We start from the raw sequence: 108,771 nt of genomic DNA, 5'->3' as shown, positions 1-108,771 counted from the left end.
TTCCCGTATAAAGGTCCGAGTGCCGCATACTTTCCGCTCTTTATCGGGATTTTTGAGTAACTTTAGACACTAAAGGACAGTCTTATTAAGTTAAATTTCAAATTGTTGATTGATAGTATCAATTTGAAACCGCCCTCGTCCGATCTTTAAACAATAAGATTATCGATGATAAAGAAAATATTTAATCAACTGACAAATATTCTATGCGGTAAATCTACTGAACGCCGGCTAGCATTAATTATCAAACGGATCAGGGTAAATACAGGAAATACAAATAATAACTACAAGTTTTTATTGTAAATACGCATATATCCTGACGAATGAAATAAAATATTATTTTAATTAAATTAAATTGTTTTGTCAGAATTGAATGCATAGAGTCCCGATGCAGAAATTAAACATGTCGGACATCTCGCAAAACTGTCATAATGCCTGAACTTCTGTAGATCTTTTGCAATTGACGTTACAAACGTCCCAACAATTTGCCGCTAAAATTATTCGTCGCCCTTTCTGTCTGTGAGCATGTATTTGCCGTATTTGAACCAAGAGACTTGCTCGACAACTCATTGCTTTCGTTAATTTAATCACCTTATAAAAATATAAAGGAGTATACCACATTTATTGGTAAAAAATTTCCGAAAGAGCGAATTTCTAGTTTTTAAACGGGGTTTATACTTCCCAACTTACCCGTCTGTCTACTGCTGCTCAAAACTTGTTTGTTCAGCTATTCAACGTCCAAACGACGCCAAAAATCAGCTTTATGACATTTAATTAAATATTAATAGATGGTTACTTGTATTTAACTTCATAAAACAATCATTTAATTTGTTTCAACAATTGTTTATATTTAAACATTATATGAAAATTTCGGCGTGCGCCGATGTTGCGTTGCCATGGTTATTAAAGTGCACATAACTCGTAAAGGAACTAAACGTTAACAATAAAAGTAAATCTTACTTTTGAAAATAAAGACACTCTTTCGATTCATGTCCACTAAGGGTGTTATGAACCAAGTAAAAAATGACAGCAAAAATCCACGAACTTTTTGAACATACCTCGTACATGTGACGTAACCACTTTGGCCATAGCTTTCGCAGAAGCGGATAGTTTTTTGCTGGTGTCGGTAAGTTTATGACTTATTTTTACGTTATATTTTTATGTTTAACTGATAACACCTAGTGAGACTGGAGCCCACATATGTACTCTTCCAACTTATTACACGCATGGGGTGCAAATCATAACCAGTTATGCAAACACTTCTGTACAGTTTGACGAGGGGACGCCACTTTTGCCTAATTTTGGTAATAACACGTATAAAATGTATTCAAAACGACCCCTAAATACATTGGCATCGTATCGTATGTATGATACTTTCACAAATCATTATATAATTGAAATTTTGAAAATTGCCCCTGCCTATTTGTAAAAGAATTGATCGAAAATGATTACAACGCAGACGGCGGTGGATTTGATTGCAACGCAGTGCGGTGGGCCGATACCATTAATGTCTAATTTGAGGGTTTATGTTGACACAACGCACTTTTAATGAAGTACAACTGTTTAGTATTTTCTGACTTCAGAGAAACTTGTTTATTTTGGTGTTTAAAACAGTATTATTAAACACAAATAGATGTCCGAGTGTATATATATACAGTGTATTTTCTGAATTCCGGAATTTCTAAAATCCGGAAACTTCTGAAATCCGAACATTTTTCAGGGTCCCGAAATTTCACCTTCTGTTTTCTATGTACTAGAATTACAGCCTGTCAAGCATATCAAACACTTGTTTAAAGTGTGAAAATTAAGAATTTGAGAACAATAATGTGATGAAATGAAAAAAAAATACAGGTAAATAGCAGGTACTACATACAAAAGGATAAATTGTGATAAAATATATGAAAATTTTGAATTGGTGAAAGCTATATTAACTCTTAGAACCAAAAAAACCCAACCATTTTGTGAACTTTGAACATCTTTTGTTTATTCCTAAGGCATTCTTAAAATATAAAACATGCTTTGTTATACATGTATCTATGATGTGTGATATGAAGGTTTGTTACATACTTAAATATTTTGCAGTGTGTTTAAGGAGAACGATATCCTATTTTTTTCTTGTTTATTTATTTTACCTTTTACTTCTTTCAGTTCAGCATTCCAAATGATAAGAAATCATTCATGTTATATTTCTAGTTTATTGTTATATTGTTTAATACATGTATTTTATTTTTATGTCGCTCTTTTTACGACTATATTGTCTATCTTTTTTAAATACTTCATGAATGCAAGTAAAATACCCTTGTTTTTTGACACTGATGTCTCTAAAATATTTTTTAAAAGTTGATCCATGTGTATTTTTATTTATATGTTCAGTTTTATGTTGCATTTCGTATTAAAAGAAATGAACCTTAGAAATAAATCTGTGTTAAATTATTGCCTTCATATGTTGAAGGTGGCAATCTGAATAATTTGTATGTGTAAATTTGATATATTTTCTTAAAAAGAAACATTAAATGAGAATTGAGGTAAGTAACAGTTATTTCAGCTTTTACTCAACTGTGCAGTCCATGTGTGTAGACTCAGTATTAAATCAATTGGACAGATTTTGTTAAATGCGACTACTTTATTCGATCAACGGGTTCAATAATTCTAGTTATAAATATATACGAAGAACATAGTGTTTAATCACATTTCCAAAATAAGAACAGTCAATAATGATATATTAATTGTCACGCTTATATTCAGGAGTTAAAATTAAAACTTTTCTATCAATTGTATGAGACAGAAACATTTACCGATTTCGTTTTCTAGTTATCTTTCTCTGACTCGCAATTATTGCAAATTTCAAGAGCAGATATTCCACGTGAAAAGTACAAACACCTTTTTTCTTATTTTCATGGAGCTATCTTCATCTTGAGTCTTTGGAGTTAGTCCTGAATGGAGTTTTTATATAGTTTGTGACGACATTTTTTGACGAAAAATGTTTAAAAAAAAATTAATTAATTAATTATTTAAATCACCTTTCATGCAACTGAAAAAAGATAACAGTACTATTTTATTGAATCAAATTTTATGCTTTGCCAAAGTATAATGAAAAACATAATAAAAAGAAGAAAGTTTTTATCAGACGTATTTCATTCCATTGAAATAACTCTATATACATTGTAGGTATTAAATCAAGGTCAAGGACAAAAAGCTCTAATATGACATCGCCGACCTTTAAATGTTTCTGCTATCAATCCTACCGTCATACAAAGCTTAATATCTATTGATCTTTTTTCTGCCTATATGTGTTAATGCATGTAATAATGATGAAAACGTCTATAACATGCGCTCACGTTTTGTTTGTACTTGTAACTATACACGGCTGTAGAATACAGCTTCTACTTAAAAATCAGCACCGTTATGTTATAACGTTGCATGCTAATGTCTGACATTTGTGACCTTTTGTTGGGTAACACTTTAGATTCGTCACATTTGTGGTATTCTCTCCACATTGGCAAAGTTCCTTTTGGTGGCGCATCAATGTTAGATGTCAGGACACCTAATTTCCGCCGTGCCTTCGTTCTTCTTCTGTTCGGTTGGTCATGTTCCCTGAAGGCAAGGAAAAATAAACAAAATTAATATAATGTGCGTTATATGTTCTTTCCTCACTAGACTTTTAAACTGGAATCATGCTTTTTTCTGGAAAGATTCATACTTCAAACTAGCTTACCAGTCATTAGTCAAATATTATTAAATGACTCCTTATATACAATGTAAATCAATTATAAATATGTTTTGCTGTGTGACCAATCTGTATTAAAGACTTTGCTTTAGTCGATGTTTGGTGAATTATATATGTTCTTATCACTAATTGTATTTCTTATAGGTCAATAGTGCTACTGATAGATATACTGACAGTTCGACCCAAGGAAATTAGAAATACATATATATTATATTATTGACTAACCATTCAAGAAGTGAATTTAGTACTAGAAGTAATTTATACTCACGTTGGTTTAAGAGTCCTTAGCTTGCTTTGTTGATGTAACGGTGATAAATATACTCGCTTTTCCGTCGAATTTTCACCTCAGTGAGTCGTCAAAGATATCTGATTTCTGGCTAAAAACAACAACAGGGTATACGGAGGACCGTTATGTTTTCATGTAGAAACCTCTGTGAAAAGAATTATACAGCAATAGTAAATTTCAGATCAGAGTCGATCAGATGAATAAAAATGTTAATATCAAAAGTAAACATGAAATCGCTACTTGTAAATTGTACCACGTGGCTATATTACTAATATAAGTATATATCATTGATATATATATAACAACTATATGTGTTAGGATTAACAAATATATATTTCATTGTATTTTAAGGCGTTTGGAGCTCAACTCCTAAGTGTCTGCGACTTTAACGTTAAAAAAAGACATAAATGATATCGGGGCCCATCGCACTGCGTTGCAATCGAATCCACCGCCGTCTGCGTTCAGTGCGTTGTAATAAATTTGTGTCAATTCTTTAATGAAAATGGTATTATCAATTTCAAAAAGTTCCAAAATATGGTTGTTTTGTGTAATTTTCATACATACGATGCGATGCCAGTGTATCTATGTGTAGTTTTGAGTACATTTGTAGTGTTATAAACAAAATTAGGCAAAAGTGGCGTCCCCTCGTAAAACTGTACAGAAGTGTTTGCAAAAGTGAATTCAGATTTGAAAAGTTTTTAGATATTTTACCATCTCATTTAGCTTTGGTACTATTGCGCTTTAGATGTATGAACCATAAAATGCCTATTGAGTCTGGTAGATTTTGTAATATACCAAGAGAATTAAGAGTGTGTAATTTATGCAATAATAGCTCACTTGGTGATGAATATCATTATTTATTTAATTGTCAATTCTTTAATACTGATAGAAAAAAATATATTACTAGAGAGTATAGTACTAATGTTAATTCAATCAAGTTTTCAATGTTAATGAATAGCACAGATAGGAGTATATTGTTAAAACTTGCAGTATTCTGTAAAAAATTATTTCAGCATTTTAGTAACTGATAACTAAGCTTATTTTCATAATGTAACACTTTCATTTTTTATTTTTATTTGCCATGTAATACATCAGCATATTTCGTGGATATCTCTTTATATGTCATACTATATGTATATATTATTGTATATGTGACTGATGCCTCTATGAGGCCCAGCATTTTCAATAAACTGTTAACTGTTGCATAACTGGTCATGATTTGCACCCCATGCGGGTAATACGTTGGAAGAGTACATATGTGGGCTCCAGTCTCACTAGGTGTTATCAGTTGAACATAAAAATGTAACATAAAAATCAGTTATAGATTTACCAACACCAGCAAAAAAACTGTCCGACAGCCATGTTTTTCCACCGCTTCTGCGACGAATTCTCCATCGCCGCACCGGTAGACCCACCGCTTCTGCAAAAGCTATGGCCAATGTGGTAACCACTAAAGCTTTAAATAAGTACGGAAACAAATCAGGCGCAATTTTGCTTATTATCATGTACTGCAGCATTTATTTGTTGATCAATGTCGTTTTAGAATTGAAATAATATATCCAAATCGGTGATTTTATCGCTTGATAACATCACTGTTTGTCGTTCGGATGCGCATCATTATATCACTCGGGCTACGCCCTCGTGATATAATTCCTCGCATCCGAACTCCAAACAGTGATGTTAAATTGACCAATAAAATCACTGTTTGGGATATATTATTTCTTAAATAACTTAGTGTTTTTAAAGTGTGATCTCTTCTTGTAGATATACGTTGTTTTCAAATGTATATTATATACTTTGTCATTTATGTTGAATGTGTTATTTATAGTATATACTGGAGTAATGTCATTATAAATGCCTTATATTCGCTTCTAAACAAGTGTCTGTGAATTAAACATTAAATTAGCGAAGAATCATTTAGTCTTCTAGCTAGTGTTCCCGTTTTCCTGCGAAGCGTTGCGGTATTCAAGATAAGCGCTCTTAAAAAGAATATAAAATACGACAGTAGATTTATATCATGGTAATTATATAAATTTTAGTGTGTTAGAAATTATAAAGCGGTTACTGATATTTTCATTCAAATGATTTTGATTATTTTGAATAATGATTTCCTAGTAAATTTGCCTTTTTGACACCAACTTTGATCTCATTTTCTTTTTAATGATAACATTTAGCTATTGACCAGTAAGTAAATATTTATAATAACCGAGTACATTTCACGGTAATTGTGAGACGAACCCTAAATGACGTCTATATGGGCGCCGCCATTTTGAAATGGACGTCACGTCAGGTTACAACGTAAGTCAACGGGAAAAAATATAATTTTAATATTTTGACCATATTACTGACTTTATGAAAAAAATGAAAAACATGCCTAGAGATATTGACGGCAGGGTTAACATGACATCAATTTAAATGATTTTACTATTATATTAAATAAAAAATGGAATATTCAAATTTGATGGGACAGACTATATTGTTTTATCACATAAACCGCGGCACAGGAGTGTAATAAAGCCATTTAATAAAAACGATATTACACTAGTGTAATAACACTTTGATGTGACGTCATTTGCGCTATATAGAAACATAGCGTTAAAGCGTGCTATACTAATATTAGCATTAAACTATAGGCGCGTCGTTGAAAAATTACTCATTTTTACAGTTTATTGTTCTCATTTTATATTATGTGATAAATAGAATATTATATTCGTGTAGATTCAATACTAAATTTATTGAACTCGTTGAATAAAACAATATTATGCTCGCCAGAGGCTCGCATAATATGATTTTATTCAACTCGTTCAATAAATTTAGTATTAAACTACACTCATTCAATATCCTTTATATAACACTTTGACGTGACGTCATTTGCACTATAAAGAAACATATAGCGTTAAAGCGCGCTAATGTTAGCGTTACACTAGGGGCGCGTCAAAATTAATCATTTTAACAGTTTACTGTTCCTATTTTTAATATGTGATAAATAGAATATTATATTCGTGTAGATTCAATACTAAATTTATTGAACTCGTTGAATAAAACAATATTATGCTCGCCAGAGGCTCACATAATATGATTTTATTCAATTCGTTCAATAAATTTAGTATTAGCCTAAACTACACTCATTCAATATCCTCTATATATTTTGCTACCTATACGACACATATTTTCATGTTCAGTCAGTGTTACATTTTTCATCTGTAAAAATCTAACATGCTCTTATTCCATTAATTGAACATTGTTAAACATATGTTTGACATATCTAAGAGCTAACAAGTAAGTATTTCTTGGGCATAATGTGCCTTGAACTTTACTTAGATCTGATTCAAGGAAATTTTAATTGAAACAATCTTATATGAAACCTATTTAATTTCTGAGCTATATGCACCTGTGAGTTTTTAGCTCTTTTGGGTCATTTTCAGGAAAGAATTATTTAAAACATTGGTAAGCAATACCCCCTGTCTATTTTTATAGGAAAAAATGGTTTCTTTCATGAAGGTATGGTAAAGATAATTACCAGAAGAAAATGTAGAAAACACAGGTTGATATAGTCTTTTCGAAACTGTGCGCTTTAATCAGTGACTACTTAGAAATGTTGTTGCGATATGTTACATATAATTTTATTCAATCATCAAATACGAAATATAGAAAAGATGCTAAAGCTTATAAGAAATAAGAATTAAGTCCTAACTAACATTTTCATTTCGATAATTGCTTTGTACAATGAAAAAAGGGACGTTAAGAAGGATTTTTCTATTTAAAATGTGAAAAGGAACATAGTTAAGATAGTTTGCTGTTGTCTTTGAAAGAAAAGTTTGCTAATATTCCTTGTTCGCTGACAATTATAATAATTATGCTTATACATCTCATATTTTCTAATATTTCAGACTTGTAAGAACGTGTAGTGGAGATGTTGTATTTAGTTTGTTTAATCGGTAATAATTGATTGTTTCTCCAGATCTTGCAGTGGAATACTTAATTTAGAAGACGTTGATATTTCTTCAAGTCAGCAAATAGACATTGAGCGTTTAAGTTCAGATATGGTTAACATTCAAAAGCGTTTAGAAGACACTGAACAGAAGATGCAGACGAACAACAATAGCATTGAGGAGCAAAGAAGTGAGGTCATTTCACAGGTAGAGGCAATTGAACAGGACTTGGTAGAACATATTCAAAAGTTGAAGCATGAAGCATTGGAAGCTCTGGAGACAGAATATACTTTGGTTAAAGATGATATTGAGACAAATATCTCTCAAATAAGTAAAGTTAAACAAGAAATTGAGAAAACAAGTAGCCAGCTACAGACATCCCATAATCTTAATATGAGAGAACAATTTGTTCAGACAAAACTGATGCAACAGACTGTAAACGATGCAATGAAAGTGTTTGAACAAATCGAGGATAAAGGTCGTGTGTGCTTACGTTTTACAGATAATTCAGAATTAAAGTCTTCAATTAACACATCAACATGTCTAGGAAGTGTACAGAGAGTAACAGAAACGAACAGTCTTAGAATTTTACGGCATGAAATTGATTCATTTTTCCGTATCAGCTAATACAATATGATAAAAAAATTGTTTACATCAATTTATTATAAATCTAAGAAATATATCAGTCCGGTGGCTTAATACATCAATATACAATGTATAAAGACACAAGTCATGTAGATAATCTAACATAAATGTAATAGAGAAAATGATTACGCGACATTCAATTGTTTTTGTTTTAACGACTTAGGAATATGATAGTGAAGAATAGAAAAATGTGACAAGGTACTTGTAAAATGTCAACTTTTAAAACAATAGATGTGTATTATAACTTTTCTAATTATATAGCGGAAATATTTTCATTGTAGCTTTTTAGGTGAATTGTTTTTTTTTTATAGAGGACAAGTCTTTTAAATCTGCAATAGATTGATTATGTATATTTTATTATGAAGTACTGATGTGTAAATATATGTATATATTTGAGACTGAAATAAATATATCAATAATAACTTTTTTTAGCACCTGCACCTATGGCAATAGGTGTCTTTTCCCATTGAGCGAGAAACTTTAGACAAATTGCTTACCTGTAGTACTGGTTGAATAAGATAGTTTGTCTATTAGCTTATAGCTATTTAAACAATCAAGCTATAATACTTTCTGTATAAATTAATAAAGGCAATAATTTTATAAAAAACATGAATACTGGGCCTTGGTTATTGAGCAGAAACACACATGTCTATTAACGAAATGTACATTTACCCAATTTTTAGAAGTGGGTGTTTTGATACTAAAAAAAAAGAAATTAAAACTTAATTTTATCCTTTTTCAGCTCGACTTTTTTTTTGATTGAAAAAAAAGTAGAGGTATTGCTAAAGTCGCGGCGGCGTTGCCGTTCCGTTGACTTGTACCTGGATCATAACTTTTTTTTTCTTGGTGTATTGTCTTCATACTTGGCAACAACAACCTTTCACTAGAACACACTAACCTTGACCTTCATCCATAAATGACCTTGACCGTCAAGGTTAAAAGTCCAAATTTTGCTTGTTCATGCTGTTATTGACTGTAACTTTGTTATTTTTGAATGGATAGTCTTCAAACTTGAACATAATAATCTTCAATGATATCCGTTAAAAATAATCAGACATACATTGACCTTCACTCATAGATGACCTTGACTTTGAAGGCCAAATTATTGAAATTTTCATTTTTTTTGGCAATTATTGGCTGAAACTTTGTTTTTTTAATGGATTGTCTTCAAACTTAAACATGATAATCTTCAAGGATAATTCTTAAAAATAACCCGACAGACCTTGACCTTCACTCATTAATGACATTGTCTTTGAAAGTCAATTATTGAAATTTTCATTGTTTTGGCTGTAACTGACTTAACAGAACATTCTTAAGGACCAGTCAAACCCAAATTTGCTTGGGTTTTTTAATGACCTTGACCTTGAAGGTTAATGATTTCTAGGTCTATTGGCTGCAGTTTTGATCCAAATATTCTGGAAATTTGTCAGGAAGGTTGTTTTGATGATTTCTAGGTCAAGTTTTAAGATGGGTCATCTACGGTCAAAAATTAGGTCACAGGAGCTTAAAATAGATAAAGCTTGTTAACACTCTAGTGGGTGCAGTTTTTGATCCAAATATTCTGGAAATTTGTCAGGAAGGTTATTTTAATGATTTCTAGGTCAAGTTCGAAGATGGGTTATCTCCGGTCAAAAACTAGGTCACAGGAGCTAAAAATAGAAAAAGCTTGTTAACACTCTAGTGGCTGCAGTTTTGATCCAACTATTCTGGAAATGTGTCAGGAAGGTTGTTTTGATGATTTCTAGGTCATGTTCAAAGATGGGTCATCTCCGGTCAAAAACTAGGTCACAGGAGCTAAAGATAGAAAAAGCTTGTTAACACTCTTCTGACTGCAGGTTTGATCCAAATATTCTAGAAATTTGTCAGGAAGGTTATTTTAAGATTTCTAGGTCAAGTTTTAAGATGGGTTATCTCCGGTCAAAAACTAGGTCACAGGAGCTAAAAATAGAAAAAGCTTGTTAACACTCTACTGGCTGCAGTTTTGATCCAAAAATTCTGGAAATTTGTCAGAAAGGTTGTTTTGATGATTTCTAGGTCAAAATCGAAGATGGGTCATCTCCGGTCAAAAACTAGGTCACAGGAGCTAAAAATAGAAAAAGCTTGTTAACACTCTTAGATAATGGCTGCAGTTTTGATCCAAATATTCAGGAAATTTGTCAGAAGAGTTGTTTTGATGATTTCTAGGTCAAGTTCGAATATGGGTCGTCTCCAGTCAAAAATTAAGTCGCATTGTGGTACTTTTTTTAGAATTGCGTGTTTCTTTTTATAAAATTGAGTGTTTCTATTTTTAGAATTGTGTGTTTCTATTTATAGAATTTCGTGTTACTATTTATAGAATTGCGTATTACTATTTTTAGAATTGCGTGTTTCTCTTTTCAGAATTGTGTGTTACTATTTATAGAATTGCGTGTTTCTATTATTTAGAATTGCGTGTTACTATTTATAGAATTGCGTGTTACTATTTTTAGCAATTGCGTGTTACTATGTGTTACTATTTTTAGAATTGTGTGGTACTTTTTTTAGAATTGTGTGTTTCTTTTTATAGAATTGAGTGTTTCTATTTTTAGAATTGCGTGTTTCTATTTATAGAATTGCGTGCTACTATTTATGGATTTGCGTGTTACTATTTTTAGAATTGCGTTTCTGTTTTTTTCAGAATTGTGTGTAATTATTTATAGAATTGCGTGTAACTATTTATAGAATTGCGTGTTACTATTTTTAGAATTGCGTGTTACTAGCTATGAGATGATTATCAGTCTAACATTCATTTGATTTATTTTATCTTAGCACAAAAATATATATAGGCATGTACCCAAAGAATTTAATCAGTATAAATTTATGTAATCACAAAATCAAATATACATTTGAAATTAATACACTATATGTTATACTGTTATAAATGATAATCAACAAACTTAGTATGATTTTAACATTTACATTGTCAATTTACATAACAATAGGCTTATTTTTTCACAAATGATTAAGTAAGGATAACATGTTTTATTATAATACTTTTAAATGAAATATTGACGAAATAAAATGCGTTTAATTGACCAGACTACTTTCTTCTAAATTCAGGCAGTACACAACATTAAAGGAGAAACCTTTTGCATTGTAAGGTCATGAAAGTATATGGTTATTTCCTGAAAATTTTCTACAAGACAGGATTTATTTTCATAAAATATACATTCACTTATAAAATATTAATTTTATTTTCATATCTCTCGATGGTATTAATTATATTTTCATAGAAACTAGAACTCTGCGAGTTGGCTTTTGTTGCCTTGTCAACAGTATAGCTGTCAGTTAGGCATTTTCTCTTAAATAGAGGTTATTTATAAACACTGCTCTTGCGATTTACATGTAATTTTAGTGGCATTTGAACTGATTGTAATGATGTTACATCAGGATTAACAAGCAATTATCATAGTATTGCAAGCAATCCATAAGTCCCCTACCGGTTAGAACCCCAGCAACATTCTGATGGGCCATTGGCCATTCAATTATGCCATTGAATGAATGAATAACATGAATAAACTTAAATCTTTTGAGTTCTAAGTTTGTCTATATCATAGTAAAATAATATGTTAAGTTTCCCTGCCTAGTAAGGAAATTACGTTAATACAACAGATAATCAAAAGGTCCAGTTTTCTCAGGATGAAATAAGTATAACTAATGTTTCAACTTTTCTCTATTTTAAGTAAATTTGTTGGAAAAAATCTTTAAAAATGAATCCAGGAAACAGTTTTTATGAACAGACATACTGAAGGAGACTCAAAGTTAATTTTTTAAACATCCCTGTTACCAAAATATAAATTCTTTTAAAGTTAAATGCTTAAAGAGGAGATAACTCTTTGAAATAAAGATGCTAGATTTATGAACATTGTCATACATGATGTGAGTGTAACAAAGAACAATTATTTGAAGTTATATACCATTTTAAGTCACACGAAGAAAAGTAAAAAAATACCAATTTTCAAATACACCAGTAATTAACATGTATAGTAGCAAACATGAATATTTAAGTTGCTCCAATCTTATATCACAGTCGTTCATTGCTTTCCAGGAGTATCACTGTACACCTATTTGTTTGCGATATCATGATGTGGTGTACAAGGTATTTTAGAAATTAGCATCTTGTTTGCGTAATTTTCCACGTAATATCTTTTCCACTTTTAATGCGCTTACATAATATCTAGATATAAGTGTATATGAATTGCCTCATTCAGAAAATTTACTTGCTAGCGCAAAAAAGATGATTTAACTTTAATGGACTTTGAAATTGCACAGATGTGTCGCAAGTTACTTAAATGCATAAATAATGTTTTTGTTTGCTACATTCTCCTAATTTGACATTAGTTTTTTTTTTATAAATCCCCTTCCGCATACCGGAAAGGGGATTATAGAAATGGCCTCCGTAACACTTTCGTATCCGCTCCATAACTTTTTAACCGCAGATTTTTTTTTAAATAACTTGGCACAAGTGATCACCATAATGAGACGATGTGCAGAGCGCAAAAATTGGGTTGCTATCTCCAAGGTCAAGGTCACACATAAAGGTCAAATGTTAAAAAGTCTTCATTTCATAATTAAAAGTCTACATTTCGTGTCCGCTCCATAACTTGTTAACCGCTGTAAATATTTTGAAATAACTTGGCACACGTGATCATCATAATGAGACGATGTGCAGAGTGCAAAAATTGGGTTGCTACCGTCAAGGTCACACTTAAAGGTCAAATGTTAAAAGCCTTCATTTCACAATAAAAAGTTTACATTTCGTGTCCGCCCCATAACTTTTATACCGCTGAAACTTTTTGGAAATAACTTGGCACAAGAGATCACCATAATGAGACGATGTGCAGAGCGCAAAAAAATTGGTTGCTACCGTCAAGGTAAAGGTCACACTTAAAGGTCAAATGTTTAAAAGCCTTCATTTCACAATAAAAGTTTACATTTCGTGTCCGCACAATAACTATTTTACTGATTTTTATTTTAAACAACTACAAGTGATCACCATAATGAGACGATGTGCAGAGCGCAATAAGTGAATGGCTACCCCCAAGGTCAAGGTCACACTTACAGGTCAAATGTTAGAAAGTCTACATTTCGTGTCTGTTCATAACATTTAATTGAAACCGCTGCAATGTTTTTAAGATAACTTTTCAGAAATGATCACCTTTATGACACCATTGTCAGAGCACAATTCACAAGTCACAACCCTGAAGGTCAAGGTCACAACAAAGGTTCAATGTAAAAACATCTATTTTTTTCATGTCAGCTCTATAATTTATTGACAATTCAAAGGTTTTAAAATTACTTGGCACAAAAATGATCCCCACCATGACGCATTCTCCAGAGCTCAACATCCAGGTTTCTACATCCAAGGTCAAGTTCATATGCTCTCCATAATCTTTTGACTATATGGAAAATTTTAAATAACTTGGCACAAATAATCACCATCGTGAGACTGTGCTTATGATAAGCATGACACAACATCAAGGTCATGGTTGGTAAAAGGTCAAGAAGTACACATTCATGTTCACTGCGGAAGGGGATTTAGCTGCCTTGTTAAAACCAGGAAGAGTGCATTTCATTGTAAAAAGTACCCAATAGCTTCAGTTATCTAGTTTCCGCTTTAAAAATGACAATTTAAAATATTGCAGGCTTGTTTTGGTAGACGGCAGTTGCAACTGCAAGCTAGCTACAGTCCTCACCACTAGCCATCGTCTTGCGCGCAGTAATTTAGTCAGAAGTGCGACGGTGAAAGTAGCACAGCCCTTAATGAGCAAAATCCAAGGCTAAATAAACAAAATGATTTGGAATTTTGAAACGGTATCCAAGGTTTTTGATCATGTGTTTCACAGACAGCTGGCAGCAAAGACAAACTTTAAACCTTTGGTGGTTTTTACAATATTTTAAATTTAAAAAATAAAACCCGTTTAATAAAAAGTTTTAAACGAGAGAACTGATTAGAAAGTTTTGCTAAAAACTTTTTTTTAAGGATCGAAAAAGTAAGGGTCTTCCGTATAGTTTTTTTTATGTACAGAAATGACTTTTAAACAAAAAGCTTTAGTTTTTTTTGATAAAAATTTTAGAAAAATGTTTCATTTTTAAATTTTATAAAATAATGAAATTTAATAAAAATTTTCAAAAAATTCCATAGTCATGTCGTCATTTTTTCCCTCAAAAAAATTTTTATATATCATGTAAAAACATGAAAATATAAGATGTTTTTTAAAAAATTTTCCCCTAATTTTACGGGTGGGACAAACACTTTTAAAATCTGATGAAAAAGCGAAAACCAGAAACACCTTTCTGAAAGTGATATATTTTATTTCAAGAAGTACAGTTAAAGAACACTACACTATTTAAAAGTCTAATAAAGAGGTGATAGAAGATGCACTGCTATAGCTAGAAGAGTATATATAGGCCTCAGAACGATAAAGATGCCAAGTCAGCCTGTAACCCTCTGAAAAGAAAAACAAAAACAAATATTATTGTAGGAAATAAAACATATCAAAAGTGCACAATTAAACCAGAAAATTGTTATGCATTCAATGCTTATGTTTATGCAATTAATGTTTATGCATTCAATTAAATTCAATGCTAATTTAGAAGTTTAGATCATGTCGATACGAAATTTTCTCTACTGAAAACACCAGTGATATCATTTAAACCAAATGGTAATGTAATTTCAGTTTAAAATTTAAAATACTCGCCAACGGGTTTTTACCCAAAATATGGGCGAAGTCTCCAGAAAAAATAATCAAATTTTAGATACCAGAAAGATACCCCACTTCCCCGAAGCTTCTCCTTGGGAATTTTTTTAGCGTCCAAAGGTGTTTACGCACTCAATAACAGGGACCCTACGGTTTAAATTCTCATAGTAATTTTAGTTTGGCCAACCCGGGAATCGAACCCACAATGTAGAGATTACAAGTCACGCACTCTGCGGGCTGGACTTATATTTACAATTTTAATTAATACCTGTTTTTGGCGACATCTAGCGGAAGAGCTAAACGAGCCATGACCATCGCCACCACCATCAAAGGAATGTATATGAAGTTCATACTTGCTCCTCCTGTCTATAAAATAAACAAATTTTGAAGAAATGGAATATTTAAGATATAAAATACTCTCATCTATATTCATAATTAATTTACATATCCCCGCCCTTGTGGATGTGGGGTTGCGCCTTTAAGGTTTGAGGCATCAGAATTGCAGCCCGAGTTCGTAAGAGGCTACTATTAAATGGGTCCGAATCACTGGAGTCTATATACTTCTCTTAGCTCCAGCAGGTAAGGTGGTTTTGCACCCTGGCGTTGCTATATTTTGTTACACCCGAGGTTAGCCAAAATCAGCTTTCCTGTTCGGGGCCATATAACCTGAATGGTGTTGCCGTAAAACCAACCAAACAATCCCCCCCCCAAACAAATGCCCATAAAAAGGCAGAGGGAATAGGATATAGTAACCCATAATTGTCCAAAAATCATTTTCTGCTTGAAAAAAATTTCATGTATAATGAAGGAAAAAATACTTTTAACCAAAATGTGGGCAAAATGCAAATTGTCAATGTATCTAATTAATTGTAAAAGAAAAAAAAAGAAAGTTATATTAAATATAAAATACGTGAAAGCTGAACATACCATAGACGACCATGTGGTCCCATCATGACCGTCTGCTAATGCTTGGGCTATATAAAAGTAGATAAAAAAATCACCATCAACAAAACTTTATGTTTGCAATAACAGCCAGCAAGAATTTTAATATAATGAATTATTAATTACTAGAATATCTGACAACAATTTTCAACATAATACTGATAATTTATTGTCTTGTCATATAAACAATATACACGGTTGCTGTGAAATTATGAAGTTATATCCGTTTTGTTCTCAAATCAGTATGAAGTTTTATAATTTGTTGCTTGCTACAAGCTTGCATTTTTAAATATTTTCTTTTTGAAAAAGCATTTGTAGGTTATATTATGGTGGCTGATTTGGTAAACTTTGTGCATTGCGTTGTCGAAAGCAGAACAGAACGCCCCAAACGGTGCGTTGTCGCACTGTCGTCTTGTCGCTAGTGAAGCACACCAAACGGCGCGTTGTCGCCATATCGCACTGTCTCTTGGCTTTTATATATACAAATAGCAAATCCTTCGATTTGAGACGAGCGACAATGTGTCATCGCAACAACACGCCGCACGACAACGCGCGCATCGTTGGCAACAAGACGACGCAAAAAGTGTTCCAAATCAGCCACAATATTAAATAGTACATTTGTTTGAAACATGCTACCGATCTACCAAATGTTTACTTGTTATGGTTGAGTGACATTGGTGGTTAAAGTGAATTGGTCTACAATGGAAGGTCTGTGAGACAATAAATAACATGTTGTTACAACAAACCGCGAATTAATTATATTTAGATGTTGTTGGCAAGCGTGCGATATATGATCCAAAATGGCACATATTTATAAAGCAGATAATTAAATGTACTAGAACAAAATTAATATTATTATTCATCATGTACAAAATGTAAATGTTCATATTAAATCACTTACAACCTTATCAACATTTTTTTTCAAGCAATTTTTTTAATGGATTCAAAATAGTTTTCTACTTTTTTATAAATTTTTGAAATTATTGGGAAAAAAAAATTTCCATTGTAACCAACTTTTGAACAAATAACGAGACCCCCCGGGGGTTAAAAAATTTGGTTTAAATTTTTAGTAAATTTATGTGCTCCCTTTTAAATATTTTTTATAAAACGTTAAAATGACTCACCAAAAAGCAGCAGTGCAGTTATCACAAACATCACAAAGTTCATCATGGTTGTAACTGAATCTAAAATAAAATCCAATTTTTACAACTTTTTCACAAAATATTAACGGAATACGTTTAAAGTATTTAACTAATAGCTTACTGTATAAAATAATACTATATATTTATAATCTATTATATAAATAAAGCAAGTAATGGCAAGAAAATAGATGTAAAACCTGACAAAGGTATCCAAAATTGTATATGTTAATGAGAGGTTTCTCTAAAGATGAAGTTTAAGTACTTAAAGCTACAGTTACAAGCTAACATCGCAATAAAAAAAGTTGTTATTCTATTGGGTAGCGCACTCGCGCTTGGGTAGGTATACATGAAAAACTTTACATTTCAATTTGTTTTGGTCTACCGTTTATGCAAAATAACAGCTACATATAAAAATCTGGGCCCAATTTTGGGGAAAATTTTTTTTTGAAAACTTTTGATTGATTAAAAATTTAAATTAAAGGGAGTAAATTTCACCAAGGATTTTTATCATTAATCTTTTTCGCGTCGGGCCTGAAAAAACGCCCCCAAAATTCAATCGTCCCCTCGGCCCTTTTTCAATGCCTGTAATTTGGGGGGTTTTCCTTTTTTTTTATATTAAACTATACAAAGGGAATAACAAGATATTAAAATCCCCCCTTCCTAAAAATTAAAGTGCACAAATTTTCCATTAAAAATGACCTCCGAACACTCAAACCCTTTCAATTTTAATAATCATACTTCGTAATCATCATTATCCCCAGACTCACACCTCAACTCCTTAAAGGAAAACACCTCCCCATGGTCATAAACTAAAACAGCCAAAAAAGAATAATAAGGTAGAAATTATTAGCGCAAATTATAAGCGGACAAAAGAAAAAAACTACAACAAAAAAGCCCTAGTTGAACCCACCGAACTAGACATTATAGGCATGAACAAATGAGATATTCGATCACAAACTTGACTATTCAATATTCCGCAGAAACCTATCACATACGAGGCTCGTAGGCTGCGGGTGGAGTGTTCATTGCAGTAAGAAAACATTACTACAGCACAGGAAATGCCAGAGCTCATGTCAAACTGTGAATATCTCTGGATAAAGCTCGAGGTAACGGGCTGAAAATTACTAGTTTTTAGTGCAATACCGGCTTAAGCGGTATTCAGTCTTCTAAACCTCAGCACTAACGTGCTGGAATCATTTATCTCGAAGGACCAGAAAAGTATAACAACACTGAAAAAATCCTTTAAATACTTCAACGTACTGTAAAGATGAAAGATGCAAATGATGAAAGACCATGGCATGTATGCTGCAATTCACGTGGCCATCGCCTGAAGTCAACTATGATCAACACCCAAGAATGGCTAACACCTTCATAAGTGCCAATTAATGGCATAGAAAAACTTTTTTATATCGTTCAATAGATGTTTATATCATAATGAAATAATTTGTGTATATTGAAATATATTGATTAGTTAATAAAATACATTTAAAGGCCCCATTATGTCTCAGAATATTTTCTATTTGCATTTCCCAAAAACATTACATTGTGTATTGATTTTTGGTATCTTGTTACTTTTTTCCAAAATAATTCTCATTTGCCACATAGATGTACTAACTGTTGGTTCTTTTGCTGTGTTTGCAACTGGTTTAACTATAGTGAATTTCTATTTTGTATGGAAGTCAAAATACTGCTTTACTTACATTTTGCTACCTTATTAACACATGACGGCACGTTCAGCCTACTTTTTTCAGTTGCTAAACTTCTAACATGCTCTAAATTTATTATATTTTTTTATTAAAAACATGAGATTTCTAAAGAATTAAAAAAAATTATTGATTTTTAGGCATAATGTGCCTTTAAAATAAAATATTTTGTAAGTGTATCTTTATTGCATAAAGTCTTGGGAATTTTGAGTGACCCTGCACGATTATTTATGGTAACATAGACATAAAAGAACTGCCCTGTATTACACCATTAATCAGGGTTATCTATGATCTGTGCAATATATCATCAGTGCCTATATATAAATGCGTTGATGACCTGTCAGTAACTTTATTTGGCACTTTGTTCCATAAGAATACATGTCCGGGTTATCAGCTTATTGTCGTCTCACTGATTCAAGTTCAGGAAATATGCTACCAAATTTTGCTTATAATCAAAATAGTCTGCAAGTAGCACACTGAATAATTACTGAAACCTAAAAGCATAATATTGTTCCAAGATTCCGAACACCAAATATCCGATGTCCATCTCGATTTACAAAAAAAAATAATGTTCTAACCGTTTACCTAAAAGCTCAGGCTTTAGTGTCGAGGTATATTCCAAAAACATATATATTTTCTTTGATTTTTTTTCTTATTTCTAAACAGTAGTTAGATATGCTCATTCCAAATTTGAGAAAGACGAAACAGTGATTTTTGTTACAGATAGAGGTATGTTGTTGATAATCATAGTAAGAATTTTAAGGTAAAGAATCTTTAATAAACTTGTAAATAATTCGTAGGTTGTTATTTCATTGACTAAACACATCAGAGATGTTACAATATGGGAGACAAACCATTTACGTTTTTATAACATCATAGTAAGAGTTATTAACCATTGTAACATATTACTGAACTGCAGCAACACAGTGGAACAATTAGTACCATTGAGAGTACACTAAGAAGCTTGCATATGCTTCCAAATGCAGCATTGACTTCAATGAAAAGCCTTGATTTTATGAGTGCTTTTAATCCATATATGTTATGTGTCAAATTCAATTCTCCCTAAGGACAGTATATGGAATGTACTGGAGTGATTAAATATGATTCCAATGATAAGAATTAAGGCTCTGTATTTTGATCATGTTGCTGCATTTATGTGATAAAACTTGTTGTTGTAAAAACTACACGATAAAATAATACAGGCATCTTCGTATGTTTTCTTTGTTATGTTTTTGATTTTGGTTTTTAGAAACCCTTAAAAATATATTTTCCGGTTTTCCCCCCTACGAGTGTTTTTTGTTTAATCTTCCAACACCAACAAGATTTTCCCCCTTTTTAAATTTCTTATTAAATTCTCAAATACGCTGTTAGTGTTTCAGACATTATACCTTGAAGGCATTTGAGCCGCGTCATGACAAAATCAACATAGTGCGTTTGCGACCAGCATGGATCCAGATCAGCCTGCGCATCCGCGCAGTCTGATCAGGATCCATGCTGTTCGCTTACAAACCCTATTACAAGTAGAGAAACTGATAGCGAACAGCATAGATCCTCAGACTGCGCGGAGGCGCAGGCTGGTCTGGATCCATGCTGGTCGCAAACCCACTATGTTGGTTTTGTCATTGCACGGCTCAATTTTTTATGCATCAGAAATTTTACCATTTATATTTCTCAAAATCCTTGAACTTTTGGTATCTTGTTGCAGTTTTTTTTAAAAATCTCATTTGTCATATTGATGAACTATACTTTGCTTTTTGTGCTCTTCAGACAATTGGTAAAGTAAAAATAAATTAGTTTAATATATGGATGACAAAATTCTACTTGTTTACATTTTTCTACCTTAACTTATTAAATTCATGTTGGATGTGTCTAAAGAATTTAACTGTAAAATTTTTATGCATATCTTTAATCATTTCATATAATAGTTCCTTCTTATAAATAAGTGATGTAAATATTTGCTATCGGCATAAACACAACAACAACAAAAAAGACCAAACAAAAACTTTTCTGCTTGGACTAGTCCATTTTTAACAGAACTCAGATCAGGACACGTGAAAAATAGATTTAATCGGTGAATTTAACCAGATTTTGAGGAAGATTGTATATATTGTATTATCAGGTCATTAACTAGTTCGTTGCAAATAACCTCTCAATAATATATGTTTACGGTCAAACCAGGATAGTTAATTGTATACAGTGAGATAGAATATAACAGTTGTAACCTGTCTATGAACTAGATTTTGACATAGCGTGATCGATTTCGTTACCAACAAGCTTGTTTTAGACCTTTATTTTACTTAGGCTATGAATTCTACTACCTCCTGAACCCTATACAAAATGTTAACACAGTTTACTGACCGAAATAATGATCTTATCATTGTTATTGACCGATGACCAACACAGTTCTTAGTCCCTAATGTCATAACAGTAAATTACCTTATGAAAAGTAAAAAAAACAAAACATTATTTTAGGTGCCAACAACAAAATGGGACATCTTACGTATGGGCACATACAACTAAGCTAAGTTCCAGTAAAATTAATAAAATCACATTTTTTGTCGGTTCTCTTTGTTTAATTTATATTTAAACTATTTTATTTTCTTTCTGATGGTTCGTACATGCATGTTTTGTTACAGTTTAAAATTCTTAAGATATTAAAAATCACATTTATTTCATATGGATGATACGAATTAATAATTTTTTTTTGGTAACACAATTTAGGTCATAAGGCGCCAAAACAGGAAAGATGATCTTGGCTAACTCCGGGTGATATAATATACATGTATAGACTAAAAAAAACCGCCGAACGGTGGCTTTAATTATGATGCTTCAATCCTTAAAGACATCCCCTCTGCTACAAGGGTGTGTGTGTGTGTGTGGGGGGGGGGGGGGCCATACTCATACTAAAGGGCGATCTTATAATTTAATATGCTACAGGGTGGTGGATCATTGAGGTCCCTTTTTAATAAACAAACTGTTGTTATGTGAGGAATTTATGTGAGGAAGCCTAGACTCTAATTCTTTCTATGTCTGGTTACTAGTTAAGGTCAGTTAATTATGCAGCCTGACTACATGTATCATTCCGTCAAAATACCTTATATAATTATCAACAATGGGAATTTCCAGCTTAAAACAGGACAAAACCATTACACATTAAACGGTTAAGTAGGTAGTTAAATTTTATGAAAGTTAAGGATTTACATATTCAGATAACTTATACCTATACAATATTTAAAGACAAATTTGCTTTTTATAGACTTGTTATCTCTGTCATATGTATTACTTTCTGTATCTCCAGACCGCAGGGAATTGGTACGCGTTTAACTTTTGAGGCATGGAGGAGCACGTGACCTGTTTTCGGTACATGGAGGAGCATGTGATCTGTAAACCGTATATGATTGGTTAATTGACCTTTTCGAAAACCCAGCTAAATACCGTTTGCCGGTACGTTACGGATTTACCTGTAGGGAATTAGTCCGAATTATACCTAATTGAGAACAAAAAACTATTACGTGATATTTCTAATTTTCTATAATTATTTTACCGTTTAAGGTGGAAAAACTTGAATGATGTGTTTGAAAATTATCAATGTTTCTTTAATATCTATCTCAAATTTTACAAACAATAAATTGTTTATACTGAAAATCTACAAAATTAAAATATTCGAGATAGAGATATTTTCTGCGTAAACGTGTGTGTTTACTTTATTTATTTTTTGCTCGGAATTATTCATAAAATGGTCGGCCTATGTTATCATTTTCCTAAAGCTGCATGCCTCCAGATGAGTCAAAATATTTCAATAAAATCAAACTTGAGAAATAAGTACTACGATTTTGGGAAAAGTAATATGATTCAAGATTCAAGTAATATTTTACATGTTATGTGCGGTAAATGACTGATTTTTTGAATATTTACAACTATATTTCTACTGCGTTACTAACGCAGTAAGGGCTATTTATGCATATTTTGACAACTTTTTGGTAATTTACGTTAGTAATAAGTTTCATTGATAATGTGCAAATTGCTTCATTTTGGTTATTTTATTATACATTCAAATACATTTTCAAAATTTTCATGAAAATTAGCGTGAATCTGGAGGCTGCTTTAAAAAGAAATAATTGTTTTATATTCGACCTTCTCCGGTCTTCAACGGTCACCAGTTTCCAAAGACCTTCTGCTATATTGATCGATTTTTGTCAACTATATTCCTGATACAAACGTTTTATCCCCCCTCCCTCTCCCCAAATAATGTTGAAAATAGTTAAATGAAATATCTTTATATCATTAAAATGTTCACCGCAGGAAAATATTTTACTTGTACCTATATATCAAGCATCATGTACTTCAAGCTAGGTTGCACACAATATACTAAACTATTTGTACAAAAATATTATCAACATGTATTGAACGGGCACTCAAAAACAACACCGAATTCCCGTCTACTCTTTCATGAATAATTATGTATCAAGTTTGAGGTTCACAACTTCAATAGTTTCTGAGAAATGACACAGACACTTCGGGTGTGGAGCTCAAAACGTCTTAAAATCCCAATAAAATGTATACACATGTACTGATTATTTCATAGACGTTGAAATATGTTTTTTTTTTCAAAACGGCTTATATGAACTTTTTTTTTATTTATGATCAGTACATGTGCTGGGATTGACAAATGTAAATTTTATTTGGATTTGAGGCGGTTTGAGCTCCACACCCCGTGTCTGTGAGAAATGCACCTGAACATTGCAAAAGATCATTTTAGATTATCTGTCCATTTGAAATGGCGTCTTTTTTTATAGTTTCTGAGATTTCTCCGACAAAATGGGTTAATCAACCCAACAAGAGGGTCATGACAATAGTTCCACTATTTCTTTCGCTAAAAATGAAAGTGTTATTACATTTTTTTTACGATTTCAGGGACATTACTCTGTACAAAATGCTGGGATCACCAGGATCTGCTGTAGATAAAGCTGGTGCAAGTTAAGTTAATATCAAATAACGCATGAAACTGCTACTTGCAAGAAATTGTTCACACAGGTGACATAAAACAGACCGGCAAAAATAGCTTTTTCAATGATTTAAAAGTGGTTAAGTCAGCTAAAAGTGGGGAATATATATTTTTTATCAAATTTATCAAAACGATTTTAGATATGGGAGATACAAATGGATGGATTACTAAATTACTATAATCTCCCATATAAGATATATGATCTCTATGACAATTTGACTGGACCAAACAAAAAAGACAAGTTTATTCTGAAGAGTGTATATATTTCTATAGTCATAACTAATTTCTAGAAATATACATGTACAGTTGACTCTCAATAAGTCAAAATCGCTTAACTCAAAATTCCGCGTTAGTCGAAGAATTTCTAAAGTCCCGTCAAATTTCCTTCTTTATCTTTGTATTTTAACTCCGCTTAGGTCAAATTTTGACTTACCGAGACTCCTGTTTAGTCGAAAAGAAAATTTGGTCCCGTCAATTAAAGCCCAACATATTTTCGTCTCAATTAGTCGAAGTGTGAAAACAGCCGACTAAAATAATCAAAGGTCGGCGATATCAAGGTGAGATGTTGTCACTCGTTATTTACACGTTTCATAGTAATTTTTAATTGTCGGTCATCACGTAAAATTAACACGTAGTATAAGTGGCTTTAATCCGTTTCAGCACTCAATTGGTTTTAACAGTTAGATAACTAAATTAAAATTTAATTACATTTCTTTAAGAAAGTTGACTCGTGCCAGTCTGACGGGTGTTAGTCAAATAACAGCCTAGGTATTGATGTGTGTTATCAACGTAAATGACATTTGTATAATTAATGTTCCGTCATTTTGCATACAATAATTTGTACTTCTGGTTCGCGATAGTTGCTACTTTCGTTTTCGTCCGATGATCAATCGAATCAAATATAACCGTGTGTTTATGTTTTACTATTAAAATACATGTATTAAACTTTGAATGATATATTTTTGTTCATTTATAATTTGTTGTTGTACGTGATTTACCGTCATTTCAGCAGTTAAATATTGCAGCATTGCCGCTAACAACAATAACAAACCTACTTTTTTGCACATTTAATCAGACACATGTATATACATGTACGAATGTCAACGTAATGGCGGCAGTTCCACGTTACTCGAATTCCGTTTCTCTCGAAGTAAAATGCCCAGTCCCTTGAATTTCGAGTTACCGAGAGTCAACTGTATATTCAAAAAATAAAGATTGATATTACAATAATGAACGACAATACAGTTTAAATCAAACATTTTAATTATAAGGTACTAGCCACATACCTACTTTTATAAAAAAAATAAAATCTTATTTTGATAATTCTTAGCACTTGAGTACCAAATCAGCAAAACAGATCACTAGGTAGCATGATGGCACCTCTGAGCATAGTAGCCACGAGCACTAGGTACCATGACGAAAACTGATCACCAGGTACCATAATTTCTATTTCAAGTTTTGACAGTCAGACAAGTCTGTATTTCTGTATGGTGTTGTCTGACTCTATTCTGTTAGGTAATTCAATTTGATTATAATACTTATCACACACCTGTGCCGATTTTGCGACTCTGTAAATATGGTATTGCAGGGCCGTGCATATATTTTGATGCGACATCATTAGCGTTATACAAACATAGTGTAAAGACGCGCTAAATGTTAACGTTATACTATAGGCGCATCAATGAAAGATGTCTCTTATTTCACTTTAAACAGTCTTTATTTTGGGTATGTGATACAAAGGTTATTAAATTTGTGTAAGTTCATTACTGAATTTATTTCACTCGTTGAATAAAATAATATTATGCTCGCCAGAGGTTCGCATAATATGATTTTATTCAACTTGTGCAATAAATTTAGTATTGAACTTACACTCATTCAATATCCTCTATTTCTGATATACTCTGTTTAAAAATTCAGAACAGGTCATGCCCAGCAAACTAAATCAGGGGGAAACAGGTTTTAAGGTTAATATCAAGCTTTTTTCTTAGATTTATAATATTTCAGATATTGATGTATGACAAGATATTAACTCTTGCTATAATAACACTGATTTATCAGCACACACTTATATAATAAAGTGCCCGTAATAACGGCGTGGTCCTATTTGTAGCGTGGTCGTTAGGTGGCATTTTACTGTACTTAATTAAAGGTACATTATGCCACAGAAACGAATAAATCTTAGAGCATGTAACATGCTTATCATCTAAATAAATCAGCGGTGAATGTGAAATCATTTTGTCATAAAAGTCATCATGTGAACATATTAGTATTTTGACTTTCATATAAAATACTAAAATATTATTACTGTAAAAATTGCCAAAAAAGCAAGAAAAGAAAAAAACTTAAAGACAGTTAAGGTGAATCACCAGTGAGTAACTTTTTGGAAAATGTAACAGGACTTCAAAAATAAAACAAATTTTTGAGAAATTAAAATCAAAGCATTTCTCAGACATAATGGGCCTTTAAGTCTTCTTAACTTTAGTATTGCTATGTATGTTCTAAGATAATTACTTGAAATTTATAAACTGATAGACATTACAAAATAAATTTTATGAGACATTTCAAAATACATGTTTTTAGGATATATCAATATATTTTTAGGACATTTTTAAGAGATTTCAAAGCTTGTTCAGCAGTCTTTCGTCATGTAAATGAAGATTTCAAAGACTTGAATGAAAGAGGTATATTTAATTAGCCATAATAAACCATCTCAATTTTTAAAATTGGTTCGTCCTTGTTTGACTTTGGAACAGTTACATTCAAATTTACAGGGATTTCAGTATCTAAATTCAAAGACTAAGTAAGGACTTACTGTAACATACATTCAATGTGTTGATTGTGGTTTTACAACAGGCACCTTCAAGGCAGCTTATAACTAGATAGTTGTCCCACATGGATGAACGTGAATAGATTGTGTAGCATGTTGGGGAGAAATTTATTTGGTAACATACTTAAGAAATAGTTTTTGTTAGGGGAAAAAAAGTCAGTGTTTGTTGTAAATAAGATGTTGTCCTCTTGTTTGATTACTGTGCAGAGTGGAATAGTTTTAAGTCTTAATGGAACATTTTAAACAAATAAATTAACGAAATTTGCTAAACATATATATCATCATCATCTGATATTATTTCTTTGCTTGATTTACAACATTTTATCATGTTTGACTTAAAAATTGGAATTCCTTGTATTAAAAGGTACTTTTTTAATTTTAAATCTTATTTCTAGAGATTTGTAATAATGTGACATTGTGTAATAAAAGTGAAAAACTAGAATTTCTTTGTTGTTTTCCATAGCTGCAAAATGCTTATGAAGAATATGAAGAAATAATAATACATGTAGTTGCAAAATATTTATGTATGATGCTAAATGTTACGCTTTCAGTCGTTTCTATCACTAAGATTGTGTATAAAGCCCTATTACGGCTGTCTATTCCAACGTACCTTTTGTTCAAGGAATAAAGATTGTAAATATCTGATTAAGCAGTAGCAGACACTAAATCTAGCAAGAGAACGTTTAATTATATTTCCCGCGTAAACACGAAAACAGTACAGTAATATATTTCATCAGCTAAAGCTTATAACATGTAAGTTATTATATTGTATGTACGCCACAAGTGATGCATTTGTTTTGGAATGAGAACTAGTCTGGTATTCTTTGACAAGTAATGATTAAAAGCTATTGTTACCAGGAGTCCTTCAAGTTGCGACTTTGATTTGATATGTTGAAGCGTCCATCCCAAATAGAAATATTTCTAGTTATCTTTCTAAGCGTCTGTGCATGTAAAAAATCTTATGTAGGCGGCCATGCTTTATGAGGCAATATCCTCCATATTGTCATTATTTAAACACCACAGCAATACAATGTTCGTTTTAGTTTTATGTACAAAATAACATTTGTGCAGTTCAGGGGATATTCACATTCAAAATTGGAGTACTTGATAAAATTTACCTTCGCCATTCTACCATATTAAGGAATTCCGTTCCCCGCAAAATAACAATAAACATCATAAAATATATGTATGAATTACCGTTATTACTTATTATCAAAATAATTTATCTTTGATTTAATCTGAAGCGAAACAAGAACATACTGCAAACAAACATTGACTATTTTATTATAATATATATATAAGTGGTCTGGTATCGTTGTTATGGATACAGAGGACTACAGAAGTAAACTTCAGGCCGAGATGACTGACAATGCCATTTATATGGAGGTGAACGAAGATAGAACAAAAACTATTGAAAACAAAGTGAAAAAGATGGCAGATGATATGTGCAAAAAGGGATCAATTTCAAAAGATTTGAAAGGATATTTGACGTCTTCTGGTGGTACATCGGGTAAACTACAAGGTAATCCGAAACTGCATAAAACATTGAGAACAATAGTAAATGGGAGAAATCAACCTACGGAGAAAATGGCAGAAATAGTAGAAATGGAGCTACGCGCCCATGTGACATCACTTCCTTCATATATTAAAGACACCACTGATTTCTTAACAAAATTAAACAACCATCCGGCAGGAACAATTCTTTTCTGTTTAGACGTGAAAGCACTGTACCCAAGTGTCCCACGAGCAGAGGCACGAGATGCGGTTGCACTTGCATTAAATCAACATGCCAACCCTAGCATACCCACAGAAGATGTTCTCAATATGATGGACACTGTCCTTGAATATAACACTATTTCATTTGATGGAAGAAAATTTACACATACAGAAGGAACAGCGATTGGATGAATTACGCATCTACATATCTTGGATCATGGGAATCACAGCTGATGGAGATATCAGATAAACTTCCGCTTGAGTATTTCCGGTGACGTTTTGGACCTTTGGACTCACGGTATCGAGTCTTTAAAACATTCCACGACCACGAGCTTGCAGAATAAAATTAGAATTAAGATTTTCAGCTGAAAAACTTGAATTTCTCGGCGTAATGACGAAGATTCAGAATGGCATTTTAATAACAGACCTTTACACTAAACCAACAGATAAATACCCGTACTTGCATAAAGAATCGTCTCATTAGGCTAATCAACGAAATCGACTAAAATATCAATACCATATGGACTTGCCCTCCGTGCTAAACGAATATGTACTAATGAATCGACTTACAAACAACATAGGCAGAACATTTAAACTCAGTTACAGAAACGAGGCTACGAAGATCGACATATTGAAACAGAATTAAATAAAGTAGATAGTAAGAAAAGGAGTGACTTATTAGAATATAAAGAAGATAAAGAAAACACTGAAAGAGTCCCCTTGGTACTGACATTTTCCCGAGCGCTCCCGAATGTAGGACAAATAGTACGAAAACACCTACCTGAATAACACACCTCAGACAGAATGAAGGAAATATTCCCGAATCCTCCAATTACGGCATTTAGAAGAGATAATAATCTACAGGACATTCTTGTTCATAAGAAACACAAAACTAATTTTTAACAGCCAAATTCCTGCGCTTCTTGCAGATCTGAAAAGTGTGCGATTTGTCCATACGTCATTGAAGCAGACACATTTATTGGTGTGAACGGGGCCTCGTACAAGGTACGAAATCAGATCACGTGCAAATCTACGAATGCGGTGTATGCAGTTTATTGTAAGCGTTGCGAACGTTATATTTATGTTGGAGAAACAGGGGATACGTTGTTCCAAAGACACCTTCTAAATTTATCCAGAATACGAACCAAGTACAACGATCCGTTAACGGCGCATTTTTACACGAACGACCACACAGTTAATGATTTTTCAATAATGGGACTGGAAAAGCTATACAGGAATGACCAATAACGAAAAACAATAGAAAATTTGTGGAAAAATAAATTAAGAACCTATATAGACCATATGGAGTTAATACCAAAGAATAACACGGCAGACGGCAAACAACGCCACGGCGGGCGTCGTTCATTGACGTTACGTCACTTCCATTACATTTGTATGTATTATAGCATAAAATCGGCTATTTTTCCCTCTTTTGCCCATGTTATATATATGATTCGAAATAAATCCACAGACATATGAAAAGGAGAATGGGTAGTTTATGATATTTAACGCCCGACGTTTAACATTGTGCTTCACAAAGCAAGGAAGGGAATTTTTTTATCAAACTTGGGTAACATTATTCATTAAATTTTATATTTGCGTTCAATTACAAACTGCACTGACATATTCAATTTCAAATATCTTTTCCGTCTGAAGTTTTTCCTTTCACATGACAACGGCATATACAAATGAAATGATACTCATCTTAAATTTATATAGAATTACATCATAAACAATACCCTTCTAATAATTATATTTCTAGATTATCTACAAGTTTGTACTCTCAAGGATACTGTATACAGCTCATTCTTAATCTAAAGAAATAAAATATACAAGGTCCTAATAAAGTGCATACTCAAAACGACGCATAACTTTTCTGTACGAAATCTGCTGTGGTCATAGTATTATTTTTACAATAGGTTTATCTCTTAGATATGGAATGCCGGTAGGGACATGCCAATTTGCTTATTTGCCAATTGCTGAATTGCTTATTTGCTAATTGCCGATTTGCTTATTTGCCAATAGCTGATAGGCTTAATGACAAATTTGCTTATTTGCCAATTGCTGAATTGCTAATTTGCTTATTTGTTAACCGCTGGTTAACGTATTTGCTTATTTGCCTATTGCTAACTTGCTTTCTTGCAATAGAAAAAGTTTACACTGTGCCGGAAGTATATGGAACATCTGACTACAGACAACCAGTTGAGTCAGATCTGTTAACTTTTACCAACAGTATTCTTGTAAATTCAGTGTTTTTCCAAGAATATTGTTGGTCAATGAATTTAGTTGCAGTGATGCCTACGCAGATATATGTCTACAACTGATGGCTGACATGTCCTTGAGAACACAGACGCTTGGGGTCAGATCCCGTACCCCAACGTGATACGTGCCCCTGTAAACACTCTATTTAAAATATTTTGATATCTAAACACGAATTGGACATCGTTAAAACTGGTTTTCAAGCAATTTTTACATATACCGGTATGAAAAAATACCATATACCACCAAGTCTCAATAAAGTACTTAATGGTTTTATCGTTGTAACAAATGTCCAATTTGTATTTAAATAAATATTAAAATAGTTTTGATATAGTGTTTACAGACGCGTATCACGTTAGGGGCAGGATCTGACCCGCCAGCATCTGTGCTTGAGAATGCCTTATAATGTGTTGCAGCTATAGATCTGTTTGTGCAGCTTAAGTCAGAGATTGGTGGCATAATAAACACTTGATTAGTCATATATAAGTGAAAAATATTGGTTAAAGATTGAAAATAAAAGAACTTGAAAACAAAACTATTTATTATTTTATGGCATATAAAATGTCGTTATTCTCAGCAGATTTGTCACAGAGGGCCTCATTTTAGTGGTACGAACACATAGTATCACAAATGATACATTTGGTGCATGCTTAACACGGGTGTTTGTCTTTGCACTTAAGCAATAGGCTTCGTTTTTAGCTCTGTAAGATTTTGAGATCACTTATGTCAGTGTGTGCATCAACATTTTGCTTTGGTTCAATGGTTTTGAAATTTGGTCACACTTTTCCATTTTTTCATATTGTACATTTTACATGCTATCAGGTGACCATGACCATGATCTAGGGTATAATGGACAAAGCCTCTTTGAATATTGTGTATGCATGCTGCCTATTTAACGCTTATGTGAAGTAACAGTTAGATATACGCAATAGTAACATAGTAACAGAGATATGACAGAAAAACAAAGGTTTCTCAGTACAATACATTGGTGACCTTGACATTCAGTATATAACGGGCACAGCTTCTTCATGTACTTTGTATGCATGCTTGTAACGCAAAGTTTATGCAAAGTTGCAGTAAGATGCATGAATCAGCAAAAGTAACAGAGATATGACAGAAAAACAAGTTACTAAGAATAGCATCCCTATTCTCTGAATAGTGGAGCTAAAACGGAAACTCAAGAAAATTAAAAAAAAACAACTACTTTCTGAAACTAAATTTATTTTTTTCGAAATTGATTAAAAAGTATCCATCTGTCTTTCTACCTATATTCTAGGTAATAATGGATTGATCATAATTGTCACAAGTTATAATTAACAAAACTTTATAAACATAATATTAACATGATATAGGTTCATGAGCTTGAAATAAAGTCTACAAAGACTTGTTATTTTATATCAAACAAGAACTTAGCGAGTCGGACGTGTCGCCTGACAATAGCATAAAAAATTATGTATACATGTATAAGCAAATAAGCAATTAGCAAATAAGCAAATTGACAAATAAGCAAATTGGCAAATAAGCAAATTGGCAAATCAGCAATTAGCAAATAAGCAATTAAGTAGTTGGCAAATAAGCAAAGTGGCATGTCCCTACCGGCATTCCATATTTATCTCTTAGATTTGGTTTGCTAAATTGCTAATCATGGTCATGCAACTACATAGTTAGGTGAAGAAGCAGGCGCTTGTTTTGGTTGAGTCTATTATGTTTTGTTTAGGGGGTTGAGTTGTCATACACAAATTTACAATTTATATGCATTCATTTTTTCCAATGATTGTTATTATCTTAAATGCTTCTGGGATTGTTGTTTTATCAATTCATTTGTAAATAAGATTGTTATATGTCTATTAACGGAATAATTTTAATGAACACGAAATTAGTTCACACCTACATGTGTATTGGTAACGTGATGGTTTAAGCCAATGAAAAAACGTAAATATTATTATACTCGGGCAGAGAAAAAGTGTGCAAAGAGTAAATCGATAATCTTTATGTAGCCAGCAAACTTTGAATTGCAAGTATTTTTTCATATCTTTTCGGCAGAATAAACTGTCCGAAGATTCGTATCGTAAAATGGCTGCCATTTACAGTATCAAGTGATTATCCCAAGCACCACCGCGACTTAGCGCGGGAATTTTAATTATAGCTAACCTCGGCTCGTATACCTTTTTCATATTTTATTGTAATAAATATTTACAAACTGTGTCTTTCGGGTTTTGTTTTTATCAATATATAACCAATAATGATGTTAAAATGAATAAATAATCATATCTCAAATCTTTGACTATGATTTACAATGAAATTCTACCTTTAGTGTATAAAAAAGGTTTTTAATTTCCTGTAATTTTATTTTGTGATTATGCTTCAAAGCAGTCAATTGACCGTGAATTTTCTTTTCATATTTTGATTTCCTTGAAATCATTTTTCTCATTTGAAGGCATGCAACTTTAATATGATGATACATTAATTACATTCCATGAAAATGTTTAAAGATATAAAATATCTCATGACATGTTTGTTCATTTTACATTGCACCTTTAATGCAGCAAACATAAAAAGTCTTCACAAAAAGTAGTATGCAATCGTACCTATATTACATACGAATGTATGTAATATTTTTCTTGTTATACATATACAATACAGAAATGCTTTCTCATGTTCCATACCAGTCCTGTTTAAAAGAATAAAAAATACGACATTAAAATTGTTAAGACCGGCGACCACTGTTGTCTAAATAATTAACAATATTTTTAAATGAGAGTAAACATTATTCCATTTATATTAAACTTCTGTTAACGTAATATCTTTTTCACGATAATTTCAGTTGTCAGTGAGCATGACCTCTGCATTATACTAATAAGATCACTGTAAAATTGTTTTCGTTACGTGATAAATAACCAATAACAGACGCCACAAAGTACGGAAATACAAATTCAAGTTTATCATTTCTCATTTACAAGCACTAACCTATAGATTTAACTTAGTTTTGAATCATTCTCATTATTTCTGAGCTTTTATAAGGATATTGAAATTAAAAATATTTAGCGGTTTGCTGTGTGGTAGTATTCTCCATGCCTACTTATTATTACGCGGACAGAAAATCGAAAACGAAACTAGGGACACAAAAATAAAGCAACGTAGAGAACGGTAAGGACTTGTTTATGTTTAATTTTATAACTCTTTAATTCCGTGAAATAATTTTTATTTCGGACAAATATCAATAATAGAGAAAATGTGAACACACACAATTAGCGATGGTTAAGAGGTTATATTAACCACAGGAGAGGGAGTATACCTATTAAAATGTACTTATCTAAACTTTGCCCCAGTTAGACGAGTATATCGTTAAAGAAGTATTTATTGTAAATTGATACACATTTTCTTTAAAGAATTAATGTTGTGCTACTGTGCCGCTATGATAATGTGAGAGTGCATATGAAATTGAATATCAAGGTAGTTTTGTTTTAATATCTAATAATTTCAATATACCGGTATTAAATAATATTTTTATCTTGTGTTTTGTGTAGTATTTAGTAATCATAGTACTTGTGCAGTGCACGAGTATTGAGTTATTCGTGACAACTGAACTTTAATTAAAACATGCCCTATACGGTTGCCAAAAAACAGTGAAATTAGAAGTAAATAAAAGAATAGCACAACACACGTAATGCTTATAATTAAAAAACATATTCTTCATACAAAAATATGTTTGCGAACCGAACCTGTCTTGTATTGATATTCAATTATAACTTTTACTGATAGCCTTACCTACTGCGCTACGTGGACACTTGGTAAATGTGTTGATATCTTAATTCATATGGTAAAAATATGATAAATACACGATGATAACTGCTTTACACCGTAATAATGGACTTGACCGCTGCGTCACTAAATAATTATCCTAAACGTACAGTACATGTAGTTTTATGCACGTAAACACAATTAGATCTATATTATATACATTTGTACCTCTAAAAATGTTTGGAATGTTGTTTTGAAATTACACGCCTAATGTATTTTATTTTGTGTTTTTTTATGATATTTACATATAGTAATATGTACTTTTATTGAACATACATACATGTATATAATGGTAAATGATAAATTATCTAAGAGTTGTTAGCACGTGGTCCGCAAGAATGTTAACACATTTGTACAATTACAGAATGCTATGCTATTTCTGTGACAATGTATGCTCTATAGAAGCAAGCGCTACATGTATAATTTGAAGGGAAAAACCCAAACTTTTGGCTACAGCTAGCACATAGCTATAGGATAGTATACAAATCTATTGTTTTCTGTCCAGATTTATACACCCCCCCAAAAAAACCCACCCCCCCCCCCCCCCCCCCCCCCTCCCCACCCCCCCCCCCCCCCCCCCCCCCCCCCCCTCCCCCTCCCCTCATCCCCCCCCCCCCCCTTTGCTGGCGGGGGTGATTTGACCTTCAATCAAAGAGGCTCAGATGCTAACTTTGTGTACAGTGTTCACATGTGGGAGGATAATGTCAGAGAGAGGGTCTTCGTCAAGTTAATTGCCTGTGTTGTGAGGAAAACTGTGTCGTATAACATGTACACGACATCGATGGGTCGATTAAAGCTTCAACGAGGTCACTCACGCGTCAAGATTGTGTGCTATCACAAAAGGTTCACCCACACGTTAACCACTATGGTTACCAGTGGTCGTTACCATCCAGATCGTGACATTGAAATGTACTGTGGAGAACATGACATGGTATATTGCACGAAATGTATTGCCACAAATCACAGGTTTGTTTATGTCTATCTATCTTATCTTATCTTATCTTATCTTATCTTATCTTATCTTATCTTATCTTATCTTATCTTATCTTTCGAGTATTATGTGCAGGTGTGTGTCTGTGCGAAAGTTTAAAAGAAGACATGTAAAGGAGAATAAAAGAAACACTGTACATGTATTTGTGAGAGTTGAATAGTGTTAGTTGAAAAGAGAAAGTATACAGCTAAAACAGACAAAAACAATATTTTCATTTCAAACACGGTGGGGAAGAGTGGTAAGTATTAAGCTTGTTTATGCTAGGGGCGTGGACGGTAACTTGCACTTTTCAGTAACGTCCATGAACAGGCTCAATCAAACCGAGCATGCAACATTTTAAGTTTTGTCGTTTTGGATGTTCTTTAGGGATTCCATTTTTCTCTATTTTCTCTTCCATGTTTCTCTATTTTCTCTTCCGTGTTTGATAAAAACAAAATGTATTTCTCAGTTTTGAAGAATTTTGGTTTGCTGTCTTAAGGGGTCATATGTTCATTTGTACTAACTGTGACACCGATTACAGTGATCGAATTGTTATTCTAACACGAACCGTAATTTTCACTCTAGTCTGGTTCCCAGCTTCTATTGTAAACAAGACAAAGGGCAGGTAATCCAGACTATTTTCACTCTTGAATATAGAAGAACCGAAAGTGTGTGTTATTATGCAAAAGAGTCACAGTTGACGTTCTATATTTAGATATGTGACGTAATCATTATACATGTGACGTAACAACTTAACCCATTACTTCATGAGCATTTTGTGAAAAATGGCTGTTTTCATTGAAAAGTCTCCCGTTACAAGTTCAAACTGCTATAATACTATAAAAACTGCTTCAACACTAATCAAACTTGGCACAAATGTTGACTGGACCATTGGCCTGCTGCAACAAATGCTCAGGCTTTAAATTTTTTTGTACCATGAAATCGATGGTGACATCTCAAAATTTGCCAAAAAATCACTATTTTGCGTTGATTTTTTATCGTCCATTCAATTGACTTCAAAGTGCTACAACTTCTCAATGGATTGAGATAGGAGTGACAAATACTTTTCAGCGTGGTACACGTTACCTTATGATCAATCTGGGGTCATTTACAGCTCTCACAAGTCCAAAATTTTCTTGCGATGAGGGGACTCCGCCCCCCTTCAAACCCCCAAACAGAAGGGGGCACATCCCCTTTGGCAACCCCCTGATGTATCTTTTGGATGGGGGCCGCGCCGAAAAAGAGGTCACTTTTTTTTAACAAAACATTTCTCAAACAAAAACAAGTGTTGGGGGCCTAAATAAGGCATTTTTTCACCATTTGAGACCACAAAAAGGGGGGGCGGTGAAAAAGGCGTTAAAAGGCGTGTATATGAAGTAATGGGTTAAAGAATCCTTAAATAAGTACGGAAACAAATCAGGCGCAAATTTGCTTAATATCAGGTACTGCAGCATTTATTTGTTGATGTCGTGTTAGAATCGAAATAATATATCAAATCGGTGATTTTATCGCTTGAATAACATCATGTTTGTCGTTCAGATGCGCATCATTTATATCACTTCAGGCTCGCCCTCGTTTATATAATTCTCGCATCGAACTCAAACAGTGATGTTTATTTAGGTATTAAATCACTGTTCGGGATAGAGTCTATTTATAGTCTAAATAACTAAGTGTCTTTAAAGCTGTCGTTCTCTTTTGCCGTTAGTACGTATTTTCAAATGATTATAATATTACACTTTTGTCATTTTATGTTGAGTGTAGTCAAATTGAAATACTAAGTAGATTTCCTTAATTGAATTGTATATGTTAGCTTAAATAATACCCGTGTCATCATTAAAAAAGGATTTTTTTTCCTAAAACCTTAGTGGGAGTACTCATTTGCTACACCATATTAACTTTCTTTTGATCTGACATTAACTAATTTAAAATAGTGAATAGTATTTTGCCATGAAAGTGAAAAATACGTAATTTGTTTATACAATGTATTTTGCTACCTATATGACACATATTTTCATGTTCAGTCAGTGTTACATTTTTCATCTGTAAAAATCTAACATGCTCTTATTCCATTAATTAAACATTGTTTAACATATGTTTGACAAATCTAAGAGTTAACAAGTAAGTATTTCTTTGCATAATGTGCCTTGAACTTTACTTAAATTCAAGGAAAATTGTGATTGAAACAATCTTATATGAAACCTATTTTTATTTGTGAGCTAATATGCACCTGTGAGTTTTTAGCTCTTTTGGGTCATTTTCAGGAAAGAATTATTCAAAACATTGGTAAGCAATACCTCCTGTCTATTATTAGGATTCCCTATTCCAGAACAAAATTTGCTGAAATTCAGTGTTACAAATTTTATTCAATACTCAGTCTGATAGAAAATGTTTAATCCAGTAATGTCTCCTTTTTTAAAAGGGACTTCACAGAGGTATTATGAAATAACGGGAATAGAAATATTTTTTCTCTCAATATTTTGCAGCTTTTTGGCACAAAAAATGAGTGCAGAATTTCAGAGCATTCGCTTCTAAAATAATCATTCAATTCCGCAAAATTATCCAAAAAGAATCGCTTTTAATTCAAATCGGTTAGAATCGCAAAAAAATCATTTTTTCTGAGTATATATTATTTCTTGCTCGTTTTCCCTTTTAAGTTTCCCAGGAGTTTTATATAAAAAATTTAAATTTTATAGTTGTAGGCTTTTAGACCTCTTTTGAAGAGAAATGTAGACTAAGAATGTTTTTATTGAAGTCGGTTGAAATGTCAGTTTAATATAAGTGTGTAAAATTGGACTTAAATGACTAAAGATGAAAAACCATTAATAGTACAAATAAAATCAGGCCTCCAATTTCTTGATTTTGAGTTATCTGCCCTTAAAAAAGAGCAATAAACGTTTGCTTCCAATGCAAAAGACTTGGAATGTAGGATGATGACATTTAATTTTACTTCTTAGGTTTGTTTTGATTATCATTCTGTTCAATCCGTCAAAGGTTAAAGAAAGCTTTCTGCTTCTGCTCCAGATTAAATTTTCCTTTTCATTAAAATTGAGATAAAAGTTGTTATAAAAAGGCACAATAAGATTCTATTTTTTCTAATTAAATATCCAATACACGATTGAATATGTTATTATATTTCATACACACATCATTTACTCGTGCTGCGCGTGAGTGTAGTATTTTTAATTACGCATTACTAATTTTTAAAGAAAAAAAATGGTTTCTTTCATGAAGGTATGATAAAGATCAATACCAGAAGAAAATTTAGAAAATACAGGTTGATAGAGCAAAGTCTTTTCAAAACTATGCGTTTTAATAAGTGACTACTTAGAAATGTTGTTGCGATATGTTGCATATAATTTTATTCAGTCATCAAATACGATGTATAGAAAAGATGTTAAAGCTTATAAGAAATAAGAATTAAGTCCTAACTAACATTTTCATTTCGATAATTGCTTTGTACAATGAAAAAAGGACGTTAAGAAGGATCTTCGATTTAAAAAGTGAAAAGGAACATAGTTAAGATTGTTTGCTGTTGTCTTTGAAAGAAAAGTTTGCTAATATTCCTTGTTCGCTGACAATTATAATAATAATGCTTATACATGTCATATTTTCTGATATTTCAGACTTGTAAGAACGTGTAGTGGAGATGTTGTATTTAGTTTGTTTAATCGGTAATAATTGATTGTTTCTCCAGATCTTGCAGTGGAATACTTAATTTAGAAGACTTTAATATTTCTTCAAACCAGCAAAACGACATTAAGAGTTTAAGTTCAGATATGGTTAACATTCAAAAAGCGTTTAGAAGACACTGAACGGAAGATGCAGACGAATACAAGTAGCATTGAGGAGCAAAGAAATGAGGTCATTGCACAGGTAGAGGCAATTGAACAGGACTTGGTAGAAATATTCAGAAATTGAAGCATGAAGCATTGAAAGCCCTGGAGACAGAATATACTTTGGTTAAAGAGGATCTGGAAACAAATATCTCTCAGATAAGTAAACTTAAACAAGAAATTGAGAAAAACAAGTAGCCAGCTACAGACAGCCCATAATCTTAATGAGAGAGAACAATTTGTTCAGACAAAAGTGATACAACAGACTGTAAACGATGCAATGAAAGTATTTGAACAAAGCGGGGATAAAGGTCGTGTTTGCTTACGTTTTTACAGAGAATACAGACTTAAAGTCTTCTATTACAACATCAACATGTCTAGGAAGTGTACAGAGAGTAACAGAAAAGAACAGCCTATTGACGTCAAAAATATATAAAGTAAGTTCACGGAAAGAGATTAATATCAAGATGACAAATGACCGTAATCAATGTTACATTAATGATATATGTCAGCTTGTAGACGGTACAATCATTCTGACTGACTATAATAATAAGAGGATAAAGAGGCTTGATGTGAATTATAACATTAAAGATTGTTTGGATCTAGGAACATATCCTACAGCAATCTGTTGTACTGCCGGTAATGCTGAGGTCGCTGTGAAACTTGCCACCTACAAAGTTTGTTTTATATCAGTAGGAAGCTCATTATCTAAGATGAGAGATATATCGGTTAGAGGTGGAGGTTACACAGGAATGACAATTTGTGCTGGACAGTTGTGGGTATCTGATGAAAATGGTGTAAATGTATACAGTTTGACTGGTACATTGATAAAGTCTATGAGAAATGATGTCAATGGTCAACGCATATTAAAATCATATGCACAACAAATGGCTGTCAGTGGAGATACTGTTATTGTAACTGATAATAGTGATGGTGCTGTCAGTCTGAACAGAGATGGTACGGTGAAAAGAGAACCGAGAGATAAAAGACTTAAGAACACACGTGGTGTATGTGTAGCCAATGACGGGACGGTGTTTATTTCTGGTTTTAGTTCACACAACATCATGATGTTTGATAGAGATGGTAAATGTCTGGGCGAATTAGTTGATAATAAAGGTTGTCTTAAGAATCCATTAGCTATGTGCTATGACAAAAAGAAAAACTGTGTATTAGTTGCTTCCTATTCGGAAACAAATTAGTTGTTTTGAATATCTCTCATTAAACAAAGAAAAAAAACAAAGAATTTAGCAATACAAAATGTACTCTTTACTGCATGAAATTGATTCATTTTTCCATATCAGCTAATACAATATGATAAAAAAAATTGTGTACATCAATTTATTATAAATCTAAGAAATATATCAGTCTGGTGTGTTATATTGTAGAACTTGCTTAATACATCAATATATAAAGACACAAGTCATGTAGATAATCTAACATAAATGTAATAGAGAAAATGATTACGCGACATTCAATTGTTTTTGTTTTAACGACTTAGGAATATGATAGTGAAGAATAGAAAAATGTGACAAGGTACTTGTAAAATGTCAACTTTTAAAATAATAGATGTGTATTATAACTTTTCTAATTGTATAGCGGAAATATGTTCATTGTAGCTTTTTAAGTGAATTGTTTTTTTTTTTTATAGAGGACAAGTCTTTTAAATCTGCAATAGATTGATTATGTATATTTTATTATGAAGTACTGATGTGTAAATATATGTATATATTTGAGACTGAAATAAATATATCAAAAATTAACTTTTTTTAGCACCTGCACCTATGGCAATAGCCAATAGGTGTCTTTTCCCATTGAGCGAGAAACTTTAGACAAATTGCTTACCTGTAGTAGTGGTTGAATAAGAGAGTTTGTCTATAAGCTTATAGCTATTTAAATAATCAAGCTATAATACTTTCTGTATAAATAAATAAAGGCAATAATTTTATAAAAACATGAATACTGGGCCTTGGTTATTCAGCAGAAACACACATGTCTATTAACGAAATGTACATTTACCCAATTTTTAGAAGTGGGTGTTTTGATACTAAAAAAAATAGAAATTAAAACTTAATTTTATCATTTTTTATTTTCATTCAATAGTAAGGATAAACAAATTATTTTGTGAGTTAGAAAAAAAACACTCACAAAGCTATGAGATGACTATCAGTCTAACATTCATTTGATTTTATTTGATCTTAGCACAAAATATATATGCATGTACCCAAAGAATTGAATCAGTATAAATTTATGTAATCACAAAATCAAATATACATTTGAAATTAATACACCATATTTTATACTGTTATATAGTATGATTTTAACATTTACATTGTCAATTTACATAACCATAGGCTTATTTTTTCACAAATGATTGATTAAGTAATGATAACAGGTTTTATTATAATACTTTTAAATGAAATATTGATGAAATAAAATGCGTTTAATTCCAGACTACTTTCTTCTTATTTCAGGCGGTACACAACATTAAAGGAGAAACCTTTTGAATTGTAAGGTCATAAAAGTAAATGATAATTAAATAAACAGAAAATTTCCTGAAAATTTTCTACAAGCAAGGCTTTATTTTCATCAACTATACATTCACTTATAAAATATTAATTTTATTTTCATATCTCTCGATGAAAATATATCATATTTTCATAGAAACTAGAACTCTGCGAGTTGTATTTGTTGCCTTGTCAACAGTATAGCTGTCAGTTAGGCATTTTCTCTTAAATAGAGGTTATTTATAAACACTGCTCTTGCGATTCACACGCATGCAATGTGATTTTAGCGGCATTTGAACAGATTGTAATGATGTTACATCAGGATTAACAAGCAATAATCATTGTATTGCAAGCAATCCATAAGTCCCCTACCGGTTAGAGCCCCAGCAACATTCTGATGGGCCATTGGCCATTCAATTATGCCATTGAATGAATGAATAACATGAATAAACTTAAATCTTTTGAGTTATAAGTTTGTCTATATCATAGTTAAATAATATGTTAAGTTTCCCTGCCTAGTAAGGAAATTTCGTTAATACAACAGATAATCAAAAGGTCAAGTTTTCTCGGGATGAAATAAGTATAACTAATGTTTCAACTTTTCTCTATTTTAAGTAAATTTGTTGGAAAAAATCTTTAAAAATGATCTCAGGAAACAGTTTTTTATGAATAGACAGACTGAAGGAGACTCAAAGTCAATTTTTTAAACATCCCTGTTACCAAAATAATTATAACATTTTTTTAAAGTGAAATGCTTAAAGAGGAGATAACTCTTTGAAAGATGCTAGATTTATGAACATTGTCATACATGATGTGAGTGTAACAAAGAACAATTATTTTAAGTTTAAAGATATATAGAGGATATTGAATGAGTGTAAGTTCAATACTGAATTTATTGCACGAGTTGAATAAAATTATATTATGCGAGCCTCTGGCTGTTGTAATGAACTTACACGAATTTAATATTCTATTTATCACATACCCAAAATAATGACCGTTTAAAGTGAAATAAGAGTCATTTTTCATTGACGCGCCTATAGTATAACGCTAACATTTAGCGCGTCTTTACACTATGTTTGTATAACGCTAATGACGTCACGTCAAAATATATGCACGGCCGTGCAATACCATATTTACGGAGTCGCCAAATCGACACGGGTGTGTGATAAACCATTTTAAGTCACACGAAGAAAAGTAAAAAAAATACCAATTTGCAAATACACCAGTAATTAACATGTATAGTAACAAACATGAATATTTAAAATATATATATAGATATAAGTAAAATCTCTAACTTGCCGTATATAATAAAAAACGCTAATTTAAATTTGCCGTAGCTTTCGGCCTTGCGGCCTTTCTTCAGCAGCATTTATTTTACATACAAATATTAAAACAAAACAATGGAAGTGACGTAACGTCAATGACCGACGCCCGCCACGCCGGTTCGTGTAAAAATGCACCGCTAACGGATCGTTGTACTTGGTTCGTATTCTGGATAAATTTAGAAGGTGATAGATCTAGTCTGTTTCATATTTGTTGTTGGTTTATACAAGTAAAATCTCTAACTTGCCGTAAATAATCAAAAACGCTAAATATAATTGATTATAATTCAAATTGTACGTCACTTGATTTGTAATGACCTGACAAATTTTCTGCGCAGTTTCACTTTGATTACAGTGTGAAAGTCCTACCCAGTGATCAGGATTCGATACCTACTTGGGTCACGACTCACGACCATGTACCATGGAGTTGTTCCAAGAGTTGCTCACATAAGCTCTAATCTTATATCACAGTCGTTCATTGCTTTCCAGGAGTATCACTTTACACCTATTTGTTTGCGATGTCATGATGTGGTGTACAAGGTATTTTAGAAATAAGCATCTTGTTTGCGTCATTTTCCACGTAATATCTTGACCACTTTTAATGCGCTTACATAAGTGTATATGAATTGCCTCATTCAGAAAATTTAGTTGCTAGCGCAAAAAGTGATTTAACTTTAAAAGGACTTGAAATTGCACAGATGTGTCGCAAGTTACTTAAATGCATAAATAATGTTTTTTGTTTGCCACATTCTCCTAATTTGACATTAGTTTTTTTTTTATAAATCCCTTCCGCATACCGGAAAGGGGATTTAGAAATGGCCCTCCGTAACACTTTCGTATCCGCTCCATAACTTTTAAACCGCAAAAGTTTTTTTTAAATTACTTGGCACAAGTGATCACCATAATTAGACGATGTGCAGGCGCAATAATTGAATGGCTAAGGTCAAGGTAACAGGTCAAATGTTAGAAAGTCACTTTCGTGTCTGTCCATAAACATTTAAGACCGATGGTTTTTTTTAAGATAATTTTTCAGAAATGATTTCATATAGACTACCATTGCCAGAGTTTTCAAGGCACAGCCCTAAGGTCATGGTCCACTTCAAAAGGTCCAATGTAAAAAATCTTTTTTTTCTTGTTCAGCTCTTATAATTTATTGACAATTCAAAGGTTTTTAAAATTTACTTGCTCAAAAATGTCCTACCATGAGCATTCTCCAGAGTCAAATCCAGGTTTTCTACATCCAAGTAATTCATATACTCACCATAATTTTTGAATATATTGTAAATTTTAAAAACTTAGCACAAATAACCACCATAGTGAGACGTGCTTTGATATTCATGAAACAACGTCAAGGTCATGGTTGGTAAAAGGTCAAGAAACACATTTAGTCACTGCGAAGGGGATTTAGTTTCCCTTGAAAAAACCAGAAAGTGCCATTTATTGAAAAAAGCCCCCAAACCAGATTTTTCCCTTTAAAAAATAAATTTAAATATTTGGGCTTTGGGTAGAGGGGTTTGCAACTGCAAGCAGTACAGCCCTAAACTACCATCGTCTTGCGGGTTTTTATAAAGGGCGAGGGTGAAATACACACCCTTTAAATGAGAAAATCCAAGGCTAAAAAAAAAAAGATTTGGAATTTGAAAGGATCCAAGGTTTTTATTTGTGTTCCAGAAGGGGCAAAAAAAATTTTAAAAACCCCTTTGGGTGTTAAAAATATTTAAATAATAAGAAAATCGCTTTTTCCTGAGAAACTGATTAGAAAGTTTGCTGAATATTTTTAAGGATAAAAAAGAACATTTCCCATATATGTACAGTAGATTTCTACAAGAGTTTAGTTGTTGATTTTAAAACTTTTAAAAATTTATCTTTATTTACAAAATTTTTATGTCAAAATCAAAATTTCCCATTTTTATGGTTTTTTCCCTTTTTTAAAATTTGTATAAAATTAAAATTTATTTAAAAAAAAACTTCTATTTAGCTTCGGACAAACACTTTTAAATCTGATAAAAAAGCGAAAACCCGAAACCCCTTTTGAAAGTGATATTTTTTAAATTTCAAGAATACAGTTAAGAACACTACCATTTAAAAAAATTTAAATAAAGAGGGATAAGAAGATCCTTATAGCAGAAAGTTATATAGGCCAGAACGATAAATTTCCAATCGTTGAAAACTCTGAAATAAAAATCAAAAACAAATTAAATTGTTTGTGAAGTGCACAAAAAAAAGAAAATTTTTAAATGCTTTCAATGTTTATTTTTAGAAATTAAGTTTTTTTTTAATTAAATTCAATGCTAATTTAAAGTTTTCTGCCCAAAAAAATTTTTATAAAAACCCCAGTGTATATTTACAAATGGTGGTATTTCAGTTTTTTATACTCGCTGGGTTCCCCATAGGCGAGCCCTCCGAAAAAAAGCTTTTTAGATACAGAAAATCCCCCTTAAAAATTCTCTGATTTAGCGGCAAGTGTTTAGCACTTCATCAGGGACTCGTTTAAAAATCTTAGAAAATTTTATTGGAAACCGGAATCGAACCCAAGTCGAGTTTAAATAATTGGGTTGGTTAATTTACAATTTAATTAATCCCTTTTTGGCGAATAGGGAAGCTAAACGACCCTGCCCTGCCACCAAAAAGGAATGTAATGAAGTTATACTTGCTCCTCCTGTCTATAAATAAAAATTTTGAAGGAATGGAATATTTTAAAAAAAAAAATACCTTTCTATGTTCATCTTTAATTTACATCCCGCCTTGTGGCGAGGTTGTTTTAATTTTGACATAATTTTTGCCCCCCGAATGAAAAGAGGTTTAATTTCTCACTTTTCTTTTTTTACTCCAGAGGTGAGGGGTTTTGCACCGGGTTTTGCTTATTTTTTAGTTTCAAAAATTTTTGGGGGCCATATAACTAAATGGTGTTTAAAAAACCCAAACAACCCCCCCCAAAAAATGCCAAAAAAAGCGAGAAAATTGCCAAATCATTTTTGCTTAAAAAAAATTGATGTTAAAAGGGAAAAAAAAAAAAAGGGAAAATAAATTGTAATGTTCTTTTTAAATTGAAAAAGAAAAAAAAAGAAATTATTTTAAATATAAAAGTGAAAGTGAACAACCCATGAACCATTGGTCCATCATGCCCTTGCTAATTTTGGGCTATTTTTAAAAGTAGTAAAAAAATACATCAAAAAAAACCTTATGTTTGCAATCCCGCAAAAATTTTAAAATTAATGAATTATTTATGTAAATAATTTAAAATTTATATAAGTTATATTTTTTTGTTCTAAACATATAAGTTTTATAATTTTTGCTTGCTTTTTTTAATAGTTTTTGAAAATTTTGAAAAAAATTTGTTTTTGTTATTTTATGGTGGCGATTTGGAAAAACTTTGCATTGCTTTGTCTAGCGCAGAAAGTAATCTTTTCCCCTTTTTCGTGAGAACGCCCCAACGGTGCGTGCGCTTTGTTTTTGTCGTAGTGAAAGCACACCAAACGGCGCGTTGTCGCCATGTCGCACTGTCTCTTGGCTTTTATATATACAAATAGCAAATCCTTCGATTTGAGCCGAGCGACAATGTGACATCGCAACAACACGCCGCCCGACAACGTTTCAAACATGCTACCGATCTACCAAATGTTTACTTGTTATGGTTGAGTGACATTGGTGGTGAAAGGGAATTGGTCTAAAATGTAAGGTTTTTTTTTGTTTTGTTTTGGGTTTTACGTCACATCGACACAGTATAGGTCATATCGCGACGTTCCAGCTTTACTGGTGGAGGAAGACCTCAGGTGCCCTTCCGTGCATTATTTCAGGCACGAACGGGCACCTGAGTAGAACCACCGGACGTTCCGTAAGCTAGCTGGATAGCTTCCTCATATGAAAGAAATCCAAAGTCCCTGTCGGGATTCGAACCCACAGCGGTGGGGGACAATAAAATGTAAGGTCTGTGAGACAATAAATAACATGTTTTACAACAAACGCGAATTGATTATATTTAGATGTTGTTGGCAAGCGTGCGATATATGATCCAAAATGGCACATATTTATAAAGCAGATAATTAAATGTACCTAGAACAAAATTAATATTATTATTCATCATGTACAAAATGTAAAAATGTTATATATAAATCACTTACAACTTATCAAATGTTTTTCAAGCAATTTTTATATGGATGTCTAAATTTATGAATTTTACTGTTTTTATTCAAATATTTGAAATACTTGTGGAAAATCCATTGTTTTGGTTAGACCAATTAGAACAAATAACGAGACCGTCCGGGGTTAAAAAATTATGTTAAATGTTTTAGATAATGATTTATGTGCTACTCCATGTTAATATTTTTTTATAAAACGTTAAAATGACTCACCAAAAAGCAGCAGTGCAGTTATCACAAAATCAAAAGTTCAGCATGGTTGTAACTGAATCTAAATAAAAAATCCAATTTTACAACTTTTTCACAAAATATTAACGGAATACGTTAAAGTATTAACTAATTGCTTACTGTATAAAATAATACTATATATTTATAATCTATTATATAAAAAGCAAGTAATGCAGAAAAATAGATGTAAAACCTGACAAAGGGTTCAAAAATTTTTATGTTAAAGAGAGGTTTTTCTAAAGTGAAGTTTAATACTTAAAGCTAAGTTACAAGTAATCGCAATAAAAAATTTTATTTTTTGGGTAGGCACCGGCTTGGGTAGGTAACATGAAAAACCCTTTTCTTTTATATAAATAATTTTTTTGGGCTACTGATGCAAAATAAAAGTAATAAGCAAAATTAGGCTACATTTGTGGAAAAGTTTTTGTAAAATTATTATACCCCAAAATTACAATTTAAAGGAGTAAAAATTTTACCAAGGGGGTTACATTAATCTTATTCGGTCGTGCACGTCAATATCAACGTCGCGCAAGGTGTGAATTTACATTTTTTTTACTTAAATATAAACTGTATATTTAAAAGATATTAAAAAGCCCCCCCTTCGTAAAAAATAAATTGCACTAAGTTTCCATTCAAAATTTGGACTCTCACGAACAACTCAAACCCCTTTCAGTTTCTTGAATATATATACTTCAGTAATCATCATTATCCCCAGACTCAAACCTCAACTCTTTAAGGAAAACACCTCCCATGGTATAAATAAAAACAGCCAAAAAAGAATAATAAAGGTAGAAATTATTAGCGCAAATTAAAGCGGAAAAAAAAAACTACAACAAAAAAACCCCTAGTTTAAGACCCACCGAAAGACATTATGGCATGAAAATGAGATATTCGCATCCAAACATTGACTATTCAATACTCCGCAACTATCACATACGAGGCTCGTAGGCTGCGGGGGAGTGTTCAATCAGTAAGAAAACATTTACACAGCACAGAAATGCCAGAGCTCAGGTCAAACTGTGAAGATCTGTTGATAAAAAAGCCGAGGTAACGGCTCAAAAAGGGGTTTTTAATCCTCAGCATAACGGGCTGGAACATTGAATCGGAGGGACCAGAAGGTATAAACACTGAAAAAAAAATCCCTTTAAAAATACTTCAACGTACGTAAGATGAAGATGTAAATGATGAAAGAAAGGGCGAAATGTATCTGCCAATCAAAGTGTCACCGCCTGGAGTTCAAACAATATCAAAACCAAGAATGGCTAATCTTCATAAGTGCCAATTAATGGATAGAAAAACTTTTTATATTTTCAGTTGATGTTTAATATCACAATGAAAATAATTGGTTAAAAAAAGAATATATTGATTAGTTTAATAAAATACATTTAAAGGCCCATTATGTCTCAGAATTTTATTTTTTTCTATTTGCATTTTGAAACTTACATTGTTGTATTTATTTTTGGTATCTTTGTTACTTTTACCAAAAAAATTCTCATTTGCACATAGATGTACTAATGTGGGTTCTTTTGCTGTGTTTGCAACTGGTTTTAACTATAGTGAATTTCTTTTTGTAGGAAGTCAAATACTGCTTTACTTACATTTTGCTACCTTAATAGCACATGACTGCACGTTCAGCCTATTTTTTCAGTGCTAAACTTCTAACATGCTCTAAATTTATTATATTTTTTTTTTTTTAATCAAATACATGTTTGAGATTTCTAAAGAATTAAAAAAAATATTGATTTAAAGGCATATGTGCCTTTTTAAAATAAAAGAAAGCTATTTGTGTAAGTGTATCTTTATTGAATTTTTGACCCTGCATGATTATTTATGGTAACATAGACATAAAAGAACTTCGCTGTATTACACCATTAATCAGGGTTATCTATGATCTGTGCAATATATCATCAGTGCCTATATATAAATGCGTTGATGACATGTTCAGTAACTTTATTTGGTACTTTGTTCTATAAGAATACATGTTCCAGGCTATCAGCTTAAATGTTGTCTCACTGATTCAAGTTCAGGACATATGCTAATCAATTTCTTATAAACAAAAATGGTCTAAGTAGCAAATGAATAATTACTGGGAACTAAAAGATAATATGTTTCCAAAATTCCGAGACCAAAATATGTCCGATATCATCTCGATTTAAAAAATGTTCTAACCGTTCACCATAAGCTCAAGCTTAAGTAAGGTTATTCAAAAAACATATTTTTTATTTTTTATTTTATTTCTTAACAGAAATAATTTTTTTTTACGCAAATATGCTAATTCCAAATTTTGAGAAAGACGAAACAGTGATTTTTGTTTCAGATAGAGGTTGTTTGTTGATCAAAGGTATAGAATTTTAAAAAGTATTGTAAATAATTTGTGGGACTAAAAATCAGTAGAGATATTAGCATATGGAGACAAACATTCACGTTTTTAAAATTATTGTAAAGAGTTTTATTAACCATTGTAACATATCTAAATGCAGTAAAAGTGGACAAATTAGATGCCATTGTATAACATATGCTCCGAATGCAGCATTGACTTCAATAAAAAGCCTTGATTTAAAAAGTGCTTTTAATCTATATATGATATGTGTCCAATTTAATTCACCCTCTGATATTTTTATGGACAGAATATGGAATTTACTGGAGTGATTCAAGTGATATGAATTAAGGCTCTGTATTTTGATCATGTTGCTGCATTTATGTGATAAAACTTGTTGTTGTAAAATCTACGTGATAAAATAATACAGGGATCTTCGTATGTTTTCTTTGTAATGGTTGTTGATTGTGGTGTAGAAAATCCTTAACATATATCCTGTTGCTCTGTGTAATCGAGTGTTTTGTTGAATCTTCCAACATGCAACAGTCTCAATATTTCCCTTTTTTTTAAAAAAACTTTATTGAATTCTTAAATACGCTGTGTCCTTGAAGGCATTTGAGCCGTGCCATGACAAAATCAACATAGTGCGTTTGAAACCATCATGGATCCAGGCCAGCCTGCGCATCCACGCACACTGATCAGGATCCATGATGTTCGCTTACAAACCCTTTTACAAGTAGAGAAACTGATAGCGAATGGATGCTGATCAGACTGCGCGGAGGCACAGGCTGGTTTGGATCCATGCTGGTCGCAAACCCACTATGTTGGTTTTGTCATGGCACGGCTAAATTTTTTATGCATCAGAAATGCATCACTTATATTTCTCAAAATCTTTTAACTTTTGTATCTTGTTACATTTTTTTTTTAAAATGCTCATTTGTCATATTGATGAAATTGATGAACTATATTTGCTTTTTTTGCTCTTTAGACAATTATTGGTAAAATAAAATTAAATTAGTTTAATGGGTGACAAAATTTTACTTAATTGTTTACATTTTGCTACCTTAACTTATTAAATTCATGTTGGATATTTCTAAAGAATTAAAACAAGATTGCATTTGAGAAAAATGCTATGCCACCGCATGGTTCAAATTTCATAGCTGTACATCAAAGGACAAGAAAGTAGGTCACATCATCAAAATCTAGGTCAAAATTCAATTTTACAACTAAAACTGTGCTCATGGTCAAAATGTCATTGCTGTACATCAAAGGACAAGAAAGTAGGTCACTGTCCCCGCGAACTAGGGCAAGGCATAATTTTGAACCCAGGCGTTTAATATACAAATCTATGAATACAGGGTCCACCACAACAAATTTCAAGTCAAATATCTAAAGCTATAGCTTTTACAACCATTCAAAGAAACATTTGTTTTATTTATGCTGTTTTTACACTAAAAACACACGTGTACATAATGAGAATCCTGCCCGGGGCAGGGCCAATTTTTGACAGTTTGAACAACTTTGGTAGAGGGGGGAACCTATAGGGATCAATATATATATATCAACATCAAAGCTCTATGCTCTTGAACCCTTCAGCACCAATTATTATTTTTCTCATATATGTAATACATAAAATCAAGACACACGGGGGCGGAAAATTTTGACCCCAGGGCTATAAATTTTTAAATATATCGCTAGACGAGCTTTCACCACTAAACAATGTTTCATGCAAAATATATTTACTTTACTCCTTTTGTAAATTTAGAGAAGATGATTAATATATAAAGTTTTAAACTCTATACATATAGGATAAACCTATGCTCCAGGGGCGGGGCATTTTAAAAGAAGAAAAATTTTAACAATTTTGGTAGATACCCCTTTTGATGTATTATTTTAACAAATTTTTAAAGTCTAAGCCTTGGGTACCTTCAGACAAAAAGATTTTTTATTTTTTTCTATATGTATATATTGAAATCATGACCCCCGGGGCCGGGGAAATTTTTACCCCCGGGCTTTAAATTTTAACAACTTTTCTAGACAACAACAATTTTATGCAAAATATCCAACTTTAAAATTTTTTAAATAATTAAAAAATCTATATAACAACACACAAACAACACCATTAAAACAGGTGAATCGCTATATGCAGATCGCAGATCTGCGGTGGCATAAAAAAATTTTTGGATCTCTGGGTAATATTTTAAAACCTTTTTTAATTTTCCTATAAGGTTTTTTCTAACAACGTATAAGTGATGGTAAATATTTGCTATCCGGATAACACAACAACAACAAATAGGAGCAAAACAAAACCTTTTCTGTTTGGACTAGTCCATTTATTACAGAAATCCCGGATCAGGACCGTGAAAATAGATTTAATCGGGTGAATTTAACCAGGCTATTTTGAGGAAGATTGTATATATTTGTATTATAGGTCATTAAACTAGTTCGTTGCAAATAACTCTAATAATACATGTCTACGGCTCAAAATCCAGGGATACTTAATTGTATACGTGGATAGAAATAATAACAGTTGTAACCTGTCATGAACGAGATTTTGACATTGCGTGATCGATTTCGTTACAAACAAGCTTGTTTTAGACTTTATTTTATTAGGCTAATGAAATTCTGACTGACCTCCAATATAGCCTATTACAAAATATTAACACAGTTTACTGGGACCGAAATAATGATCTTATGCATTGTTATTTGACGCCAATGACCACACACAGTTTCTTTATCCCTAATGTCATAACAATAAATTATTATTTCGGAAAAGTAAAAAAAAACATTATTTTAGGTGCCCAGCAACAAAATTGGACGTCTTACGTATGGGTATATACAACTCAGCTAAGTTCCAGTAAAATTGATTAAATCATTTTTGTTTTTTTGTCGGTTCTCTTTTTTTATTTATATTTAAAGCTATTTATTTTTCTTTCTGATGGTTTTGGAATGCATGTTTTGTTACAGTTTAAAATTCTTAAGAAATTAAAAATAACATTTATTTCATATGGATGATACTACATTTAACATTTGTTGTGTTTGGTTTACGGGGCACCAACAAATATAGGTCATAAGGGGCCATGGGAAGGCGCCATTTTGAAACAGGAAAGAGCATGATTTTGGGCTAACTCCGGGGTGTTATAATATAACATGAGAAAAGCAAGCCTACACCTGCTTATTGTTCTTTGTCGGTTACTAGTAAGGTCATTAATTATCCCAGTCTGAAAATGTATCTTTCCCGTCAAAATATTTTAAATAACAATTTTTTGCATTTCAATTAAAACAGGGCAAACCATTAACTTTTTAACGAGTAGTAAGTAGTTAAATATTTAAAGTTAGTTTTTACAAAATATCAGATAATTACCCCTATAAAATATTCAAGCCTTTTTGTTTTAAAGAGTTGTTTTCTGTAATTTTATTACCTTTTAATACCTTATAAAAGCATATGTTTTAAAAGCTAGGTTTGGAAACAAAAACTAAATATTTGAAACAAAAATATTTTATACTTATTAAAGGGGCATCAAAACAACACAAATTTCCGCCTTCTTTAGAATAATATATTTTTCACCATTTTTAAACCTATTTTTTTCGGGTGCATTTCTCAAAGACACTTGAGGTGTGGAAAACTCAAAACGCTCTTTTTAAAAACCAAATAAAATGTATGTACTGATCATAGTATAGACGTTGAGATATGATATGAAGTTTTTTTTTTTAATGCTATGGTGCTGGGATTGACAAATATACATTTTTATTTGGTTTTTAAACGGCGTTTTGAGCTCCACACCAATTTGATTGGACCAAACAAAGAAAAACAAGTTATTCTGAAGTATGTATATATTTTCTATAGTCCAGAACTAATTACGCGAGAAATATACATGTATATTCAAAAACATAAAGATTGATATTACAATAATGAATGACAAAACAGTTTTAATTCAAACATTTTAATTATAAGGGATATAGCCGATACCTACCTTTTATAAAAAAGACAAAATATATCTTATTTTGATAATTCTGAGCGCTGGGGTACCAAATCAGCAAAACAAAACCTCTGGTAGAGATGGACCTTGAGCACAAATCCAAAATTGTAACCCCCGAGTACTAGGTACATAAAGGGGAAACTGCCCAAAAAGGTCCCCAAAAAGGCCTTTTGGGGCCTAAGGCCCAAAAAGGAAAACAAAGCGGGAAAAACCCCCTGAAACATTGGTACCCCAAAATTTTTGGAAAATTTTAAAGCATAAGGTTAAATATTAAAAATTTTAAAGCATAGGTTCAATAATGGAAACTCCTGGGGTCTGGATACAAAAACAGAAAATGTTATTCAAATTTTTAACCCAGTCAGTACTCAAAAATGGTCGTTACTCTTAGGGGTTGGTTCTATTTAATTTTATCCAAAAAACCCTGATATAAGGTTTGTTTAAACTTTAGTTTTGTATGTTTTTCCCTAAGAAAAATACTTGAAATTATAAACTAAAATAGAAAATTACAAAAAATTTTTTTTTTTTATGGCAATATTTGTGTGGTTAGAATGTACTATGGAATATCCACTGACATCTCATTAACTAGCTAAAGTACATTTAATATGTAAAATCAACCATAAGAATAATAAAAGTTATTATCAGTAACTAGCAAGGTCTATTGAAAAACATGAACAAATAACAAAATTAATAATTACATCTTAGTTTATACATGTAGTTGTCTGAATTTTAAGAAATCTACAAGTTCTTTCTAAAGTTACAAACTCAAATTATCAAAAATAAATAGAAACATAATCTGTTCCTGGTCTCGGCAAAAGTGGAATGTATGTGTATTGTGAAAATAGCACCATTTTCTTATATCCCTTGACTAACTCTTAGCTTATAACTCTGAAATACAAAAGATGATTTAGAATACAAACATTATGTAAAATGATTGATTATTAAAACTTTAAAAGTGAATTATTTGTTGTTTACAAACATGAAAGAAACTATAGCAAATTGATTTTTTTTTACATTTATCAAATATATAAGCTATTGCTACAGTCATATTGTTGTTGATGCTGTTGCCATTTAAAACATTGGTCATATTCCTTTGTTATTTCTATTTCTACATGAATTGCCTTTATAACTGGATACAACAGCACTTTTGCTGACTAGATTCATAAATGACTTTGATGTTCAATGTCAAACTTTTGTAATTTGCTTGATTTTTGCTACCACTGGCTTTAACCTTGTTATCAATGAATAGATTACCTTTATACTTAGACACAACAATGGAAAATTAAACTGACCTTGACCATTACCCATAAATGACCTTGGCCTAGATGGTCAAAATTTTTAATTGCTAGATTTTTGCAATAACTGGCTATAACTTTGATAAATTTTGGTCACAACAATTTTAGGTCAAGTTCTTCAAGAAAACTAAACTAAACTTGACACTGACATTGAAATGACCCTGACCTTGAAGATCAAATCAGTCTTTTCGCTATTGTTTGCTATAAATGGCTATAACTTTGAAATATATCCTCAGATTGTCTTCATACTTTGGCATACTAACCCTAAGGATAAGACCTCTAAGATGCTTTGATTAAATTTCAACTGGCCCTTAATTTGCCCTTGACATACAAGGTTAATTTATTGAATCTTGGCTGTAACTTTTGTTTATTTTTTAGGGATTTTATTCAAACAAAACAACACTTGTGACAAAACCAACATGATGGAAATAAACTCAAATTTGTCCTTGACCTTTAAATGGCTGTGACCATCAAGGTTAAATCATTTATTTTACTAAACTTGTTAAAATTTTGATAGAATCTATTTGTTAACAGATTATTACATACTAAAACAAACTAATGCTATAGACCAAACAAACATGTTAAATAATTCATATATGACCTTGACCTTTAAATAACTTTGACTTAGTTATGTCACCGAAATGATGAATTGTACCAGTTTAATTTTGACTTTACAATGACCTTGACTATCAAGGCCAAATTATTGAATTTAGATAATTTTGTTATTTATTTACCTATTATATTCATACATGGATAAAATGACACTAGATTGTTCCCCCCGATCTCAAAACATTTTTGGTCATATGTTGCCAGTTCAACTATCCAGGTTTCCTAGGTAACTAGCCAGTATTTGCTTATTTCTCAACATATAACAAACTACTTATCCTATATGATTACAGCGTGCAGAGACAAATGCCCATTAAACTCAATGTATGAAGAGAAATTTCATTTTGCTCAAAGATATCTTATAATCTTATTTTTTATAAATTACTGTACTTGTTTATAGATTGGTTTACCATTTTTTACTTTTCCTTTACAACATCTGGTACATAGTCTGGTTTAACAGCTGCTGAAAGTTCTTCTGCATACATATCAAGACGCTGGGTCATCTGAAACACAGTCAAAACAAATTACATGTATTGTCAAAGTTGATTTTTTTACCTATGAATTCTTATCTAAATTGCGTTTTAAAAATCCTATCACTATTTCAAATCATATGGAACTCCCAACAGTACTGGTAAAAAAGGTTGAAGTTTATTCTTTTCATTACATGCCCATACAAAGGTACCAAACCCTTCCAAATCTATGTTGGAGCCCATGTTTACTTAATACACCAAACTTGTTTTTTATAAGAATCTTTACATCTTGAAGTTGAAATACTACCATATTAACAAAAAAATTACGAGTCTGGCATTATAAACAACATTCCTACAGGTTATTATGCACATTACATTTTCTTACATAAAATACATGTTCTTGAACTGCATAACATTTTGGCATTGACATAAGGTCTCTTTCAGGACATTCAGAGAGCTGATAATAAAGACAGTGAATTCATATGATGTGTGGAGGATGAAAGTAGCCCTTGAGGTGTAGAAAAAGAAAAATGTATATTATATTTGTCCAATTACAAAATAACATATATTATATGAAGAGCACAGCTATAATACTGGTATATATAAGATTATTTAAAGGTATCTTACTCTGAAACACCATCTGTCCTTCACCTGGCGGCATAGGTTCAAATCCATTTCTGCAACAAGCAAACCATCCCTAGTTCTTGATAGACCCTGGTTTACACAAAAATAACATATTGCAGTTATTATAGACAACAGTTTATATTGACTTTAACATAATGTCACTTTTATAATTGTCTGACTTTAAATCTTAAAATGCAAAATTTCTGCTAGGAATTGATACCACAAAGTTGTATATTATTTCATTTAAAATCTATGACAGCAACAGCTGATGGGTAGTGACCAATAATTATGTAGCCAACGACACATCTGAAAATCGAACTAGAACTCCACGAGTTGGATGTGTCGCCTTGTGAACAGTACAGCTGTCACTTAGGCATATTCTTCTTAAAAATAGGTTATTTAGTTTAAACAATAGTTTATTCTTACAATGTACATGAACCTTGAACTTTAGTGGCATCTCAACTGAATGTAACAATGTTACATTAGGATTGATGTAGCTTGAAAAGCTTTTATTGTGTAGGAGAATTGGCCCGGACAAAAGTAAAGTATTATAATTAATAAAGGGCAATAACTCTAAAATCATGAAGTACAGAGTGCAGGTTATTGTGCACTGCACTTCTCAATGAGATCTATCATCCTATGAAGTTTAATGTCCATAGATTTTATAGTTTAGGAGAAATGGCCTGGACAAAAATGGAATATGAAAATTAACAAAGGGCAATAACTCAAAAATTAAGAAGTGCAGAGTAACAGTTTTTGTGCACTGCACTTCTTCTCAATAAGGTCTATCATCATATGAAGTTTCAAGTCCATAGCTTTAATAGTTTAGGAGAAATGGCTCAGACAAAAATAAAGTAAGAAAATTTAAAAAGGACAATAACTCAAAAATCATCAAGTACAGAGAACCAGTGTTTGAACATTGCGCTGTATCTCAATGAGATCTATCATCCCATGAAGTTTAAAGTCCATAGCTTTTATAGTATATGAGAAATGGCCCGGACAAAAATAAGATATGAAAATTAACAACTGGCAATACCCGGTAACTCAAAAAATAAGAAGTGCAGAGTGCCGGTTTTTATGCACTGCACTTCTTATTAATGAGATCTATAATCCTATGAAAATTCAAGTCCACAGCTTTTATACTTTAGGAGAAATGGCCTGGACAAAAATAAAGTATGAAAATTAACAAAGGGCAATAACTCAAAAAAAAGAAGTGCAGAGGGCTGGTTCTTGTGCACTGCACTTCTTATTAATGAGATCTATCATCCTATAAAGTTTCAAGTCCATAGCTTTTATAGTTTACGAGAAATTGCCTGGACAGTATGAAAATTAACAAAGTGCAATAACTCAAAAAATAAGAAGTGCAGAGTAACAGTTTTTGTGTTTAATGAGATCTATTAACCTATGAAGTTTCAAGTCCATAGCATTTATAGTTTAGGAAAAATGGCCTAGACAAAAATAAAGTATGAATATTATTAAAGGGCATAACTAAAAATTTAAGAACCACAGAGTAACGATTCTTGTGCACTGCATTATGGGTCATTGAAAGAAGCATGCATACCATGTTTGGAGTCAATCTGACTTATAGTGACTGAGTAATTCTCCGGACAAGCCTTAATGGATGCCATCGACGCAGACAAAAGTAGCCCCTATATGTCCCTTTCAAAAATACAAAACCTTCATTTGTTAATCAGAAATGAAGGAACACACTTAACCCTTAACAGGTGAAATATCAATTTGATGCCAAATTATGCTTAGGTGACTTGGAAAGCTCCCTCTATTCTTTGAAGAGTAGAGCTAAAAAGGAGAAACAATCTGTTTTTGTTTCATTCGTAGACGAAACCATAAATAGTAAAATTCATTTTCGCCTTTTTATGGCTTACTGACGTAGAATGAGGAGTGTAAGATATAATTACCATCAAACAACATCCTGTTGACTACAAAATCAACACCTATCCTTTATCATTATTATGTCATCTTGATAACCTTTCAACCACACATAACATAAAATAATGGACTTGTCCATCTTTCACTCTGGATAAGGCCATTTATCATTTTATGGGGAAAATATCAAAATAAGCATTTACTAAAATAGAGATCAGTGCACTAACCATGATCAGATAGCATGGACATTCCTGCTGATTTTATGGGGAAATTCAGTTTCCACTAGCAGGCTAAGGAACAATATAGATCATACTTATATAAATGCATGTATTAGATGTCTGATAAAAAAAACCCAGATGATCCTTGAACTATGGATGAACTTTCTACATTAATTTTCTTCAATATTCACTATCAACCAGTAAATGTTGTTCAAAACAGGATTGGCCTTGTACATTATATAAATTCAACTGATGTACTTCTTTACCTTTAGCTGAATTTCTAAAAATGGACTGTTCCAGACCTGTTAGAGTGTCCATATCAAGGAGTGAAGATTAAAATAAGTGAGGCAACTGTATAAAGCCCGAGTGGAATGCATGACTGTATAATCACTGGCCTTGATCTATACCAATAACAAGGCATGAATGTATCGGCTGCCTAGATCTAGAACAATGGCAAGGCACAAATGTATAGGCTGGCCTAGATTTATACCAATGGCAAGGCACAAATGTATAGGCTGGCCTAGATTTATACCAATGGCAAGGCACAAATGTATAGGCTGGCCTAGATCTATACCAATGGCAAGGCACAAATGTATAGGCTGGCTTAGATCTCCATCAATGGCAAGGCTGGCCTAGATTTATACCAATGACAAGGCATGAATGTATCGGCTGGCCTAGATATATACCAATAACAAGGCTGGCCTAGATTTCTACCAATGACAAGGCACAAATGAATAGGCTGGCCTAGATCTATACCAATGGCAAGGCTGGCATAGATTTATACCAATGACAAGGCATGAATGTATCGGCTGGCCTAGATCTATACCAATGGCATGACATTAATAGATCATTAACAGATATAAACCAATAGCAAGGCATGAATGTATAGGTTGGCCTAGAAATAGAACAATGGCGAGGCATGAATAGGTTAGCCTTGATTTATACCAATGGCAAGGCATGACTGTATTGGCTTGCCTAAATCTCTACTAATGGCAAAAGAACATAATCACCATAGAAGCTTGTTCATAGTTAAAAGGATATAACTACAATCATGTAATTGGAAAGCAAAAACATATAAAACAAGAGCTGTCCGTAAGACAGCGCGCTCGACTTTTTTATTGCTTGCCAATAAAAAAAGTTTTTGCAGTAAAAGGCAATACAAGAATCTCTGTATTTTTAAAGTGAACTAGTTGTTTGATACCCTTGAATATTACAGCAATGTTTATATGACATAATTTATGGTAAAGTGAACAAGTGGATAGGAATGAATTTTTTTAGATTTTTTAAGTTTTTTAGTGCTTGCCTATAATACAAAACATTGACAGTTAAGGGCCATAATTCAAATAAAATCTTTGACAGAATTACCTTCTCCTGGACATGTTTGGGAATCATGATTGTAAACAAGTATTCCAACTTTCAAATTAATATCTCAAACAGTTCAGTCAAAAAGTGGACTGGTACTAAAAACTTAACCAAGATTCTAAGTCGATAAAAGGCCTTAATTTTTAAAACAAATCCTTGACAGAGTTACCTTCTCTTGCGTACAGATGGGGGTAATGATGTGAAATAGCATTAAAAGTTTCAAAGCAATATCTCAAAGGGTTAAGGCAATAAGTGGATTTTACCCATATTCAATGTATTTTCTAAGTCAAAAAGGGCATAATTCTGTCAAAAACCTTGACAGAGTTATGTCCTCTTGTCTGTTGATGAAGGTCGTGATGGTAAACAAGTATGGTCAGTTTCAAAGCAATACCTCCAATGGTTTTGAAATAAAGTGAGGTGGTACAAAAAACTTAACCAAGCTCAATACACTTTCTAAGTCAAAAAAGGGCCATAATTCTGTCAAAAACCTTGACAGAGTTATGTACTCTTGTCTGTAGATGGAGGTTATGATGGTGAACAAGTATGGTAAGTTTCAAAGCCATACTTGTAATACTTCTGAAATAAAGTGGGGTGGTACGAAAAACTTAACCAAGGTGTGACGCCAACGCCGACGCCGACGCCGACGCCGGGGCGAGTAGGATAGCTCCCCTTTTCATAGAAAAGTCGAGCTAAAAACCCTTTAAGTGCATAGAGGGGTAAAAATTTCCAGTTTTTCTTGGTATTAATGATTCTCATGTCTCATATTACAGAACCATTTCTCATACAAGCTTCCATGGACTGTGATTTATACAGTTCTTTTTCAAAGACAATTGATACAGTCATTGTGAATTCAATAATACATGACTTATCATATAATAATTCTCCTCTATATTTATAAATCATACACAAAACATATTCAACTTCTATTTAATAATTAATTACCCATTTAAAGTTAAAGCTAACAACAAACAATTGTATTTGCACTACTATTTAACTTCTGCACTTTCTTACATAATTAGTCTGATTCACTCTTTTAAAGTTCAAAATCAAAGTACATGTATTATTATTGTAAGTACAAAACATTACTGTTGAAAGACAGTATAAAGGTATTTATGAGGTCACATGTCCCGCTAAGTGTACTAATACCAATGAAAGTAGAATCATTAGTACAAAGGTAGCCACCAAGTACACTAAAGTGCATTAAAGTACACCGTATCATCAGGTAAAACAGTATCAAAAGGTCATTCATGGTCAAAACCAATAATGTAGTAGGGGGGATAGAGAATACCTTCCGTACAGGTGAGAAAAGTGGTATCATCCATCATGGAGTTGTTTATAGTTAGACAGATGAAGATTTATTTACTCAATAATCAATTTTATTTTGTTAAGCTCACAGATATGTGGTATACATTGTAATAACTGTGGTCTTTAAAAACCAGTATATTTTACGATAATCTCTGATCAAAATATAAAGACTTTACACATAAAGGAAAGTTAAGATTCTTGGACAGTTAAAAAAAGATTATTTTTTTTAGATTTGTATCATTTTTTTTTCTTTATTCCCCTGTTACAAGTCTTGTACATGTAGTTTATAGGTTTAACAAACTGCGTATTTATAAAGTTAATTTTTTTCCCTCCCTACAAAATGGAAAATTCTTAAAGGCCCATAAAGACTAAAAAAACTATTTCTTTATTTTTCAAGACCTTACTTATTGGTTGTTTTCTGTTTCATTTTCCAAAAAGTCATTTATTGACCATATAAGTGAGCCATCTTTTGCTTCTAAATAATGCAGTTAAAGTGATCATGTATTTTGTTATTTATTTGTTTTCCCTTAGAAATTATTTCATATTTGTTCCTATGTCTTTTGAGGTTAGAAAAGGAAACTTTTAATAATTGCAGAGGCTAAATACATCTTTAAGTTTCACTCAGTCTATTCCACTCACAAGACTCAGCTATTATAACTTACCCTTTTAATATGAAGAACTTCAAGGAAAAGCATAAAGGTGCAAACTTAACAGTTAAGTTCACATTTTGTACCAGAAAAGATTCACTTTGAAGTTTCACTAAACATGACACTTTAAATTTTATGCAGCATCTTTGCATGGCTTTTACTGAAGTACTTAGTTAAGATATTTAAGGGTAAGCCTTGGGTTTATCAGTGGGAGAGTGGAAATGATATGTAATTATTGAAACTGTTTGAATACAGAAGTGATTGTTTATCTTAAGTTTGGATTAAATCCTATGTGATAATTTATAATGATCAATTCTTTAATACTCAACAAACTGTGTGTAGGTTTAAATGTAATTCTATCATTTAAAGTTCAAATGGAGACAATAAACCAAAGCTATAGGTAAATGTCCACCAAATAAGTATATTTGCACTCTCCAAAGTACATTACAGTACACATATACTGTAGGTACATCTATACTCTTCAACCTTACATTTAGTCAGTCACTGAACAGTTCAATTATAGGTAACCTCCACACGTTATAAAGGTTAAAGTTCTCCATTTACTGACATTTAATATCTTCCCTAATATTGGACAAGTCATAGACTTACCTACATGTATAGAACATGACAGTCATTGACTTATAGAATCAAAGTTCTTTAAGTACTCAATAGAAGGCAATTTCCGAATTTTTGAAAGATTGTTTGTTAAATGTTTATTAAAACTAATTTTCTTTGGTAAATATAGTATTCTGTACTGCTTTCTGACCAAATAAAAAAACCTGAGATTTTAGTTTGAGCTTAGAAAAATACTTGGATTATAACTTAGTATCAATTGGTCAAAGAAAGTAGATCTAACTCGTTTAGCTGTGGATAGTTTTTCAGGCTAGACAAGGGATTTCATTTCTGACATAGTAAACAAATCCAGCATTATTCTTATGAAATGCTAAAAATTGTGTTTTTTGAAGTTGTGTGTATGTTGTTTTTTTTTTTAATTTTTTTATGAAACACCAAAAATAGTGTTTTTCACAAAATAGATAACTTTGTACAATTAGTTTGAAAGGTTTTTGCTTTGATTTACTTAATGGCTTCAAACTATATTGTTACAGCTATGGATATGCATTTGCAACTCTTTAAGCTGAAAAAAGAAGAAAAAACAAGAGCACCGCTAGGCGGAGCATTATATGCCCGAAAGTGTTTTTTTTTTTTTAGTAAGGATGAAGCATTTGTAAGACATGGGAATTCGCTGTTCATCCGCCGTAGAGTGATTAATACTTAAGTTATTAATAATGACCCTAACCTTTGACCTTGTGACCCCAAAATCAATAGGGGTATTCTACCATATATGGACAATATCCATATCCTTAAAAATTACTATGTGTTTGTACAATCATTATGTTCACAGCTTAAGTACATGTATTTAGAAATATTAGAAGTACACTTTGACATTCTATTGTATCTATGACCTTAAAATTTCAATGTGTTCACAATTACAATGAATATTAGCTTAACAATGTATTCACAATTACAATGAATATTAACATGACAATGTGTTCATTGTGACTTACATATCAACAACGTAAATACCATGATGTGTTCTCAACTATTACATTACAGTATGTAATTCATACATTTTAAAATACAATGTGCTTGACAGAATTTTGATATGTTCACATTGCATTTTCTATAATACTTTAACATTATGTACAATAAGTTCATGATTTTTGAAATGCAAATTTTGCTTAGCACTGCATTTGTGACAATGAAATTTGTGACAATGAAATCACAATGTGTTCACAATTTTTCCATAATATTGTGTTCATTATAGATTTTACATTAACGCATATCTTAGGCATAACATAACAGATTTCGCATTACCCTGTTATACATTATTACACTTAGAACTATCTGTTACTCAGCAGAGAAAGTTATAGATTAACCAAATAATTTAATTTCAAGGAGCATAAAAGTATTTAGTATTGAATAATAAAATATTGACCATTCCTTTGCTCTTTAGTTCAATACACTAAAGTAAAATTGGCTTGGAAATGACCTTTGGGAAAATTAGGATAGTCAACCAGATGAAATAAATATCTGTCATGTAACTAGACAAACATGAATGTTTCTGTCTTATATTGGGTTCACAAAGTATCTAACAACTAGTACAAATGTACCTGCAGGGAACCTACAGTAATTAGCCATTGCCAACTTTAACTAGTATTGAGCCTGGTCAGCATGTATAATTATTCATTCAATTTGACATGGAAGTCTACACTGCTCGCTAAAAATATTATTTTTCATCTTGATATCCCTAAAATTGATAATGGACTGTCCGATATATCTAGAATAGGCAAGTCCATTACATAAATTCAGGAGGTTCAGGGTAGTCTAGATACAAGATAAGTAAGTATTGATTTGTACAAAGAAGAAGATATTGTTTTTGTTTTCCTCTCACAAATTCAAGGTTTTACAGAGGTTATGCATTGATATAAACAACATTTATTTAGTATATTTAGTAAGGTGGAAAGTATGGCCTACCAATTAAAGTGTTTGCCTCAGGCCAGGAAAATAACCATATTTTAGCTTAGATTTCACTTATACTTGATAGTTCAGAAAGTAAGAGAGTCAATGTGATTAAGCCTATAATACACTATTTGCACAATAATTTGATGTAGTTTAACTATCTTGTATAGATATAATTGTTTATTATACTATATCAAAAATAGGTTTTGGGAAATGTAGAATATAAATTACGTTAAATTTTTATACGTTTATTTATGTCAGCGCTTTCAATTCTTTTACATATCTTCAGACAGTTACATATAATTTTTGCTTAATTTTAATAACTAACTTGATAAAGGAAGTGAAAATATACTATTTTACATAAGTTGAAACTGAACTTGTACCACAATTGAGTATAGTACAAATATACTACATTTAAAATTCCACAGTGACTTATAGGCCATCTGATCATGGCCTGCATTATTCACTTTTCAATTATCATTTTATATATTTTGAAAATTTCCCTATTAATGATGAATGGTTTAGTCCATATTGAAAGATGGACAAGTCCATTTAAGATATTTAGTGTAGTGAGGGTTAAGTATGCAGTCAGGCCTAACAATAACCATTGGTTGCTTTATATATATCTTTTATTATTCATATCCCTAATTAAGAATGAACCCACCCTTAACCAATATCAGTGCAAAGTGCAATTTTATTTCATAATGAACAATATAAGTAATATATATCATATATAATGCCTTAAACTTATCAAAATCCTTGACGTTGTTATAAAACAACTACTAGTATTAAAGGTACATAACAATAAATTGTACTCTGCCTAACATTAATCAATATTCAAATGTACCGCAAATATATCAGTCCATACTCGTCTTGTACTATGAAAAATTTGACCTACTCCATAGCAAGAAAAAAGCACTTTTCCATGTTTATTACCTACAAATATGCACTTTATTGAGAAAAATGAACTGAAACTCTCTGATGTTCTCTTTCAAGCCATATAACATATTGTAAAGTGCTATATGATAAAATTTAGTGAAATTAACAGAACATTTCTGTGAAAGTTTCCTGTTAATTTCTACAAGACAGTCAGGTCAGGTCATACTTCACTCTCCTGAGCTTTCTAGCTGTTAACTCTTGTACATGTGGTAGTAAATATAATGGCAGGCTACCTGATTGGAGTATTAGAACACTTGCAACAATGGAAATATATTTTAAACAGTAATAATGGCAAGTTAGCAATGTAGTCAATGACTGGCTAGAATCAATGAAAACGGAATTAAAAGCAATTTATACTGACAACTGCAGGTCAGCTAGCAACAGTGATAATAACAAGCTAGCAACAGTGATAAAGCAACAGTGATAATGGCAAGCTAGCAACAGTGATAATGGTAGAATGGCAACAGTGATAATGGCAGGCTAGCAACAGTGATAATGGCAGACTGGCAACAGTGATAATGGCAGGCTAGCAACAGTGATATTGGCAGGTTAGCAACAGTGATATTGGCAGGCTAGCAACAGTGATATTGACAAGCTAGCAACAGTAATAAAGCAACAGTGTTAATGGCAAGCTAACAACAGTGACAAAGCATCAAGATAATGGCAAGCCAGCAACAGGGAAAAAGGCAACAGTGATAATTGCAAGCCAGCAACAGTGATAAAGCAACAGTGATAATGGCAGGCTAGCAACAGTTATAATAACAAAGCTAGCAACAGTAATAATAAGAAAAGCTAGAAACAGCCATAATGGCAGGCTGGCAACAGTGATAATGGCAGGCTGGTAACAGTATTAATGGCAAGCTAGAGATAATCATAATGGCAGACTAGTAACAGTAACTAAAACATATGAACAAATAAAAGTTAAACTGAAGAATTCCACTGCTAAACTCAATACATTGGTGGAAATATCCAGATGGTGATAAATCCCTTACAACACTTCAATATAGCACTCCTCATTAATCACTCCTAACACTACAAAATACAGCACCCTTCATAAAACTACAATATAGCACCCCCCATAAATCTCTCAAAACACTACAAAACAACCCTCCTCATAAATCTTTCATAACACTGCAATAGAACACTCCTCATAAATCTGCACTACAACACTCCTCATAAATATCTCATAACACTACAATACAGCACCCCTCATAAATTTCTCATAACATTATAAAACATCACTCTTCATAAATCTCTCATAACACTACAATACATCACTCCTCATAAATCTCTCACAACACTGCACTACATCATCCCTCATAAATCTCTCACAACACTACAATACAGTACCCCTCATAAATCTCTCAAAACACTACACTACAACACTCCTCATAAATCTCTCATAACACTGCAATATAACACTCCTCATAAATCTTCACTACAACACTCCTCATAAATCTCTCATAACACTGCAATACAGCACCCCTCATAAATCTCTCATAACACTACAATACAGCACCCCTCATAAATCTCTCATAACACTGCAATACAGCACTCCTCATAAATCTCTCACAACACTGCACTTCAACACTCCTCATAAATCTCTCATAACACTGCACTACAGCATCCCTCATAAATCTCTTATAACTCTACAATACAGCACTCCTCATAAATCTCTCATAACACAACAATACAGCACTCCTCATAAATCTCTCATAACACTGCAATACAGCACTCCTCATAAATCTCTCACAACACTGCACGTCAACACTCCTCATAAATCTCTCATAACACTGCACTTAAACACTCCTCATAAATCTCTCATAACACTGCACTACAGCACTCCTCATAAATCTCTCATAACACTGCACTTCAACACTCCTCATAAATCTCTCATAACACTGCACTACAGCACTCCTCATAAATCTCTCATAACACTGCACTTCAGCACCCCTCATAAATCTCTCACAACACTACACTTCAACACTCCTCATAAATCTCTCATAACACTGTACACAAATCTCTTACAACTCTACAATACAGCACTCCTCATAAATCTCTCATAACACTGTACACAAATCTCTTACAACTCTACAATACAGCACTTCTCATTAATATCTCATAACATTATCTCTCATAATACTAAAATATAGCACTTCTTTTTTATTATTTTTAAGTTTGTGTAATGGTTAAGTTTCAATGACTTGAAACCAGGATAGGTAAAAGTAAAAGATAGAATAAAACAGAGACCCTATTATTTAAAAAGTTCTAGTGTCCAGCATCACATTATTTCCATCAACATTTGCCAGGTAAAACAGGGTTATCTAGCAGTAAACACTGACAAAGTAACTTTATCATGTCTATATATTGTGAAATTCTCAGAACATCTTTCATTTACAGATTTCTTTCTTCAATTTACAAAGTTGTAAAGGTTTCCTAGCAAGCAATCACTTGAGAAATTATCTCCTAAATGAAAAGATGTGTTGGTTGATTCAATTTCACATTACACAAATAGTAACACAGGCAAATGACCTTGTTTGTTCAACTGAGATGCACATACTACTTGTACAAAGTATTTGAACTTTTGCCCTTTTGGTTGTTTACCCAATACAAATAATGGTCAAGTCCAAAGAAATAATCTAGATCAAAACTGGAAGAATTCATTTTTACTCCACATTATTGGATTAGGCCAGAATAAGTAGATCATGTGCAGGCCATATTTGACATATGTAGAACAAAGTTCATATGACCTATACAGTTAATAATCAGTAAATATTTGCCATATAAGTATAGTAAAAATATATGATATTATACAATCATGTAGGTACAGTTTATGATTATATCAGGGACGAAGAGTATTACATATATAATACATTTGTGATATAGAGAATATTTTTGTAGTAAAGGGTAAAGGGGAGAATTTTGTGGTATTATTAGAATATATATTATTGTTGTAGAGTATCTATCTGTGGTATAAAGCAATTATATTGACATGTATAGGGTATAATAAAATTCATGGTATAGAAATATATACTTTTAGTATAGTATAATATACTATTATGTGTATAGAGCATACATTTTATTGTATAGAAAAATATATTTGTGTTATTCATGTTAAGAGTATAATTTATATTGATGGTATTGAAATAGATATATGTGGTATACATGTATAGAGTATAGTTGTTTGTGGCACACAATTGTACAATGTATATATTTGTGGTATAAAAATACATACTTAGGGTAACCATGTGTAGAATATGAAAGGTAAAGGTAAAGGTCTTGTTTATTGAAGTGTCACCCCTACTAAAAGAGCCAGCCATTTCTGACTTATGAGACACCCTTTGCTTGCATACCATGCACCTCCCAACTCCTACTACTATGCCAGGCGCCAGCTGATCACAACTTAAAATCTTAACGTCTTTATCCCACATTCACGACCTCATGCAGTACATCATCTTAACTCTTGCTTCCTAAGAACTGGTAAGGCATTGTATACAGTCTTGTATAGGTAAAGGTCTTGTTTATTATAGTGGCACCCCTACTGAAAGGGCCAGCCATTTCTGACTTTTGAGACACCCTTTGCTTGCATACCATGTACATCCCAACTACCACTATGCCAGGCGCCAGGCGGATAGAAATTAGTAACCATTCATTTTAACTACCTCGCGGCTCACGAAGCGGCCATTTTGGATCGAGTCCCACAAGAAACATTCATCCATCAATTAACGCTCTGCGTGGGGCTCGAACCTTCGACCTCCCGATCCGAAAACGGACGCCTTCACCACAAGGCAAATGCTTCCAGTATATGTCTGTGGTATACATGTATAGAGTATAAATTTAAGGTATTGAAATACATAATATACCTGTATGTGGTATACATGTACATATGTAGGGTTTAATTGTTTGTGGCATAAATGTATAATGTAAATATTTGAGGTATAGAAATACATAATATTGTGGTAACCAATGTGTAGAATATAATTATGTTCGTGGTATGCGGTCATGTGTAGAGTATATATTTGTGATATAGAATATTTTTAAATACATTTTCCAAATTTTCAGGAAAATTAGCATGAATCTGGAAGCATTTTTTTGCTACTTTAAACCAATTACTAAATTGTAGTAAAATGAAGATTTCATTGATCCTTCAAATTTCTTATTTTTATGAAGAAATTAGATGTATTAACTTGAATTTCATTGTGATATGTTGTGTATTTAGGGCTGTCGGTAGAGAATCATTGTCCTTTTTTTTTAAACTTCCAAATTCCGAACTTTTTGGCTAGTCCCACATGTGTTCAGTTTTCAGAAGTTACACTGTATTTAAACCTTGTGACTGGTGGTGTAAACAAGGACTGTCCATATGACGGTGTGGTGCTTGATAGTATTATAAAAACAAAATCCTGGATAATTCAGAATTTTCTATTTTCAAAAAGTGTCATTTACCTGTTAAAAGCTATGTTAGAGATATGGGCATTGGGCAATGACCTCCTGTTGGGCTCTCAAATAAGTGTTTTAAGTTTCAAGCCATTCCCTTCAGTACTTTTAGAGATATCAACTTGTATGCCACCAGGGTTATTTCATTTGCTTTCTCTATTCTTGGTATAGCTGAGCTATTTGAACTGTTTATAAATCAGAAGATGTTTTCATTTTCTTCAATCCACTCATAAGACAGAACTCATAAGACAGAAGTTGAGTGATCTGACATACATGATTTCTTAAATCAATCACCTGAAAACTATCCTGATTTGTTGTAACTTTATTCTGCCTTTCCATGAATGAGTGTTTATTTAACATTACTTTTAGTCGAAAAGACAATCCAAAACTAAGACCACTTCAATACTAGGACCATTTTAATTCATAACCACAAAATTAATGGTCTCTTAGTTGGGGTTTTACTGTAGTATCATTTTTGTCATAAACTGAACTATGACAACGGTGACCTCCCATACAGGAGATGGACAATAAGCAATGTCACATTATGGTCAAGGCTGCAGTTATCTGCAAGGATCACAATCTTATAACACTTGTTAGAACCATACATGTATAAAGTTAAACAATCTTGTTTACATTTGGTATAAATTTAAGATTTGGGAAGCATTTTAGGTAACTGTTGACCACAGCAGGTGACCGCTGAACAGATGTATAGAGTGATTTTCCTTGGGGATGTCACAAAATGGCCATTACGGACAGATGACCCCTCAAAAGAGGTGACTCTTAGTACAGGTTGAACTGTAATGTTCTTGTAAATTTGAGCACTGTAAGTCTCTTATAAATGACCTATTAAAAAAAAACTTACAGGTGTTCTACTACCATCAGGTGCTGCTACATAACTTGACCCTGAAAAACATGTAACGGTTAACTTACAACTTACACAAACACATGTTTGGTAGCAATTTCTTTGTAATAAAAAGCTTTTACATGATATAAAACAATATGACAAAAGCCATTTTTTTTAAAATTCAAAATTGAATGACAAAATATTCTTGGCCCTTACCTCCCTAAATAGATGAAATGTACATGTGTTTCTTTGAAACAGAATTGTCATTTTACACGTTTTTGATTTTAAAAACAATTGAAACTTGAACAGCTAGCTATATAGAGCCTGAATGTGCAGGCTGACCTGAGTGGGCAAGCAAGTCTGAATGTGCAGGCTGGCCTGAATGAGAAAGATGGTCTGAATGTGCAAGCGTGTCTGATCAAGCAAGATTGCCTAAACAAGCAGGCTGGCATAAGTGAGCAAGATTGCCTGAATGAGCAAGATAGCCTGAATGAGTAGGCTGGTCTGAATGAGCAAGATAGCCTGAATGAGTAGACTGGTCTGAATGAGCAAGTTAGCCTGAATGAGTAGACTGGTCTGAATGAGCAAGATAGCCTGAATGAGTAGACTGGTCTGAGTGAGCAAGTTAGCCTGAATGAGTAGACTGGTCTGAATGAGCAAGATAGCCTGAATGAGTAGACTGGTCTGAGTGAGCAAGATAGCCTGAATGAGTAGACTGGTCTGAATGAGCAAGATAGTCTGAATGAGTAAACTGGTCTGAGTGAGCAAGTTAGCCTGAATGAGTAGACTGGTCTGAGTGAGCAAGATAGCCTGAATGAGTAGACTGGTCTGAATGAGCAAGATAGCCTGAATGAGTATACTGGTCTGAATGAAGCAAGTTAGCCTGAATGAGTACTGGTCTGAATGAGCAAGATAGCCTGAATGAGTAGACTGGTCTGAGTGAGCAAGTTAGCCTGAATGAGTAGACTGGTCTTAATGAGCAAGATAGCCTGAATGAGTAGACTGGTCTGAATGAGCAAGAAAGCCTGAATGAGTAGACTGGTCTGAATGAGCTAGATAGCCTGAATGAGTAGACTGGTCTAAAAGAGCAAGATAGCCTGAATGAGTAGACTGGTCTGAGTGAGCAAGGCAGCCTGAATGAGGAGACTGGTCTGAATGAGCAAGATAGCCTGAATGAGTAGACTGGTCTGAGTGAGCAAGATAGCCTGAATGAGTAGACTGGTCTGAATGAGCAAGATAGCCTGAATGAGTAGACTGGTCTGAGTGAGCAAGTTAGCCTGAATGAGTAGACTGGTCTGAGTGAGCAAGATAGCCTGAATGAGTAGACTGGTCTGAATGAGCAAGATAGCCTGAATGAGTAGACTGGTCTGAGTGAGCAAGATAGCCTGAATGAGTAGACTGGTCTGAATGAGCAAGTTAGCCTGAATGAGTAGACTGGTCTGAATGAGCAAGATAGCCTGAATGAGTAGACTGGTCTGAGTGAGCAAGATAGCCTGAATGAGTAGACTTGTCTGAGTGAGCAAGATAGCCTGAATGAGTAGGCTGGTCTTAGTAAGATTGCCTGAATGAGTAGGCTGGTCTTAGTAAGATTGCCCGAATGAGTAGGCTGGTCTTAGTAAGATTGTCTGAATGAGCATTTTGACCTGAATGAGCAAGATGCCCTTAACAGGCAGGTTGAACTGAATAAGCAGACTGGCCTGGGTCTATACTTGTATGGCATAGACAAGTTATTGTTGCTGCAAGCATTCAAAGACCAAAATGACAGTGTATAAAATGACAATTGTAAGTCACAAGTTTTTTTCTTCAAATATATAAAGACAATTAATATCATATTGTTAAATGTGTTAATGCTTACCATAAAAATGTCCAAAGTCCTTATGAGCTGTAAATGAAAAACATTATATAATTATCTCTTGATGAAACCAGTAATTTGATACAAAAAAAATGATAACTGAAAACAAATATAAACGAGGAGCTGTATTTATCTCAACAAATACCTAGCTTCATCCTTTCAATTAAATCAGGAGAAAAATTATAATAGTAAATAGGACTGGTAAAATCACACTTTGTCTAACTTGTCCACTGTATCTGAAGCATTTCTTAACATATCTGTATGATATTTATAAAGTTAATTCTTTAAAATTTCTATCTTTATCCGTACAAGCTTTAAAACAACCTGGGTAATATGGACAATTGTCATTATTTCTTTAAATCTGTGAATTACAATAAAGAAATGATAATAAATCTTCATTTAAAATGACAACCATAACTCAAGTTTGAGCTATAAAATTTCTATGTTACAAATCATAGCGGAGTTCTTCCCCTTACCTGGTTTTCCATCAGCAGAAGAAAATTCATTGGGAAACTCTTCCTGTTAGAATAAGAACAAAATAAGAAGTGATTATCTAAAATATGAAAATATAGAAATTATTTTATTACTTTGCCGTTAAAAGGTTATTTTATATCTTCAAGTTATGTTAATTTTCAAATTTCATGATGCAAAATTTGTAAGAGAGAACTTGTGTCAGCAAAATGTTTAATACATCAAGGATAGTCTCCCTTTACTAATGAAAAACCGCTGTTCATTTCTAAATGTTTAATAATTAAAATATCCATGATAACAAGTTAAATTTTTGGTTCTAATTTGCATGGTTCAGGGCAAAGTTACATAATTTATATATTGCCATGGCAACAAGGGGAGGAAGAGTGGTGTAAGGTTAGAGCATAGGACTCCTAATCCAGGGGTCGTGGGTTCAAATCCTACTAGTGGTAGATGTGAAATTCACTTTTATTTTCCAAATTCTACAAAGGTGTCCTAATTGGTCGTGAGACCAAGGAAGCAGTCCACTGGCGTCACTTTAAGTGTATGTCCAGCCCACTCCCCCACCCCTCCAACCAAAGACAAGAAACATGGCAATGCCATGAAACCAGGTTTTCAATTATCACCATTGCAGATAAATATGTTGTATTTGAAATACAAATACAAGCAACAAACAATGTAACTATGTAACTATGTGCAATGTAAAACATGAATAATGTAGGAGGAATTGCCACTGAAGAAGTGTTCACTATATATTCTGTATAAGGAAAAAAAACAAAGGGCCATAATTAGGTCAAAAATTATCCAATCAAAAACCCCGACAATATGTGCCAGGGTGCTTGGTGACAAAGCTTCTGTGAAAGTTTGAACAAAATCCGTTGAGAAATGTAGGACAAGTTCAGCACAGAAGAATTTGTTCACTATATATTCTGTATAAGGAAAAAAAACAAAGGGCCATAATTAGATCAAATATTATCCAATCACAAAACCCTGACAATATGCGCCAGGGCACATGATGACAAAGCTTCTGTGAAAGTTTGAACAAAATCCGTTGAGAATTGTAGAGGGAGTTCAGCACAGAAGAAATTGTTCACTATATATTCTATATAAGGAAAAAAAACAAAGGGCAATAATTAGGTCAAATATTATCCAATCGCAAAACCCCGACAATATGCCGCAGGGCACCTGGTGACCAAGGTTCTGTGAAAAGTTCAAATTTTTTAAAATTTTCAAGTTACAAAGTAGACATGAAATAATATATCATATCTTTTTTAAATTACCTCCAAAGATGATATGACCTTTGACTGCCAAATCAAGTTAAAATCATGTAAACAGGATTTTCAATGTTAATGTCACTGTGACCTTGACCTTGGAGCCAGCCATGCGGAACATGCGTTCTGCACGTCATCTTGATGTGGTAAACATTTGTCTGAAGTTTCATCAAAAATTCTTCAAAGGGTTGAAGAGTTACAGAGCGGACAGGATTTTCAATGTTAATGTCACTGTGACCTTGACCTTGGAGCCAGCCATGCGGAACATGCGTTCTGCACGTCATCTTGATGTGGTAAACATTTGTCTGAAGTTTCATCAAAATTCTTCAAAGGGTTGAAGAGTTACAGAGCGGACAGGATTTTCAATGTTAATGTCACTGTGACCTTGACCTTGGAGCCAGCCATGCGGAACATGCGTTCTGCACGTCATCTTGATGTGGTAAACATTTGTCTGAAGTTTCATCAAAATTCTTCAAAGGGTTGAAGAGTTACAGAGCGGACAGGATTTTCAATGTTAATGTCACTGTGACCTTGACCTTGGAGCCAGCCATGCGGAACATGCGTTCTGCACGTCATCTTGATGTGGTAAACATTTGTCTGAAGTTTCATCAAAATTCTTCAAAGGGTTGAAGAGTTACAGAGCGGACACAATTTCGTTTGACGCCGCCCGCCATCCGCCCAGCCGCCCATCCGCCCATCCGCCCATCCGCCCGCCATACCCCAATCTAATAACCAGGATTTTCAAAATTGAAAACCTGGTTAAAAAGCGGACATATGGTTTGACATAAATTGGAAAACAAAAACGAACAATTAAAACTTCTCTCTTTAAAAATTGTATAAAATTTTGTTTATATCAATTTACACATGGCTGTCAACATAATTTTACTTTCTTAATAATGTTACTGTTGATTTTATGTAAAATATAGTTATTTTAGAATGGAAATAAAATAGCAATACACACCGTTCCAACTCTATTTATAGCACAAGTAAAGTAACTGTTAGCAATGGCAGCATTCCTGGCTTCTATAGGCCACATTGGTTCACTGAAATTGAAATTGAAATGGTCCTTCAATCCTTTTTTCTCAATGATTTCAATGATTCTATAAACATGGACTTGCCCTCTTTCGATTTTAGACTTTTCTATTATCAGTTCACGGGCTAGAGAAATATGTACCATTATTAGAATTATGATAATTTTATACCCTTCCACTAAAATTACTAACAAGTCTTTCTCAAGAGAGACCAAGCTAGTTACTTTTCAAACTGAATACTAATAAAAAAAGTTGTTTCTTCTGGGATGGAGTAATATTAGTAGCCCCTGCAACATCCCCAAAATATACAAAAAGCCAAACATTCATTTTGGTTCGGTTTTAATACAAGATTTTTGATGGAAATTATACTTTACAAATAAATGTTAGATTTGATATATTTATAAATTTACCATTATACCATTGGGTAAGAGCACACAAAAAGTTGACTTATTGGTTTTGGAATTTAAATCAATTCTTCACATTTTTTTGTCATATCTCAGCAGTCACTCTACCTATCTGGCTTCCCTGGATAACTTAGCAGTAATTACCAATTTCTAATACTACATGATTTCTGAATCAGTGGTAAGAGACAAGTGGCCATTAGACTCAATGTCTGGGATCAATAGAGAAATGTGGCCTTGCCAAAGGATCCAACCAATGACCATTGAATTACAAATTCAATGCTCTCGTTATTGAACTAAGTAGGTGCAATCATTGTCACATGATTTAGTAAATATGTTATTGAGTCACACCTGAGAGCACCAACTGTAGCTGATGGATTAAAGACAATTTCAGCACCATTTACTCCATACATTAACCAGTTAGGTGGATGATGACGACCATAACAGATATTAATAGCTATCTTACCTGAAAATAAATCATTAAAAAAAAACCATAAAACTTTTTCATATAATTATGCATATGTATTGTAAACAAAAATATACAACAACCTACAATAAAAACTAACTGAAGCTGGTATGATTTATTCCAGTACATTTACACAATTTTCAAGCAAGTACATTTACATAATTTTCAAGCAAGTACACAATTCTACACAATTTTCAAGCAAGTACATTTACACAATTTTCAAGCAAGTACATTCACACAATTTTCAAACAAGTACATTTACAAAATTCTCAAACATCAATTTTAACAGATGTTTTTGATCATATTGTGACAGACCGTAACAGTTGAACCAATTTCTTCGTAAGTGAGTGACTGCAACTCCGTAATGATTTCTGAATCAGCAGTGAGTGACAACTGAACATTAGACTAGATGTCCGAGATCATTTGTCATAGAGAAATTATGCCATGCCCAAGGACTGAACAAGTGACCCCAAGATAACTAATCATATGCTTTAAATATTGAGCAAAGCAGTATGTTTTACACAGTAATTATATTCAATTTGGTATATCACATTTTGGTATATCACAATTAAGTGTTTTTAGCCAAACAGAAATTATATAACAATTAAGTGTTTTCAGTGAAACAGAAAATATTTCTTTATTTTTACTTTATGAAATAGTTGAATTAAAGCACAAGAGCTGACAGGCTTAAAAATAGAAAATAATAAATAACGCACACCCTGAAATATCTTACCAAATTGTGTCTGAAAAACTTTGTGTCCTGTGTTGCCTTCTATGTAGTATGTTGACTGAAAACATGAAAATAAAACTATTGGAAACTGGTGGATATCTTCTTTTTTTAAATTTTGAGGCACCAACTGGGTAACCCTGTTTATTCACACTGTAACAGGTGAATTTTTTTTTGGAGGCCCCAACTGGGTAACCTTGTTTATTCACCCTGTTACTGGTGATTACCTTTTTAATTTTTTTGAGGCCCCAACTGGGTAACCCTGGTGAATGTTTTTTTTCCTTTATTGAACTACCACTTAGCTAAAGGTAAGGTAAACGTCAGAAGCATTTAAAAGTATTGATACAATTTTTACAGAAAATTCTAATGTACACTGTTAAATTTAAGTCATGTTTCTTTATCATTATCTTTAATCATTCATTCTAGGAGGTCATACGTAATTTGACTTTACAGAAAGAAAATTAAAATAGAACAAAATTCAACACATACCTCATTAAAATCTCCTACTCTTGGAATGTGGTTTTTTCTTGACTTCCCGAGCACAGCTCCAGTGTTTGATATGACCACTGTAATATACATGTAAGTTTATGATAACTGGATAAATTCTAATAATGTTCTATGACAGTTAGGTTATGTCTTTCTTAAAACACAGTAAAACTTATTCCATTTTGTTAAATTTAGCAAACTACTTCATTGATACTCATTTCTTTTACAATCATCAAAATGGGCGACAGGAAACTCTGATTTTCAATTGCAAACAAACCTTGTATATCAATGATCATAAATTGTGCATACTAACAACTGATCTCCTCTGAAGAGTCTTATAATATTTCACAATTTATGTATTTTCCAGTTCACTTGAAATAGTTTGAATATGAGATTTAATTGATCTCATGGTACTTGCACATATTTTCTCTGACATTTGGTGGGTCATTGATAAAATCTATAATTTTTTGATAGAGAAACTGGCAATCCCATCCAGACAGACTGGTTTGTTGAGCCCTTATGAATTTTAACAGTTTCATAATATTCATAGAACAGCAAATTTTGCTACACAAAATAAGTTTAATTTATTTCAATTCTATCTTGACAAGGGGTGGTAATCCCCAAATGTTCTCATAAATAGTTGCTAAGGTATTACCTCCCTTTCTTCAGAGAGTAGCTATACATAGTGGTCTGATATAAACCTATACCTAATAAAATTTTTAGAATTTTTTTACACAGATTTCTGGTAAATGAGAAATAAATATTTATGGCAACATATAGTCTTAAAGAAAGGGTGTTTAAAAAGAATTTTACGTTGCACAAAATGTTTTTGTAATGATCACTAAAAAAGTAAAGACCATCTATACCTGCTGTATTCCATAACACTTCACCATGGTTATCATCTCTCTCAAGAATTGGTGAAATGATCACCATGTTGTATTTCTTTGCAAGCTGCCAAAATAGAATTATTACATTAAACTAATTGGTTAACAAGATTTAATTATCAATTCTGTGTCAAAAATGTACTAATTATTTTGTTTTGTAAATTCAACAGAAACGAAATACTATGATAATGAAATTTACTTCTGCAAATTTAAACATAGCTGATACATGTAAAATTTATATGTCTGACTTTCATATTTAGACCATTTAAGATGATATAATATCATGTTATAAAAAAGAAAATCTTACATTTTGTAAACTAAAATAAAACTTTGCCAAATTTCCCATAAAATGTTTAAGAGCTTGCACCAGGGCCTTGTAGCACAGACTGTCTTCATAACACTTTCCTTCACCCACTTAATTACAGTATAATGTAAAATGACAAATGCAAAAAAATGAAATATAAAAAAACCAACCAACCTCTTGTAGCATTTTTGTAGTTGGACCGTCCTCAGCTGACTCTGCGAACTGGCACCATGGATGTTTCTCCCTTGTACAAAATGCAAATGGCATAGCTAAAATATAAAAAAAGAATAGTAGAAAAAAAACCTATGACAATCATGATAAAACATCAGTTTAAAATTTTCTTCATCAGCTATAAAAAAATACGGGCCAAGTTCAGCTAAGGTAATAATGAAACCATCAGCATGTAGCCCAAGCTAAATGAATAAAAATTTTGCTGTTGAGTGTACATGCATTTCATTTTGACCATCATTTGTAAAGAAACCAATGTATACATGTATTTGGATGTCAATTTTGTCAGCTGTTTAATAACAGGAAAAAGTTTATGTTGATTTGTTATACTTTCATATGGATATATTACGAAATTATGTTAGATATTTGTTAGCAAACTTACTCCAAGCTTCTTGCAGACATAAAATATTAACCCCACATTTCGCAGCCACAGCTATAATATCTGAGATTCTTTTGTGAAGAGATTCTACCTGCAATTAAGACACAATAAGAAACATTACCAGAGATAAATACACAAAAAGTAGGATCAAAGTCAGCCTGCTAAATAGATAATGGCCTCCAACAACCTTCAGCTTGATATCATTTAAGAGTAACATGCATAATTCAAAATATCTCAAACACCAGAATTCATCAGCCATAATAATTATATCAATTAAAATATCACAGTTATAATATATAACAAATTGGCCAAGTTCTGATTCTGTTGATTCAGCTGATTCTGTGTAAATCAACTTATGCCTTGACTTTGGAGCAGTCTGGTAGTACTTTAAGGGATTACAGTATCTAAACTGCATTTAGAACCATTTCCATACGACACTGATGCCCAAAGTCCCACTTTTTTGTACAGACAGACAGGGTCATTGACAAGGGCTAATCTATATCACACCATCCCACCCTAGGTGAATGCATAATAATAAAACAGTAGTCTAAGAGATAATAACATAGAAGTCTAAGAGCAGAAAACAGTATAGAGATCTTGTTATTTTGTAAGTCTGTATGAATGTACAGACTAATCTTGTCATAGACAAGTCATTATTGCCCATGACACTACAACAGGTTAATCTAGTAAAGTTTGATGAGAAGATATATTAAACACTACAAAATATAGCAATGTCAAGTCATACCTGCTCCAGGACTGGCGCAGTTGTTGGTATTATGATCTTGTTCTGTATTGCCCCAACACGAACAATTCTCTGAGACCGCACTTCCTCTCGCTGAGCATCAAATCCAAAACCTTGGATCTCAAAGTCCTGCTCACCAGCTGCTGACAATGCATCCTCCGGGAGATTCAGAGTTCTGAAAATTTTGTTCACAAATCTTAATGTTATTTATTGGCTATGGTTTTTAAGAAGTTTACAAATAAATCTGTTTCCATAATTATTCATAAAACATAAATACATGTAAATTATATGATAGTCATATGATAGAAATTGCTGTTTCCAACTGAATTTTTGTCTATGTGGATGACTTTACTATAGCAATTTGACTTTAAATATAGAAGTATAGAATGAGTGATTTTTATTTCTTTTAAGCTATATTTCATATACATGTAACTGTGACTTTTATATAACTGAAACATTTTTATGTGTGTGAAAAAATATATAATCTTTATTTGGAGACATAATTACTTAATTTTCTTAAAGCCTTGTTTTACCTTCTAACAGAACAAATAAATATTACTGTTATATTCTTAACTTCATCAGATATTCTATATAAATGAATATCAAGCATCACTTTTTAACCTCAATCCCCAATAAGGATTCAAGTCCTACTGTGAATTTGAATTTTCCATCAATGTTATTTATGCAGGATTTTAATCTTACATCAAAATGCCAAAATTCAGCAATCTTCATGTCCATGTATGTAGTCTATGTTTAATGAAGGTCCATCCGCCTGGTAATAATTAAATTAACAGGGGCGTAGCCAGTTTTATTAAACTTGTAGGCCCATAAAAGAGGTCTGGGGGGTTCGCCCCTAGAAGCCAAAAATAAGTTTTGATTACAAAGAGCCAAATGCCTGTTCCAAAGTTTTTTCAAGGAAATCTTATTATCAAAACAATAATTTTAAACTTATGATTGCAAACTTTACTGAGGTCACGATAAATCATGCATAAGCCTAAAACACACATGATTCGACCATACGACTTGAACCCACTACCAACCCCAACCCGCCTGTTTTTATTGTCTATTTTTGGGACTTTTGAAAATGTCAATTTCTTAACTAACTGCCTACATGACCTAATAGTAGCTACGTCACTGATTAAGGCACAAAAAACCCACACAATACATAACACATTATATACACCATACACGAACACTATACACACTTTATTTCACACCTTATAAAACCAATGAACTTTCAGTGTTTGCACCATGTAATGATCAAAAAGAAATCATAAGAGTCAGAACAATCTATATCAATCAAATGCATATCATACCCCATATAGCCTAAATTTCATTTTCAAAGTCCAAAAATCAATATAAAAATCCTTATTGTACTTGAACTAAGAAATGGTTGTGTGAAATAAAGAAGTCATAATACAATACTGATGCTATTGGACAGTACACAGCTTCAAAACCTATATTAGACTAAGCTAGTACCTCTTTCATTACAGTTTTGACAGCTGTGTACTCCTTCCATGGAATTCAGTATATTGTACTCAACAATGTATGATAACTGCATATTGCACTGAATACACACTATAGACTATATATACAGTCCAATATTGGATTGCATATATTGTAATGCACATACACATGTACTTGCAAAATTCAGTGTCATATTCATTTCACCTTCAGCTACTTAATTAATTATTTTGATAGGGAATGTCAAACGTCAGCATTGCATGTATGGGCTCTTTTTTTATATGACATGCACTACATGTTATTTTTTTTTTCAAGAGCAGTTTCAAGTAATGATTCAAAAGTATACTGATGATGATGCTTATATAAACATTGTTGCTTTCTTCAATAAAATAAAAACTAATTTCTTCGTTAATTAAAGAAAGATCATTATACATTATAACTGAGTTAGTGAAAGTGAAAAAAAGCAGCAATTTTTTTTTAAACTTTTGTTGTTTAATTATTTATTTGGTGACTACAATGTGCCATTTTTCCTCTATACAGTGTTATACTGCCTCACAGTATACCAACTTAAACATTTCAGATTGTAGGTCAATGAAATGATTAATCATGCTCCTGCATTTCAAAATGTTATCTCACCTACTTCCAATGTTAATGGCATTTTACAAACCAAGATACCAGCAGGATATTTCAATGGTTTATCTATTGTAACTCATTAAACTTAAAAGAAATAGCTAGGGCAGTATTGCAATAGTCTGATAGAGTTATCAGCTTAATGTCAATACATGTACTATATTGTAAATAATGTTTTCATTTCACTGCTCTAGCTTTCAGACAAGCAGACTAACTAAACAAAGAAATACATGCATCTCCCCCTTACACTTAATCCCTCAATTAAATGTGTGTAAGTCTGCAACATTTGGTGCACTCAATCAATCTGTGACCTTGGTTTGATCCTTCCTTTTTTCATTTTTCCTTGTTATTATTTTTTTCTCTTTCATAAATATGACCCAAACAAATGTATCTCTTAACTTAAAGCAGAATATTTTAAAAACTGATAATTATTTAACCATATTAAATATAGAAGTATCTTATTGTTGTGCTATAATAAACAACTTTCATGATTATCAAAGAACAAAAAGCAATGATAGAACATATTTGAGCAAATGTGATTGAAACTACATGTATATAAAACACATGAAAAAACAACAACAACCCAAATAGTCTGCTATCAAATTGATACCATTTTATTGCTGTTGTTTTCATTTTAATGTAAACTATTTTTTAAAATTCAAAAATATTTTTTTATAACAAATCTTCAACACCTAACATCAATCTAAATATCTGAAGAGTTATGTAATTTATGTACTGTAATTTTGAAAATATGGAAGAAGATAACCAAAAATCTGTATAATTGCAAATTTACTGCAGCACTGTATTGTATAGCATGCATTTTCTAACAGAAAATGTGCCTTAATATAAATTGGATTGATTTAAAGGCCTACAAGTAACATCCAATGAACATGAAAACCACTTGACCTGTTGACATGTACAGTACATACGTAACATACATGAAGCCCATTAATTAAGTGAAGTTTTGGCTACAGTAACTTGTGCTGTTCTGGCTATCCAGATATCAATGAAGTTTGAATGACGTCTTATTAAAGGTACTATAGTCTTTTATAATATTTCTGTGCATTAAATTTTAGCTATTGTCACAACGAAACTGAAAGTAACTGCACGAGTAAACAGGAAATGCGTCGACCACTAGATTTCTGCAAAATAAAACAAATCTAAACAATGACAACACATGCAAAATATACCTGACTTCCTTTCCATACAATATTCGTCTAACTTCAGCGAATTCAGATGGTGGTAAATGCTTTTTGAGTGATTTCTCCACACTTTCAAATTCTGCAGACATTTTGACAGCAGTATTTACTTAACCCAATAGCAGATTTTGACCTAAATTTGGATGAGTCTATTTCAATCTAGGTAAAATCAAGTTTAGAATTTAAATAGCATGGTATAAATTAAAATAAAGTCAAGCGAAGTAATCGTTTAACACTTATATAAAGGTTCTCAATCAACAAAGTGGGAAAGATAGCCAGCGTAAGTAATATGTCAATTTATTTAGGAATGTTCTATTATAGCCAAGAGGTATACGAACGGTCAGCGACTGCTATCGATTTTTACATAAAGTTGCGTACGCTGAATAAAGTTTATGAACGTACATTTTCGTAATACTTAAGAGCACATATGATCACTAAAGTTATACATGGAGCTCTATCAATTTTTAAAGTAGGCCTTAATGACAATGTCCCTTGCGCAAAATACGCAAACGCAAAATACGCAAACATTTTGGCACGAGAATTACGTGCATTAGTAACCCGGTAGGATAGGCTTATTCAGAACGAAGTTCTTTCCGTTTTATTTTCCTCTTACATTTGTTTTTAGTATCTGTTGGTGATGGGTCATAAACTTAAACAAAATTTGCAAACACTATCTTCCTGGGACATATGGAATGATAATTGAGCCGCGTCACGACAAAACCAACATAATGGGTTTGCGACCAGCATGGATCCAGACCAGCCTGCGCATCCGCGCAGTCTGATCAGGATCCATGCTGTTCGCTTACCAACTCTATTACAAGTAGAGAAACTGATAGCGAACAGCATGGATCCTGATCAGACTGCGCGGATGCGCAGGCTGGTCTGGATGCATGCTGGTCGCAAACCCATTATGTTGGTTTTGTCGTGACGCGGCTCATATGTCTAAAATTTGTCCTCGAACAAAAAGTGCGTAATAACAGAATTTTGAACTCAAGATTAACGGCTCTTATCACGAACATTTGAACCATTTCAACTTTTTACTGACTATATTTGTCCATTTTAATTAAGACAGGACATCATGAAGGTCGTCATATTACTCGCTATTCTTATCATAGGTGAGAAAACATATAAAATTATATATAATTATACTCCTACATTTTCTTTACAAATTTCTTCATGTTTCTACTCATTGCTTTCAATTCAATTTTGTTTTGTTGTAGCCTATACTTGCAATCCATTTTTTTATAGTTAAAAATATTATTGAAAAAATGGCATAATAATAATTAACATGTTATTTTTCTACTTTCAAATGATAAATATTATTTGCGGACGCTTTTCAAAGATCTTTATTTATGCTCTATTTATACATTTTGTCTCTTTGAGTATTTTATGTCATTTCATAGCAGTTTTTTTGTGCGTGGTTTCTTTAAGGTGTGAGCTGTTTCCCGGAGAAGCGGTCTCTGAATGGATGTAACAGTTTTTGTCCGATGTACATCATTGAGTTTTGTGGGTCTGATGGTAAGACATACAACAGCAACGAATGTTTCCTGAAATCACAATGGTGCAAGTAAGTCACTTTAGCACACATTTTATACTTTAATTAAATGCACTATAAAACTGTTTTTGTGTATTAACAATAGTGTATCAATGGTTCCTATGTTCCATGTATTAAGCAAATCTTTGGTTACTATTATCTGAATTGCAAGAGTTTAGGTAGCACTCCACACTAAATTTCAAGTTTCTGCCGTCAATGTCCTACAAGCAATATGTCTGATAAATCTGATCCCAAACTACACGGGGGAGAATCACGCCGTTCGTTACCCAAACAAACAAGATGACGGATGCAGTCAAAAAGTAGGTTTTTCCCTTTTTTCTCTGAAATTCGTAATGTTCTAATGTAAAAGTACATATAACAACCTTCTCCACAATTTTCCTTGCACACAGGATTTTATTTCATGATGTTTCGTCCCGTACTTCATCTGAAATGCGCGTCATTAGATTCGAAGCGAGATAATTTTCCACCGGTTTGATCGCGGTAACGTACGGCTTTTTCTCGAAAATTCACTGTTTCTTTCACATATATGTATATTAACTGAAACCACTGACTGAAAAAAGGTGTAATATGTCGTCATCTAAGCATTCATGTCCATTCTGGCTAGAATAACCGCTGAAAATATTAATATCGGGGCATTTTCCGGAAATGATAAGGTATGGCGCACAAAATATCAATGATAACGTACGGCGCATTTGTTTTCTGATTAATTGATTTTCTATGTGATAGAAAAGTTATGTTTACAAGACATAAGTGGATGTGTAAAACCAAATTAAGAAACTGAACTAAATTATATTAGTGTCCAGCTTTATTTGTCATCCAATGAAAGCGCTGTATTTCTTAAAAATTCTTTGTGTAAATTTTCATAGAAGAACAAAGGTCGATGATATATCAAAGTCCATTCATAGCAGCCTTTTATTTTTCATAGTGCTTCATAGAAACGCGTTCGTGAAAATAGACGAAATAAAGTAAATATTAATGAAGTCAAATAACGCTTGACACTAAGTATGTTTGTATTCATCCGAAGCTGTTCTTCAGAAATAAGTAATATTCCCCGGTCGCTATCGCTCCCGTCGACGTTTCTAATTTCTGTAGAACAACACGGATGAACACTAACATATACTTCGTAAACACTAGTTTAAGAGTAGAGTTATAATTTTTTAAAACCGTTCTTTCATAAAGATAATGACGTCATCTAAGCGCATAAGCGGTCTGGCATGAAAGCTTTCAGACGGTTTTTCCGGCATGGAATCCAAATTCGATTCGAAAACTTTTTAACACTAGAAATTAATAAGCAATATCCAATGTCACTCTTTTATTGCTGATACCTGCAATATTTTTTTAAGAAATTATTGTTTTTGTTGGGGCGTTTGTGGGAAAAAAACGCCAGAATATGATAGGCAAATTCTTGCATGTAATTGTTTTGATAAAATTATGACGTTCCTTTCATTTACAATTATGAAATCAGCAATTGATGCGAAGGGACCTTCATTATTTTAGGATTTGTGTATAAACATATAGTAATCGCGTTTATGTATTAAAAATCGATAAATATACAACAATTTTGCATTAATGGTTCGTGTAGTGTATGTTTCTTTTGTATGTATGTATATGTGTGTATGTATATGTATATACAAGAGACCTATAAGTTAGTGGTTTAAAGATCAATTGTTATATGAAAATGTTCATTATGAAACTACTTAGAAAATTTGGGCTGGTACTAGTATTTACTTTATCAATCAAATTTGATCTTCTCCAAACTTTTTCATTATTTTTGATATTATGTCTCTATGAACTGTTAGTAATTGTGCATGTTTTATGTCCTCATCGGCTTTAAAGCCTATTGGCTACTGTCTACTATAAGCGTAAATATATCTGACGTCATAGTGGCACAACGTCACGCTAAATGGTATCGTTTCAATATTAACCGCCCGTCAAATAAACAGAAAATTTCTGATTTACTAAATTAATTGAAGTTTTTCCCATAACATCATTTTTTAACTCATTCAATAAATTCAATATAGAACCTACACTCATTCATTATTCTCTTTTATGTATTTTCTTTCAATGAACGACCAGATTGAATAAACACAGGCTCATCTCGTCTGGGTGTAAGCTAGTCGCAAGTTTCAAATATTAAAATTCCCTTATCAGAAATTTGTAAGGAATGATTTTAGACTTTTTCTTTGGAAAAGAAAATATATCAAGCCGTTCGTACCTTTTTAATATTTTTGCTCTGCTGAATGCGTTTCTTCTTTCTGATAAGGGGATAAAACCATAATTATCGCACAAAAATGGCGAAATTTAATGTGAAGACAACACTACACAAATTTTTCCTGAAAGTAGAGGCTTTTTCTCCATTCTGCATTTTATGCAAAATATTCTCAAACTATACACGTGTGTTTTAATTGGTATATTAACAACGGATATCTATTATGCCACCAGATAGAAAGATATTTAGTACAGCATTGTTCAATAAATTATTTCTGACCTGACAGACATTTTTTTTTCAAATATCTATCATTTCCTACATAAAAATAATTCATTATTAGCTGACTGAACAAATTTAAATTTAATACCAAGTAGTAAAATGCGCCGTACGTAATCATTTATATTTTGTGCGCCATACGTTATCATTTCCTGTAAATGCCCCGATATTAATATTTTCAGCGGTTATTCTAGCCAGAATGGGTATGAATGCTTAGATGACGACATATTACACCTTTTTTAAGTCAGTGGTTTCAATTAATATACATATATGTAAAAGAAACAGTGAATTTTAGAGAAAAAGCCGTACGTCACCACGATCAAACCGGTGGAAAATTCTCTCGCTTCGAATCTGGTGACGCGCATTTCAGATGAAGTACGGGACGAAACATCATGAAATAAAATCCTGTGTGCAAGGAAAATTGTGGAGAAGGTTGTTATATGTACTTTAACATTAGAACATCACGAATTTCAGAGAAAAAAGGGAAAACCCTACTTTTTTACTGCATCCGCCATCTTGTTTGTTTGGGTAACGAACGGCGTGATTTTCCCCCGTGAACTACACAACGGGGAAAAAGAAAACACATTTTGTTAAGAACATAAACCATTGCAAATCTGTAATGAAGTCATCCCAAGTGCAACAGTCAGGCAGTTAAAAAATTCCAATTCATTCCGTAAAAGCCAAAAATCTATAGTGGTCCGATACCCAAAACAACATTTTTCGTCCCTCCGGCAAAAAACCCTGCAAATATACGGTCTACAGAAACTCTGTCACTGCTTTAGCAACTCCCTATACATGCAAACTATCACAAAGAAATAGGTGCTTGGCCTTGTTGATTTTTGCTATTGCTGAAAGTGTGTACCCCGGCCCCTGTAAAATTACTTGTTTTCATCGAGCATGCTGTTTAAAAGCAATGTTTACAAACAATGGCGGCCTTGACATCAATAAATATCAGCATGTGATTTCTAACCATGTTTTCGAATTTGCCAATGATCATATTACATGTCACAAAAACAAATTTCACGCTGAAATGCATTTTAAAGACAACCAGTCATTTAAATCCACAAAAGCCACTATATCCATGAAATCCTCCCTGGCCATTCCAAGCTGTGGCTTTATTTAGTGTGGTGTGCTGCCTTAATGGTTGATTGTCTAAAATCGATGTGTTTTTCAAGGAAAAAGTAAGATGGCGTCCAAGATGGCCGCCATGAGTTTTACTTATTCGCATACAAACACTCATTTTATTAAGGCGTTGTAAATTTTTGTCTATACTTTGTAAAATGACAATTTTTGTAATCATTTCGCATATAAACCGTGACAACAATTTATCATAATGTAAGCTTACATAAAATTCCGAAAGCATGCGAAATATGAATATATCGGTAATATGTACATGTGCCGAAACGGGTGTATCTAAATAATTTGAAGTGGAATATATTAAATACTTACTAAGATCTACGTTAATTAAATAATAAATAAAGCTGTGTCGCATCATTAAAGTTTTATAATTTTTGGTTGGTGGTCGCTTCCAATAAAACCTGCATAAATTTGTTACCATGCAAGGGCTGCCTTAGACCATTTTACGTGAATAAATGTAATGTTTATTTGTCAAAGACCTTCATGCAGACGTATAGGAGTCTTTTTAGTTTCTGAATTAGATATCTCTACACCTGCTGACGTTGACTGTCTGTATAGGACAATAATCTTGGTCTTCTGTAATGTCATTTTCAACTTAATTAAAATTGATATAAAGTTTTAATTCTTAAATATTTTTTACTACTTTTAAATGTTGAATTTTTCTTTCAGTGAGGGAAGGAACGATTTTGAGAGTTTTTCAACTCTGCACATGGGAGCTTGTACTGGGCAGGAGCTATTAGAAAAGACCACAACTTCAGCATAGTTATGAAATGACTGTAATTAAGTTGTTGGCGAGATTTGAAAACGAAAAAATAAACAATTGATATTAAAAATAAATCTTTTTGTTCAATTTTTGGTATGTCGATTTGAATTTGCAATGCCATACTTCTGCATCTGATAAAACAAAACAATTAAACACAAAGATCATAAAAGCCCGCACGCACGCACACACGCACACACGCAAACACACACACATCAGGAAATTCTGACCATGTAGAGATATCCTTAAAAATATGAAAACAAAAATCAAAAAGAGAGGTGACATAATCATTCATTGAACGCATCTCCAAACAAAACACAGGAGCCCAGCATGTCACCGAACTAAAAGAGAAGAGAGCACATGTATGAATGTATGAAGCATGTACAGGGAATTATCATTTTAAAAATTTGATAAACAAGCTGAGAAAATCAATCAACATTAAAGCTAGTACATGTAATAAATAAAAATGGCCGACTCAGACAAATCGACGTAGTGAAAGAGACTGGACGATCCGGGAGGCGGTGGGAGGAAGAGTCAAAAACGTTTTAAAAAAAACACACACAAAAAACAACAATATAGCAATAGGCATACCTGACGACTTATAACAAAATACACTACTAACATTACCACAAATATCTTACGTCAAGTTACAAGAAATACATCTTAAGGAACACCAATGGCACTGCCTAGGAACGATCAGTAGTAAAAGCGTTGCCTTGGAGTTTTAACAGATTTATGGTGCCCAAAATCTTTTTTAAAAGCCCCCTTATGTTCCTATCATACGAGACAGTGTTAATAAAATGGATTCCCGCCAACAAAATTCTAACAGTTGTAAAGAAAAATAAAGAGGAAAATAGAATTCTTAGAGACCAAAATTTAAAATCTTGCAGGCTCTGTTTGATTGAGTCTGTTTATGGACGGTACTGTAAAGTACAAGTTCCGGCTTACATAGAATTCAACATTTAAAATGAAATGGCAAAATGTTGAACTCTGAATCATTCCCAGATGAATTCATACGGCGGTTATAATAGAGCCTTCAGTGTGACACCTAAGTGTCATTTCATGAAAAACGACGCATGGTCCCAACTAAAATACATTGCGTGCACTGAAAGTGAAACAATTAGCGAAATATAATATAACGGAATTCTGAGATATGAATCCTGCATATCGCAGAACTTGTCAAAAGGCAAATATTCTAAGGGGGAATCACCGTAATGATCACGTTGACAGCAATATGCATATAATATGACAACCCAGTGATCCTAACAAAAGTACTCAATGCCTTAAAGAAAGACAAAGATGCAAGACACTCGCAAGCAAGGGTCAATTACATCTCCATAGAAATAATCTATTCCATGGTCACAAAAAAGAGTTGTCAAACCGCTATTGAATTCGGAAAATCGCAATTGCGGTTAAAGAATATTGTAAAAGTGTGCAAGTTTAATGGTGTACAATGTCGCATTATGCTTAACTATCTAGACATACGATCAAGCCACATAACACTTTAAACAATAAATGTAAGTCACTGATGCATCAGACCGCTTGTTTTGATAATAGGCCTCCATAAAATCTTTCCATAAAACATACAAAAAATGTTATTCAAACCTTTAGTTTTGATTAGACATAACTTTCATCCAGCCACACAACAGCCTCCAAATCAAAAGTAGACCATCATCCTGAAACCTTCAAAGCAAGAGCATACGAAGCAATCGTACATGACATGACCTTGTTTTGTTTCGTCCTTCTACTTTTGCCCCTAAACCCATTTCTAATTTAACTTCATACCCATTCCTCTAATAATTCCTAAACTGACCACCCTCTTTTATGTAATAAATAGTCCCTCCTTCGCCCCATTTTTTACCCGTGTCCCCTTTGGTGCCTAACTTGATGACATTGCTTTTTTATATTGTGGGGCTGTGCTTCGTAAGCATTACTCCCCGTAGTTGACCTTTTTTACATTTCATTTTAATCTGGGACTTACGATACATCTTTAAATCCCAGTTTGAATAAAGTTCATTAGTTCATCAGTTCGGATTTTCAGTTTAATCAATAAATATCATTAAAATAGAGAGAAATACAAATCCCTAATTAAAAATTAAAGAACGCACAAATACTGAAAATCACAGGTGGCAGTATCAGTGTTTGGACACCCCACCCCTCTCTGCCCCTGGACTGGGCTGGAGCCCTACTACAACCCTGAAAGAAATAATTCAACACTCTAAGGATAACTATAAGGTATCAAATACAAAATGTTAGTCATCCAATGGTGCAATAAAGCACTTTAGCTGATCATCCATTCGTTATTTTATGTTTTAAGAGATATAAGAGGTCAAAAATATTATTTTTGTCGATAAAGTCATTCTGAGATATAACACAGATTGTCGCCCCGTACATTTGATCAAAGATGCTATATTTGTTATCCTTTAAGACCGTTCAGCACGATATTATTGTAGTGTATACATGTTTGTGGTATTTTAAGTTCATTATATTTCGACCCTTTTTCAACTTTAGTGGTTCCAGCATTCTTACTTGAATAATGTTGAATCACCCTTAAGATATGCTGCCTGCTTTTAAAATTTGTCTTTTTGATACCTTATCTGTGATAAACAGGCTCCATAACCCCTTTTCCATTTTGTTTAGTCCAGCCCATTGTTTTCTCGTTTAGGGCACACACATTATTTTAATGGTGACCATATGCCGCTTGTCATGGAATGGCATTACTTGTAACATTGAAGGTCACATGATAACTGTATGGACACTGCTGCAGATTTTTTTAATTCAAAATTCCACCACTTTCGTGTTTAAATGTTAAATTCCGCTTAAGCCGGTGCTAGTGGGCGTGGATGGAAACCTGCCCTTACCATTACGGTCCATGAACAGGCTCAATCAAACCGAGCCCGCAACATTTTAAATTTTGTCGTTTTGGACGTTCTTTAGGGATTCCGATTTTCTCTATTTTGTCGTAATCACTCCTTACCTTAAAAGTGAAGACATTGATAAGACATTTGTAGCTCTGAATATAAGAGACTAAACACTAATGTTTGACAAGTTTTAAAGAGTCCATAAATATGAACAATACATTAGTTTCTTTACTGTAGAGAAACTTTAATTATTTTCGCTATCAAAAACTGAAGATTCCATCAACGTAGGATACTTCATTCCATTTAGACGCAAACCATTTTCTGCACTTAACACAAAATTATTTTCTTGTAGAAAATCAAGACCTAAAAGACCATCTTCTTGAATTGGCGCAATAAACACATTGAACATATCAAAATAGGAATTAGCTTACAATGTAATTCAATTTTGTTAAGTTATGCCCCATTCATGACTTTTACGAGTTACTTGTTGAAACCATTTCGTAAGTGTATCAATAGATATTATATAGATAATCTTTATTTTTATTAAGAATACTTGTCATTTCTGCTACATCAACTCCTTCGTTTGACATAACATATTTTCCTAACTTTTTCAAAAACAATCACAGATATTTACTTCATGCTTGAAATACTTGTCTACAATCAAGGGCAGGTAATTATTAAAAGCAAGAATGATGCGCCTATGAGTCATATGAAAAGTTAAAATGACTAAATGACACAATTAATAGAGCGGGATTTTCTTTATTTCATAATTCATACATGTATAGAAGTCATGGTTGGCAAGTTCATTTTGTCAATGTAATTGATACTGTTGTCAAATAGAAAAGTATATTGCTAACTTTTTTTGGATCATTATATAACTGTATATCATATTAAATATTCGCTTTTGACTTCAGATTTGTAAATTGGATAATAATAATAATAAAAATAATACAATGTAATGATAATAATGGTACATATTTGTACATAATGTTTTTATTGATAAGTCTTTAATAATAAATAATAATAATAAATAATTACCACATTTCTATAGCGCCCTTCTCAAAAAATAAAATGTTCAAAGGCGCTTTACAATGGAATTATATACATTTACAATGACTTTAAAACAAAAAAAGTAATAAAAATAATAACACACATTTATGTATACATTTACAAAATATAAAATATACCATGATTAATCTAAAAGTCTAAAACTCAGTCGATCAAATAAAAAAAATGTACATGAAGAAAAATCTAAGACTTGAAAATAAAATAAAGAGTAACGTTAAAACTATTAAAATTAAAAAAAAATACAAATCAAATAAGACAACTGAAATCTAAATCCAATTTGATAAAAAAACAGTAAGCCTTTTCACAACATACATATGGCATTATTGCATAGACAGTAATTTTCTGGGATATATAGGAAGTGTATATCGTAATATAAATTACATTTTTTAAACAATATTCATTTTCTTTTGAAGTATAAACATAAGGACATATACGTTATGTATGTGTATCTGAAGAAAAGTCTAGCAGGCAAACACAGAAAAGTATCACTTTGCATTTGCGTAGGCTATGAGAAAACATATTAAAATTATAGTTAGCACAATATCACTTGTTACTGCAAAGACGGCAAACATCAGAAAACTTGCATCGCAGTTTTGATCATGTCCTTCGACAATTACTGGTTTAACGTATGGGTAGATCCAGGCGCCACCTGAAAAGGTTATACAAGTACACACGCACATTTTAATAATAAAAATGTTATCACTTTATTGCAATTCAACAAACGGCATGTCATTTTGGCTATCGAAACTGGGAGGTATATGATAGAGTAGATAGAATTTGTCGATATTGCAATTGTAATGTACTTGAGACAGAGTACCACTTTTTAATGAACTGTCAAAAATATTCAAATACTCGTTCCAAATACATGCCACATATTTCATGGCCAAATCTTAATTCATTCAACCGTGTGATGGGTTCAAACAAAAAGAAAACTATATTGAAATAATGTAAAGAAGCATATACTGTTAGAAATGATGTCTTATAAATGTACACTTTTTCTGATCACTATGAATATATATGTATATTTGTTGATAAATATAGTTTCATGTAAAATTAATTTATATTTTGGTATATTTGATCAATATATGATCAATATATGAAGTATTTTTCTGTTCATTGGCCAAAGGCAAGCTTATGTCGATATTTGCTAATAAAAGTTGTTGTTGTTGTTGGTGGTGGTGGTGAATGCGTCAGACTGGTTTCTAACTCCGTCAGGGATCCACATGTGTTTACTTTAGCCTCACACTTTACACTCATGGCTTAGTGCTAGTTGCCATCAGCCTTTAGCTTCTTTCTTATTGTACTTTATTTTTCAGTCATCGTATACAAACATAGAAACCATAGTAACTTAATTCATAAAAGGATAATTTCAGATCAATGTAAAAATTATGACAAGCACATTTGTATCTTAAGATCTTAAGAAGAAAATGAGTGCTAAGATGTGCTAATAGTACAATAAAGTGCATAATTAGTATGAAAGAGGGAGAAAATAGTGTATGAGAAAAGAAAAGATAAATGAGGAATGAGAGAAGAATGAAAATGCAAAAGGATAGAAAAGATTAAGGTCAGTTATGTCTATATTAAACAATAGTAGAAACGATTACATTTATAGTGACATTTACTTAGTAAAAAATATTTTTAAAAATAATAGAAATAGAAAGAATGGATAAGAGGGAATAAGAATTGAAGATCGTTTCCTTTTGTGTGTGTATATGCATATTTATAAGTCTAAATTGTATGGTTTTTGGGGTCTGTAAAAAGTTTCATTGAATTTTGAATTTTTTCTTCAAAAATTGGTAGATTGTCTTGTAAAAACGATATTTCTTTTTCTCAATTCTAATCATTTAAGAGATAAATGGCATAAATATTTCAAAAGTTGGTATATTTATGCTATATTTCATTTTAAATATCTGTTTTCTTGTCATTAAAACGTACTCCAATTTGATGGATGCAGTTGGTTTTTCAACAGTTTTTGCATTCATTTAAAGTTTATACAACAACTGATTTGGTGACTTTGTTTTCTTTTTCAGTTTTTCTATTAGAACATCACCTTTGTTCCCATAGAGAAAATGCATTGAAGTGTTTTCTTTAAGGCTTTTTGGGATAGCTGAGTTTAATTGATGATATTCTAAATAATCCTGTGCATCAAGCTTGCGGTTTCAAATTTATACAAGAATTTGTAACAAGAGTTACCAACGTTCCCCGCCTAAGGAAAGTTTTACATGAAGCACAACATTGTGCTATTTCAGAAGATTGAGGTATGTATCTGGACTTTCAGTGCAAAATTTTGATCAATGCTAGATCTGCAATTGCAAGTAACAATAAATTCATTAAAGAAATATAATGAAATAACTCCTGTGTATGTGTCAACAGAAATACATTTCTATACTTGTTATCACTATTTCAAAGCAACAAAATGTGACAAATACAAAATCAATACAGGATATGGTCTGTCACAGGGTATATTTCGTGTCCAGTCATCAATCATCAACCAATGCCATTCTCATACCCTGTAACAGACTATTCTAGGCTTTGACCTCCAAGTGTGAATTTGACATTTGAGGTAGGGTATAAGGTGATGCGCATGTCAAAATATTTTAAAGTTTGAGTGAAATGCGCAAATCAGTATGGTTTGTTTATAATGAATACACGTTTGTTTTAAGCTGGTTTGGTTGTATGATTTTCGTGAAAAATGTTTGTGTAACACAAGTTTACTTGATTATTATACAGTGATTTAGAACGTTTGTTGGCAATTAATTACAATCATCACAATAAATTTTTACATTCTCATTTTTCGCTGAAATTTCTATTCCCCAATTTTTAAGACTGTCTCCTTACATGAGCAAATCAACGGCAATGAAATCTATTTGTGCCTGTATTGAGATACAATAACTGGTATATTTACCGAGAATGAGCCAAATAAAGTAAAAGAAGACGTATGCAGAGGCACAGCACACAAACACCACTTGCCCATTGCCTTCGCAATAATCATTCAATTTTTTCAACGCCCATGGAAGTTTGGAGCTCACAAAAAGGTAAGTTGGGATATTAGTAGAATCTCTGCATATAGTTTCAGCATTATCATCATGAATATATGGACCAGCTGTGAAAAAGAAAAAAATGTGTTGTAATTATTGAAAAAAGAAGATTTAAATGCCAAGCACATAATTATATTTGTATATATAAAATAAAAATATGAATATACACAAACGCCTTATCAAATAGTTTTTCTACATTACTATGAAATCATACGTACTTAACTTGTTTTTTTTTGTGCAATATTTTAAAGTGAAAAGTAAAAAAGTATGGTAAAAATCGTCTCATAAATAACACTTTGGTATACATTTGTTAGAAAATATGCTGTCAAATATGTTGTTAGATTGTTATAAAAAAAGAAATATTCAACAATAACGATTACAATCTATTGGAAACTTTCTTTGCAGAAAAAATAAAAGGGATATATAGCTTACATTTAGATAACCAACATGAAGAAAGTAAAGTCCTGACGGATGCTACTCCCACTGCACATGTACAGTTTTGGATTTTATAAGAAAATATTTCTGCTTTTTGCATTTTTTTTTCTTTTTGGTATTGTTTGCAAACACACGCATTCTATGTCACCATGTTTTGAATACCTTTGATTACTGTTGCAGCTTTTTTTCTTTTCTTTTTAAAAAAAAAGAGAATCAATCATTTTTAACATGTACGAACTCTTGTGTTTGAATAATATTTGAAAACCATACTTACCGACAAAAAACTTAGCTATATCAAGAATTATAGCCCATGCAAAGCAAATAAAACACGCAACAAATGAACCTAGAAAAAAAAACAATCTGATCAGCTCCTAATTAAGCTATTAACAATACCTACCCACAGGCAGTCGGTGCGTGGCTTGGATACTATACATGTACATGACCACTCCCATTTTTTAAATAAAATTAAATATTTTTTATTCAAAATTTATTTAAAGATATACTATGCTCATCTTTGGGTACTTTCTTAGAAATGTATTGAAGTCCATGAAATCCTTACTGAATATGTTTAATTTGAATAAAATAATGAATAGACTATGTATGGAAAGCTGCATTCCCTATTATGGGTCAAGTAAAGTTGGCTTTTTCTTAAAAAAAAACTGCCAGTTTTTTTAATGACACTATTTATTCGTATCGTGACCACCTATACTGTGTAGAGTTCAAAACATAACATATCTACTTTGAATGAAGTCAAAACATGTTAATTTTATGCACTCAAAGAGACTGTATAGCAATTATTAATATTTATAAAAATCAAATTTGAGCATAGTATATCTTTAAGAGAGAACACCCCTAATGGACACTATAGGGAAATGTAAAATTGACACCATAGGACAGTTATATGCCTTAAAAGACGCTTGTATACACAATTTAAACAAAATTTACCGTATGGTTTATGAGTTATCGGCATTTTTCTGAATTAAAACTTTGCTGTTAGAAAGGTTCTTTTTGAGAACTAAGGAAACTGTAAACAATCTATCATTATGAAACATTTTTTACTATTAATCATTGTTAAGAAATATAAAATAACATTCACATAACTAGTCACACGAGCAAAATTATTGTTTTATTGGCCACGACATAGTATCTCGTTCCCACGACGTAAATATCTCGTGGCCAAGACTTAGTTACGCATGGTCACGACATTGTATCTCGTGTCCACGACTTAATTATCTCGTGGCCACGACATAGTATCTCGTGCCCATGACTTAGTAACTCGTGGCCAAAACGTAGTAACTCGTGGCCACGACATAGTATTTCATCATCATCATCTCAAGTAATTGCATCACTCCGAAAGGTGTATACTCGCAATCGGATAAAAACTGTATATACATACGCAGCAGGTTTCCAAAATAAAAATAAAACGTTCCCCTATTTACAGTTCTATTAAAAGAGTAAAAACTCCATGTCTAGTATTTTATATGTTGGCTGGCCAGAGCTGATTGGAAAGCATCCAGGCTGGTCTGGTCAACAACGTCTTGCGGCAGCTTGTTCCAAAGCACGATGGTTGCGGGAAAGAAACTATTTTGGAAGATGGAGGTGCGTGCTCTGATTTGGCGGAAGCTTTGGTTGTGCCCTCTGACAGTCTTAGCATTGATAAGTGGAGGATCTGGTATAATATCCACAAGGTTGTTCATTATCTTGAAAAAGATGATTGTTCTGGTGTTGTTGCGCCGGTGTTGGAGGGTATCCCATATGTGGTCGGTAAGCATGTCGGTGACGCTGCTTGTTCGCGTGAAGTCTTGTTTCACGAATTTTACAGCGCGACGTTGGACCATTTCTAGTTGGTTGATGAGAGCCTCAGAGTGAGGGGACCAGACAGATGAGGCGAATTCAACAGTAGGTCTGATATATGTCTTGAAGGCATTAGACTTGGCGCTTGGAGGGCTAGATCGTATGTTTTGCCTGATGAATGACATGGTGGAGTTAGCCTTTTTGGTGATGTTATCGATATGTTTTTTCCAAGAGAGGTCTGAAGAGATGGTGACTCCAAGATATTTGGCATGTTCTGCAGTTTTGAGTTCTTTTCCGTGGATGCTAGGTGTTGGTAATAGGTTTTCTTTTTGTGGAGATGTGGATGACTTCACATTTGTCGTGATTAAAAGCCATCTGCCAATCATACTCCCAGGATTTGAGACTGTCAAGGTCATGTTGAAGTTGGCCTGAGTCCTCAGGGCTACGGATGATTCTATACAGGAGGCAATCATCGGCGAAGAGTCGAGCCGTGGATTGGACTTTAGATGGTAAATCATTGATGTAGGCCAAGAAAAGTAGAGGGCCAAGGACGATGCCCTGAGGGACACCAGAGGTGACAGGTGAGGTAGCTGAAAAGGAGCCCTCAAGGACAATCTGTTGTGTGCGCGACGAGAGAAAGTTTTAAATCCAGGGGTGGGTTGTGCCTCTTATTCCATAATGGTCCAGGAGACGTGAGTGTGGAACTTTATCAAATGCTTTTGAGAAGTCAAGCAGAACAGCGTCAATTTGATGGTTGTTATCTATTCCTTTGGCTAAGTCATTGATGGTCATTAGTAGTTGAGTGTCGCAGGAGCGTTTTTTTTCTGAACCGATGTTGGTAGTCAGAGAGGATGTTGTGTGAGTCAAGGTGAGACATGATGTTGCTAAAGATGATGTGTTCCAGTATTTTGCAGGAGACTGATGTTAGAGGGATGGGTCTGTAGTTGGATGGTGAGGAACGATTTCCCTTTTTAAAGACAGGTGAGACAGTTTTCCAGTCAAGTGGGATCTGACCTTGATCCAGAGACAGTTGGAATAGCTTTGCTAGGCCTGGAGGCAACTCTTCTGATGCAAGTTTGAGGAGCCTAGTGGGTATCTTGTCTGGGTCTAAAGCCTGTGTGGCTTAAGATTCGACAGAAGCTTCTGGGCGCCCTAAATCGTGACATGTATAGAGTTTAGAGTTGGTAAGCAACTTGGAGGAGGAGTAGGGCGTTGAGCCATGTCCTCTTTGGTGAAGACAGAGGTGAACTGGTCGTTTAGAAGTTCAGCTTTCTGTTTATCATCGCTGCATGCCAACCCGTCCTTCTTGTGTGGAGACACACAAAAGTTGTCTTTCTTCTTGGATTTGATGTAGTACCAGAAGAATTTTGGGTTTTGATGGTCTGGCTGGAGCATGTCTGATATGTCGGCATCAAGGACAGATCTGCATAGGCGCTGGGCTTTCCTTTTAATATCTACTAGTATATATTTTGACCAGTCAGAAGTGGAGTTTGAGTTCTTGGCACGCCGGAACCACCTTCGTTTCAGTCTGGTAATTCGCCTTATATCCTGGTTGATTCATGGCTGATTAAATCTTTAAGCACTTTTGCGATGTTGGACTTCATCTTCAATGATCTTTTGGCAGCCATTTTTGAAAATAGTCCAGATGTAGTTAATGTCTGAAGAGGGGTTGATTTTCCCTAGTAAGGTATCTGATAAGGCTTTGCTTTTTTCTTTAATAGTTTTGATGTTGGCCTCCTCCCACATGTACAGGGTACGCTTTGTCGGTTTAAGACGTGTGGCACACATGTTGGTGTCAACAAATATGGCGTGGTGGTCGCTTATTCCTGGAGTTGCTGTACAGCGGTTGACAAGTTGTGGTCGATTGGTGAGGAAAACGTCAAGTATATTGTCGCTTCTGTAGGGAAGTCAACAATTTGTGTGAGGCCTAGTTCAGGTTCTAGGAGAAGAAATTGTTCATTTATTGCTTTTGTGTATTGGTGTCCATTGATTGAGTTGTTTGACCAATTAATATCTGGTAGATTGAAGTCACCCGCAATCCAAATAGTAGCATTTTTAAATTTATTGCAGATGTGTGAGATGGCTTGGAATAGATGTTTTGAATATTTCGTGCGCAAATTAAACACACACATGTCACCTTTGTACCACCGTAGATATGAAAGAAACATGAATAATAATAAAAAAAGGTATAAAAAAACCTTCTGGGGTTTGATCCCACGCCCCTCGGTTTCAATGCAGCTTTGTCGTGTATAAATAGGCTCCGCTTTTAAGTTTGGGAACCAACATATAACCGGATGGCTTCGTTCATAGCCGACTGGTTCCCATCTTCAAAGCGCAGCGCATTTTGCACACGGCAAAGCTGGGGCCACGTTTGAATTTATCGAACAATTTTGTTAATGGAGTAAAACGGCGATAATCTTGATGTTTATTTCGGCTGTTGCGTTGTTTATATTACCGTTGTTGTTTAAAATTGACCATTATCGTGAAGAATTATATCTTCTGTGTCGATTGACCAAAGGATTATGTGAAAATATTGGAAATGGAATAAAATACATGGTGATATTGACGGTAGGTGTGCGGATTTTTTGCGGCGAACTTTTTTATCTTGTGTATTATTTTAGACGTTGAAATATGAATTTTTTCAAAACGGCTTATATTAAGTTTTTTTGAAATATATGATCAGTACATGTGCTGGGATTGACAAATATATATTTTATTTGGATTTTAAAGACGTTTTAAGCTCCACACCCCAAGTGTCTGTGAAATAGACCTTCTTACTACCATCTTTATACGAAATGGACATATATTTGTGTTTATATCATCCTCAACAATTTTATATCGATAGCGACACTTAATTCAATCATAAACAAGTCTATAATCTGTGTACTTTTCTATTACATTGCAATAAATATCAACAAGAGCACCGCAAAGACTTGGCAATATACATCTGGCTGCAAATTTGTTAAATATTATAAATTATCTTTAAATGAAATAATATTAATAAATAATAGTGTATGCGTTTTTATGTGCACCATAACCATCTTATGTATGTTATCCAATCTTAATGCGGGTCCATCCGCCCATTAAGACACAAAAGTAGCTTTCACTTTCGAGTAAGAACCCCTGACATGTTACCAGTCATGACAATTAAGGTTAGATTTTAAAGATCATAGTGGTAATTATTTACTTCCGTATTATTTCCATTATAAGCCAAAAAGGTGAATTTTAAGCCGAAAAGATGGCCATTGTACAACTACCAATGAGACCTTAAGCATACAAAAACATGTGGCGATAATGGGTATTTAAGATTAAATATAAATTATAAATAAATATATTTAAAATAAATATGTTTACCCAATTATCTCTTTAACCAGTAAGTGACCCCGGGCCACACCAATATCGACCCAAGGCATGATTTATATCACATTTGTATGGGTCCACAAGGCAATGTTACATGTCAAATACCTCATAAGTTTTGAATACTGTAGCTTATAAAATAGAGAAAACCGTTATCCCTAAACAACGCACAGAACGACAAAAGTGAAAATGTTAAAGGCTCGGTTTGACCGACCCTGTTCATGGAAGGTATTGGAAAGAGCAAGTAACCGTCCACGCCCCCCCCAGCACCGGCGTCAAAGTCAAAGTAAAGACTGGCATGTGGTTTCCTATCAAAGGATATGCAAACTAAGCGAGAACCGGGACTGGCCAATTTTTCTCTACTGAAGCCGACTTCTGTGTTTTGTACATTGTCTCATTACTATAAATGTTTTACTTTCCGAAATTTTGATATTCTTACATAATGACCATGCGACCTTAAAACGAGATATACACATTAATATTTCTGACAAGTAATCAAAATTTCTTTGAGCAGGTACACAACATTTTACACCAATTTCTTAGGTTCTTCATTAGATAAAACCATGTTATGTCTTATAACAATGTAACAGAAATGAATTAGTTTTAAAATTTAAGTATGAAAGTAAGATGGTACAAACGTAAGCATAAGTTTTCTTATACTCGTGAGTATTGATTTCTACACAGGAGGGTCTTTTTTCACATTGCATTAAAACTTTCATTAATATTATTTATTTATCTGGTGGACCACGGCATAAATGGTATTAATTATGCCCTTGGGTCAATATGGCCCCGCCCGGGGGTCTTTGTTAATATAGTCTTGAATAGGCAAAGTCTTATTTAAGTCCTATTTTATGAAATTACAATCAGTTTAATTATTTGTCATGTACTATTCCCTTGTCGCCCTCTGCAAAATTGATGTCTAACAAGCCCCATATTGGCCCAACACCGGGTCACTTGTTTTATACAGACTTTTAGAGGAAAAAACATTGTGTGAAGCCAAGAGCTAAGATATTTGGCATGCATCATCAATTTGTAGTTTTCTACTAAAGTTACATTATTTATGGTCCTTCCCCACAAGTCACTTATTTATCACCTTATCTTATTGTAGATAACTACGAAGCCAAGAGCTTCTATATTTTTGACACATAGAATTGCAATGTCGACCTCAATCAAAGTTTTCTGAATCATGCACCAAGTGTAAAAATACCAACACCCTGACACCCTGGAGGCCATTAAGTAAAAAAATAATATTTAACATTTTTCAGACAAGTTTCTTGTTTGGTCTCTTCCTTAATTGACAGATTATCTTATATTTCTTAAACAAATTCACATTCGGTAGTATATTGCCAAGGTTTGCGGTGTGTTATACACGCAATGCAACAAAAACGAAGTGTTAATACTGCTTTAAATTAATCTTAGAATAGCTTCATTGGCAATAAGGATAAAAACGAAAAACAGTTGATATATATACTGAGCCAAAATGAAAACTAAACACTTGGTAATTTTAGACAAAAATTCTTAATTTGTTTTAAGGCAATGACTTAAATTTAAATGTATGCTATGAACAGAAAACCAGAACATCAGCTGGAAAAGAAACACGTAAAGACTTTTCTTAAACGATGATGTCAGACTATTCTCAAAAATTATTTCACAGAATGTAGAACAGTAGTTGTTAAGTAGCCATTGTGTCTACCTACAGCGTCTCGTACAGCCACATAACGTCTCCTCGATGGATCTCAAAACGATTTTAAACATTGCCTATGGAAGACGTAGTCATTAGTCAACAATCTTGCAACGCCTGTGGTGGATTGACTTCTTGACGAACACGTCCATCAATCTCTCGGATTGAGGTCATGGCTAAACTACAACCAGTCCTGGACGTGTACACCTGTTTTTCTCAGAAGCTTATGTGTAAGAAGTGTCATATGGGGTCTAGCATTGATGAAAAATCTGATCCCTGTACTGGAGGGCAATTAAGTTCCAGGGAACAGCAACAAGAGGAGAACATCTGTGCGCATAAATCGACCCCAAACGTGACACTTCTACCATCAAATCAGTAAACTCCATGGACAAAGCATGTTGTTAGCCTCAATTGTGGTACTCACGGACCCAGCAAATATCTGGATTTGTCACTGAAGACAATCGAAAACGGAATTTCCGCTTTTTTGATTGAATCTTAAAGACTCATTTTATCCCTGGAATGCTTTCACCTTTACTTCTCAAACATACATGTACTTTATTTTTGGCGTCCTGCTATAGTTTCCGAATAGTTTCTCATTGGCCAGTTACCTGATTCAACTTGTGCATTTGTTGACATTTTGCAGCTAGTACAATTATCGTGAATTAGTTTTTTGAAGAAATCAAAATTCTTGATTGCCTTTTCCAAAAATTAACTTTCATTTCCGAGTTATAATCTGCCTTTAATTATCTTGTGGCCTATACAAGCCATTTGCGATGATGAAAATGTGTTAAAATTAGTCCATTTCAGAGTCTCCTGCAGGGGAAGTCTAGCGGTAAGCAACCGATTTCAAGTGGTCGGCAACTGTCCCGGTTTGATATACTCGCGTCATGAGGTTGAACATTGTTTGTCGTGGACAATTAAAGGCCCTTGCAAAAGAGATTACAGATTTACCAGAATGAAGCCTTCCCATAGTTTATTGACATTCGGCATTTGATCGCACAAGATTATCAAAATGACAATTTCAATTTGTTTAATTTCACTATGCGTATTTAATTTACTTCAGACAAACATGCATCAAATGGAGCAAGCTTACACAGTCACGAAATGCACGTAACGGTACAATTTCAAGAACAAGTCAAAATGTTTTCATTTGATATAGATATACTGTTTAAATATTTTATTGAACAGTAAATGCTTTCATTTTGGCTCAGTTTATTGAAAAAGAATATTTAACAGAAATAAAATAATGGAAAAGGTGAAAACTTGACCATTTGCACATTGGAAACACTTCGTCTGGATTTTTTGCAACCAATGTCCTTATCAGGATACGTGACAATATGGCATAAGGTTGTATGCCCTGCTGGGCTCCTTGCAATTAGTCTCTTGTCTCTTTTTGTTTTAAGGTATGCAGTGCATCCTTGTTGATCTTTCTTTCCATATTTTCACCAGTTTTTTCTGGCGTTTTTAATGACTGAAACAAGTATTGAAGATATGGAAAAGAAAGCGCCGCCTTTAAACTTAAAAAATAATGATATGTTTGGACGTAAAAGGAAAAAATTCGGATTTAGGTGAAGAAATGACGTCTATGCAATATCCCAAAACACGGGCAATGGAAGCAGAACGGAAAAAAACCAAATTTCGTTGCTCCCACAAAATTTAATACATACAATTTTCCGGAATAAAGAAATAAGTTGCAGATCATTCAAGGCTGCAGTTTAACGCGACAATATCGCAAGACACTTCGCGAGTACCCTTACATTGGATTACATTGGACAGCCAGGACACTTGAAGGATGAGATTAACAAACATATGAAATTGAAAGTCGACGAAAACACGACTCTGTAAATGTTACCATGAAAGACTAACAAAACATGGATTAGGACGTGGTCACATCAGCAAGAAAACGACGTACAATTATTGTGGATATAGAAATTCTCATAAGTCAGGGAAGTGCCCAACAAGCAGTAAAAACGCACATTTTGCTCAAAGGAGAGAACTTTTATTTCAAGCAGAATGTTTCTCAAAGAAAAAGTTCAAAATCATGCAAATATTTGATAGTTTCAAATTTCAGAAAAGTCCCGGGTTGGGGAAAAACCTTCCTCGGACTCTGCAGCCCGTTTAACACTAAAAAAAGTCCCGTTAACCTTTTAAAAAAACCCTCAAATTTTAATTTAAAGGCAAAATTAAAGCAAAATTTTTATTTGGTTTTAAAGTGACCACTTTGAGCATTCTTTAAAAAAACCCATCATCATTTTTTCTTTGAAAAAGGGAAAGCACGACAAATTTCTTCATAAGGGACATCCCGGTACCCCCCTTTCCCAGTTTTTTCCCGGGTGTTAATTTTTGTTAATAAAATAAAATGTATTTCCATGCGTATTATTATTACTTTACCCTAGTAAATCACAGTATTATAAAAAGAAATACCAAACAGTACATCGGACCTCATTGCATTACGAAGAATATTTGCGGGCTGACTGATCGGTCATTATTCCCTGCGGTCTGGAGACCGCAGGTTAACTTTTGAGGCATAGAGGAGCACGTGACCTGTTTTCGGTACATGGAGGAGCATGTGATCTGTAAGCCGTACATAACTGGTTAATTGACCTTTTCGAAAACCTGGCTAAATACCGTTTGCCGGTACGTTACGGATAATCCTCTAGGGAATTAGTCAGAATTACACCTAATTAAGATCAAAAAACTATTGCGTGATATTTCTAATTTTCTATAATTATTTTACCGTTTAAGGTGGAAAAACTTTTGAATGATGTGTTTGAAAATTATCAATGTTTCTTTAATATGTATCTCAAAACTAGATTGTTTATACTGAAAATCTAAAAAATTAAAATATTCCATCAAAAATAAAAATATTTTCTGCGAAAACTTGGGGGTTTTATTTTTTTATTATTTTTTTGCTCGGAAATTTTCATAAAAGGGAACCCTATTTAACGTTTTCTTGAAAAGAAATAATTTTTTTATTTCGCTTCTCGGTATCAACGGCACCAGTTTTCCAAAAATCCCTTTTTCTAATTACTATTTTGATACAAACGTTATTTTTCCCCCCAAAAAATGTTGAAAATGTTAAATAAAAATCTTTATATCATTTAAAAAAGTTTCCCCCCAGGAAAAATTTATTGTATTTTCAATGAAAGGGACGCAATCTGCAAAACTCCTACGCCAAATGTCTCCCCTTATAGATTTGATAGTGGGGGAGTGGCAGTAGGAAGGTGCGGGGATTTTGGGAAAATTAAAAATTTTTGACGCGAGTATTGAAGAGACACATATTTTGATGGTGATATAAATGGTAGCTTCTACCTAATCTATTCCATGTATAAGCATATACAGTTTAATGTTGAAAGTAACGCAAGTCACAATTGTTATTTATTCATGTAAGAAATATCCATTCTCTCCCGAAGGAAGACTATTATTGCTGCAATTTTCAAATTGAATATTTAGATTTTTAGTATTTCCACAGATAACCATATTAGAACACATAACAATTATAAATAAGAATGCACAAAACGTATAAAAAGTTGTGCCTAAATAAGAATTTAGTGTAATACAATTCATATCCGAAAATGCACCAATATGTTGAGAATTGTTTATGTAACTTACAGGTTGAATCCATTTTTCTTTTTTGTAACAGGTGTTGCCAAAGAACTGGAAATATAAAAAGTTAATTTATATACCGGTGAGAATATAGTTTTTATTGTTATTTGTAAAAATGCAAATAGATTTCTCAAAAAAGTTATTTGTAAAAATGCAAAACGATTTCTCTAATACATGTATCTTCATCGGCTGACTATGGTGGCACAGAGGTGACATGTGTGTGTTTTTATTTATCTCTTGCGCACGAGTTACTAAGTCTTGGGCACGAGATAATTAAGTGGTGCGCACGAGATACTATGTCGTGGCCACGAGTTACTCAGTCGTGGTCACGAGATTATTAATTTGAATCGCACGAGATACTTTGTTGTGGCCACGTGTTACTTAGTCGTGGCCACGAGATAATTTAGTCGTGCACATAAGATACTATGTACGAGCTGGTATCTTGTGGCCACGACAATGTATCTCGTGTGCACAACTTCATTATCTCGTTGCCACGACTTAGTAACTACTGGCCGCGACATAGTATCTCGTGCACATCACTTAATTATCTCGTAGCCACGACTTAGTAACGTTGTTACTTTTCCAAATTTCCATTGTCCGCGGGAAACATCATCCTTTATAAGCACTATATCACTAACACTAGGACAAAAATGCGATTCAATTCGCGGTGATTTTAATTTGCTTTGCATTCTCTCGCGAAGACTTAATAGATATTCGTTGCGCCATATGTGCCAAAATGTGTCCAAGAGTTTTTGACCTTTTTTCCAAATGTTTAAAAGTTTTTCAGCATTGCTTTCATAAGGTACATAATCGGGATCATTATCATCACACTCCGTACATGGTATTCCAGTAAAAGGATTCAAGCAAATGAAATGCTTTGGAGTCAATGCAATTGAAGATTTTAAATCACTTCCAACATAAACTAAAGGTCGCGAATTCACAACAGCTTCACATTCTTTTAGTATTGTCGTCATCTGTTCTAGCGATAGCAGTTTTCTCCCAATTGTTTTTCTTAAAGCACGTTTTACAATGCCGATAAGGCGTTCATAAAATCCGCCCATCCAAGGGGCCAACTCTACGATGAATGTCCATTTGATGCCGGTATTTGATGTATAATTTTGAACGTCTTCGTCTTCCACTGCTGTTTTCCATACTTGCTTGATAATATCACTCGAAAGTTTGAATTGTTTTGCGTTATCACTTATAAGTTCCACAGGCGTTCCTCTTGTAGCTATAAATCTTTTTAAGCACATCAAAAAACTATTGCTGTCATATCTCGTACAACTTCGAGGTGTACAGCACGAGTTACAAGACATTTTAAAA

At 32.9% G+C, this 108,771-nt stretch overlaps 5 protein-coding genes across 7 annotated transcripts; 3 read left to right on the top strand and 2 right to left on the bottom strand.

The window, feature by feature from the left end:
- Nucleotides 1–7,971: 7,971 nt before the first annotated feature.
- On the top strand, nt 7,972–9,316 carry LOC132745901 (uncharacterized; the record flags this gene model as incomplete). Its single annotated transcript, XM_060734910.1, is given in 1 exon segment — nt 7,972–9,316. A coding segment is annotated over 1 exon segment (598 nt), but the record flags the coding sequence as incomplete, so codon positions are not given.
- A 26,247-nt stretch (nt 9,317–35,563) lies between these two features.
- LOC132745900 (uncharacterized) lies at nt 35,564–42,269 on the top strand. Of its 2 annotated transcripts, none has more exons than XM_060734907.1 (2): nt 35,564–35,667; nt 39,366–42,269. In XM_060734907.1, exon 2 carries the CDS (start codon nt 39,972–39,974, stop codon nt 40,701–40,703), a length of 732 nt encoding a protein of 243 aa, XP_060590890.1. In that variant the 5' UTR covers nt 35,564–35,667; nt 39,366–39,971; the 3' UTR covers nt 40,704–42,269. The 2 variants fall into 2 exon arrangements, with proteins under 2 accessions (XP_060590890.1, XP_060590892.1); XM_060734909.1 differs by having other exon boundaries at nt 39,295–42,269.
- A 12,409-nt stretch (nt 42,270–54,678) lies between these two features.
- Nucleotides 54,679–83,828, bottom strand: LOC132745898 (beta-ureidopropionase-like). Of its 2 annotated transcripts, none has more exons than XM_060734905.1 (15): nt 83,663–83,828; nt 80,382–80,553; nt 79,640–79,727; nt 79,204–79,298; nt 78,708–78,792; nt 77,845–77,921; nt 77,362–77,416; nt 76,514–76,628; nt 75,692–75,773; nt 73,468–73,510; nt 72,995–73,021; nt 71,158–71,198; nt 56,990–57,076; nt 56,283–56,395; nt 54,679–54,879 (listed from the first exon to the last, which is right to left on the bottom strand). In XM_060734905.1, exons 1-14 carry the CDS (start codon nt 83,761–83,763, stop codon nt 56,309–56,311), a joined length of 1,155 nt encoding a protein of 384 aa, XP_060590888.1. In that variant the 5' UTR covers nt 83,764–83,828; the 3' UTR covers nt 54,679–54,879; nt 56,283–56,308. The 2 variants fall into 2 exon arrangements, with proteins under 2 accessions (XP_060590888.1, XP_060590887.1); XM_060734904.1 differs by having other exon boundaries at nt 56,303–56,395; nt 83,663–83,826.
- An 802-nt stretch (nt 83,829–84,630) lies between these two features.
- LOC132745899 (turripeptide Ici9.2-like) lies at nt 84,631–89,685 on the top strand. The gene is made up of 3 exons (XM_060734906.1): nt 84,631–84,786; nt 85,103–85,238; nt 89,518–89,685. Exons 1-3 carry the CDS (start codon nt 84,750–84,752, stop codon nt 89,609–89,611), a joined length of 267 nt encoding a protein of 88 aa, XP_060590889.1. The 5' UTR covers nt 84,631–84,749; the 3' UTR covers nt 89,612–89,685.
- Nucleotides 89,686–93,835: 4,150 nt separating this feature from the next.
- LOC132745897 (uncharacterized) lies at nt 93,836–107,505 on the bottom strand. Its single transcript, XM_060734903.1, has 4 exons — nt 107,455–107,505; nt 97,285–97,353; nt 96,443–96,640; nt 93,836–94,186 (listed from the first exon to the last, which is right to left on the bottom strand). The coding sequence occupies exons 1-4, from the start codon at nt 107,465–107,467 to the stop codon at nt 94,023–94,025; spliced, it is 444 nt and encodes a 147-aa protein (XP_060590886.1). The 5' UTR covers nt 107,468–107,505; the 3' UTR covers nt 93,836–94,022.
- Between the last annotated feature and the right edge of the window lie 1,266 nt (nt 107,506–108,771).

This window comes from Ruditapes philippinarum, unplaced genomic scaffold (genome assembly GCF_026571515.1).
Source record: "Ruditapes philippinarum isolate M1 unplaced genomic scaffold, ASM2657151v2 ctg8260_1_1_1_1, whole genome shotgun sequence".
Classification (NCBI taxonomy): domain Eukaryota; kingdom Metazoa; phylum Mollusca; class Bivalvia; order Venerida; family Veneridae; genus Ruditapes; species Ruditapes philippinarum.
This window is presented reverse-complemented; position numbering and strand designations above follow the sequence as displayed.

Bases quoted from the DNA above. Each gene is read 5' to 3' on its own strand.
- LOC132745900 (XM_060734907.1), top strand. From the start codon at position 39,972: ATGACAAATGACCGTAATCAATGTTACATTAATGATATATGTCAGCTT.
- LOC132745898 (XM_060734905.1), bottom strand. From the start codon at position 83,763: ATGTCTGCAGAATTTGAAAGTGTGGAGAAATCACTCAAAAAGCATTTA. The intron at 80,554-83,662 runs GTATATTTTGCA...CAAAATTTTCAG, and splicing joins TTGTATGGAAAGGAAGTCAG to AACTCTGAATCTCCCGGAGG. The intron at 75,774-76,513 runs GTGTGACTCAAT...TTTCAATTTCAG, and splicing joins GCTACAGTTGGTGCTCTCAG to TGAACCAATGTGGCCTATAG.
- LOC132745899 (XM_060734906.1), top strand. From the start codon at position 84,750: ATGAAGGTCGTCATATTACTCGCTATTCTTATCATAG. The intron at 84,787-85,102 runs GTGAGAAAACAT...GGTTTCTTTAAG, and splicing joins ACTCGCTATTCTTATCATAG to GTGTGAGCTGTTTCCCGGAG. The intron at 85,239-89,517 runs GTAAGTCACTTT...TTTTTCTTTCAG, and splicing joins CTGAAATCACAATGGTGCAA to TGAGGGAAGGAACGATTTTG.
- LOC132745897 (XM_060734903.1), bottom strand. The intron at 96,641-97,284 runs GTAAGTATGGTT...TCTTTTTCACAG, and splicing joins TATAGCTAAGTTTTTTGTCG to CTGGTCCATATATTCATGAT. The intron at 94,187-96,442 runs GTAAATATACCA...TAACCTTTTCAG, and splicing joins CTTTATTTGGCTCATTCTCG to GTGGCGCCTGGATCTACCCA.